This window comes from Scleropages formosus, chromosome 10 (genome assembly GCF_900964775.1).
Source record: "Scleropages formosus chromosome 10, fSclFor1.1, whole genome shotgun sequence".
Classification (NCBI taxonomy): domain Eukaryota; kingdom Metazoa; phylum Chordata; class Actinopteri; order Osteoglossiformes; family Osteoglossidae; genus Scleropages; species Scleropages formosus.
In genome coordinates this window covers 30,087,013-30,226,516 of record NC_041815.1, presented here as the reverse complement: position 1 = coordinate 30,226,516, position 139,504 = coordinate 30,087,013, and the positions used below count along the sequence as shown (strand labels likewise).

The window sequence follows — 139,504 nt, the reverse complement described above, 5'->3', positions numbered from 1 at the left end:
GAAGTTCGCCCTTTTTTGGGAAATATAAATGACTTGTGGTGGAATTTTGTTAATAACTTTCCACATGATACATTTAGTTGAGTTAGCGATTAAAAAGCACTTAAATTTCTTTGATGTCCGGAGCCTCCTCCCGGTGAACTTGAAGCTCTTGGCGGAGCCTCAGGGATTCATGGGAAAATGTGGATCGGCACCATCGCAGTTACCTTTCTCTTTCAGTCTGTGAAAACTCCATGCACGTGCAGTGTTAACACCTGTCTGCGTATGTTCAGGGTGTGTGTGCTCATGTGTGACCTCGTCTTTGTGCTCTGCCACACTTTGATTTCCCTGTAGGTGGCCCTCCCATCGGTAGAGCCCTATAAAGTCCTGGGAAGGTGTGCGTGCCGTGTGGTCCGGGTGTGCGGCTTGTCGAGTGTGTTGTGTGGCTGTAAGCAGCAGTCAAGAGATGCGTGTCCACCCAAGTTCCACCCTCGCTCTCTGGGCCGTGCTTCTCGGATCCGGGGCCCAGCTCGAAGACTGCAAGCGCTGGCAGGACCTGGACTCGAAAGTGGTCCACAAGGGCGGCACTGTGGTCCTAGGAGGCATGTTCCCCATCCACTCCAAAGGGGTCGAAGTGGAGTACACCTTCAGGACAGCACCAGGCGCGAGCCACTGCAGGGGGTAATGTCATCTCCCATGAGCTTCACTCTCATTGGTAGTTCACGTCAGGTGGCTGTGGGGTAGGTGGGTAGATAAGGGGAAAGACTGGTGGTAATTCCAAGGCCCATGCAGGAAAGATGGCCCCTATCTGGGGTGGTGACACTGGACTGTCTACCTGAGAGACTCTCAGATCTTCTGTAGATGATGACCACTGCCATGTGACGCCACGTGAATTTTCTTTAGGTTCAACCTGAGGGTGTTCCGGTGGGCTCAGGCAATGGTGTTCTTCATCGAGAAAATCAACAAGGACTCCTCTCTGCTCCCAGATGTCACACTGGGCTACAGGCTCTATGACACATGTGGCACTGTGGGCATGTCAGTGAGGACAGCCATGTCGGTCCTTTCCCAGCCTCTGAAGGGAACAGAAGGTAGCTGTGGCTCTCTCAGCATACCTCTCATCATCGGGGACTCAGGATCCACCCTCTCCATGGCCATCTCCAGAACACTCAACCTCTTTAAAGTCCCGCTGGTGAGACCACTGCTTAGCATTTAGAGCAGGGCTCCTTAACCTTAACCTTTAGGGTGTACCTCCGCAGGGGAAGGGCAAACAGGATACAGGTGAGGTGTGAGGGTGCCTCCCAGAAAATTTCTCTTAATTTGTTCATTGGTTAATTAGGGGAAGCATGGCAGGTGTAAAACTTAAGTTCACTTTCATGTGAGGTATGAGGGTAAAGAGGTCTTGGAATTCCTGATTTAGAGAAACTCTAGATCAGTGTGCTGCTACAAGTGCATTGCCTGCTCAAAGGGAATGAGATATTGATAATTTTGGAGGGAAAATTTTGGCTTTTGGAGGGAGAATTTTGGCATTTGGTTTTCTTACCGCCTCCTGAAGTAGAAACATGACTAAATGGGTGCCTTTCCCATCTGTGTTTGGTCTTCAGGTCAGCTACTTTGCATCCTGCGCCTGTCTCAGTGACAAGCACAACTTCCCATACTTTTTCCGCACAATCCCAAGTGACATGAACCAGGCCGATGCCCTTGCTCGTCTGGTCAGGCATTTTGGCTGGTCGTGGGTGGGGACAGTTGGGGCAGACGACGATTATGGACGTACAGGTATTGACATGTTCACAGCCGCAGTGAGCAAGCTCGGTGTGTGCGTGGCCTACAGGGTGACCATTCCAAAGTTGCCCACCAAGGACCGGCTTCGCGAGATGGTGAAGACCATTCGTGAGTCTACTGCCCAGGTCATCGTGGCTTTCGCCATCGAGGAGGACATCCAGCCCCTCATCCAGGAGATTGTCCGTCAGAATGTGACAGGGAAACAGTGGGTAGCCAGTGAGGCTTGGGTGACTTCCACCCTCATCTCCACCCAGGAGAACTTTGTATCCTTGGGCGGCACCATCGGATTTGGCATCCGTCGGGCAGAAATTCCCGAACTGAAGCACTTTCTCGAGAACATCGACCCCCTGGCCACACCCTACAATCCCTTTGCCAGAGAGTTCTGGGAAATGCAGTTTGAGTGCTCCTTCAACACGACGGTGCCGCTCACTTCCACCGCCGAGCTCCCACGGTACGAACGCACCTGCACGGGAGCGGAGCGGATCGGGGAGACAGACAGTATCTACAATGATGTGTCACAGCTGAGGGTTACCTACAATGTACACAAAGCTGTGTATTCAGTGGCGCATGCCTTACACCACCTCCTGGGCTGCCAGGTGGGCCCAGCAGGGGGACACTGTGGTGACCCACAGGCCCTTGAACCCTGGCAGGTGAGCATCATCCATGTGGTAAGAGTGATACTATGAGAGACTGTTGGATTGTTAGGGTTAGGGTTAGGGTTGTTTTATGTTATATATGTGCAACAGATTAATATAACTGACATGAATTCACTCTTAGATTTAGTCTTTTTATGAATATTTTATGCTGCTTTACTGAAATAGGGGTTCAGCAGGGTCTGCAATCAGATGAGGGCCCTCGTCCCCTGAGTGGCATACTCGAGACACAGAGCGAGTCACAGTGCAGGGATAGAGAGCCAGAAATGAAAGAGGCTTTATGTTGTTCATCCTGTTTCACGAGTGCTGTGGTGTTTTTGCCAGTGTTGCACTGACTGCAAACTAATGTTTGCCCCCAGCTGGTTCAGTACCTGAGGGATGTGAACTACACCAACTCCTTTGGTGATACAGTTTACTTTGATAGAAATGGTGATCCTGTGGGCTCGTATGACATCATCAACTGGCAGAGGGGGGCCTCTGGACCAGTGAAGTATGTGACAGTGGGCCGATTCGATGCCACTCTGCCCTTCGACCAGCAGCTGGTGGTCAGCCAGGGCGACATTGTGTGGCATGGCGGCAAGAAAGAGGTAAGGCCTGGGCAGGGCTGGGGGATGCCCTGCCTCCTTACTCACACCTGGTGTCTTCTTCACGGCACTCTGTGGTCCTTATTGACAGGTCAGCCAAAGAAACTGATATGCTTTTGCGTTGAATTGTAAGTCTTCTGTCAGGTATACTGCTGTCCGGTTTCGCTGAAGAAAGTGTCTGTCTGTGCGTCCCCAGTGCACGACCTTCACCCATGTGTGTGTTCTGATTTGTGTGTATGTGTGTGTGTGTGTGTGTGTGTGTGAGTGTGTCTCTGAGCAGGTGCCGGTGTCTGTGTGCTCCATCAGCTGCCCCAAGGGCTCCAGAAAAGCCACCCGCATGGGCCAGCCGGTGTGCTGCTACGACTGCGTTGCTTGCACAGAGGGAACTTTCAGCAATGCCACAGGTATGAGACCCTGGTAGTGGAGGTGAGTGTGAGACCCTGAGTAGAGGGTTGGAAAGTACTGGTCTCTCTTTGCTTGCTCCTTCCAACCAGTGCTTTCTCCTCTAAGACCAGGGAGAGTGCACCCCGTGCCCAGAGGACTTCTGGTCCAATGTGAAACGGGACAGCTGTGTCATCAAGGAGACAGAATTCCTGTCATACGCGGATGCCTTCGGCCTGGCACTGGCTGGCACTGCCATCCTGGGCACAGTGTGCACGGCTGGGGCAGCAAGCATCTTCCTGCGCCACAGACACACTCCGCTGGTGCGCGCCAACAACTCGGAGCTGAGCTTCCTGCTGTTGCTGGCGCTGGCTCTATGCTTCCTATGCGCACTGGCCTTCGTGGGCCGGCCCTCGGTCTGGTCCTGCCGGCTGCGGCGCACCTCCTTCGGCCTGAGCTTTGCGCTCTGCCTCTCCTGCCTGCTCAGCAAGACAATGGTGGTGCTCATGGCGTTCCGCTCCACGATGCCGGGAAACCAGACGGCCCGCTGGTTTGGCCCCGTGCAACAGCGGCTTGGCGTGTTCTTTTGCACCGCGCTACAGGGTGTGGTCTGTGCAGTGTGGCTCACAACAGCCCCACCATACCCAGTTAAAAACACCTGGCTGTACCGCGACAGGATCATCCTGGAGTGCCACCTGGGCTCCGTTGTGCTCTTCTGCTGCGTCCTGGGCTACATCGGTGGTCTGGCCGGATTCTGCTTCCTCCTTGCCTTCCTGGCCAGGAAGCTTCCCGACAACTTCAACGAAGCCAAATTCATCACATTCAGCATGCTCATATTCTGTGCGGTGTGGATCACCTTTATCCCAGCATATGTCAGCTCACCGGGCAAGTTCACTGTAGCTGTTGAGATATTCGCCATTTTAGCTTCCAGCTTTGGTGTTCTTCTGTGCATCTTTGCTCCAAAATGTTTCATAATCATTTTCATGCCTCAAAAGAATTCTAAAAAACAACTCCTGTCCAAAAGAACAACAAAGTGATTTTGCCCTGTCCAGTCCAGTGTTACTCTAAAGCTTGTGTAAAAATAAAGTAATAAGAAAGTAAAGATATAAAGTAACTCAGCATACAAACTGAGATTTTTTTTTTAATTCAAAATTACATTACATTTATTCATTTAGCCGATGCCTTTCTCCAAAGCGACTTACACTGTTAAGCTATGTTAAGCAGGAAGCTTGCTTAAAATGTTACCTTTGTTTGTTATGTTAATTAAACACAAAATAAGCACAAAATCACATGTTCTGTTGTATCATGAACCCATTTAGTTATGTTCTTATTTTACCTTTATTTTAATTTTGCATTTCTCTGTTCTCATTGTGTTTTGACTCATGGCTGTAAGCAACATTATGGTTACCATGGCGACAAAGCAAAAGGAGCTTAGGGTACCGTGTGTTTGCAGTTCTAGCGCTGAACCGCCAGCAGAGTGCACTGAGCTGCCAGGTCAGGCCACCGAGGTGTCCTTGGGATTTCCCTGTTACTTCTCCACGGGTGAATATGGTGCACATAAACAGGAATGAAAATATGTACACGTCCCTTTGCTTAGTTATTTATTCATTCCTCCGGAACTTTCCACCCTAGTGACACACAGTGTGAGGTTTGTACACTAAGCTACTGAAAGTCACCTATTTGACCTATTTATACAGCAGGGAGGTAACTTTTACTATATCAATTCGTGGTAAATACCTTGCTGAAAGTACTACAGCGGGAGCGGGGATTTGAACCCAGGTCTTTCAACAACAAGGAAGCAGCTTTAGTCACTGCACCACCTGCTGGTTAACAGCTCACAGCTGAACTGCTCACAGGCAGAGTTTTAAAGTATATTTTAGATCTACGCCTTGTGAATCTTTTGGCACGTCCTCACGCCGTATGTCACATTACGGAGTGTCTGACTTGGACCCTTTTCAACTCTGATGGGTTCCACACTCCAGGTCCAGCTGAGTCCGACTCTCCTCTCAATCTTGGTGATTTGAGCGTTGAGGTGTCTCACAAACACGGACACGCTCGGGTCACCCTCAATCCGCCAGCCCCGTCTCGCACCGCGGGACGCTGTCGGACCACCTGCTCTCCCGGAGAGGAGCCTAAGGCGTCCGAGCCGGTGATGCTGCCGCCAAGATGTAGGGACACGGGTGCAAGAGGGACAGGCGATGCTGTATGAGGTTCACAAAGACACAGAGCAAAATTTCTCAAAGGCTCACTTGGTCTGTGCAGACAAGGAGTGATGGCAACATCCATCACAGGGGAAAGTCTGTCTTTTCCTCCCCTCCGTCTGTCCCTCGCTTTTTTTCATCTCTTTTACTTTACTCTCCTGCCTGATGAAAAATGTCTCCCCTCAGAACAAAGAGCTATTAAACCTTCACGTCTCTCCAAAGTTAGAAATGAGCTCGAAGGTCTAACTGCTGGACCCCGGTCCGTCTCTCGTGTCAAGTGTGAAATGGGACTGGAGGGCTGCACTCGAAACGGCTCTCGCCGCACACCTTCGTGCTCCCTCACATTTATCGGCTCCTTGACGTGCGCTGGTTAGATAATTACCCCGCAGGTCGACTCTCAAACCCTTTCGTTTCGGTGCCTCTTATCGTCGCGCTCGAGGGAGAATCGAGCCGTCTGTCCTGGGGCGGCTGTGTTACATACCACAGGAGCCACCCACAGGGGGCAGTCTGGGGCTCACAATGGGGCAATTCAGAGCAGCTCACAAGGGCTATTGTCCCAGGGCACGTGACACCAAACGGCTCGATGCCATTGCCCTGGTCGAGGGCGCTCCTGAGCAACCTGAGCCCACGGTTCCCACCGAGCGACGGGAATGCGAGCCGTGGCGGGCAGGAGGGCCATGGTGTCACCTGTCACTAGAGCTGCGTTTCCCACAGGAGGCGGACAGCGGAGATCCCGCCGTTTCTACGCGGGGTTGGAGAATCAGAGTTGGGTGTGTGGTGATGGACAGACACAACATAGGTGTCCAGCGGACAGCAGCACCTTTAATTTTTATTGTTTTATCAATCATACAACAGGACAAAACCACGATCCATGATGGCAGCACAACGAGAAACAGTCCAGAGGCTCTTGCAAGGTTTTCACAAGTACCACATATTTTGCACATTTTCATGTCGACTGAAACCGTAACTGAACCAGTTCTGAAAGTTTCTCGAATTTTAAGAACATGAAAAAATATATTAAGAGCAAGAAACCAACTGAGGAGCCGGACAGCTTAGCAGAGTGTGAGGGACATGGAAAAGAACGTCAGTCAGCTTATTGTTCAGACAGCAACACAATTTCTTTATTGGGCATTTTTTTTAAAAACATGACATTAAGTCTTTTATTTTGCCATCATGTTCTTCTTTGTGTTCCTCTCTGGTTTCAGCAGAATTATGTAACACTTGGGCGCAAAGATGCATAGAAGAAGCCCATAGCTGGAGGCCAGGATGGCGAAGATCTCCACGGCGACCGTGTACTTTCCCGGGGAGCTGACGTAGGCAGGTACGAATGCGACCCACACAGCGCAGAAGATGAGCATGCTGAAGGTGATGAACTTGGCCTCGTTGAAGTTGTCTGGCAGCTTCCTGGCCAGGAAGGCAAGCAGGAAGCAGGCGGCGGCCAGCAGGCCGATGTAGCCGAGCACGCAGCCGAACCAGGCCACGGAGCCCATGGCGCACTCCAGGACCACCGTGGCGCCCGGACCCGTATTCTCTGTGGGAAAGGGCGGAGCCGTCGCCAGCCAGAGAGCGCAAATGAGCACCTGCAAGAGGGTGCAGAGCGACAGGCCGAGCCGCTGCTGCCGCAGGCCGAAGAAGCGCATGGCATTGGACCCGGGCAGCGTGGCGCGGAAGGCCACCAGCACCACCAGCGTCTTGCAGAGCACACAGGAGATGCAGAGCACGAAGCTGATGCCGAACAGGGTGTGGCGCAGCCGGCAGGACCAGGGCGAGGGCCGACCCACGAAGGCCAGCGCACACAGGAAGCAGAGCGCCAGCGCCAGCAGCAGCAGGAAGCTCAGCTCCGAGTTGTTGGCACGCACCAGCGGCGTGTGCCTGTGGTGGAAGAACACAGCGACGACGGCCACCGTGAGCACCGCCCCGGACAGCGAGAGCAGGGCCAGGATGACGCCCAGCATCTCCCCGAGCGACAGGAACTCCACCTTCTTCCTGACGCACTCGGTCCTCAGGGCGTTGGGCCAGAACCACTCCGGGCACTTGGTGCATTCTGTTGAACCTTAACAACATGACAAAGACAAGTGATCAGACAACACTGGAGAAGTACGGCGGACTGGTCCAGCGGTGCAATGTCTCTCGGGGTCGTTGCTCGGGGACAGCCACCTGTGGTGTTGCTGACCTCCCCGTCTGCGCAGGGCAGGCAGTCAAAGCAGCAGACCGGCTTCCCTTTCTGCAGTGCTCTCCAGGTGCCCCGGGGACAGGGCTTGCTGCACAGCGACACGGGGACCTGCCAAGGGATCAGACGAGCTCACTGCGATTGGCTGACGAACTCATCTTCGCTGAACTTGTCGGGCAAGTAGAGCTCTCAGCGACACGCCATCCTGTGGCCGAGGATGATATGCAACAGGTGGCACAGTGCACACGGGTGCATCCCTGTGTTCGAGGGACCGAGTGTCAAGGACCTTGCCCTGAACTGGCAAAGTGAAAATGACGCAGCTGTATAAGTGGGTGAATCAGTGTAAGCAGATGAACGCTGATAGATTCTTAGTCAGCTTCTTTGGCTGCAGTACGATTTGCTGACTCCTTGCTGAGCTAAGGTGGGGGAAAATTGGAATTTTTACGTGAAACACGGGCTGATCATAAGGAGCTGCTAAAGGGAGCATAATGGCTTCAACGCTCCGGTCTGAACCCATTTTCAGCGCTTCCACAGTCACGCTCTTACCTCAATCTGGCCACCGCCCCACACCACTCTCTTCACGTCAAAGTGGAAGGTGCTGCGAGATCCATCCACAGCGTCGAACTGGCCCACCTTGACAAACTTCACTAAGCCGTCTGGCCCCCGCTGCCAGTTGATGATGTCATAGGATGGCATCGGGTCGCCGTTCTCATCAAAGTGTATCGTCTCCCCAACGGGCGTGGTGAAGTTTGCAGCGCTGAGATAATGAAGGAGCTTCCAGTGGGCGGGACCAGACATTGAGAAGGGTTCGAGAGAACAACAGTAAAGTGAACACTCCAAGGGCTGTGTCAACCAGGCTGCCCGAACTGAAAGAATACTACAGTACAGCAGAAATACACAGATGTGCACCTTAACAGGTTAAACTAATCCTAAACTCTGAGGTACTTTTATTCACAATATTACCAAGTACTTAAGAATGCATTAGACACGTTTAACGGGGTTTTCTGAGCAAGGAACCATGGGACTTTTTTTAAAAACCATGCATTAATATAATGGCATTCTATTTCCACTCACCTTTGCATTGTGCTAAATTATATAAGTGGACGTAATAATTGAAATAAGAGCCCATTACACTTTGATGCATTTAAAGTGATTCTCTCAGCAGGCAGCTCTTAGGCCGGCGCTGTGCACCTTCCAGCCCCTACCTGCCATGGCTGCACCTGGGGCACGTCAGGGCACCGCCCACCCTCGAAGGGCCCCTCCCCGGGGCGGCAGGCAAGCATGTTGTGCACGGCGCCGGCGATGGCATACACAGCCTTGTACACGTTGTAGGAGACCCTCAGCTGCGAGACGTCCGAGTACAGGTTCTCCACCTGCTCCAGCCTCTCGGTTCCAGAGCACCGGGGCTTGTGGGAAATGGAGGTGCGCAGAGTGTCGTCCAGGGAGCACTCAAAGACCATTTCCCAGAACTCTCTGACAAAGGGGTCGGAGGCCGAGGCATCGGGCCGCAAGCGGGTCAGGAAGGCCTTGAGGCCGGGGATTTCGGCCCTGCGCAGCGCCAAGCCCACGGTGCCGCCCAGCACTGCGAGGTTCTGCGGTGCCGACAACAGGGTCGACGTCACCCAGGCCTCCGTGGCGACCCACTGCTTGTCCGTGATATTCTGCCTCACCACCTCCCGCAACAGGGCATGCATGTCGGGGTCAATGGCAAAGGTCACCACCACCCTGGCTGTGGATTCCTTAATGAGGCGCACGATGTGAGCGAGCCTCGCCTCGGATGCTGCTTTGGGGATGAGCTGCGAGAAGGCGACACACACCTCTGAGCTGCGCAGCTCCTGCAGCAGCAGCTGGATCCCCGTCCTGCCGTAGTCGTCGTCCCCGGCAACCACGCCCACCCAGGTCCAGCCAAGCAAGCGCAGCATGTGGGCCATCGCCTGCGCCTGGAAAACGTCGTTGGGCACCGTACGAAAGAAGGTGGGGAACTTCCGATGGTCACTGAGACACGCGCACGACGCAAAGTAGCTCACCTGGGAATAGAGCAGGGGCACTTCCCCATCAACGGGGGGCTTCTGAATCACAGTTTAACTTAGCATGTCATGAGCTGCAGGTGATGCAGGGCACCAGGTGGCCCAGTGCTTAGAGCTGCTGCCTTTAGACTGAGGGACCCCAGGTTTGGATGTCACCTCTTGCTGTCATGCCCTTGATCAAGGCACTCACCCTGAACTGATAGAATAAAAAAGACCCTGCTGTATACACGGGTAAATCATTGTAAATAGCTTAATGTTGTAGATCACCTTGGATCAAAGCATCAGCTGAAAGAGTGAACATCACCACCTTTCTGTCATATACACTAGTTTTCCTGTCTCAGTAACCTGAAAGAGGTCAATAGTAATTTCATCATCTAGAGAACACACACACACACACACACACATTTTCAGAACCGCTTGTCCCTTACAGGGTCACGGGGAACCAGAGCCTACCCGGCAACACAGGGCGTAAGGCCGGAGGGGGAGGGGACACACCCAGGACGGGACGCCAGTCCATCACAAGGCACCCCAAGCGGGACTTGAACCCCAGACCCACTGGAGAGCAGGACTGCGGTCCAACCCACTGCGCCACCGCACCCCCTCTATCTAGAGAACAACAAACCTCAAATAAATGGCAACAAGGACAAGTGAAAAGTCATCTGGCGGCTCCACGACATGTTCTTTTGAGACCAGAGTCAAAGGTTTATAATGACCTTGGTCAATGGTTTGAAGGTGATTAGAGGCTCTCACCAAGGGGATGTTGAAGACGCCCAGCGTGCGGGCGATGGCAATGGAGCCGGAGGAGCGGGCATCCCCGACGATGACAGGCACGCGGGGCGGGCCCTCGCACCCCGGCTGTGGGGCACCTTGGTCCCAGCCAGTCACAAGGCTCAGTGCAGCTCCCAGCGTGGGCCCCTCGGCCAGGCAGCTGTCCGCCACCACATAGCCGAGCGTGAAGTTGGGCAGCAGCACCGCGTTCCGGTTGATCTCCTCCACGGCGAAGATCATGGTCTGCAGCCAGCGGTAGGAGCGCATGTAAAAGCTGGGGACACAGCGACAGCTCACTTTCCTGCCGAGTCCCCACCTGCACACTTAGACGCACTGTGAACGCAGGTTAGCACCCCCCACACAGCACTCCACATTGCTTGCGAGAGACAGACAGCCACATGGGCTACAGTAGACAGGTAAATGGGCTACAGACAGATAAGCGCAAACAGGCACTGACTCGAGGCACACGGAGGGCGCGGCTCTCTCCGTGAACTGCGTGTCAGGCTCCGGGGCTCGCAGGTGAATGGGGAAGAGCCCCCCGATGACCACATCGCCCGGCTGTTCCAAGGCCCCGGAGACGCGGGCCCCCAGCAGTCGGCAGGGGGGCTCTTCCAGGGTCTGCCCCCCAGCCAAGCAAAAGCAGAGCAGCCAGAGCCAGCAGGCTGTTCCCATCTCGAGCAGCAACAGGCCAATGGCAGGAGGGGAGGGGTCGCTCATCTCCTGCAGAATGTGCCATGACATGGACAGGGGGTCTGCTTATGTAGAGCACAAAGAGCCCCGAGCAAAAAAACAAACAGGGCAGCGATTAGCGTCCGAAGGTAAATGGTGTAATCGAGGAGTCCCTGGTGCAGCTGATTCACTGGGGGGCCATTTAGGCTCTGTGTCTGTGCACGTCCCTCCACAGTGACGTTTGTAAGAGGCGCTTCGTGTGAAATGATCTGTGTGTGGCATAAGCAGGCAGGTGACGGAACATAAGCACCTACAATAAAACCATAAAGCCTTTCATGTCCTTGTGCTTTTACATGTGCACACTCCTTCACACAGAGAGCAACTAATCCACATCTTTGGACCGTCAGAGGAAACCCATACGAACACAGGGAGAACACATAAACTCCATACATACTGAACAGGATGCGAACCCACGGCTGCACGTACAGCCAAGGCACTGTGAAACACCAGAACTACCTGCTCAGCCACCCTGGTTGAGATGTCATCTGCTCAGCATGTCTCTGTTGGTCACTTGAACAGTTTAAAACACCCAGTTTTTTTCATTGAAGGCTCTATATTAACTAAAAATCCAGATTAATTACTTTTTAAAGACTTTCTCAGTTGGACCCCTGGGGTTGCAGCACGTTTGCGTGTGTGTGTTAGTATGCTTTGTATTTTATTGTGTACCCATGCCACCTTGTCTCTGTATTTGGCAGTAGGTCTGCATGTTTCTGATCACTTGCTCTGTCTCTACCATGTATTTGTGTGTGTGCGTGTGTGCGCGTGCGTGCATGAGTGTGTGTGTGTGTGTGTGTGTGTGTGTGTGTGTGTGTGTGTGTGTGTGTGTGTGTGTGTGTGTGACAGCCGGGCTCGCTTCACCCAGGGCAACATGGAAAGATTAGTCAGTGCAGTAAATTAATGTGTCTGTTTTTCTAGGGACCTGACAGTGTGAGTGTCCCCCCCAACTCCACCCCACCCCATACCACACACACATTCCCACCCCCCACCTTCCTAAAGGATTATTGTTGTTATTTTTACTGCGTGTCAGACAGAAACATTTATCTCAGCCAGAATTTCCCACCAAGAATTAATTTCACAAGTTAAATAAATGATGGGTCTGCTGACTTCATAGAACAAATATTCCAATGTCCGCCACGACCTGCTGCTTCTGAGGATGCTCTTCACGGTTCATGGCTGCATCCATGCTGTTCCATAAATGGCATGGGGACAGTTGATAGCGGAGTGGTTAGAGCTGCTTTATTTGGACCCAAAGGTTGCAGGTTCAAGCCTCACCTGCAGCTGTAGTACCCTTGAACAAGGTACTTACTCTAAACTCTTCCAATAAACTTCCCCAGCTGTATAAATGGGTAAATAATTGCTGGTACCTTAATGCTGGAAGTTGCTTTAGAGAAAAGCATAAGCTGGCTGAATAAATGCAAATGACAACCTGAGGTTTGTGTGCAGTGCCCATCACACTGTCCTCCAAGCAGTTGGCACCAGGCTGCTCCGTGAGCACTTAGCATCCTTCATATGGGACCTCGTCGGTGCACCTGACTGTGAATAATGAGCTGATCATTCGCTTCAGCTCAAGGACGGGATCTAGCCGACCCCAGGAATGATAACTTGAAGGTTGAATGTAGACAAGATAAAACTGCCAGGAGAGTTCAGATGCAGTGAGCGAAACCTCACCTTGGAGATATGTCCAGCTGTCTCCATTTGCCCTGTGAGGTGTGGTCCTGTCCTACTGCCAAGGCTTACAGCGGTAAAATGTGAGACAATGTTCTAACAGAGCGACTTCTTCTGCTGATTCCTTCAGACTGACTTGATTCTGGCCTCTACTGCACAAACAGTCAGGTTGTCCACAGGGAAGAGGGGCAAGTGTCAAAAGGGGTCCTTTAAGAGAATCATAACAAGAATACACACCACAGATGTGGTGTAACAGCACATATGTGAAACATCTCCCCATTCGCACAAAGAAAAGATTGACAGTTATGCATCCACTTACACCCAGCACACATTTGATTCCCTGGTTTAGTCCAGTCCAAGCTAGACCCCCTTCAGAGGCCACGCTTCCCTGCACAGACTACACCTCCCAGCACGGTCCCCTCCAAATCGCTGATTATTTCTGTCACTTCTGTGAACTGTATAATTAGCAGGAGAGGGGCATGTGCACCCTGCTTGCCCGTTCATTGGATCGGTGAAGAATGATGGGAATGGCGGAATTTACCTGTCTGATCCAGCCAGCAGCCGCTGGCACCGTTCACCGGTATGAGTCACTGCTGGAAGCCTGTGAAGGTGACTTCGGGGACAGTCATGAGTCCAGGCTGATATTTTTCCAACAGTACCTTTCTAGATGTGCCCTCCGTCTGGCTCGGCTCACCGACCGATGGTCCTCTCGGTCATCTGTCCTGAGAGACACCGTCCAGTCCGCCTGGGATCTGTTGATTGGCATCTTGCATTCATTCTCCCTGGAGACACTCGAGTACGAGAGCTGCAGAGAGAAAGAGCGTCCTCCTTCCTTTTGGCACATCGCGCTGCTGCACGATCTGGAGGAATGACAAAGAAGTAAGAGCTTCTCTCCAACGTTTCCACTGCTTGTTTTAAAGCTGTAAGGGCTCCAGGCTTCCCACTGAGAGGTCTCATCTTCCCCTCCATGTAACAAAGTGATTTGTTATCTCTTGTCTGACGTGTTCCCTCCAAAAGAACAACTAACGTGAGTCATTGCGGAAACAGTTGACAGCCCACCCATCCAGCCCATCGCAAGCCGCTGCAGGCCGGCCAACCCTCCCAACCTGTCATGAGCTTGGATTGAGGGGTTCTCTCTTCATGCGGACATTGATCCTTCATCCCCTTCTCATAGAGCCTCAGTGAACAGCTGCAAAGCGTCTGGCCCTGCACTCCTGTGGGTGGGATGGCTCTCCTGCCAGCCTCACGCTGTTGCGTGTGTGTGCCTGCATGCACACAACAGCCCCCTGAGACTTGGGGGCACATTTTGGGCAACACAGTCAGGAGGAGACATTCCATCTTCCCCTATTTATTCATCCCATGACAAGCGTTAACGTAGAAAGCATTGTGCGTGAACCTCAGTCCAGCTGACACACGGAGACTCGCAATGGCACAGACAGGTAGGGCTCCTAACAAACTAAAGTGTGGAGAGGCGGATTCTCTGGTATCTCCTTGCATGCGCACAGAGCTCATCCCACATGCCGCTCTTGTCAGGTGCACGGGATGGGATCTTCGCTGCTCCTCCAGCTGGGTGTCAGGTTAGAAGTTTTGAGCAAAGCAATTGACTTGTAAATTTGTTCTGCTGACTGAGGGTACGTTGGTGGGTCTGATGTTCCTCTTTAATAGTCTGTTCCTTCTGTCATTGGATTATAGTGAAATCCAAGTGATGTCAGTGTCAGTGCTCTGCATGGGATCTTCCTCAAGTCTTATGTTTATACTCCAGAACTCCTGTTTTCAGGAGGGAGGAGGAGGACTTGAACTATTGCTAATAATGTTTACCGTATTATTTAATTCTACATCTCACTCACTTCTGTGGAGCTGAAGAGTTATATACCCTCTGGACCTTTCTGGTATTGATGTGCAAATGAATCATTTTGCTGGAACCGCTCATTCCGATGGATGATGGACTCTTTGTCATCCATTTGTAGGTGTAACACAAAGGATTCAAAAGGCATGTCCGGGTTAATGAACTTTTCAGTAACTTGTTTCATATTCTATTCATTTATCTTGGCTAGTCGTTCTTAACTCACATTACAGTCACCCCTCGAACCGAGAGCCGCTCTGCGTGTGACAGTGACAGCGCAACACGGCCTGCTGGAAGCACAAAAGAATCAAAGTGAGAAACTCAAATCAAACCTGATGCATTTCAGTTCAAGCTCTGTGAATATACAGTTGTGGTAAAAGGTACTGAGATGCCCATCGCTTCGTTGAGGATGAGTAACACCATGTTGCTCTGGTTGCTTGAGCTACTTGCTACACAGAGAGATGGATGACCCATGTGGACACTTTTCAAGGTGACAGTCACACAAAGAGGCCACGGTTAGGGCTTTCATTGCTTTATTTAACAGGTTTGGCAAAAGTGGTGTCACCATGGGACAAAAACAGAACACTTCAGAATAGAGATGAATGGCTTGATTCCATGTGACCCTCAGAAATTGGGCACAGGAAATGCAGAGAAGCCTTGACTGGTCAATATGACGTGGACGTGCAAGGAGGACTAACAGGATGGGGCTAAAACCCGAGACAGAGGTAGGTCTGCGCTCAGCCTCTGCTTTCCTCTCATGCTGCAGGTCAGGTGGATGCCTCCCGTATGGTGGTGCCAGCATTGCTCATGGTGGGCTGGATCGTGGGCTGTGCTGTGGTCGTCTACTTGGTCTTCAACTAGGTCAGTGCGCCGTCACGGTCGTACCAAAGGAAGACACTCTTGTCAAGACGTATTGACCCTGCTGACCGGACATGATTTACTCTACCTCCTTTCGCAGACTCCCACTTTCCAGGCTTATGCGAGGAGTGAAAACATGAGCGCGTCTCACTTTGTGTGTCACTACTCTTTCTGCTCACAGGTGGAGAAGGAACCCCGAGACTGAGAAGAGAAAATGGACAAGGTCTTCGTCTGAAGCTCAACCTGTTGCATACGTTTTTGTGTAAACTATGTGTTGTGGAAAGCAGTGTTTGGATGTATGCGTGTGACCTTTCATCTATAAATATCACAAAAAGATGAAGATGGTTTTTGCAGCAGTTAATTATACTCAATCTGAATGCCGCTAGCAGACGTTAGTCATTCCCATGAAGTGGCACGGGCTTCTCTTTGTGCCGACTGTGACGCACAACACCGGGAAAACAGCCCAATCACTTGGCAAAGGGGTGCTGGGGGACGGGGGGGCATGTCAGAAACACCTGCAGGGGGTCATGGGATAAGTAGCTCTGCGTTCATCTTACCAAAACTCTGCGGTGTCCTGATGGTGCAGGAGCGGTGCGAGAGAAGCACGTCATTGGTTTCCCCGGCGCCACGCAAAGACTCACCACAGGTAGCCGTATGAGTCAAATGAGGCCATGTGCGAACGTGTCCACGCTGTCAGCCCTCAGGACGGGGGCGCTGGAAGGAGACCGTCTACTGTAACGCTCTGCCATAAGGCTATTTACATTTATGTATGCATGGCCAACTGTATCGAGGACAATATCTGAAGCAGGAATCCATGTCCCACAGAGCAGCAAGCGGAATAAACGGACAATTCAACAGCTAGAAAACAGGCTTTTCGGCATCCTCATGCATTTCACTGCCGCCTGCAGACCTGTATTATTTTGCTGGAATTAAATGCGGAATACTAAATAAAAAGGTGAGACTGTCACCTTCTGTTCGCTTCACCTCTTCTCACAGGGCACTGGTCATATCCAGCGTTTAAAGATATGCTCACTCATGGCTGCCTGCTAACTCCCGATTTATACTCAAATCCAGGATCAGTGAGTGTGTGTCTACGCTTCATTAGCAGATATTTCCTCATCACGCTGCATTGGCACATGCTACATGCCATTCCACCTAATAGAAGCATTGCCACATGTGCATAAGTAATACTATCTTGGAGCACTTTAATAGGCCAGGCTCCTTCCCAAAACTCAACACACATGGCTTGGAAAATATCTGGACCCTGCAGCATTAGACGTTGTTCACTTTATACAAATCAGCAATAAAAGCCATAACACTTATGCAATATTTACTGCTGCGAACAAATGTTGTCAGAAGGGGACTGTGATTAATTACGGAGACCACAATGCCAAGACGGCGCCCTGGAAATTTGGTGGGTTTGCAAGTGTGCCGCAGCTCTTTTTGCTTCCTTCGACAAATTGTTGAAGTAGTTTTTTCAAATGTGAACTAAACAAAGTGATGATGTTTTTCAAAAAGAAAAACATAACTGCAAACCTTTAAAACTCCTTATATGCTGTGTGTGCAGTGAAATGCATGCGTTTTTCGCTTGCTTTGTGAAATTAGAAAGAAATGTCCGCACTTTTCATAACCACAACTTTCCACCGGACTCAGTAAATAAAAGAAAAATGTTAACTTCACAAATGGAGATTTTAGATGCGGGGAACACGTGTGCGTTTAATTCACTCGAGATTCTCATTGGGAACAGAGCGCACTGGACGCGGAAGTGGCAGCAGCAGCAGCGCAAGGTCCGTGCAAGATCGCGGAAGTTTTGAATTTTATGATGGACAGACTGACTTTCAGTCGGTTTCCGTTTCTGCGGTTCTTCTCCATTTTCAGTGTGCTTGATGCATTTAATCCCAATAACTGTTGCAGCCTTTCGAAAACACCGTTGTCATGTTTGTTTTTTATACACAGATATCTAGGAAATGTTTGCTGATGTATAAATACAAATCTCTGAAACTGACACATAATCAGGTCTGTAAGTTACAAAATCATTTTTCATCTGAAAGCAACTGATCCCTCTTTCGTGGGTTAAAACTGAAACTGTTCTAGATGTTTCAGGAATGATACCATGTGGCAACATTTAGGGATAGAATCCCTCACTTGATGCCCGCAAACAGCTGTCATGAACCCATTGTGTAATATTCACCCGCTGTGCTGTAATGCACACGCAGAAATAGCCTCTCACTGGCCGCTATATTAGGTACACCTAACCAGTACATACTGGTGGTGGGGGAGTAATGCTGTGGGGCGTGGGGAACATCAGAGTCAACTGGTTACATCGACAGAATCCCACACAATACCAAAACATTGTTGCTGACCAGCTGAATCATTTCAAAGCCAGTCAAGTCTTTCTAAGATTGGTACTTTCAGCACAATACTGTGTCATGTTACAAAGCGCACATCATCTCAAGATGGTTCCACAAACATGACCGTGGCTTTACTACCTCTCAAACCAAAAGAGTGTCTTTGTGAGTGGAAAGTGATTTTAGCAGAATGAACGTGGTGTCGAAATATCTGCAGAAACTGCGTGAAGCAGTCAAATCAGCATGGACCAATAACCACGTTTAATGTGTCCAGTACCTTGTCATTAAATTCATGCTGTTCTGAAGGCAAAAGACATCCATCCCATCCAGTTCCACTTAGATGTACCTAATAAACTGGCTGATGATTGTAACTGCATTGTTTGTAGCACCACGTAACACAGGTTGTTTCTCATGAATCTGTTGTCATGAATGAAAGAAGTAATAAAACAAGTGCCCAGGTAGTGCCAGACCTACTGCCCACTGTCCCCTGCGCTCAACAGCTTTATTTGAAACATGATCCACCAAATGTCCCCAAGAGTCAGACCTCAGTTACTTATTTGCACACTTCTTTTACACGTTAAAGCTCTGTGATGTAAAAGAAGAATGATCAGACTGTGTGGGAATCCACTGGAAAGTAAAGCGTTTTCTACGTTTGCAGCACCGACACAGTGAGCTCAGTGAAAACTGTGTATACCGGCAGTAAAACTCTACGAGTCCAGGTCGAGCATGTTTGTGACTCTATTGGACTGCTGTACACTTCTGCTACATGGATTTCCACTTTTTTACGTGTTTGGTACCAGTCACGGTGTGTAAGCAGTTGGGAAATATCACAACACCATGGTCAGCAGCAGACCCCCAGTGACATGGAATTTGTTGAATTTTTAAATACCCAAAGGTATTTAAAGCTTCTTCTGAAAGCTCACTTTTTCCATAGTCGAGGTTCTTGCATACAGAGATGTCTACACCTAATCAATATTTTAAAAGAATTACTCAAGGATTGCAAGTTGAAATCCCACCTCCAGCTGTTGTACCCTTGAGCACTGACTAAATGACTAAATGTTGATGATGTCAAGATGTATCTGTGCCATTTACAGCTCAGAGTGCACGTGCTTCACATTGCCACTAGGTGTCCTCATCATTCACCAGTCCAGGAAGCAAGGCCTTCGGAAGCTTCGCTGCAGTATTCTGTCCGCTATCAACAAGGAAAATGTGGCAGAAGTTTAACTATTCTCCATTGTTTAAGTTCCCCCGACTCTTTGTGGTGTGTTGTATTTGCATTTGCGGCCGAGGAACTTCTGCCGAGTTTCTTCGGAGGAAGGTTGGTATGAAATGGTGTAGGTTGTCGAACCCGGTCCAGGGAATGCAGCCCATTTGTTGAACGCTTGCCATGAGACGCCAGTGGGCCCACACGCTGCTGGCACGTGGACTTCAGGCGCCTTGTGTCTCCACAGCGATGGGAAGGAGGACAAAGTGCTGCAGACACGCGTGGTGAAAGCGACTGTTTCCCCAGATCGCCTGGAACCCTACTGGAAGTGTCACAGTTTTCCTGTGGCCTGTTGCCTTTTCCATGTGTTTCTTTGGCTCGAGCTACACAAACACTAACACACAGTAATAAGTTTATCCTCAGCAAACAGCATGTCCTTTGTTCACAGAGATATTTTCACTTTCTCGCACCGTAGTCCTGCTCCTGGTGTCTCTCTTCAGCACCAGTATTCAGTATCAGCGCTTGGCTTCTGCCCTCTTTCGTTCCCTCGCTTCACCGGCTTCTTTTTAAAACGGTTTGAAACAGCTCACGGAAAGCCGCTTTCCGACTCCAAGAAGCAGAAACGTTGCCCTCCGAGCGTGTGATGATTCTTTGAAACTTGGCTCTGATCTCATGGGTTCGGCCTGCGACGCTTCACTTCTCGTTGACGGCTGAAGTGAAAGCTACTGCCTGCGAACGCGCTGCGCTCCTGTCAGCGCGAAAGCTCTCGGGCCTTCGCTGTGTCCACGGGTGGGCGGCGGAGACGGCACCGCCTGCGCGGTATCTCTCCCTTGCAGGTGACAGGCCGCGAAAGGTGTTTTCCAGCGAAGCCCGTCCTTTTCTGACCCGCCTTCATGCAGAATGGAGAAACACGAAGAAAAGGGCTCCACAGCGCTGTAAGATCACCGAAGAGGGGCCCCGCTCTGCGGGAACGCTGGATGCGCTCGTGGCCCCTGGAACGAGGTCTGGTGGACACAGCCCGGCAGCGCGGGGCAGCAGGCGTTGGCTCGCGGAATGGAAGGGCCTCCAGGGCCGAATGCGGCCGACGCTCTGGCTGCATTTCAGGACGCCCGAGTGTTGGCCGGCACGGCGAGCGCACGGCTCGGGTTTCAGGTGTCACTTAAGTGCCAACAAATGTGCTTTTAATCAGATGAGAGGCAGCATCGGGTATATTTAACACACCCCAAAGGCGCCCATAAATATGGCGGGGACTGCGAGCTCTGCGAAGGGGGCTGGAGAGGCAAAAGGGTTGCAGGAAATTCCGTGAAGCACAGCTGCAACCCTGCATGTCGCCAGCGCTGCGTGAGACACGCCATTCCAGAGGGCGGCCAGGTGCGGGGACACGGCGTCTTCCATCTCCACCGTGCCGCACAGCGTTCGCGTCGCTGCGCAAACACACTCGTTTTCTCTTGGACAGGGTGGCAGAAACTCAGACCTCGAGTCCAGTGATGTTTAGAATTTATTAAACAATTTTTGTAAGATGCTTATTACAAAATATGCAAATCAGACTTCTGAGGTATATATTTGTCTGTCGCTCTACCAGAAGATTTCAGGGAGGGGCAACCGAAGGGAAAAAGGCAGCAGCGATGAGGAGATGCCAGGGAGGATCAGGTACAAAACTGCAGTAAGGTAGAGTAAAAAATTAATAAAACAATGATAATAAACCACTGGCACAAAAGACAACAGCAGAGAGATTTGGCCTCGGCGTCACAATGCTGATCCAGCTTTCATGTCCAGAACCTTTTTTTCCCATAGAAAAAAGCGTGGAGGAAAATACACACCGCGCTGTCGCAGAGACCTGTCAGGGAAACACACTTCTTTGGGGAGGACTTTTACTCTCAGGTATGTGGGCAGATAAATGGGATTAAGTGGGTAAATATGCATAAAACGATACATATGAAACATATACATTGAGTGGGAAAATGTCTCGAACCCATTTCGGGAATGCAGGTCATAAGGCTTTCCAGTTTATTCTTAGAAAAAAAGAAGCACACATACATACACGTGTGAAATTGCGCAGATACAGAGGTACCCCCCACCACACACACACGCACACACTCGCGCGCACACACACACAGAGCGACAGCTAAGCAGTGAAGTGAGATGCAAGACCTTCGAGTAGTGATGTAGGGCCCATTGACAGCAGACCACTGTGAGAGGAGTGTGTCAGTGGGTGTGTGACTCCAGACGGAACCACGTGTACAGTACGGTTACATATGTCTGCAAAATAGATTGTGTGTATGGGATACTAATTACCAAAAGTCATTTATGCTCAGTAAAATAAATTTTGTTTCATAAATACAGAGGAAGGCTGAAGATATAATTACACATTCCAATGATTTGAATGGGAAGAATAAAACAAATATAGAATTGAGAGACCTAGAGATGTGTGCGCACAGTAAGGACTCCTGAGGGACCCCGTGCAAATCCTTGCGCAACCTGGTGTTTGTTTTTTTTTGTCTCTGTGAACTGATCAATCATTTATGCTTGTAAGATAAATATGATGTATGATGTATTTTTGAGAAAACCCCTTTAGCTAAATGCAAAAGCCTTTTAATACACTAGGATCTGCTTTTGCACAGGTGTGTGCGCAGAAATATCATAAAATTTGTTCAATTAAATGTCGGAAAACTGTCTGAAATATCGCCCCCTGTTGGTAGACAGCACTCCTGCAGAAGGTCAGCGAGACGGAGCCCTGCTGTAACCTGCACAGGGGGACACTGGACCAGCGCCTTCCCTGCTGTCACGGCCCGACAGTCAGTAGACAGATGAGAAACGTTGCCCCTCACGTGTGTTCATCACCACACGTGGCATGTCTTCTCAGGTACCATGAAGGAGGTCCTCTGGCACTTAAAGACTCTGGCAAACTCTGGGAAATTTTGCAGTGATCCCAGAACCCTGTGGAGGACATCAGACTTACACTTCAGAATGGCTGGTGATCGGTACCGCGCTTGATGCTGCGACAAAAATGGCAAGAACGCCGACCTGAACTTCCCTGGACTGTGGGCGTCTGTCTTGATGGAGTTGACCGCATGCTCTGGCCTGTGAGTTCCACACCACACCTGCGCAAGGTATAAAAGCAATGTACCTCCAGCTTGTCTGGGCAGAATCGTGAGAGCTTTGATGGTATTGTTCCATCGGGACTCACGCAATCTTACCTGGGCGAAGTTGAGAAAGAATAGCTGCTTGTGGTTGAGGTCGATGCCCGGCAGAGGTTTCTCGGGTCCATGCTTGTTCATATAGTTCAGGTAAGCCTGGAACATTGGGAAATGACCATTTTGGCTCCACGTGGACCCATCAGACCTTTCTAAACTTCACCTTTACTATTCTGGCACCAGCCTCGGACATGGCGGCCTGCTTAAGAGCCTTAGCACATCGAGAGCGGTGCTCTAGTCAGGCTTGGATGGGAGCTATGGGAGCACCTCTCTATAGCTGCTCAACCGAAATCTTCCTGACAAATTCCTTTGCGGTCATGAGAAAAGCGCACCGCACGGCGAACTGGTTCTATCGCGACTGATTTGGACCGTCTCTTGGATGGTCTTGATGATTGCCTGTACGGCAAGTCTGATTTCCTCAAACAAGCTGACAAAAACCAAGCAGAAATGAGTAAACAAATCTGCTCGACATTCAGACTCGGGCACCGGCGCCAAGTTGTGCTCCGAGTGGAACAGGCACTGCAAATTTCTCCACGAGGTGGAGAGACCTTCTAAAGCAGGCTCCCTGAGCGTTCTGCATCCACAGTGGGAATGAAACATCCCATGTTTCAGCAATCGGGATGAGCACTGAAAACAGCCCGTCTGTAACAGTCTGTAAATGAGCCATCGGGAACTTGGCTGGGAAACTTTGCTACTGGCCACATTCCACCTTACTATGTACTGATATCCTCTCTGATGTACAGGGGAAAGCAGATGTGTCCTCTGAACGGCACTGTTCTGCGACACCGCAGAGTGAGATGCTCCAGCGGTACCTGATATGACTGTCGGATCCCACCATTGTCGGCAATGTTCTCTCCCAGGGTATTATTCCCACTCAGCTGGGCACGCAGGCAGGGCAGAGAGAACATGGAGAAAAAAAAACTGTCATTCGGGCTCTTCTTTGTGTCTCTAAATCACAGCCTGTTCCAGAGGTAGTGCTGACTGTGGCGTTGCCAGTAGAGCCGCCAGGCAAGAATACGCTATTTGGCGCTCTCAGAGCGAAAGAGGCGAAATGATGCCTTGATGAGTTCGACGAGGTTAGATTTGCAGGCTTTCAGGGGCTCATTTTCTCGGAGGGGACACCTTACATGGGCCTGCTGAGTCCCGGTGCATCAGTCTCTCTGGGTTTACTGTGGTTTGCTGTCATTTGGTCCGAGAGCTGTGCTCACACACCTCGTACGTACAGAGAGGAACGCGACAGAAGGGCAGTGGCGCTCTTACGTTTTGGCCGTTGGCCAGGTCCCACGAGAAGTTGCCATACTGCTGAACCATGCATTTGGCAAGCTCCTGGAAACGCCGAGATGATCCTGGAGTCCACCAGTCCTTCAAGTCTCCATCCTTGTCGAAGTTTCTGCCTATTTGGAAAAGAACCACAATGCCCAAAACTCAGCCTGTGGCTGTAGGGCCAAGGTCTCTTTTGGGCCTCAAGTCACAGTCAATAAATGTTCAGTGATACACATTTCCCTAGAATTCTTCCCTGGTTGGGTTCTGGAAAAGTCTCGTATACAGCTGTAGGTAACGGAAACTCTTTAAGACTTTTTATCTCAATGATTTTATGAACTCCTCAAACTCCTATTGACTGCTGACTCAGTCCATAAGCTGAGAATCAGGGAAACCACTCTGTGAGCTGTAAACACCGTGGAAGTGATGTGAATGAACGTGGTTCACATTCCCGTTTGGGCGCCCAGCCGCTATCGGCTCAAATGCGACTAGTATTTTCTCTGCCAAAAGTATCTCGACTTTTCTCTCTCGGCCTGTGGGAGACGTCTACGCTACAAGACACGTCACGGACATACAGTATACAATTATCATAGCTTTCGAGTGTTCCTTCTTAAGGCTGACGTCATGTGGTTTGTGCCCCGTCGGCAACGAAACACCAGCCCTCAGATTTCTGCTCAGCGCCTCCTCTTCTCCTTGCATTTGGTCGGGTTTTCAACACGTGCCCCGCGGCATATTTACTCCTAATTTTGCAAAGCAGGTCACAGCACGTCTTGAGATCAAGTATCGCTCAGCTGCCTCAGCGCTGCCAGGACAAGGGCGGCTAGAGGCTCCTACAGCTCCCTGAAAGCACAGGAGGTTCTGCATACCTATCGTTGTTTGTGGGTTTTGTACTGGAATGGAGACATGTTTGTTTTTACAGGTCTAGCAGGCCTCTGGCAGTGCCGGGCCCCGATCGAGTGCTGGGCCCTGTTTACCGTGCCACTGAAATCCAGTACAAGGGGAACATTTCCCTAGCGCTTCGTCTCGAACGTCTCCTGTAACGCTGATCTGTTTGAGACGCCTGGAGGCACAGGCACTCGCTGGACTCGCTCACCGTTGTCGTCGAAACCGTGTGTGATTTCGTGGCCGATGACCATACCGATCCCGCCGTAGTTCAAAGACATAGCTTGACCTTTGCCAAAGAACGGAGGTTGAAGGATTCCAGCGGGGAACACTGTTGGCAAGAGGACCGTAGAGATTTCGCCTGTTCGCACCAAATAGCTCACAAATACACTTGTGTCATCCAGACATGCACACACATCGACACGCCACATGTTCCCACACTAAATATCCTTTGAGGAGCCTGTTGTGCCACATTGAGAAGCTACAGCAGCATCTCTTATACCTGGACAAGAGTTCTTCTCATGCAGCTTCACCAAGCCATTGGAGTCTCCCTTTCGTGGTGAAGAAAGACCTCTGTACATGCCTGTGTCGGTGTGTTCATTTGCATTTCATACGACAACACCTGTACAGTAGAGTGGTGCTACTTTACCGATCTGGTTCCTGCTGGAAGAGTAGAAGGCATTGACGATGGCTGCACCTGTGATCCACCTTCATGGAAAACACAAACAGTGTGAAGTGAAGAACACTCTGGGCAGAGTAAAGCTTGAGTTACTTTTTGAAATGATATGGTTTTCAGCAACTTACTCTTCTTTGTTCACTTTGGCTCTGAGCTTCTTCAGTCGTTTCTTCTGAATAAACTCTAAGTTTTTCAGAATGTTCTCAAAATATTCCTCTGCACTGTAGTTCAACTGAAATAACAGAGAAAGATGAAGTGGAATTTGCTCCCACAAACTCCGAATAATATGATGGGATAAGTAAAGTAATAGTGGCTGCAAGAGGTCTTCCCTCCTACGCTTCGCCTGCAGTCATCTGCTTGATGCCTTCGACCTGTAACACTTCACCTGAGCAGAGCCGGAGCTCTGGAACTTTCCTTCGGCTGTATCCCACGCCCTGCCATAGAGCCGTCTTCAAAAGTACCTACTCTGGAGAACAACTGGGACATGGCGGTACCCTGGGACAGGGTTGCACAGCCATTTCTCAAGCTCAGAATCTCAGCTGACCACAGTCAGAACCAAAGTCGTAGAGAAAGTTTGTAATAGTGGTGAATCCACCCAGGAGTGGCGTCCTGCCATCATCTTACCATGAGCAAGGCATAAAACTACAACATGGAGAAGGTGGAAATCTCACGACTACCTCAGGTTATCCACGATCTCCCAGTTTTCTCTGTTAGTCAAACCTCGAGCAAAGAATTCATTTAAATGTAGTTATTATAGCAATTATATTTCTTTCTCATAACATTATTACATTTATTAATATATTATATTTACTATAACAGGACGGCTGCTACCGTAGCGTTGATTAGAGCTACTTCCTTTGGATCCAAAGGTCGCAGGCTGAATTTCCACCTGCGGCTCTAGTATCCTTGAGCAAATTACGTACTCTAAATTGCTCTAGTAAAAAATTACTCGGCTGCATAAAAGTGTAAGTAATTGTGTGTAGATTAACATTCTAAGTCGCTTTGGAGAAAAGCCTCAGCTAATTGTAACATGCAGAACTTTTTCATTTTTACTCAAGTAAATTTGGGATGGCGTACTTCTACGGGATAAATTTCTTTTTGAAAGTAAGAGCACTTTTACTAGGGTACTGTGTGGGGGTTCTGGACCTCAAGCTTTTCGAGCTTCCTCCTAGACTCCTCCCGTGATAAACATGCTGCAGAACTTTACAATATGTATGTTTTTCGAAAAAGTGCTCTAAGTGCTGTACATATTGAGCGACGAGGCCACACACTGCTGGTCATGCGGTGCTCTTAATTGTCCGTTCTGCTTATTCCTACTGCGGGCAGAACTCACATCTCTGTACTCTTCGTTCAGGTATTCGTCACTCAGGATGTTCCTTGAGTAGCCGATTCGCTCCCGGATGGCCCTGGCCTGGTGTCGGGAGGGTCCGTTCAAAGGAAAGAGAAAGGACGTTTCAGTGAGTGCACTTAGTGACCTCAATCACGTCGAAAGCTGTACCTTGAAACGGCGGACGTGTTCTGGAAGGCGCACGCCGATGGGCTGGGCTGTGCCCCCCGTCACTACGTGAGGCTGTCGCAAGAACATCTCACCTTCTCCTCCGCTGCCTTCTTGGTCTCCTCGTCCATCCAGGGCAAGTCATCGAGGTTCCTCACAAAGACCTCCCTGATTTCAGCAATCATCTCATCCATCTGGGACACAGGTTGGATTTATTTCTCGCTATTTCCTGTAATACGTACCAGCTTCGCAGGTTCATTTCGGGTTTGATTAGTAATGATGTATAAAACCATCTGTTTGAGTCACTGGATATGGCTATTTGTGTAAACATTGGTTCTGGTCTAAATTGCCTTCAGGAGCATAATCAGCAGTTCTGTACGTTGTTCATCATGTGTGCGATTCCTAGTACTCGGGACACGGTCCAACTCACTTCTGCGTAAGACGCACAGCGAGTCCAGCGTCTCAGCCCGCACCCCGATACGTTTCGAACCGACTGTCATTTGTGTCTTTCCAATTCTTCCCTCCACATTTTAGTATTACATTCAACCGTTGCAGCTGTTTCACTCAATGGGTCGGATTTTTACCAAAAGAAAGTGGAATTTGGAGAGGGACGCTTTCCAACCCCCCGACAAATGTCAAAAACCCTGGAACACCGATAGCAGAAATACATTTTTACTTGTTTTAATTTTTCAAAAAAACACTTTAAGAAGTCAAAAAAGGAAAGAGCTTTGGGGATATTATTGCATTTTCTCTTTCCATATTTACAAACTGCCAAATTTGTCCAATGCAGGGTCACAATGGACCAAATCCATCGCTGAAATCGCCCCTGGACGGGACGCCTGTCCATCGCAGGGCGGTAACACACGCTCATTCACTCACTATTCACGTTCCATCTGAGATTCCTGTTCAGACTGTGGGAGGAAACCAGAACACCCAGAGTAGACCCACAGACAGAGCCAGGTGTGAACCCGTGTCTGAAGCCACAGGCCAGGAGCTGTGAGGCACCAGCGCTACCCGCTGCGCCACCCTGTCGCCTATTACATTTCATGCTTTTTCACGTTTTGCCGTCCTTCTCCTTCTGATGTTACCCCAACAGCGTCAAGAGAATGAGCCCCCCACACACACACACCACAAACATACACACACACAGAGACGGGACCACACACTCAGACACCGCTCTCCTTACCATGTGTTTGCTCTCCCCGTTGAAGGCCTCCTCCACGTACAGACGACCCACCGCATTCTCCATGTTGTTGTTTACGTAGTTGGCACACTGGCGCCACAGCGCTTCTTCTGACGTCGTTCCGTAAAGGGCCTGCAGAGGGACACAGCACCCGAGTGTTTAAAGGGCCCGTCACCAGTGCCGCCGTCACAGAGCGCAGGCGTGAGAAAGGGTACGAGACACCTGCCACACGGCAGTTTGCCTCTGCCCCCCACAGCGGTGTGCGTACCTTGCGGAAAACTTTCCTCGTGTCTCTGTAGGCCTTGCTGAGACCACCCACTAGGTTCATCACAAACCTCCATGCGATATAATTCTGTATGTCCCTGTGTGGGAAACAAAAAGGTGGGGCTGGATTTGTGCGTCTAATCCCTGCACACGCACACACACACGCGCACACGCAGTGGCGCCAAAGACACGCAGCGCAGTGAGACACGTACCTCGCCGTGTAATTTGCGAGGACCAGGCTGAGCCGGCTTAAGTAGTTGGGCGCGTACACGATGACGTCTTCGTCGTCGCTTACCGTGATGTTCACCGTGTTCAGAATGTAGTTGGTGAACTGAGTCCAGTTGAACTCCTGTCGGACGCAAACATTTCCCGACACGTCAACATCGAGGGGCTCTGCGGACACTCCGTAACACGCAAAGGTGTTTCAGCGATTTGGGGAACGGAAACTATTTCTGCGCAACATTTCTGACCGTAGCTGAAATGTGTGACGACATGATGTCAGGATACAAATTGTCAGTCTGTAAAAAGAAACAGCCCCAGTATGAAGAGCCAGGCAGCAACAGTAAATATAAATAAATTAATAAATAAATTGTGCGTGTGAGCGTGTGCGCGTGCCCTTGCACGAGCAGCACACAGGTAAGAGGCGGCGCTGCAGACGCCCGTGCGGTCCGACCGCTGACTGACCGGGTCGCCTGTCGGAAAAGAGAGTTAACAGAGCAGGACCACGTAAGGGCTCTTACTCTGGAGTCGACGGTCAAGGAGAAGTTGGAGCTCAGATCACCCAGCGACATTTTGTTGTAGAGGAGAACAGGATTGTTTCGCTCGTTCGGTGAATCCGTCGCCTATAGGGACGCCGACAGAAGGGAAAATGGAGATCAGGAGGATTGTTCAGCGCTGGAAATTGTTGCCAATTGGTGTGAGTGTTAGTCTTCTGTCTGTGCTCCAGAGGAAGACACTAGAGACCGCTACCAAGTGTGTGTGTGTGCGCGCGTGTGCACGCGGAGGCCTCACGTTGGCAATGTCCGTCTCCAGCCAGAAGACGGTGTCGAGCTCCTTCTTGATGAGGGTCTTGTTGACGCTCAGCTGGCGGTCGCTGCGGATCAGCGTCACCACGTTCACCATGAACTGCATGTACGCTCTGCAGGCCTGGAGGAGAAGCCCAGATGGAGACGGCGATGAGACTCGTGGTTCGCGACTCCTTCCAGAACCTCCCATCCTCCCTTCCATGAGCAAATCGAAGAAAACAGAAGGGAATCCGTGCGCGGAAACATGAGGCGTCTTTCAACGCGAAGGCAGGACCCTGACGGCTGCGGTGAAGCGGTAATTGTGCCCCAGTGCATCCTGGGAGTGGCGTCTTCGCGCTACTTTCCCCAGCGTCCGGATGGTCAAAATGCTAATGAGACGGAGGAGCAGCTGGCCGACGCTCAAGAGGAAATAAAAGTTGATGTCGACCAGAAGACAGTAAAGTGGAAACAAATGAAGGACGTCCTCTTGAAAGAGGGTCCAGCTGGGGATTGTGGTCGGAGAGCATCGCTCCATCTGACCTGCGCGGACCTTCTCATTAGCATTTCCGCGCTTTCTTTCTGGAACGTATTACAGCGGAGAGGAAGGGGGAAATGAATGATAGCGAGATAAATTGAAAGGACGGCTGCCCTCTGGCAAGGACGCTTTCACCGCAAGACGACATCTCGTGTGCCCACGTCGTTACTGCGAAGCTGTGCTGCGTTTCGAAGCATTGCTCTCTGTCTGTTTGCAGTTTAAGACACAAACACACACTCACACACAGTTCAGGCAACTTCCAGTCCCAAACCCACCTGAAACACACATCTTTGGAGTGTGGGAGGAAACCAGAGCACCCGCGGGGACCCTCATGAACAGGAGCAGACCAAGCAGACTCCACACAATTAACGCCCAGTCTGTGGTTAAGGCACCAGTGGCGCAGGCCTCATAGCGTCCCTTTGCCAGCGTGTCCACAGGTGTGTTGTGACAAGGTGCGGACAGACGGCGGGCAGGACGCTCACCTGTTCATACTGGCCTGTGCACACGTAGTAGTCCCGGGAAGAGAGGCCGAGCGACGGCTGGTCAAACTGGCAAGGCAGCAAAAGCAAACATTTGAGTGGGAAAACGGTTAAGGAACTGCTTCGTCGAGGGACGGGGCGCTGCAGACAAAGGCTGATGGAGTCGAACCCTCGGCACACCTACGTGGATGATGTAGGCGTTGGAGTCCCTGTCGTCGGTTCCGACGAAGAAGTTAATGAGAACTTGCATTCTGTACTTCTCGTTGAGCCTGGCGATGGCGCTCTCCAGCGTCCAGTTCGCACCTGGGGGCGTGACACAGACGGGCACCCTCAACGGTGCGTGCCGGTCGCCAAGGCAACAGACAGAGAGACAGCGACGCCGCACTCGTCTCACCGTAGCTGTCGTCCCACGAGTCCGTGGCGACGGGCCACTCCAAGATGTCTCCCAGCATGCCGAGCAGCGGCCTGCCCCCCCTGCTCTCGACGTTGCCTGGCAGGGAGAGCAGAGACACGAGGCTCACGCTGTTGACGCGCACGCCGTCTCCCTTACTTTTCTCCCTTTGTTCTTTACTTTACTGCAGTAACCACGGTGCAGCACCTGGGCCCTGCAGCATGTTCATTTGGAGCATATTATTAATTCAATGTTAATTAATTAATTAATTAGTAATATTTCCCGGCGACACAGGTGCATGTGGGAGAAGTACTGCAGTAAAAGTGAGTGCGGTGTCTACTTTCGTCGGTGCAGGACTTGAAGAGTGTCCGGGCCTTCGTCAGCGCGTCGCTGCCCCCCCCCGCAGGTCCTTCCAGCACACCTGTAAACACATGAGAGAGGAGAGCCGCTGAGCACCCTGGGTACAGGAGCCTCACCTGTCTCATCAATAATCCTCCTATCGAGAGACGAGTGTGTGTGTGTGTGTGTGTGTGTGTGTGCGTGTGTGTGAGCGTGCTGAACATGCTCCTGCCATCTCATGCCATGAAGAGCCAGAACACCCAGTGACAGAACTGTTACACCTCCCAGTTACCGCACAGGTGATCGTAAGAAGAGCCCAAACAGGCTCTTATCCCTCATGTCGCCTGTCGCCACGTCACTTTGTCAACCCACCCGCGTCCAGCCGGGGGACGTCGATGCTCCGCCCGGGGACTCCAAGATGCAGATGAGGGAAGAGGGAGACGAGCGACCGAGAGCAGAGCTTTCACTACCTGCACCTAAGAAGAGAAACCAGGATATTCGGCCCGCCGTCCCTCTTCACCCTCAGTCTCCCAGCTTGATCTCCTCCTTCCGTCTCTATGGGCCAGTGTTACGTTTTCGGCTGTAAGGCTCCGCCCCCAGCCCGCCTCGCATTCTAACCCCTTCCACCACTGCACTTGTCCCACTTTGCGCTCCGTTTCGCCGTTCGTAGGCACTCTAGTGGACCGTCCTGACACACCGCGGTACAGGACCTCACCCCCTCTCTGTCTGCTCTCCTTCTCACCGCGAATTTTTACACCGTTCGCTCTGAGCTGCTGGACTTGACTCGTAATACAGTCGAGTCTTTTTGGACACGTTTTATCATCCTAGAGAATGAAATGACACAAATCCTCTGTAAAGCCCATGTTTTCCACGAGGTTCATATGACCGCAGTGCACTTACAAGCCAATGACCAATCAGCACGGTGCGGTCACACACCAATCATGAGTGACTCCACCACAACCGTAGACCAGCAGTTAAAGTTAAATATCACTGCAGTCATCACAATTACAGGTGGAAGACTACCCCCCCCTTGTGAGCACTCAAGAGGTCCCTTGCTCAAGATGCGGTCAAAGAACAGGACCGGTGACAGAGCGGCTGCTCTTGCCAGGACAGACGTCTGCAATGAAACCTGCCCACAAGCTCCAGGCGTCAGTCGTAAGGGTCCGAACTGCGTAACCAAGGGCAACGAGAACTCGTTGTGTCTGCTCTGTTCGCCTCCTTTCACCTGCACAACCACTGCTGCACCGCTGGCCGCGGTCTTACAGGCACTTTGTGCTCAAAAGACTCACATTAAAATCTCACACTCAATTTATTTAATGACCTTTTTCTGTGCCGACACCTGACACACACTGGATCCAGTGCAGTGTGTGTGGCAGGGGGGCACCCAGCGGCACTGCTTCGGACCCTTTTCCCAACGCGGCTGAATTCAGCAAGTGTGTGTGTGTGTGTGTGTGTGTCTGCATGTCTGTGTCTGCGTGTGTGGTGTCGCTCCGTCTCGCCGTATTGGGCGGTCAGGCCGCGCACCACTTGAAGAAATTCCTAAGAGAAGTTCCAGGCCTGTTAGTGGCCCCTGAGGGCCATCAAAGGGAATGACGCCCTTTCGTGGGAAGGACTCGTCCCTCAGATCCAGTTGCTCAGTTCTGGAGCTGCGACTCCGAGGCGCAGAAATGTGCCGCTGTTTCTGAGAACGAGGTTCCCGAACGCGACACTGGGGACAGCGCTGGGCTGCATTCCGCTCGAACGTCTCGGCGTTCCTGGCGGAAAAGGGCAGCAGCTCAGATGCGTCTCAAGAGCGCCGGTGAAAGGCCTGTTTATCGGCTCGCGTTCTGGCGCTATTATTAGAGCCGCACGAGTTGCTTCCCGCGGTAACCTGAGAGTGCCGAGAGCTCCTTATGCGACAGCAGCAGCAGCAGTCAGTCAGTCAGCCTGCGCCTTGTTGGCCCTTGGAAAGCCTACGAGTCGCAGTCCAGCGATCGGCGCCTTCGTCCCTGTGGGGGCTCCTGAGCCCCCATTCATCGTTCATCGCTGCATCGGCGACATCCATGCACTAAGAGCGAATCCCTCCACGAGCCCCTTCCTGCCTGCGGCACCACGGCCCATTTCTCTCTCACCTGCACCGTGCTGTTCTCCGTGAAGCGCGGCAAGGGTTCGCGTCCCTCATCTTCCCAACCACCCACCTTCAACCCCCCCACAAGGCAGCGGCAGCTGTAACCCGACCCGTGTTCCCCGTAAATCAGCTGTCAGTGCGGAGCCTAATGAGCCTCTGCTCTGGGGCCCTCGCACCACGGTCACTCTCTGCAGTCCAGCTCGACAGGCTGCCCCCCACCCCCCCGCAGCAACCGCGCACTCAGCCTTTGCCCCCACGCTCACTCCCCGGCGGAGAGTAACAGCCATCAAAAGTGCCACTGAGGGGCTCTCGCTCAACAGATACTACTCTGGTAAAGTGTGAGTCCACCTACAGGAACCCAGTTCTCGCGGCACCGCTCCCCCCCCAGCTCTCCTGCAGCAGTTCCCAGAAACATGGGACACCTGTGTGTCTCCTTGCTGTCACACACCTGTCCTGGTCACCACACCCAAGTGAGCTCACACTTCCCACTGGTCCTGCATGTTGAGCAGAGACACCGTAGGGGAGACCTTGGACGTACCTTTGAGGACGACCTCCAATTCGTCTCGCAGGATGTCGAAGGTGCTGTGACGTGCACTCGTCTCCGGGATGATGTTCCTCTTGAGCCACCCCCCACAAGCGTACTGGTAGAAGTTCTCACAGGGGTCCACAGTGGGGTCCATGTTTTCCAGGAGGCGCGATGCTGCAACGGGAGCCGCGGTGAGCAGCGGCGAGCAGCGGCATCGGGCCGAGTGCCTGGTACCGGCGCTCTAGCAGATGTGCCCATGAAGAGGCACGAGAAAAACCCCGCTCCCTCAGTGCACCCCCCCACCGTGCAGCGCAACCATGCAGGAGGAAGGCTGCTGTCCAGTAATAATGATGTCATAGACAGGATTATGAGCAAGAACAAGTACGGGATGACAGCATCGCATGCGAACTGCGCTTACCTGAGCGGGTGCAGTCGGCCGTCGTGCACACGCCATCTGCGGACAGAGCGCAACAGCGGAGGTCAGTGTTTGCGGAAGGACACAGAGGTGTGTGTTGTGTCGGCGGTGTCAACGAGCACCACTGAGCCCATCGAACCCACAACCTGCTGACAGGTGAAGCCAGAGCAGCTGTGGTGGAGGGCTGAGGGCACCTTGTACACCATCGCTGTTCATGCCTCAACACACAGGTGAAGAACCAGTGCCAAAGCACCACAGATGTGGTTTTACCACAGAGCCCCTCCCCCCAAGAGAGCTGCGTACGAAAGACGTTTAAACATTTATCAAGTGCAGATGAGCAGATGGTTCCATATGCCTGTACTGTCTCTCTGAGCCCATTTCCCACCTGCCTGCCCTGACGTGTTCCAGCCCCCTCCCTCATCTCAGCACCCCACACCCCACTAGGAAGACTCAAGGACGCGTGGTTCCCGGTTGAAGATCGAGGTCTCGGTCGGTGCCACAGACACCCTGCAAACTGGGCTATCAGTAGCTGCGTGAGGAACACGTGAGAAACATGTGACCCCAGAGGACTGACGGCGGCAGCGCTCACCTTGGCGATGGGTGACGAACAGCACGGTGAGAGCCACCAGGGCGATGAAGAGGAGGGACACTATCGTGATGAGGCTTATCTCCAGCGATGTCCATCGCACCTTTTTGGCAGCCTTCGGCGTGAGGTTGTCCGTCATGACCAGCTGTTCCTCGAGCGCGGCCGTCGCCTGCAAATACTCACCTGGGGCAACAGGGCAGGAAGGAGGATGTGAGACGAGGGGCAGAAGTGTGTCCTCTGTAGGCACTTAGAAAGGAGAGTCCATCTACAGGAGGATGTGCCGGCCGGTGCGGCCCTCGCTGCAGTTTGCGTGTCCGACCTGAGACACCACAACCCAGGAATGAGCAGCAATTCTGGAGCGGCAAAAGCTCCTCTCAGCCGGCAGTTAACCCTTGATCCTTCGTGACACAGATGGAACGCAGCCACCTGCGTCTGTGCACGCGACGGAATGGCCACGCCCCCACTGGCGTGACGCTTAGGGTGGAATGCAGAGAGTAGCGAGACCTGCAGCCTCTGGAGTTCCACAGGAAATCCAGAAGATGAGGAGAACCTGTGGGCTGCTCTTCGTCCCCCTCCGAGACACGGCTTCTGTTTCATATCGTGTGACGCCGGGGGCCGGTGGACGTCGTGCTGCTCAGCGCTAAATGGTACCTCCTGCTTCGGTTCAGCAACAAATGTCAACATGCAGGCTGCGTGTGTGTGCGTGTGTGCGTGTGTGCGTGTGTGCGTGTGTGTATGAGCATCCAGCTCACTTTGTATGTAAACGCGGTTGTGAGGAGCCACCACACTGTTTATTTAACATTAATAATACATTAATAATTGATACTGACAATTCACCCCACAGCAGGAAGGCAAATGAATAATGTGCTTCACCTTCATTAGGGCAGCAGTATGAAATATATTAAAAAATCACCTAACATACTGAGCAGTGTGTGCAGTGCAATCCGGCCGCTGTCCATGTGGGTACAGTACCTCTGGAGCAGAAACAAAGATGATGGACTGTCCAGTTCATTTGCCTGCCCTCCATTCGGCTTTACTCCCCTCGGGGCATCTTGCGGTAAACCAGTAAAACATCCTGCACTTCCCAGCTGCTTCGACTGCCATGGGAGGAGCGGAACTGCACACCGTGTGTGTGTGTGTGTGTGTGTGTGTGTGTGTGTGTGTGTTTTGGGGCCTGGAGCATCCAGGGCAAGTTCATTCCCCAAAGTGAGCCAGTGGGAGCTCCTGCAAGAGGCCTTTTTCTGGGAAAAGGACGTCACTCTGCGTGTGTGTTTCTTAACTGTTTAATCACATCCCCCCTTTCCTGTGCCATTGGTGTCATGCTGAAAGCACCGGTCATATGTTAGCAATTTTACACTGGACCTTTTTTGCACATGTGGATGTTTTCCAAAAGGACTGTCACCGATTCAGCAACAAGGCTCTTTAAAGTGACCCTGATCCCCGATCCGTCTCCCAAACCGCTGCCCCTCCTGGTGGCCCGAAATGGCTCCGACGGTTATCAGTGTCGTTCAGGGTGAAACGGAGATGGAGAGAGTGTGAGAGGTCACGTGAGCGACCCGCTCCGGCATGTTAAACCAAAGTGACACTCTGGAGTCTCGTGTCATCGGAGGTCTCTCAGCAGGGCCACGCTTTTCACAGCCGATTACCGTGGTGCCGCAGGTGGCCGTTTGCTTTTCACACCATCCGGAGGGGTGCCGTGGGGCTTTGCGGCACGACCGCATCCGCCGGGCCGTCCGGCTCGGTGGCCAACTGTCTCACATTGGGTGACACTTGACGCACTGGCAGGAAGGTGAGCTCTCAGCAGCCGACGGGCCTCGAACCCTCCGTCTGCAGCATCTCCTCACCAGCACTTAATTTGATTTATTTTAACTCATGTTTCCGGTTTCTTCGCTGGACACTTTTCTGAGGGGCAGTGGGGACAGTGTAGGCTCTACATCTGTGTGCCAGCAGCCTGAAGGTCATGGGTTTGATGCCACTTCTGCTGTACTACTCACCCTGAACTGATGGAGTCAATGGCTGGTACAGCAAAATAAAGTGGTAAATGACTGCAAAGCTGATGACCTAACAGAGGAGAAGCCGGGTAAATAAAAGTTAATAATTTCACGGACCGTGATACTAGTTAGTTAGTTCTTAAATATTGTGCAGGGACCCGTTAGACCCGCAGGGACACATGGCACTGAGGTCAAACACCACATTTTACCACAACAGCTCGGTGCAGAGTCTGTGCCCCGTCCTGAAGTAAACGCAGTACAGTACCGTGGTCCCTCCACCATGGACCGCGTGTCTACAGGATCCAAACACATGTTGGAGCCGTTGGAGGGACAGCTCTGCGCCCTTTGCGCTCCATGATACAGGAACGTAATAAATAACATGGTAAATAAACACTTTGTTTGTTAAGGGAACGGACAGAATTGTTGGCGTTTCAACTGCACGCGCATTCGGTATCGTTATGACGTGACTAATAATAATAATAATAATAATAATAATAAGAAGAAGAAGAAGAAGAAGAAGAAGAATGAGCTGTCACGCTGACTGTGCTGAATTTTGCGCGCTTAATTGTTTTGTCCGTCAGTCGCTGTACCGCTTTTTCCCCCCACTATAGAAGTATTTCATATGTAATTTCATTTGGAAAAGCTCTGTCGCATTACACAAATGTAAACAGCAAAGAAGTTACTTTTCTGCAGACCAATAACAAACGATCGTAAGTAACAGTCACTGAATGCCGCAGGTTCGAAGCCATTGGGAAGGTGCGAACTGAGTGAGTGCGCTATGTTTTCGGGAGAGATAAAACAGACTAAATGAATAAATGTAAAATGTAAATGTAAAGGTAGATAAAGAATGAGAGATGGAGGAGCGCCGATAAGCGGCGATAATAATAAATAAATAAATAAATAAATAAATAAATAAATAAATCTCGGCGCTCACCTGGTGCGTCGGGCACTTTTCGGTCGATGATGTAAACGGGCATCACGGGCGGCGCGCGCAGCCCGAACCCGTGCAGGCGAAGCTTCGCAGAGCCGTGAGGGAGTCAGTCATCGGTCCTCAGTCAGCAGTAGGCAGTCAGTCATCAGTCATCCGCCGAGCCTTTGATCCGCCTCCTTCCCGCGAACGAGCGGCTCCGTCTCCTCCTGTGCGCCGCGCCGCGCCGCTCCGCTGCGCTCCGGCACCGAGTCCTTCCAGCCGCAGATCCGCCGGCGCCCCCCGCGGAAATCACCCTGAAATCACCCTGAAATCACTTCGAAATCACCCATCTGTCGCATTTAAATCGGACTGCCGCCACTCCGGTGACTGAAGAGGGAAAGAGCGAGAAGGCGACTGTGAGCTGGAAGCCCAGGCTGGAGTTACTGGGGTTTGTGTGAATCCTCCTGAAAGTCCCACTAATGTGGAACTGGAGCTCTGTCCACCGTGGAGGTGGTGTGCAGTGTGGAGGTGCTCTTTAGAAAGTAGGTGCTCTCGAGTGTGGAGGAGGTCTTCGGAAAGCATTCATTCTTCAGTGTGGAGATGGTCTACACTGTGGATGTGATCTTCAGAAAGTAGCTCTTCTTGAGTGTGGAGGTGGTCTTGAGCTATTTACCAAAAGAGATCGCACTGAAACGTTCCTCACTTCCATATCATCTCCTGACCTGCGCCAGAGGGAGATCACTCTTCAGGCGACACACCATCATACACATCACTGTGCCACTCTCAGATCTTTCTGTGATGGTACACACAATGCAATCTGAAATATTAAAAATAATTCTGTTTTCCTCCCGCTGCCATGCAGTTTATGAATTGTCCATAGTGTGTGTGTGTGAGGGTGTGGTGTGTATACCCCCCACCTTGCGCCCAGTGATTCGGAGATAGGCTCCAGACCGTCACAACCCTGACGAGTGCACAGTGAATGTGAGAGGGAGAAATATGGTTATTTTGTAGGTCCCTTGACACAACGTCATGCCTGGGTCATGCAGTCGATATCAACAAACTCATTTGTTTCAGCAACAATAAACAGAGAACAATTATGGGCTCAAGCTGTAGCAGCAGCAGGTAGTAGATAGTGACAGTAGCCTGTACCCAGAAGGCTGCTTGTTCACGTATTAGTTGGGGTAGCTGCTCGAGTAGTGGTTGGAGTAAATGTCTTTGGATCCAAGGGTTGCAGGTTTGAATCCCATCTCTAGCTATAGTACCCATGAGCAATGAACTTACCCAAAATTACTCCAGTAAAGTTACCCAGCTGGATCTTAATGTTGTAAGCTGCTTTGGAGAAAAGTGTCAGATATATGTAATGTATATATATAATATATACATTACATACACATATACATATATATATAGTATATATAATGGATGGTTTTAGAGGATGTTTCCTAGCTGTGGTCAGAGGGAAACATGGGTACCTCAGTTATGTGGACTGGCTCTAAGAGTGTGTGAGCAGCGTCTGCTACGAGCAGGTGTGTAAGCGGGAGTGCTGCACATCTCCAAACGTGTGTGTTCCTCCCCATCCAGCACGGCACCCACGCCGTCCACAACATCACTCCTAATGGGATCCTCCTGTGGTTAAAGTCTGGTTTTGAGTACTTTACTGCTTCTCTACAGCTCACTCTCACCTGTCCACCTGTGCAGCCTCCTGTCGACGATCCACAGTGAGCCCTTGGAGCATTAGCCTGCTCCCCTCTCAGTGTGTTTCCTCCTGAGCACTCACACGGCCTGTCTTGCTCCATGTTTACCCCCCCTTGGCTGCTTTGCTCTTGATGCACCCTCATGGTTTCCCCTCCTCGAACTGGGAGCGCCTCATCGGGAAATTTCTCAGGTCTCACCCAGTTACGGTTAGTCCTGGCTGCTGCTGCATTTTCTGCTTCAAGCACTTAGTGTGTTTGCAGAAATGTATGAGTAAGAATATTATTTTCCCTGCCCCTTCCACCAAAACAGTCAGGGTGGTTCAAATGACAAATGACTTGTCAGTGCTTGGCAGAGGCATACAGTCAAAGCAGGAAGACAAAGCCTTAGATCATACACCGAGTTCTTATTTTATCTTCATAACATCCCTTCAAGGCTTCATGAGACAGATGGTTATGAGGTCATGAGGTCATGAGGTCAGACCTCCAGAGGTCATGAAGGCCACCTGCTTTGCAATGGCCTCCTAGCTATGGACACAGGGTTCCACACCAGAACTACTGCATCTTGTGTCTGGGATTCTCACATACCATGTGGTGTGGTATCCATTCCATGAGAAGCTGCAAAGGAGGAGGAAAAAGCCCTTCTCCCTTTTCCAAGAGAAAATTTCTCTGTTTCACAAGAAGATGGTAAAGAATGGTGTTCATTGAAGTAACAGTACAAAAGTTAGCACAAAATGACATTTGAGTAATTATTTTAAAAAACTGCACTAAAGCTGAAAAGTCCATCCATCCATCCATCCATCCATCTAATTTCATTGCCCCTTATCCTACTGAGGATCATAGTGGCAACTACAAATCAAAAACACTCTGGTTCTCACTCTTGATGAAAGTCCCTCAGAATTGCTGCATCCCTTCCAGCGTTCAATAACAGCCTCATGACACTCCTTTTTCTGAGCATTTTTCTACCAACATCCTGACACCTTTGTTCATCCTTTACCATCTGATACTATCATCTGTATATTTTACTCCATAGGTCACTTCTCATAGGTAGTTCCTTGAACACGTATGTTGGAGAAATGGTGGCTTCAAGAAAACAAGCTGTCTTTTGATAATCATGTGTTTGTATCTAAACCCTTTGTCTGTTGTGAAATGCACTTTTGATCACTCTGCATTTTGCTCACTTTTGAGAGAAATGTCTCCTAAAGGCTTAAATGTGAATGGATTCCCACACATTCCCAGGCCAGCCTGGAACTGCAGTCTCTCTAGCGTACCCATACCCAGTGGGGCGTGCATCATCCACATCCTGGGGGAGGCAACCGGGGGTCAAATTAGATGCCCGAATCTCCTTAACTGAAGGAGATTCATCCATCCATTCATCCATCTGAAGGAGCAGCAAGTCTGCTCCACACCTTGTCACATGGTGTGAGTCCAAACACCCTGGAGTGAAACTGCATTTCGGCCCTTTGTACCTCTGATCCTGCCTTAATGGTCACCACACAAAGCTTGTGACGATGGGGATGTAGACCAAGTGATAAATTGCCAGCTGTTTTGAATTAGTTGCACCACACTGTTTGTCAATCTTGTGGTTTCTCTGGCCATTACTTGTGATGTGGACCCCAAGGAAATGAACATCCTCTATCTGGAGCAGCAGCACCCGGTAACTGAAGAGAACAACCTACTTTAGCCCTGGTGTGACCTTTCACTTCAGATGTGAAGGTTAAGCCTTGGTCTGGACCGACCACATTGCTTGTAGACAGCAGTACTGGAACTCTGGTATACCGGGTACCCTGCACACTCTGACTGCACGTTGATATCTTGCTCATGAATGCGAGAAATGGGCGAGAAGAGAAGACACACCCTTGGCAGTGTCCAACAGCTACCCTGGACAGGTTTGATTTAGCACCAAGAATACAGATCCAACCCTCCCTCTACAGATATGGGAACGAATGGCACGCAAAAGCAGCCCCAACACCCCGTACTCCTGCAGCTCCTCCCACAGAATATTCCAAAGAACACGACTGTAGGTCTTCTACAGGTCCACAAAGGCTGCATTTGCAAAATCCCACCACCATCCATGAAAAGCCAAATCGTGACATAGTTGGAATATATCCTCTGGCCCCCTTTTTGAAGCAGGAACCACCATCCCTGTTTGTTAGTCCAGTGGTACCGTCCCAGCCTCTCATGCAATATCGTAAGCCAACAAACCCCAACAACATGCCATGTTTTCCACATTTCTGGATGAATCCCCTCTACCCTTGCCTTGTAGATAGAGGTGTCCCTACTTGATTCCAGAGTTCCTCAAAGGGCTTCTTCCACTTCCCATCCTGCATTACCATAGTTTGCCAGAACATTTTCAGGTGTCTATGAGACGTTCCATGACGTCCACTTTCCATGACTTCTTCAGCCTCATTAAACATTTTTGCTTTTGTTTGTGCAACAACAGCCACTGTGGTATCTTCAGCCTCTCACTTCCTCTCACCCTAATCTCAAGTTTGCCATGTTAACAATAGGTAGGTCTCTTTCTTTATCCTGAAGGCTTCTTTTACCTCTTGTGTCCAAAAGTGGGTTTTTGCACTACAGCCATGACAGGCATTGACCACCTTCCAACTACAGGTCCTTCCAGTAGCCTCAAGTCAGACAGCTAAACACAGCTAAAAATTCTTCATTGACTTTTGACTTGATACACGTTGGTGCTAAATACAGAGCAGCTCTGAGCTTCCATGTGTTGAAACACCACCACTAACAACTGACTGCTTGGGTCAGAGAAGGCAGGCTGTTCTTCCTGACTACATGCCATACTCATGTGTGCGCTGAAATCTCCCAACAGGACTAGAGTCAGTAGGTGGTTTCCTCTCTAGCATGACATCCAACACGTGTAGGAAGGTATCTGCATAACTGTGTGGTGCATGAGAATACACAACCATCAGAGCTTTCCCCGGTGTGACTTGCAGCAGTGCTGAGCCGTTTGAGTAACCCCACACCCACCCAGGACCTTCTACAAGGGGAGAAAGCCACCCCCAATGAAGAACACCGCTTCAGGAGCCAGTTCTGTGTGTGGTGATGTGATAAAACCTGCTGTACCTAGTTTGTACTTCTCGCCCTTTTGCCCAAGCCTCACATCCATTCCTTTCTGTGTGGTGACATTACATGTCCCATCGAGTTGGTCCAAGATTGCTAGATCTGTCCTGTCTCTGATTGGTACCCAGTGGACTTTCTGGCCAACCACTATACTACTATACTTCACCCTTGTGGCTGGTGAGCCCACAAGGTGACTCCTCATAGTTACCGGCCAAAGTTTCAGTGTTATGAGTTATTTTATCAACAAGTTTTGCCTCACCACCATAATTCCAGAGAAAAGCCGCCACTCATGGGGGTCCACGAGCACCAGCTCTTCCGGAGAGAGCGCAAAAGAACGGACGAGAACTCCACGGTACACACGTTTGTATTGCGGCCCATCTATCGTCTCAGCATAAGAATGTTTATTATGGATTTTATTACACAGTAACTCAGTCCAGTGTGACAAGGTTGCTTAGTGTCACAGCTGAATGATTAGAGCCAAAGCAAAGTCAAGAAGGCCCTAATTAGCCAGCAGTATCTGTGCCAGGTCAGCATCAGTCACACACCGTCAAGGTGCAAGCTCAGGAGTCCCGAGCTGCTCTTTGGGCCCCAAGGAGAGGCTCGGACAGGATGAGCATAAATGGTTAACCAGGAACCAAGTTGCTCAGTGGGTAATTAATTAGAGTCTCTGTGCTCCTCTACACGTCCTTCAGATTCCCTCTCTCCTCTGACCTCCACTCGTCCACAGCCCGTCGCCCTGGGCTCCCTTTTTATTTGCAATTTCCTCCTTTGGCCCTCGTCAGACCCGTTCTCCGCCTCCAGCTTTCCGCTCCAGCTGGGACTTTTAAAGGAGCGCGAGCAGTTCATCCTTTGGTTCCTCAGCCTTCATCGTGCACAGTTTGAGCGTGGGTCTCCCCAGCCCACAGCCACAAGCGCATGCAAAGCGGCAGATACGGAAGCAGAAGGCATGGGAGCAGAGTACAAGAGCGACGTGCAGCTCCACCTTCATTGCTGAGCCAAAGCTGTGAGGTGCTGTTGGGTCTGGAGACCAAGGAGGACGAGGTCGATGTGTCCTGACACAAAGTCGTGGACTCTGAGCATGAAGAGAAACTGCACACGAGAGAGAAGAAAAATGAAAAAAACATCGAATAGGACAAAAATTATTGCTGATTATTAATATCTTCGCTAATGACATAAAGCTGAATAGCTGCGCTGTCCTTCATCACCGTGCACATAGTCTCAGTGACCCTGGGGCCAGATGTGGCCCTTGCGCTGCGGTCGACTGCTGCGCTCGAACCCGCAGCAAGGGATTCGCCTCGGGTGTGACCGCCCTTTGTTCAGACACACAGCGGCTTTGTGCACCACAGTTCTGATGACAAACAACTTGAGCAGCGGTGTGGGATTGTGATAATGAGTCACGTGAAGCTGCTCGGCGTTCGCTGCGCTTCAGCCGCACCGAGTTTTGTTTTCATTCACTTCCTCTGGAGTTTTCTCCGGACTCAGTCGATGCATTGTCTGCGGCCTTTTTTCTCGATGCCTCCCTGTCCCCCAGTGACCATCCCAACCACGAAGCCACGGTAGATGTTTCTGTGAAAGCTCTTCCCCTGGGTTACGATAAGCCCGAGCGAGGAACAGGCCTGCGCTCGCTGAGATCCCACAATGCAACTTGCACATTTCCAGGAAAACTGCGGTCTGCGGTTGTAAAGCGAATTCGGTGCAGTCTTGTTTCTGTGTCACCCACACACTTCTGGGCACATGGATCGCTGGGTCCGCCAGAGGAAAGCGGCCATAGCACAAAGCTAAAGTATGGAGGAGTGCCCCGTTGTAAGTTGTGTATATTTACATTTACATTTACATTTATTCATGTCTGACGCTTTTCTCCAAAGCGACGTACATCTCACAGAAAATACAATGTGCTCGTCACATAATCATAAAGAGACACTTAGATGCAGACGTGTGATTCTCAAGTACAGCTAGTTACTTTCCACCATATGAACCAATGTTCATCGCAGCAGTAGCTGTATAAAATTATGCGAATATCGACGATTCCTGATCCCCTTCCTAGTAATTTTTTTTTAATAAAGATACATATAAACTACATAAACATATAAAGAGCTACGTAAACTTTAAGATACATATAAACACTATATAGCAGCGTAAGTCACCTTGGTGAAAAAGGTGTGTGGGCTCATAACACTACAGGGAGTTCATTGGAAGTCGCTTTGGAGAAAAGCGTTTCATAAATAAATAAATGTAAATGTAAATGTAAGAGGATAGGTGTGGTGGTGCAGTGCGTTTGGCCAGTGTCTGATCTCTGGTGGGTCTCGGGTTCGAGTCCCACCTGGGGTGCCCTGCGATGGACTGGCGTCCAGTCCTGGGTGTGTCCCCTCCAGCCCTGCGTCCTGTGTTGCCGGGTTAGGCTTCGGTTTGCCGCGACTCCACTCAGAATCAGTGCGTGTGTGTGTAAATGTAAGCAGAGCAGCAGTAGAGGCACAGTGGGAGCAGCTCTGGAACAGGTCCTCAGTTCCAAACCCAGAGTCCAGGAATGCTCATGTATTGTCTGAGTACCAGTTTGCAGAAAAAAGTCCAAACTTCTCTGGCGTGGGAACAGAACTGTTTTCTTCTCTGCTGGGATGCAGCTCAATACCAGTCACCATGTCCTCTGTCCTGATGCCATATCCCTCAGTGTGACACCACTTTGTGGAGGGGGGGGGTCTCAGTGTATGTTTGCTGGTACAAGCCACCTGGGCACATGCAGGAGGTAAAAGCGTCACCGGAGCTGAGACGTGGTCTAGTGGCTCTGCTCTGTGTACTGCACGATAAATACTGGTTACAAAAAGAAAAAAAAAGCTGCAGTAAATCGAATGGAAATGAGAAAAGTGCCAGTAAACAAGAGTCTCGGGAGTGTTTCTTTAGCCCTTGCGTCTCAGCAGCTTCTGTGTCCAGATCTTTCCCAACCAGAAACCAGATACTTCCCAGCAGCCAGTGGGCGGCCGTCTTGTGGTCCTAAAGGCAGAACTGACACGACTGCTGCACAATATCGACGAGCAGTAAGAGCATCATTTGTGGTCACAGATGGAATCGTTTCAAGCGGAGTCTGCATGACCGCTGTGTGAGGAACTGTTGAACTGAACATGTGGTCACTGCTAAGAATCAGTAACATCCTCAAGCTTACACAGAAATAGGATAATATTTCTATATAATATTCAACATTGCACCATTAGTTCTTTATGTCACGTCTTTCATTCTCAGTGGTGTCAATGAGCACCTCGACACGCTTTCTGAACCACCTGCTGCCCAGAGGTTTGAAATGACTCCCCTCCAGAGTGCGGATCGCACGGCACGAGGGCTTCGCTGTTGGGTCACCGGGTATCACGTCTGCCTTCGCAGGCTCCTCTTGTGTCATCAGATATACCTGTTTCACCGACGTTTACAATGGAGTAGAATAGAATAGAATAGAATTTATACAGTGAACGACTGTTTCCTCACAGGACCAAAGGAATTATGAAATCGGTCCATTGGGTTGTTATACTTTTTGGAAAAAGTTTTATCCCCTTTGTTCTTTTATTGCTCTGCAGAGTCCAGCTGGCAAACAGTTGAGAACTGCGGGTTTGAAGTAAACCCTGTTGGCCAGTGTATGACACAGCACTCCTTTTACTCGGTTTATTGAGGTGACCTGGCAAGTTGGGCAAAGTTCTTTCGTAGTTCATCGGATCACAGAGAGGTACGGAAGTCCTGCTCAGGAGATGTGCTGTATTCTCCTTCTGTGGTCCACACCAGACACTCAGAAGTGGACTCCAGTGTCCAGCTTTCACTGGCTGATGGGGTTCGTCAGCTTCTTGCTCCGAGCTGCTCGAGCGTCCAGCGAAGTGCTGTGACCTTGTGGCCCTGCGCGGTATTGTGGGCCCGTGGGCATTTCCAGTTTCTCCCCACACTTTACCACGATCCCGTCTCGGTTTTGTTGTGATCCAGTTCTCTTGTGCTGCGCACACACACACACACACACACAGACACACACACACGCACTTCTGGAACCGCTTGTCCCATACGGGGCCGCAGGGAACCGGAGCCTACCCGGTAACACAGGGCGTAAGGCCGGAGGGGGAGGGGACACACCCAGGACGGGACGCCAGTCCGTCGCAAGGCACCCCAAGCAAGACTTGAACCCCAGACCCACCGGAGAGTTGGACCAGGTCCAACCCACTGCACCACCGCGCCACCGTGCCCCCCATTCTTGTGCTGCACATTAAATTTAAAAACAACAAAGAAAGAAAGTAGCGTGATCATTTTGCAAAACCCAGCTGGTGGTGCAGAAACAGCCCAGGGAAGTGACCTGCAGGACAGTAAAAGACACAGCGATGGTGGCGAAAGGACCACGTTTTCTGTCCCACACCGACGCAGCGCTGAGTGATTTTAATTCAATTATTTTTATTTTCACAAACCGTCAATCCACGTATGTGTCGCGTCTTCATACTGCGGTCACTGTGAGGTTTGTGCACACACTGAGAGTCAGGTGCTGCGATCCATCAGTCCATCCGTCACAGACCCGCTGGACGTCCGGAAGCCCCGCCCACTGCCATCCTGCCAGCCTTCTGGGTGCAGTCCTTACTCGTCCTCAGGTGAGCCGCATCAACAGGGTTTGACCTCTCGCAGGGATGGACCTCCGCATGGTTTACTCATTTTAAAATAAGTTCTGACATTGTTTGGTTAGTCATGGTCGTAACTTCACCAGCCTGAGAAGATATTTGTCTGTGTTGCTGAGATGCTTTTTAGGGACTGAACCCTTTGCTGCCACGACAAACATACAGATAAATGTACATCATATGTTCAGGAATAAACGGTCAAGATGACTGGTGACTTGTGAAGAAGTGGCACAACTAATGAGCTGCTCCGCGCAACCTCACCTCGCTCTGCCCGTTCCGCCCACTCTGCCCGCTCTGCCTGCCTTATTTGTCTACGTGACTTTCTTATGTGTCTGTATGTTTGTGTGACACATGTTGCACATGTTGTGCTGCTGCAACCAACACAATTTCTTCCCTGTTTTAAGACGGTTTCAGATTTTCATTCATTCAGCCGTTCAAATGTGAGACAAATGTGACATAACAGCGCCCCTTAGTGGCACTTATGGGGTGTCACGTGAAGAACTGCACTGCTCTCCAGGGGTGTTTGTTAAAGACAGGTGTGTACGTACTTGCAGTGCCCGGGCGGACACGCGTTCGAGGCTCTCCTGTGAGGTTCTGATGCCTGGATGTGGTCACATGACATGTGATGTGAGAGGAACTCATTTGCTGTTCACTCATGGTGCTAAGAGTGGACGATGAAATACTGCAATGACTGTAAAACAGCTATTTGGCAAAGTCTTTCTCTCTACGTGTGTGTACAGTTCGCACACACTCCCCATCCCTATTTCAAGCTCTGTAAGACTGACATAAAGTCACAAAGGTGCTTCTCCCGTTGCTTCTCCCGTTGCTTCCACCACCCTGTTTGCCTTCCTCGACCTTCAGTCACCATCTCCATGGCAACCGCATCGCGTCAACAAGAGGAGAGACACACTGGGGTTTGTGAGTATCCTGTGTCGCTTCTAAACACTTCAGCACAAGGTACACACATGGAGACTGTCAGCAGCGTGGCTCCGAAGAAGACTCTCTCTCTCTCTCTCTCTCTCTCACACACACACACACACACAGACACACACACCACACTTTGAGGATGTGTTTGGGCCGGTTGGGCTCAGCAGCTTGCACTTGTTAACCCCCCCACCCCTACTATGTATTGATCGCCAGTGCTGCTCTGTGTATTGGGGCAGCTGACGGTGTAGTAATTAAAGCTGCTTCCCTTGGATCCAAAGGTTGCAGGTTTAAATCCCTCCTCCAGCTGCAGTACCCTTGAGCACGGTTCTTACCCTCTTTTGCTCCAGTAAAATTGCCCAGCTGTATAAATGGTTAAATAATTGTAAGCAGCTTAACATTTAAATTGCTTTAGAGAAAAGTGTCAGATGAATGAATTTATTGATCACCGGTCCTGCTTTATTGATCACCAGTGCTGCTCTGTGTATTGATCACATTTGCATATTTGTTTTTTAAACTAGTGTGTGTGTAAGTGAGACTAAACAGCACAGCCCTGTTTCCCTCAGTTATGGTGATCAGTGTCTCTCTTCCTTATATGCTTCCAGAACCTTTCCCCAGCACAGTTTTAACACCATCCACGAAAGCAGAAAGTGATAAATAAAATAAAGCGAGACGCACGTGTCAGAGAGGTGGATTAGAGCATCAATAGTTAAAGAGAACAGCGAACTCACACTGAATATGAATACATGCTCAGCTCCGCCCACCCCTTCATCGCTCTATCGTTTCTGCTGTGTGTGTGTGTGTGTGTGTGTGTGTGTGTGTGTGTGCGTGTGTGTTTCTGTGTATCTCATAGGCCACACAGCCAGATCTCTAGGTACACACACACACACACACACACACACACACACACACACACCACAGCCATACCCCAGAAGACAGCCTTTTCACACAGGCACGTCTGTGTGTGTGTGTGTGTGTGTGTGTGTTCCATCCCCACGTGGCATGGCCCTCTTCCAGCCCAGACACAGCCACACTGAGGTGTCCCTGTACCTCTGCCATGTGGCCACACACTCATTCTCATCTCCTCCTGGAGCCTGCAGTGGGAACCACTTGAAAAAACTGATGCTATTAGTGCCCAGTGGGGACTGTGTGTGTGTGTGTGTGTGCGTCTGTGTGTGTGTGCCCGTGTGCAAGCCTGACTTCGCTAATGTGACAGTGTGACTGATGTGTGGTGCAGTGATACCTTTGAGGTTTTCTGTTTCATCTCTCTTTTATTCTCCTGTGGGGGGGCATCTGAACAATGACACTTCAAAGCTGAGTGGAGTGTGTTGTCTTTACATTTAGAGTGGCATACACACACACACACACACACACACACACACCAAGGACAGCCTCCGGGACTTGTTTGCACGCTGAATTCCGAATGAATGACAACCCAAGGTGCTCGTGCTCCTTTTTTCAGGAGTGTCACCTCTGCAGCTCTTCATTAACACCACGTCCGCTCGCCCTTTCATATCTTGCAAGTGTTTCTCTTCCCATTTTTGAACCTCACATAAGAAGTTTGCTTTTTCAGTCAGAATCTTTGAAATTCTGCACAAAGTACAGACACTGCAAACTTATTTATAAGTACAGGTATCAGTGTAAGGTAATTCTGTTCAGCCAAAACCACAAACATTAAACCCCAACCCTAACCCTAAATCCTAAACCCTAGAACCTAAATCCTGAACCCTAAACCCGAAAACAAGCCCAGAAATACCGCACTGTCATGAGCGGAGAAACCGATATGACTGAGCAAAAATAAAAAGCATTAATTTATCCTCTCCATCACAATGATTCTGTGGGTAATTTGCAGAGCTTTTAGTGAACAGCAATTAGTGCTGGAGCTCCTGGTGAACATGGTGAACACAGTGAACACGGTGAACATGGTGACAGCGAAGGGGACCTGTGTGTGAAAGTCACTCTCTGAACTGCAACTGCAGCTGACAGGGTGTGAGAGACTGTGATGCCCCATCCCTGCGGAATGTCCACACGTCATACACGTGTGTGTGTGTGTGTGTGTGTGTGTGTGTGTGTGTGTGTGTGTACATACACATATACATATACTGCATGTGCGTATATATATATATATATATATCACCTGTGCTGTGTCGAAGAGCTTTTCCTGGCATGTTCCTGTGTGTGTGTCTGTGTGTATGTGCACTCTCCTATTTCCCAGAACTGGTGAAATGCTTCTCAATGATATTCCATTTTTGCCACTCACACCCTGCAGCTACTTTGTGATTTGGAGGTTGTCATGCAGGCAAGTATTCACACGCACACACACACACACACACACACACACACACACACACACACACACACACAGACAATAACAGTCGTACTCCACAAGTTTAATTTATGTAATGTATGTTGCTATGTACCTACACATGAAGCCATAATCCAAGAGTGCAGTTTTCATGTTTCCATTTCTCCCTCTCAACCAAGATGATGATGACGATGATGAGCAGAAGCACTCTGTCCTGCTGGCACTGATCCAGCGCCATCGGCAGGACATTGTCCTCCAGGAGACGTCCATCCCTGTTCCAGTGGTGCTGAGGCGCTGAACCGCTCCGTTCGGCAGTGGCCGGAACCCCCGCTGCGGAACATCTCCCGAGGGTCCTGTGCCGGAGGCCTCTGCCTGGAGCGTCGATGCACATCAGAACTTCAGGCCTCGCCCACCTTGGGCCTCCTCTTATCGCTCTCGTCTCGAGACGTGTTCTTCGGTCCGTCACACGTGTTTATTTTCGGTTACGTTCAATTTCTGCAGGAGGTACATCTGCATCGCTAGGCAGGACAGCGCAGGTGAGCCATCAGAGGGAAATGGAAAGCGACACTCGTGCGGAGGAAGGTGTCACACCTGGAGGGAAGGTCTGCTTTTACCAGGCATTCCTCTCCGATGGCTTCTGAACACGCGCGTGAGCGACAAGCCGGAGAAACCATCCGATTTCCGAGTCACTGCCTCCTGTTCCTTTATTCGGGTCGGTCGACCGCAATCCTCATTCAGTTATGAACTTGAGACTCACTGAGCAGGTTCTGGCATTCGTGTGTGTGTGTCTGTGGGTGTGTGTCTGTGTGTGTTGACCCTTCAAAGGAACAACATACTGCCCTGAACAGCAGTGTACAGTTCCATGGGAGGGGTTGTACACGAATCAGTGGAACGACCCACAGACAGACCTTACCAGCCCCCCCCCCCCTCCCCGGAGGTGATGCTCAGGGTCGAACCCAAGTGCCGAGTCCAAACGCACTCTGGAGAGCAAGGGGCGGTAGAGGGGTTCAAACCCCACAGCTCTCATCCTGCTGTTAGGGCACTTCAATGTGATGTCATATTGAGTGTCTCTTTTCCCGGGAGCATCGCTCTGCCCTGTCACTGGGGCATCCGATTTACCCATGGTGCAGTGGGCCTCATTCCCATTCTGCCCGTTTTGCTCCGCTCCAAATCATATCCCATCAGTCCTGGCTGCCGCGTCTCAGCGGCACAACACAAGCAGAAGAAACCGCAGCCTGAGAAGGACAACCCACCCCCCATTCGCCCCACCCACCACGTCTTTCCTGCTCACGTCAGGCTGCCTGTGACCTCGCAGGACCGCCGCGGCGCTCTCTGCTTTCCCTGCGCATGCACTCTTTGAATGACCTGCGTGGGCCGTGTCCTTCGCTGACCCGGCGCTCGGCTGCCACGCCCCCCCCACCGCACCGCCATCGCTCATGCCATTAGCGAAATGACGCCCATGTGCCACTTGTGCTGTCGAGCTGTTCTGAACGGCCTAATGCAATCCGAAATTAAATTACGGTGGAAAATAATACGGTGAAAAATGTGGCAAATGCAATTAAATGTCCAGAGCGATAAGGATGGGGCACAAGGAGCAGCGGCCATGCGAGCGGAATGTGGCGTCAGCTCAGGAGCACTGGGCCCCGAGGGAATGGGTCATGTGACTCTGCACGACACCTTTCCTTCGGGGCCTTCAAACCCTCGTGACAAAGATGCTGACGCGTATTCGAACCGCCGGGTCCCTCCACACGATCTGAAGCCGTCACCTTGAGCAAGGCTGCTGAGGGTCAGTGGGCGTGTCCTCTTAGCGCATGTCTGTGCCCCAAACCACAGAACCAGCAGCATATTTAGGGCAGAATAATGCAGAGATCAATCGTGCCCAGTGCTGTTTGCCTTCTCATCTCCTGATCAATGGCGTCGTTGTTTTCACGTCGCTGTCAGACAATCCAAGTCACGACTGCCTCCGTCAAGCTAACGTGTTGCTGCACACGTGACACGGCACCACGCCGAGGACTGCGAGGTCTGACTGCCCACATCCGTTAGCCACCTTCAGCGAAGCAGCCCAACCGCCACCTCCCAGAACCCATCTGGTTGAGGGAGGGCCACCCCAGTCACCCGGGGGCAGCAGAGGCACGTGGGTGGTTGGTGCTCGGGGCCGTGTGAAGACGTAAGCGTGAAGCCATGTGTTCAGTTCTGCGTGGATTTGACACATATTCTGTTTATGCTGCTGCTCTCCAGCTTGACTTGGAGATGTGATTATGAGGCAGGATGGAGCTCAATCCACAGCAGCACCTCCCAGTGTCCAGTCATGGCCATTCCCTGTAGAACCCATCTCTGATGCCATCCCTAGCCCTGGCCAGCTGCTTCCTGATGGCCTTCCTGCTCTCCTTTCAACCCCCTGTGGTGCCAGCCCCCACCCCCACCCCCTCCCCCCACCACACCCTCCAGAATGTTCCCTTTCCTATCTCCGAACTCATGACTCTGCTTGGCCTTCTTCCCGACCCCAAGGGCCCCCAACTCCATCCAACTTGCCCTCACTGTGTTGTTCTCCATCTGCATCCCAGTGGATATTCAACACCAAAGAGAAGCAAACATTTGATGAACATCCAGGTGACCATTGGTTGCGCAGACGTTGCTGCACAAGCAAGGAAGTAGCAGGGTGGAGCACCATCTCTAGAACCATTTCCAGCACCATCTCCCAGACTGATGGCCACAACTGAAGAGAGAACAAGCACTCTGGCATGAAGATCTGAACCTCTAAGTTTCTCCATTTCCAAGTGACACATTTGAGGTAAAGGTGAATTTCAGTGAGTCCTGGACACTGGAGCACATTTGAACAGCTCCATTTGGCACTTTACTGTAAAGTACATGTGCGCCTTCTGGAAGCTCCATGACATTAGCATTCTGTAAAGGAAGAGGAGGGGAGGAAACACTGTCCTCCCACAGCAAGCTGCCTGAGAGAGCGAGAGAGAGCGAGAGAGAGATGGGGGGGTTGAGAGAGGTGGAGAGAGAGGAGCTCATTCATGCCATAAAGATGTGCTGCGCGGAACGGTGGGAGCTGCCCCGACGCGCGGTTTAAACACACACACACTCTCTCTCTCTCTCTCTCTCTCTCTCTCTCTCTCTCGCTCTCTCTCTCTTACACACACACACACACACACACACACACCATCGCGGGGGAGGAGGTCAGTCAGAGAGAGCGGACCGACATGTGGATGACCGAGGAGGAAAGATGCCGGAGTGTCCTGTGAGCGGCGGACACGCTGCCGCGCTGGGCTGAGCGCGCACACGTGGGCGCGCCGTGGACACGCTCCTGCTGGAGTGCACGCGTTCACACCGGGACACGTGTGTGAGGAGATCGGAGGACGGAGGTGGGGAGTGGGTGTCGGGGCGGGGGGGAGACGAGGACGGCGGGATGGGACAGCCGGACATGTCTGCGGGACACAACGGCACAGAGCTGCTGGCGGGGGGCCACGGCCGACGCGTGGACGGGGTCCTGCTCGGATTCTCGTGCCTCTCCGCTTCCCTCACGCTGGCCGGGGGGCTCTACTCGCTCGCGTGCTTCCTGCGGATGCGCACGAGGACCTCGCTGTCCCTCATCGTGGCCGCCATGTCCGTGGACGACCTGGTGGCCGTGGCGGCCGTGTGCCTCTTCGCGCTGGGCCAGTGGCACTCGGACCCGGAGCCGGCGGCGGGCTGGCGCTGCACGCTCTCGGCGCTCCTCTATGTCTTCCAGTGCCTCTCCAGCAACATGAAGGCGTCCCTCATGGTCGCGCACACGTTCCACGGCACGTTCCGCGACCCCGGGGGCCCCCCCGGCGTGCCGTGGGCGATCGGGGCTGTGTGGGGGGTCAGCCTGGCCGTGAGCGCGCTGCCCGTGTGCGGCTGGGGCTCCTTCTCCGCCACCCCCGTGGGCTGCTTCGCCGAGAGCGCGCACCCGTACGCGCTGCTGCTGTGCGCCGTGTACCTGCTCTGCTTCTGCACCTTCGTCGCGTTCTCGGTGCCGCTCGCGCACCGCCTGCTCTGCTCCGGCGACCCCCACGGGACCCCCCGGCGAGGCCGCGCGGGCGCGCCTGGCCCGTGGACCGTGGACGGCGCCGCGCCGCTCTGCGAAGCGCCCTCTCCGTCCCGTGACAGCCTGGGCCGCATTTTCGAAACGCACGGCGACGGGACCTCGGAGCCCACCTGCGCGAGAGGCAGGTCGGCGACGCGCGCGTGCCCGAGCCCGTGCCCGAGCCCAAGCCCGAGCCCGGCCGCGGCCGCCGACGCGAACGGGACGGAGAGCTGGCGCGAGGGGGCGGGGTCTGCGCTCGTCTTCGCGCAGAGGCGCTTCTCTTTCGTGTTGGCCATGGCGCGTATCCTGCTCTGGATGCCCATGATGGTGAGTCACCTGGCTGGCACGTGTCTGATGTGATGGAAATGCTCGAGGACCTTGAGGGCGCATCCCCTCCCCGAACACACAGGGCTCCAGACTCCAGAGGCGCTCTTCTCTCCAAATGTATTTGCCTGCATTTGCAGGCCGTGGGACCCTTTTCAACAGGAAGGTGCAGTCACTGCAGCCCAAGGTGGAGCTGCGGAGTCACGGAGTTACTGCTTTTTCGCACCTTTGATTGTACATCTCAGTATCTTCTGCAGCCAGGAAAGGAAAGAGGCAAAAACGGCAGTGCTGTCACTCTTGGGCTCCATTCCTTCCGCACTAGAAGTGAGAAAAAGTTGTGAAAGCAGAGAAAAGTGGAAATGGGGTAAAGAGGGGCTGCAGTGTGTTCACCATGAATTATATTTATTCACTGGGCACACACTTTTCTCTGAAGTGACTTACACTGATTTCTTTAATTTTATTTGATTTATTTCACTCACACACACACACACACACACACACACACAGTGGGCAATTTAGACTCTCTAATCTAGCTGACATACTCGTTTTTGGACTGTGTGAGGAAACCAGAGCTCCTGGGGGAAGCAGACACAAACACGGAGAGGATATGCAGACTCCACACAGGCAGAGAGTGGCGATCGAACCCACATCCAGGCACCATGAAACCCCAGTGCTACCCGCTACACCACAATGCACGTTTCATAGTATGTCCTTGTTTTCCATTCAGCTGTGGTCCAGCACACCTGACCGGACCCCCTGCCCACCCACTCGTCTCATCCACAGATACACGTCTTTGTGAGCCACGTGGTTCCGGCGCGACGCTCTGCGTTCCAGACGCCCAGTTTCCTCCTGACGTTTGTCTCCACTGTGGTCACGCCGCTTTTCTTCCTGTCGAAACGCTGGATTCATCTTCCCTGTGGCTGTTTCATCAACTGTCGTCGAGACGCGCTGTCGCCGTCCTCAGCCGGTACGCCGCTCTCCGGGGCCCTGAATTCCACTGCAGCCAGACACGCACAGCAGATGTGACATACACCTTCTACTTCCCTATTTTCAAAAATGTCGAGTCTCAGCCGGTAGTTGCGTTTACAAAGAGTGTGTGAGTGCGTGTGTGTGCACACGTGTGTGAGTGTGAGTGACCCATTCACTGTTCTGTGTTTGCTGGTCTTTCGCAGGGAAAAAGAGGGGATTCGACTTTAACTTGTCCTTCCAGCAAGGCTACGGAATCTATAAAATTTCCCAGGCGAAGACCCCCTGCGTAGAGAAGCCCCCGTACCACAGCTTGCTTGACTGCGATTCCACGGAGAGCAGAGCGGCGCCACCGGATGGAGGTTTCCTGTCCAGGATCGCGAGCACCGACTTCAGGACCACGGCTGGGGACAGCGCTCAGCGCCACGGCAACGCAGAGTCCGCACCTGGCGAGGAGAGGGCAGATCGCCCGCCGCGCGGCTCCATGGACCACGGCCCCTTCTGCGGCATTTCGCCGCCCGCGTCTGCTCGAGAGGAAAACAACCTGGACACGTCGTCGGTGTTCGAGGGTCCAGAGCGACGCCTCTCTCACGGAGAGTGCCGGAAGATCGAACTCACTGACTGGGAGTGGTGTCGCAGTAAATCGGAACGGACTCCCCGACAGGTAGGACACTCGCACACACCTGACCCCACAGCTATGAACTAATTGTTGGTATTTATGAAGCATTCAGTCAAATATATCAGCAGCAAGGTCAAAGGTCACAGCCAAGGTCTTCTGTAATGCAGGTTGCAGCTCCCAGTGCCATGGAGAAATTACTGTATCACTCAAGTTAGGATGTCCACTTGAGTAACTGTGTGAGGCGTTCGGTCACCTTAGACAAAAACCGGAAATCACATGTCCGTAGTTTACAATAGTGTGTTCAGTATGGTGCAGTCACAGTAAAATCACGGTACTCTACTGGGCTCTTTGCCACTTACGCAGCGTCTCTGTGCACAGGCTGTGTTGCTCCGCTTGCTTTGCCGTCGCAACTCGGTCATTCGCTGAGCAGCTTCCTTCCAGTAGATGGCCTAAGGGGTGGGTAATAAGCAAGGCTCCCCCCAGCTACTCTGAGCTCGAACCCATGGTGCCAGGGGGCCTGCAGAGTGGCAGAGATGGTGAGCTTGCGAATGGGGGGAGCACAAAGCAGCTGCTCTCGGCGTCTCGATGGACTCGGGGACAGACAGCCGGCGCCCCTCGAGACCGCACACAAATTGGATATGAGGAAAATGGAGTAAAACTGGGGTCATGATGAGTAAAGGGCGAGACCCGTGTCACACTGTGGGGCTTATAACGCTCCCGCTCACTTGTGCTAATTCCATTTGGAACTGCATCAGCCCTTGCCCTCGGCCCGGCGTGCAAGTGCCCTTCCGCCGTCATGAAATTAGCCTCCTCATGTCTCCATAATGCAATAAGTCTACGCTGAGATCTTGCAGTCGTGTCGCGGACGGCGATCGCACACGGGGGCCTGTGCATGTGTGTTTGCCCCTGCTGTGTGTGCACACTGCCTGCGTCCCGCTCCTCCTGAATAATGTCCACCTGTCATGGGGCAAATATTTCCGTTAATCTACCTGGTTTATGCGGTCTAGTAGCTGCTGCCTGACCACTAACTTGCCACTTGAAGCCCTGTTCAAACCCACCCCTTGTTGCAGTACCCTTGATGAAGGTACCAAATGGATACAGTAAAAATTACCCTGCTGTGTAAATGGGTAAAACAGTGTCTGTAGATTCATGTCCAGAGCTCACACTGTGAGCTGGTTTGGAGAAAAGCGTATCACATATTGTAAGGAACGGTTAATAACAGCCTGTTCCGTCACGGTTATGTGCATCGTTTACCACGGTCATCACCACGTCTTACACTGTTCACGGGGACGGAAGGTGAGCGTGGGGGGCGGCACGCTGTGAACGAGCTAAGAGCAACAACCGCAACTCACACCTGTGTCTCTGAGAGAGGTTGCGTCTCTCGGCCCCCCCCCCTTCTCCTTTTGCGGTCCTCACAGGCAAAGGAGACGTGGCTCATCTTCACACCGCCGAGCCAATTCGAGGGGCGCAATCCTGACCACAGAGGACCGCCTTGGTACAATGCAGTTTTTTTCCCTGTAGCGACACTTTTCAAGCACTGTGATGTGAGCAATGGAGCTGAGTGGTCCTGGGTTCCAGTCAGACTCATTTAAAGACCTTGAGATGCAAACGGCATCTGTGTCTGAGCAAACAAACTGACAGCAGGTTCCCAGGAACCGTCGCTGTTTCTGCCTCCTGTATCCATCCGCTTTCTGTAGCAGTCTGCTCATTGAGGTCCTGTAAAGGGCCAGCGGGTGGCACAGCGGATAGAGTCGCTGCCTTGACACCAGAAGGACCTGGGCTCACTCCCACCTCCTGCTGCAGTAGCCTTGATCAAGGTATTTACCCAGAACTTTAAGGAGGCAAACACTGTAAATCTCTTTGGAGAAAAGTGTCAGATGAAGGAATGAATGCAAAGAGAGCGTCGCACTCCAAGTGCACTGGTGTTCAGTAAGCAGGACGGACACTGCGATCTTTCCTGGGAACACAAGATGATCTGTTACTGTGGTGGTTTGGCTCAACACTGCTGCTCTCTTTACTCCTCGCAGAGGTCCGGTGGAGGTCTGGCCATCCCGCTGTGCGCGATCCAGGGCACCGTGTCTCTCCACGCCCCCACGGGGAAGACCTTGTCCCTCTCCACCTACGAGGTCAGCAGCGACGGCCTCAAGATTTCCCCCAACACCAAGAAGGTGGAGGTGTACCGATCCAAGTCCGTGGGTCACGAGCCCCGAGCGGAGGAGCCGTCGAGCGGAGACACCAACGTGAAGATCCACCTGGAGGTTCTGGAGATCTGCGACAACGAGGAGGCCATGGACAGCGTCTCCATCGTGTCTAACATCAGCCAGTCGTCGGCGCACGCCCGCTCCCCATCGTTGCGCTACTCCCGCCGGGAAAACCGCTTCGTGTCGTGCGACCTGGGTGAGACGGCATCCTACTCGCTCCTCATCCCCACGTGCCAAGATCCCGACATGAACATCCACATCCCCGACACGGTGGAGGCGCACCGCAGGAACAGCCGCAAGCAGCAGCAGCAGAACATGGGCTACCAGGAGGAGATTCAGCTTCTGAACGAGGCCTACAGGAGGCAGGAGGGGAGCCAGGTACCATCAGTGAAGGACACTGAGGCCTCGGGAAGAGACGTGTGAGTGGAGCGGGGGGGCATTGCGGCCTCGTTTCATGGTCTTGGGGGGACGTTATGGGAAGTGGGGTGGGGAGAGTTGGACCTGCGGAGGACAGGTGGAAAGAGCAACTCAGGAACACCAGGAAAATGTGCTTTGGCCACAAGGAAGAGACAGAAAGAGAGAGAGACAGAGAGATCAGCAAAGAGAGGTCTCCACCGCGCAGCACTTTCAGCCAACAGCTAAATAATCCAAGCGAAATATGGAGAGCAAATGCATATGTGACGTCTCCAGTGATTAAAACTATTACCCAGATGTGGTTATAGGTGTAAAGGTCACCCTACGCTCTGCGGAGCAAATTGCCTGAGTCGATGTGTGCGCATGTGTGCGTACGCGCAAACACACACACACATGCGCGCGCACACACAGCGATGCTGCTTTTGTCCATGTGCCATGTATGTACATCCACGGTCCGTAAGTTCAGATATGAATCACAAAGAAGTCATTTTGCATTATGAACATTCTCAGAAAGGCAATTTGTATGCGTGGTATTATGTGTTTTTACTGCAGCAGGGGCTGAAAATGAATGTTAATTTTGAAACCACTTATGATTCCTCTTTCTTTTCATTTCATTTGACAGAATATGTAATCAAAAGTGAGACCTGGGTCATTTTGTTGCATTTAATAAATGCATAATTTAGCTCAACACTTATAATACATCCAGCAGTCAACAAAACAAATGACTGTCACTCCATCAAGTTTTTGCAGCAAAGTAACATAAACACATGACTCACATGATTCCACAATCATAACACTTCACACTGCATCTCACACACACACACACACACACACACACACACACACACACACACACACCTTTAATTTCCAGCAACTGATGAAAATCTCCATGAATGGCTGTGTACTGAAACATACGCGACCAAAGACGCAAATAAACAATTCTTATTTTAGCAGGAGACGCTGTTCTAGTTTGTCAAAACCTTTCATCCGTAATAAAACCGAAGACTGCTCTCATCAAATATTAATATGTAAGAAGCCCACTTTCCCAGAATCATTTAGTTACAGTGCTCCACAAGACCAAATACATTTTACATTAAAAAAACCTTCCCAGACCCATATACCGTATGTTCTTTTCAAATATTCTTGGTATTTATTATACTAGAAAGGATACAGATAATTCAATGCTGTTTATGATGCTAAATGCCTGTCTGATTAAATAATGCTTTATGTGTGTTTGCTCTCCGCACATGAGCAAGTCAAAGTTGCTGCTCAACTGGAAATGAACTTATGAGTGAAATGTAGAATCTGAATCACACAACCAATCACATCACCAGCTCTTCTTATGCAACCAATCACATCACCAGCTCTTCTCACACAACCAGTCACATTCCAGCTTGCCCAACCAATCACATCACCAGGTCTGCCTGAGAATCTAGTGAGATCCACATTTATGATGAAGCACTCAGTCACTGTCAGGCTGCTGTTCATCCAAACACATCTCATCTCACCATGCTTGCTCATCCAGCCAATCACATCACAGCTTGGTCCATATACAGAGGAAGTCCCCCTCAACACCCTGCCAGTGTAGTGCTTTTGACCACTGTCTTCCTCTGAGCCTATTTGCCATGAGCCTGAGAGCTCAGAGGGGGATTCACAGAGTCCTTGGGCTGCAGAGACCTTGGGCTTCTGGCCTTGAGAGCTTTTCATTTATCTGAGCAGAGAGCCGGTGGGCCCAGCTGTCCCGTGCCGGACGGGCCCCTTGGCCCCGCACGGTCCCCGCGCCGCTCGTCCTTCGCCTTGTACTCGGAGCTTGTGATTAACGCAGACGAGCATGAGCCGCCCGAGAGGCGCTCCGGATTGTTCTTATCAGAGGATGTGATATGTGCGGCAGCGGCGGAGTGGGCGGCTCGTGTTGGAGGACTGCTGTTCACCACGCAAGAGCGAGAATAAAGAGGACATCCCACTGCTTGTGTCCCACATGGCTCTTATCAGCATAAACGCTTATTATTCCTCCTCATGTCACTCTGAGGCTCTGTCATTGAAGACTGCCGTTCTCCCTGTCTTCACATCCCCAAAGCAGGCTCCATGCGTGCATGCGTGCGTGCGTGCGAGTCAGCCAGCCAGCTATGTCAGAGAGAGGGGGCCAGAAGAGACCCACACAGAAGTAGATGTGCATGAAGCCGTGTGAGAGAGGTGCCGTAGCGGTACTTCTGGAGATGGGAAGCAACAGCTGTAGGACGAAGATGCCGCGAGCGCTGAGCCTCGCCGAACGAAGACAAAGCGCCCACACACTGAAACGCGGGCAACATCGAGAGCCCTCGGCCACAGCCGGCGCACGGCACACACAGTCCTGACTGCCGACGGCAACGTGCGCGTAGACGGTGAGAGAGACCGACAGCAACCGCTGCACACATTCAGCAAAAAAACGCAACTGTCCAAAGAGATCATATTTTTCCCCTCCCGTCTATTCAATAATTTATGATGTGAGTGAGCGCTGACAGGAAGCTCGCAGAGGGATGAAAGGACAGCCGTGACGGACGTCCCTCTGAGAGCGGGCGATGACACAAAGTGAGTGGAGCGCGGGGGAGGAGCTACCTGGCCGTCCGTCGGTGCGGCTCCATGGCGATGCGGCCCGAGGCAGCCAATCTGCGCTAAGGCCGCGCGCACATGCCATTAATAGGCTGTCTCGTCCCCAGCAGAGCGAAACTGGAGATAAAAGCTGTTGCGCTGACAGCCTTTCCTGCTTTGCGAAAGTAATATTTTGGAGCAGCAAACATTCCCTCGCATCAATGCGCCCAAACACGATTTCCTGTGTCCTAAAGTGCTATCGGTTGGGTACCGAAGCTTCTTGTATTTCGGACTGATGAGCCCACAAATGAGTCAGTGATAAATGAAACTGTGCTGATAATGGAGGGAGACATGCGATTTTTATTTTGAATACGTCACCAGTCTTAGCGCCTTAATTATCATCCCCCCAGTCCTTCACAGCCTTAATGGCTTTGCCTTGCGTGCCACGTACGTTTATTCCTTCATCTTTCTCCAAGGTCACTTACAATGTTGCAATGATTTATCCGTTTATACAGCTGGCTCCAGTTTTTACACTTTCAGTTGAGGGTGACGGCCTCGATCAAGGGCACTGCAGCCGGAGCAGGTCCTTCAACTGCAAGGTGTGAGCTCTAACCACTGCGCCCCCTGTTGCCTCTCAGATCCATGACAGGGACACCCCGGACATGTAAGCGCAGTCCGATTGACCTTAAATCCGTAGGAGGGTAGAGGTCGGAGTTAAAAACGCTGACTGTGGCCCTCGCCCTCGTGTTTACATTCGGGTAACCGTGCACGAGGATCCGAGCTCCATCCCGTGGCCCTGCGCCGTAGGCCTCGCTGCTCTGCTGTTCGTCTCTGCGAAGAGACGCGATAAACACCAGATCAAGGTCCTTCACGCGGATACGGTTTCCCTGCCGACACAAAATAAACAGATTCCGGGAAAACTGACAAAGGCTAAAATGTCACTGCACGGCATTGGAAGGCTGTGAGAACGTGCGCTCGTAACGCACAACATGTGTGCGCAGAACCACCTCCTTCTGTTGCACCTTTTCGTTCTGTAATAATCTCCTGTGATACCTTGAGTCTGTTTGGGATCCCGCGCTCTCTCGCTTACTTTCCTTTCGCGTGTCGATGATTAAAACGTAATGTAATGCAATTAAAATGCCTAATGTAATGCACAAATTCAAATTGCATTTCTCTGAGATGTGTACGTTGCTTTGGAGAAAAGCCTCTGCTAAATGAAGAAATGTAAATGTAATAAATGTTAAATGTTTCATTCAGTGTTGCTTCAACACTTTTTGGCAACTGCAGAGAGAAAACTGGCAAAAAAAAAATCACTGAGCAATGCATACCGCGCAGCTACCTTAACCTTTATGTAACACATTTTGTAGAACGTGTGTGTGTGTGTGTGTGTGTGTAAAATTGTAATAAATAAATGTAATAATGCACAATAAAGACATTCTTATTTGTCTGTTAGTTTTTATGAAAATTTCCGTAACAGTCTGGACTTTTAAAAAAAGGAAAATTATTTTGGATGTATAAAACAAGACAAACAAAGGAACTGAATGATACAAAACCGCTCGAGCTCACAGCAAACTGATTTTTGATCGGAAAATCGACGCGGTTCTCCCCTATTGGGCTGGCTGCCCTTCGTAAAACATCTGGACCAATCAGAGCGAAGAACGCTGACTGTTTGGTGACAGTTGCGGTGTGACGTCATTTGCCTGCGCCATGCCGGATATGTTCCCGTCGCCTGATCGAGCGGTTCTTTTAATGTGAACTTGTACAACTGAACGCTACGCGGAATTTTGTTGCGTAAAGTCGTTCCGACCCGTTCAGATAGATGTTCGCCAGGTAGCTCTAGCGGCGTTATGAGTTATGGTTACGGGAGTCGGAGGGGCCGGAGGGGCGGCCGGAGCTTCGGGGATGGAGGTGACGATGAGCGCTGGGACCGTCACCGTGGAACCACCTGGGCCGGGGCCGGGGCCGGCGGAGCTGGGCCTGGGGCGAGCGGCGGCGGCGGCGGCGGCGCGGCCCAGAGGAACCTCGGCTGGGAGGAGCAGGGAGCCTCAGCCGGGCGAGGCGGGGGGTCTCGGGGCCGCCATCCGGCACATCTGAAAGGCCGGGAGATCGGCCTGTGGTACGCGAAGAGGGGCGGCATGAAGCGAAAAGAGGAGGAGAGGAAGTCGGCAAGTGTCGTGACGTGAAATACCGTGTGTGTGTGTGTGTGTGTGTGTGTGTGTGTGTGTGTGTGTGTGTGTGTGTGTGTCGCGCGGCTGACAGTGACTGACGTCATCCAGGTATGTGTGCTGTGTTGTGCAGAGGGCTGTGGTTCAGATGGACGAGTCCAGAGAGGAGCACATCACTCAGCTGCTGAACAAGGTCCAGAGAGACACACCTGCTGCTGCTTCCTCAGGGGCTGCAGGGGCGACACCAGTGAAGCAGCACAGGTGAGGAGTAAGTGCTCCGGTCCTTTGGAGCTCGGCGGTGTGTGTGTGCGTGTGCCAAGCACGTGGTGGACTACTGTAATCCAGGAACGTGTCTCGCAGCCATGACGTTCCAGACCCTGTACTGGTGGTTTCTGTGGCACAGACATAATTCCGTGGCAGAGATATGGCCTGTTGCTTCAGAATTAAATGTCGTCACGTGCGTTTCTGTCGTATTCGTGTTGATACAAACATCTCCGCATGGCAGCTACTTCGATGGTGAGGAACCTCCAAAGGAAGCGCCTCCCGCTGAGCGGAAGGAGGTGAAAGAAACGCCGAAGGACAGAAGCCTGGAATTTCTGTTCCAGGAGCTGGTGCGCAATTCCACTCTCGACCAAGAGCTCAAGAGGGACCTGCAGTCAAAAAGGAGCGACCAAAAGTACCTGGAGATGCTGGTGAGAAGGTGTTACTTGGTCTGATGTACCTGAGGATGTTGGACTTCTCCCTTGGCGTGCGTGTGTGTGTGTGTGTGTGTGTGTGTGTGTGTGTGTGTGTGTGTGTGTCTCTCTTCCCTCTTCACCGCAAATACTGCATGCTGCATTTGTGTAAATACTGCATTTGTGTATCTTACAATATTGGGATTTGTCTATCCTGTGTCTTATGCATCTATTCGAACCGTGAACCTCGGTGCAGCAAGTGGTAGGTAACAAACTAGGTTTACTTGAGTCACATGTCTGCAGCTATGTCTCTTTCTCTTAATGTAATGCATAAATTGTACTTTTGCTGAGATGTTCGTCGCTTTGGACGAAAGCGTCTGCTAAATGAATAAATGTAAATGTAAATGCTACTAATATGGGGTTTTGGATTCCTTCAAAAGTTCATCCTTGAAAAATGTTTTAGACTACTTGTGTGAATTGTTCTTGTCTTTCAGAAATTCCGAGAGAAGCTGCCTTCGTATGGGATGAAGGAGGTAAAGTGTCTCAAGGCAGAGTCCAGTCACACACCTCTGAAGAGCGTACACTCCTCAGCTCTGAAAAAGGGATGCTTACATACATTTCAGCTGTGATTTGTTCTTGCAACTACTCTTGGAGTCAGGAGTGTAGAGGCAGGGAATACTGTGTATTCTCACACAGGCTGGGGGGGTTCGCTGCTGTAGTCAGTGGTGCCACTGAGCTGAGGGGTCTGGTTCTGACCCTGAGGGTCTAGAGTCAGTTTGTCTCTCAGCACCTCCAGCTGTTGCAGAGCAGAAGCTATGGATGAGCTGCAGGAAGACGTGTCAGATGAGCACATTATGTAATTGATTATGTAACAGGCAGAGAGCAGATGGGTGTTGGGCCTCCTGTCAGGCCTCGAGTTGTGGAGCACTCCTCCGGAGACTCCCATTCGCTTGCACCAAGTGCTACGCTGCTGCAATGTTGCACTCTGGAAGCTCACAGTGCTCTTGAACATTCGCATGTTAACTCTGTCATCCCTGCACTCTAAGCTCTGGGTGTTTTCCCTCTAGAACTTGGCTCATTTTGCTGGGTATAACCATGTGTGTTTTAGTGAAGAGCACCCCTTCTCCTGCTCACCCATGTTCCGCCCTGGTTCTGACAGGAGCTGGTCCAGCTGATCCGGGCCAACCAGGTCATGGTGGTGAGCGGCGAGACGGGCTGTGGGAAGACTACACAGGTCACCCAGTTCATCCTGGATGACAGCATCCAGCGTGGAATGGGTTCCATCTGCAGGGTGGTGTGCACCCAGCCGCGGCGCATCAGTGCCATCTCTGTACGTACACATTTACATTTACATTTATTCACTTAGCAGGCACTTTTCTCCAGAGCAACTTACAATGGATACTATGTAACGTGACTAGCCCACACACCTTGTTCACCATGTGCACCGGGGATTGTGGGTAGACATATGGCTCTGGGGACCCTTCACGGGCATGGCTTCAGCTTCTTTTCTAACAGTCCTGCAGCCAACACTGCTCTGTGCAGTTCCACAGCTTTCGGGTGGTTGTAGCTTGTGATGATGCTTGGCGAAGTACGGTTACAACTGTGTTTCCTGTGTGCAGGTGGCAGAGCGGGTGGCGGCAGAGCGGGCTGAAGCCGTGGGGGAGGGGAATTCCTGCGGGTACCAGATCCGACTGCAGAGGTACGTCGATGGAGCCGTTCACTGTAACAGAGTGCAGAACAGCGGAGTGGTCATACCTTTTGGCCAGTTAGGGCTCACTTGAGGTCCTTTGGACCTTGTACAGTTGTACCCTAGTGGTACAGCCCGGTAGCCTACTGCCTGGCACTGTGCAGTGAAATCCCTGAGCTGAGCCGATCGATTCAGGCATGTGGGGGGGGAGGGGGGGTGCGCTTGATTTCTGCACTGATAAACAAGTGCTCCACCCTGTGTGCAAGGGGCTAGAGTTTCAGGTGGGTGTGCGATTCAGACTTTGGGAGGTCAGCAGGCTTCGTTCGCACCTGTGACAGAGCAGAGATTTGTGTCTCCTCTGAGGTGCCGTTACTCTCGCTGACAGGTCTCTGTGTGTGATGGAGATGAGGGCATACGGCTAATGAGAGTAAAAAGGAGCAAAATCAGTAGCAGGGCCCTAGGCAGGAGAGACCCGTGACGGGGTCCTCTCACCCCCGAGTCTGTCTGAAATATGTACTTTTGTCACGCTTCTTTGAAACAACTTGTAGGCCTTCAAAAATCTCATTTCGCCTCCCAACCCAGTTGTGTAAATGGAATTTTCCATCAAATCCACAAATGTGGAGATGCGGGGGGTCGGCCTCTCAGGGGTTGTCCGTGTGACCCATGGGGGACCTGCTGAGTAAGAGGGTGTAAAGCCTGTCTGCTGTAACCTGCGAAAGCGCTGCTCAAAGTGAGACCTTATGTATCTATTTATTTACTTATTTATTTATTTATTTGTTCCTTTTTCTACTCCCACCTCCTCCTGCTGGCTCCCGTTCTAGCCGGTTACCACGGAAACAGGGTTCCATGCTGTATTGTACCACAGGCATTATCCTGCAGTGGCTTCGCTCTGATCCGTGAGTACCGCCACCCCCCCTCCTCTGCCCCGTTGTACCTCCTGCCCCCCACCCACCCCCCAAGCCTTTCCCCCCCTTTCTCTCATGTCAGCAGGGGGCCCACTGAGACCACGATGGGGCTGCACCTCCCTGCCCAGGTCTCCGCACAGCGCTTGTAACAGTGCAATGGAGGGTCCTGTGCTGGAGGAACACACTGCTAAACAGGGCTTGGAGTTCTAACGTCAGCACGTGGAATGTAGATCTGTGAACCCGCAGCTCTTCTTTTGAAAAGCCGCTCGGTGTGTTTGTTCGCACTTGGAACAGTATTTAAATTAAAGATATAATCATTTCTCTGAGGGAATCGTTAGCAACAGACACCTGAGCCATAGGATTCTGAGGCTAATGAGTCCTAAACTGCAAGAGTCAAAGTCCGAGAGCTTTCCGTGGCAAAACACAAGCACATTTACCAGGTTGAAGTGTGGCAACAGTGGCGCACGGCGGAGACGTCTTGGTGCTAATGAGACCCCAGATGCCCCTCGCTCCTGGTGCTAATTAGGCAACTCCCTTCACACACTTGAATATTTATGAACGGGTAGACAGGGAAGAATTTAGTTCTTAGTGGTTTCATTGATTCAAGGCACATTAGTGGTAGTAATTAGAGCAAAAACTACACCAGCAGAGCTGAATAAATAATAATAACAATAACAGAAGTCTCATAGTGGATTATTGAGATGCAGCCATGTTCACTGTAGATCCACCTCAGACTACTCTTCACCTTTGATTGTGTGCTATAATGAGGTGTGGGCAGAACATTTGTCCAGTTCCTCTCTGAGGTCTGTAATTGTTCCGGGGATCCCCGCTATGTCACACCGATGTGGACAAAAAAAGGGCGTCTTATAATAAAACAATACGTAGCAGGGCTTTTTTCCCCAAAATGGAGAGATGCATTAATATTTATAACAATTTTCCTCTCTCTGGAGCTGAATATCTTCATCAAATGGCACCCAAAAACTATACATGCTTAAAAGATAATATCCAAGTTATTTTTAAATCTTCTGGATGTTTTTTAATACTGAATGATGTATTTATTTATGTACTTACTTTAGCATTGCTGCATTTGACGACTTTCCATCCCTATTCTTAGTCATGTTACTGATGTAACAGGTAATAGTTATGGTATTTGGGCAATTTAGGATTCTATGTGCACATTGTAGTACGACAGTACGCTGAACTCGCATGGAACAGAAGGCAAAAACCATACACATGCAGCACGGTACTGTAAATATGTAATAGCGCGGCGTGGTCACAAATATGGGGTGATGTGAAACATCGTAAGGTGGGTTCCCGCTGCAGTAACGGCTAATTCACTCAACACTTAGCCATTTAATGAGTTTTGTACTTTGTAAACAGCGAGAGCTGCACATTAAAGGCAGTACCATGGTCACATCTGCTTTTCTACCTATGAGCAGTCACCTGTCGAGCGTCAGTCACCTGGTTCTGGACGAGATCCACGAGCGCAACCTGCAGTCAGACGTTCTCATCACCATCATTAAAGACCTGCTGCGCGTCCGCGAAGATATCAAAGTGATCCTCATGAGTGCCACTCTCAACGCTGAGAAGTTCTCCAGATACTTTGGTGAGCACCACTGTGGACTGGGGGCTGCCCTCTGTCCAGGGGGTCTTTGTCCAATGACTGCGAGCACATACCAGTTGAGGTGCACAGGCATCTCCTGAATTAGCCTAATCGCACAAACCTGGTGCTGCAGTGTCCCTGAAGAGCCCCGGCAGACAGTCCTCCCCCCGTGGGCTGCATTCCTGGGATAGAAAGGGGATTGTGAGCGCAAGAGTGAGGCCTAATTGTTGTCTGTAATGTCTGGGTGGGAAGGAGAACTGCTCGAGACTACAGCAGAATAGTTTTAGGCTTTGATTCAAGTGATGGAGTTGAAGACGCTTCACTGCCATGTACACATAGAGTATGCTCGAAATTGTACACATTGTCTCAGGACGATCACTTAATGTCACAATTGAGAGCAAAGTCACCAGACTAAATACACTGACCCTCGCTGTGCGCACAGCTCATATATATTTATACACACTCTGTGCTCAGCTGCGAGTCTCTTCTGACATTTTTCAACCACCTCGCAGGTAACTGTCCAATGATCCACATCCCTGGCTTTACCTACCCAGTGAAGGAGTACCTGCTGGAGGACGTGGTACAGATGCTTAGGTTAGTGTACCTGCAAAGGTGCGGGTGGGGCTTGCAGAGGGGAGAGTGATGCTCATTTGGGTCTCAGCGCTTTCTCTCTCTCTCACACACAACAACTTCCCGTACCTTTGGCAGATATCGGCCTCAGTCGCAGGACCGCCGACCTAAGTGGAAGCGACGCTTCATGCAAGGCCAGATGTCTCGGCCCGAGAAGGAGCAGAAGGAGGAGGAGTATCAGGAGAGCTGGCCTTGTTACGCGCGCACGCTGCGAGACAGGTGTGGCCTTCTTGGTGGGTTGGGAGCTGCTGGGTGAACCCTCATCAGTGTTTAACACCCCTACACTGAACACCTTTTGTGGACTCTTATTATACTACAGATACTCTGACAGCACCATTGAGGTCCTGGAGATGATGGACGATGACGACAAGGTTGACCTGTCACTCATCGTGGAGCTCATCAAATACATCGTGCTGCAGGAAGAGGTACGTTTACCAGCAGGGTCCCCAGCTGGCTGTACCGATACCCTTCGCACACTTGTTGGGCTGCTGGCTGTGCGCTGCGAGTCCACCCTGGTGCCAGGGACACATAGCTGCTGGCAGGCGAACTGTCGATGGCCTGCTGTGCCCTCCTGCTAATGGAGCCCTGGGTCTAGCACAGCACACCGTGTGTCCCTGCTGGCTGATAAAGGCCCTTCCTGCTCAGTCCTCATGTAGAATAGTCTCTCAGGGTTGTTTATGGCTATTAATGGATGTTTGTTGGCTCCACTGTGTATTTCTTTCACTGGATCGTGTTCCTGGCCTCACTCCAGGCCCGCGCTTTTACCTCAGTCCCAGATAGAGCCGCACACCAAACGCTGATTGGAAGCTAACTTTTTTAAGAGTGCTAGAAGCCACTCCCGCTGCCCCACCCCTTGTGGGTGTCAAGACTAGAGCGGTTTCTGCGTCACTGACATCCCCATCAAGGCCTCAGCCAGGAAGCGATGTGATTAATTGCCATTAATTACCCACGAGGTTTGGGAATACAGAGCTTTCCAGTTGTCACATTGGGTTTCTGAGTGAGAGAAAGTGGGTCGTGACCCGACCCGAAATGAAAACGGCCATGCATCACCCTCCCACCCCCCTCGGGGCAGCTTTGCTCCGCAGGCTTTCGAATGGCCCTGGTGACGACCCGCAGCCGGTTTTTGTCTGCACTGGACCAAAACTAAAAATAACAGCAGGGGCCACTAAAGCGGAGCGTGTCTCTCCCATTTCCCCAACGTGTTAATGGACATCCTTTTGACCTTCTCCACTTTACACGCTGCCTCTTGTGATGATTCAACAAAGCCTCCCATTGGCTCGTCATCCCGTCAGGCTGAGCTGTGCGCTCGCTTCTCGTTCTTTGTGTGCCTCACTTCAGTAACACTTCTGTCTTCAGTGGGCTGAAGTGGTGTGTGTGTGTTGGCTAGATGTAGTCTTTATTCTGTCCTTTTTCATGTTGTCCTGTGTCTCAGAATGTCCATTGGCTCCTCATGTCACAAAGTGCTGCAAACACATTTTCTAAAGTTAATTATTTCCTGGAACTGTTCTTCTCACAGCATGATGGCCCTCCAAGCAGATAGGTGGCAGTAAAAAGCACCCAAACATGTCAGTCGCCTTAATTCAACTCACTTTCACAGTGTTCACAGTTCATGCCTGATGTTCCTGAATTTCAGTGATCAGTATCAAGATGAGGAATGTTGCACATATTCTTGGGATGCATCAGTCTGCATTGGAGAAGAGTTTGTGGAAGCAATATACTATATTCAGTCACTTTAAATAAATTTTAATATAGCTAAAAATTAGTAAAATATTACAAGTTGTATTTTTATTATACCAGTATTAGAGATATTTTTATAGAACCAAACCAGAGAATAAATCAAGGGACGTCTGTTATTGAGCCTTAGTAGTAAAAGTGACTGGAGTCAGAGACAAAACACGTTACAGATTTCCAGTACTACCTGTGTTTATAAGTCAAAGAGCCAGTCTATGTGTTTTTCGCAGATCATTTTGCTTGGTATGTGTGTGTGAGAGAGGGAGAGGGGTATTGACAGCTCTGGCACTGCTTCAGGATGGTGCCATCCTGGTCTTCCTGCCTGGTTGGGACAACATCAGTGGTCTTAATGATCTTCTCATGGCCCAGCAGATGTTAAAGTCAGGTAACCACAGCCACTGTGATGATTCTGAGATTTAGTGTCCATTTATGAAAACTCCCTGTTAAAGATTTTTTTTTTTTCCCCCCCCCCAGACAAGTTCATCATCATTCCACTGCATTCCTTGATGCCAACAGTCAGTCAGACGCAGGTGTGTAGCTCCTCGCAGAAGCTGTGGTTTCTGTGCTTAGTTTGCGCAATGTAGGCATTTAACGCACCGTTCTTCTCCATCTCCCTCCCACTCAGGTGTTTAAGAAGCCCCCACCAGGAGTGCGGAAAATCGTGATCGCTACCAACATCGCTGAGACCAGGTGTGTCCTCGTCTCACCTTTCCTATGGCGCCTTCACCGCAGCAGTGTCGTCCTTAAGATGTCCTCAGAGCACGAGCCATCCCTTATACATTGTCAGACCCATTAATTATCATACTGTCAGAGACACGGTGCTAAAGAGTGCTGTCATCGCTTTGTGTTTGCAGTGCGCCGTGCCGTACCGGCCGCTCATTAATTCACTGCGGTACTTAGTCGCTTCACGGGGCCCGGTTCATCTTAAGACAAGTTGACTTTAATTTTAGAATCTAAACTTTATTTGAAAGTGGCGTGTGTTTGAGTCTGTGTTTCTCATTAGTTTTTATTGTACCATCCCAAACAGAGAGATCTGACGTATGGCTGTGTCTCTGTCTCCCACCCCTCCCCCAGCATCACCATCGATGATGTCGTCTATGTGATTGATGGGGGAAAGATCAAGGAGACACATTTTGACACCCAGAACAACATCAGCACCATGACAGCTGAGTGGGTGAGCCTGGCCAATGCCAAGCAGAGGAAAGGCCGTGCCGGCAGGTCAGTCTCTCTCTCTCTCTCTCTCGTCATCTTTCTCCCCATCACTTCAGCTGCTCGTCTGCTGCTCTCTCACCCTCCCTGTCAGGTTCACTATCTGTCATTGTCTGTCTCTCGCTTTATCTCCTCTCCCTCTGTGCTGCATAGAAGGAGATCAGACGGCTCTGCGGTCGTCAGCATCTTCCAGTCCACTGTCTGCTCTTTTACCTGAGATGCAGTAGACGTGACCTTGTGGATGGTGCTCTTTTAAGGGTCTCTGGTAGTCTGGGTGGGGGGGGGGGGACTGGCTGGATGGGCATCTCACACCCGGGTTCTAGTTGAGCACCATCACTCTGCCACACAGTCTAAGTAGCAACCATAAACCAGCTGCTACAGACGGCACTTGTGAAAACTGACTCGCCACAGTGGTCTGTCCGCTCTGCATTACTCATGGACCGGATGTCGTGCCGAGCTGCACTGAGCTCCAGAGCAGATGTCTTGAGAACAGGCCCAGCTGTGGGAGTTGCCAGCTGTAAGGACACTCGCCTCACATCTGCGGGTGCTCTCTGATGCCAGGCGCACCTCGCCCATTGCTCCATTAGTATGTCGGGGAGGTGCAGACAACGTTTCACAGCTGCAGCTGGCAGTGTGCCGCTGTTGCTGGCCGCCCAATTATCTCGCCACTCTGCACCTAATAGGTCCGCATTACTGTGCTGGACAGTCCCTGGGCACAAAGAGAGTGAAGTGCATAGTCGGCTCGACTGCGCCACCTGCTGGCCATCCGTGCTTCTCCTGTGTTGACACCAGGATGTATGCGGTGACTTGCACCATAGTGACTGTAATTCTTTCTTCAAGCAGGGGAACTTGGCATTAATGAGACTATAGCTGCAATTATATACTTAAATAAGTGTTATTGAAGAAATAACAGGAACATATTTTACAAACACCTGTAGCACCTGCACTTTTTCAGTGTTTAAAAACTGAAGGAAGCCCTTAGTTAGTGCTTTTATCTTAATGTGGTCTGAATCACAGGGGCTCGGTCAAAAAATTATGAATTGAGAATCAGGACAGCAGAAGTTAAGATTAAAAGTGTGTGTGCCAAAGGGCTGGGTTTCATAGCCCTTCTGGATGATCTGCAGTTGTGTGTTGTGTAAGTAAAAAGGCCTCACCCGTGTATGAGTGTTTCTTGTCCTGCCTGTGCAGGGTCTCCCCAGGGAAGTGCTACCACCTGTACAATGGCCTTCGAGCTAGTCTTCTGGATGCCTACCAGCTGCCTGAGATCCAGCGCACACCACTGGAGGAGCTCTGTCTGCAGATCAAGGTGTGGCAGCTGGCAGTGCTGTAGTTGTGTGGTCTCATAGTGCTGTAGGTCAGTAGGTCCCTTTGTTTAGAAGGCACTGTTTTTATGGATGAACATTTTCAGGTTCAAACCCCATTTCTCGTTGTACCCGTCAGAAAGATGCTTCATCTCTGCCCATTGTTTGGCTGTGTGAGCTGCTTTCAGTGAAGGCACCTGCTGATTAAATACATAGTGTAATACAATCCAGCAGAAGAACAGGGTCACAATTTGCTACTAGCCCTGTGAGCGCTTGGCACAGCTCAGCACAGCACTGGCACACAGCCTCAGTAGATCGTGCCAAAACACACCCACAGGTGTTCAGTAGAGAGAATGATGGGTGGAAAGAGAGTTTGCAGTCGTACTCCATTTCTGACAGTGTAAGGGAGATTTAGCTCTGTGCTGAGCCACCACTGTCCACTTTCCCACACAGATCCTGAAGTTGGGCAGAATCGCCTCATTCCTGCAGAAGGCCATGGACCCGCCCTCAGAACAAGCGGTGCAGCTGGCCATCACTCACCTGATGGAACTGGTAGGGCAAGTGGACGAGAGCGGAGCTGACCTTTCACGTCACTTGTTGAGGTCTTAGGGATCAGGATTTAATTTTGATTTTCCAAGTGTGTCACACGTTTGCATGGGCAGGGTTTTGCTCTTGTATGAGAATTGTAAGGATGTTGAGAAACCTCAGAGGTGATGTTTTCTGGGTCAGAATGCCCTGGACCACCACGAGGAGCTGACCCCCCTAGGGTTCCACCTGGCCCGGCTGCCAGTTGAGCCCCACATTGGGAAGATGATCTTGTTCGGGGCACTTCTGGGCTGTCTGGACCCTGTGCTCACCATCGCAGCCAGCCTGAGCTTCAAGGACCCATTCTTCATCCCCCTGGTATGACCACACACAAACACATACAAACATGCTCATGTTCAAAAGGACCGTTCCATGTCTGCATCCCCACTAGACCCCAGAGAGCCACCTGTCTCCCCTCTCAGGGCAAAGAGAAGCTGGCAGACATGAGGAGAAAAGCCCTGTCCAAGAACTCCAAGAGCGACCATCTCACCGTGGTCAATGCCTTCTGGGTAGGTCCAACATGTGGCTCCTATCCCAGTGGGTTCCTTACATCACTTTAGTGGCTGTGTTAGTGTTCCAACGGGAGGGGCACTCATGGCACGAACATGTCTCCCACACAGGGCTGGGAGGAAGCCAAGAGACGGGGCTACAAGTGCGAGCGCGAGTATTGCTGGGACAACTTTCTGTCAGCCAACACGCTTCAGGTAGGTCACCTCCTCCCGGAGAGCTGTTTTTCTGACTGCTTGGCAATGACTTTCCTAGGTGATGTCATGTGATCTTCCATCCCCCCCCCCCCCCCCCCCCCCCCCCCCGTGCCTCTTGACCTCTTCCAGATGTTACACAACATGAAGGGTCAGTTTGCAGAACACCTGCTCTGTGCAGGATTTGTCAGCAGCAAGGACCCAAAAGATCCTGCCTCCAACATCAACTCAGGTAAATGGTGCTTTCGTTGTGTGCGCACGCACGCACGCACAAGGTTCTTATTTCACTTTTACAAGGCGGGGCCATATTTCATCTTGATCTTTGGCCCATATTTGGTTGCCTCCTTCTACAGATAATGAGAAGCTCCTCAAAGCAGTCATCGTGGCCGGCCTGTACCCTAAAGTCGCCAAGATCCGGCCAAGTTTCAGCAAGAAGCGGCCCGGGTGAGTTAGCGCTGCAGCATCCTCTTGTCTGGTCGCTTAGTGTTTTGGTTGACTGACGGTTTGCTCTGCAGCGTGAAGGTTTACACCAAGGCCGATGGAAAGGTGAACATCCACCCAAAGTCAGTGAATGCAGAGGAGACCGAGTTCCACTACACCTGGCTCATCTACCACTTGAAGATGAAGACCAGCAGTGTGAGTGAAGTGTGGCGACTGTCGCATGGTGCTCTGAAACTGGCACTAGTTAGCATGAAAACCAAGTGGTCAGCTTGAATCTTATTTGACTTGATGGCACGCACTCAGTTACTCTCAGCCATAAAACATTGTTCAAAACCCAGGAGAGTTCCTGATCTGTGTTTCTGCCGTAGCCATAATGATATTGACCTTTGACCCTGTTCCCTGCCTGCAGATTTTCCTCTATGACTGCACAGAAGTGTCTCCATTCTCACTGCTCTTCTTTGGGGGAGATATTTCCATCCAAAAGGATCAGGAGCAGGACACCATAGCTGTGGATGAGTGGATCGTGTTCCAGTCCCCAGCCCGCATTGCCCACCTCGTCAAGGTCAGGCTGCGCTAGCTGAGCCATGTACTTGACCAAATCCTGCTATGTAGAGACAGGAACTCACTGTGCCGGTTTGCTTTTTTCAGAATCTGAAGACAGAGCTGGACTCCCTCCTTGAGGAGAAGATCAAGAACCCCCAGCCCGTGGACTGGAGCAACTCAAAGTCCAAGGACTGTGCTGTCATTCTGGCCATCATTGACCTCATCACGACGCAGGAGAGCAACGCAGGCTCTTCTGGTGGAACCCAGGCTGGAGGCAGGTACTACGACTAACTCCACTGCTTCTCTCCTCGGCTCCACACCTATTATTTATTCACATCTTTGGGAAAAAATGCTAGTTTTTGTTTTTTTGTTAAAACCTAGGTAAGTGTTCTCATGTTATTGTATATGTTGGGAAAACAGTCCCTCTTTTTTACATAGCTTCCATGTCAGGCTGTAATATGAGCTTCACTCACTTTTACTTGTATGGTCCAGCCCAGCTTGAACCTGCAGTACATGTGACTGCTGCAGGTTTGAGCAGGACCACTCATTGGCTAGTTTTCAGAGTCCTGTACCGTGACTGCCCCCTGCTTTGTAAAGCATTAAAGCTGAAAACTGCTCTCATCCACTGGGTCTTTTTCCCCAAAAAATTCACCTTTAACTTGCTCAACTGGTTCTACTTCAGCAGTGTACTGACTTCACTGGACCTGCAATTCCAGGAAAGGTATTGATGCGTAAAGAGGTTTGCACATTCGTTCAGCACAGAGAGGACCATTAAGGCTGAAATGGTTCAACTGCTGCTTCGTGTGTCCACCAGACCTGTGGAGGTCCTGAGATACAAACCACGGGCTTAACCTCACAGTAAATGGAGAACACGCTCATAATAGCTGCAGTTAATATTGGTTAAGAATCTCTTATGGTTGTGTTGAAGTACATCGCTTTCATCTACAATTATTCGGTTAGATGCTTTTCTCCAAAGTTAACTATGCCCTACACATGTGAACAGCTGGGTACTTTATATACGGATTTGACTGACTGCTTTAGGGTAGGTGCCTTCCTCATGGGTACTACAGCAAGAGATGGGATTTGACCCTGTAACCTCCATCAAGAGGCAGCAGCTCTAACCATTGTGCTACTTGCTGACCCTGGTTATTTGGTGAAGAAAATTGCATTGTGCTTCTTTCAGATTTTCTACCCTGTGGGTATTTAAGTCCAAAAAAAATCTAAATTATGTGGGATAACACTGATAATGAGTTTGAGGTTACTAATTTTACAGGGGAAAATTACAATCCATCATTATAGCTCCGTTTGGTTTAGCCAACTGAGACATGACAGGAAACCCTCAGGTGACCTGTTCAGTTTGTCATTGTTGGAGTTTAGCAGCTCAATTAATGAGGAGCAGCTCGCCGGCGCGTGAGGGACACGGTACACTGCAGTCCGTCATCAAGCCAGGAGTCACAGCGCAAGACAGCCCACAATTCCTGTGCACTAACCAACAGCAGTGGGGAAATTTTACAGTGTTTATTCACTAACAACATTGTTTTGGAGTAAGCATTTAACTGCATTCATCATAGAATGTATGAACAGATTATACAAGTATAAAAAAATACATATTTACTTTTCCCTGAGTGCAAACAAAACCCTTGGTACAAAGCATGTCCTCGTACCCATGGTCGGACTGCAGCTGTTCCCTTTCAGAGTCTCCCAAACATTGGAACGACACGGTCCAGTTCTCCTGCGCTTCTGCCACACCCTCTACAATGGTAAATCTGCTGCTGTTCTACTCCTAGTTTTGGCTGACAGCATTTTGATTACGTATGGCTTCATCATTACAGTTTAAATACAAAGAAAAAGGTTAAAAGTCGAAAACCTCAAGTTCATAGTCGCTCATAAAAACTAAAGGTGACAAAAATCACACTTTGGGGCATTCGGGGCACCTCTTGGCTAAGCTGTTTTTCTTTTGGCCCGGAAGTTCTCCACCATGACGTCACACATATTCCTCAAGGAGGAAGCTCTCAGGAGGCAGGTTCCTGACACTAAGGGGAGGAACTGGAGTCCGAGCCAACGGGCTGCGTAGGTGGCAGTACTCGCTCCTTCCTACTGGTACAAGGTGCCACCACTTACACGTTGGTCTCCAGCCTCTGCAGGCGGTCCATGCGCTCTCGGTTGCGCAGCATCGTGGCCTTGCAGGTGATCTCCTGGGCGCAGCTGGCTGGGAACCAACCCGTCTCACCATCGCGCAGCCGCTGGCCTTCATACCAGCCTGGAGGTGACAAGTCAAAAAACGCATTTCAGCCCACGAACATTCACACGTTACTGAACACACATGCTGTAGAATGCAGAGGCTCGCCAAGGACACCAGAGATGGTGAACGCGTTTCTTCTCTCTGACAGAGGCTTCGCACAAACAGCCCTGCCATTCACACCATTCTGTTCAAAGGAGGACATCCACCACACGCACCTCTGTTCTATTTTTCATGGGCTCCTTTGCTCTTTGCCACATGAAAGGGGCGCCAAGCGGCTCAGCTTCACCTGAGTACAAAGATCACGGTCCACAACAGCTCCAGCAGACTCATCACCACTCCAAGGTGACCATGTTTTACCTGGATTTGTACATTCAGTCGTTACGATACATCTGCATCACTGGCTGAGCAGTGAGTTCCAGACTGAGCTGCCCCATGATCTGACAGTCCTCATGCTTTCCAACGTTTTACACTCAATTTATTTCTCCGAAGTAATTACAGTGTTAAGCTACTCACACTGGTTTACCTATTCATACAGCTGGATACACTTACTGTATCACTTCAGGGTAAGTACCTTGATCGCGGGTACCACAGCAAGAATAGAGATTCAAACCTGTGTCCTTCAAGAACATGATGCATCTAACCACTGTGCCACCTGCTGACCATTCTCCCTGTTTACCCTAAAACAATGTAGTAAAATTTACCTTGCTGCACATGTGTAATTTGTTGTGAAGCTGATATTTTAAACTTTTTTTTCTTCCTTACTTTTAATCTTTGAACGTGATTGATTGCTGAACAGTTTGGCAGTGGAGGTGTGTGAAATACACTAAATGTGGGGGGAAAAAAAATAAAAACCGCTTATCGACAAGCGGAGCGCCCATTGCCGCGAGCGCCCCCGCGCGCCACTCCCGCCGTTGGCGGGAGAATTAAAAAGGCGTCGCGAGAGGTGGTGGGTAGGCCGAATTGGGTCAGCTGGACTGAGGGGTGACGAGGAAAGAACGAGAAAGAACGAGTTGGCCGAGAACAGAAATCCTCTTTCCTAATGCGTAAGTCGGAATTTAACAACGTGTGATGGAGGGGATGTGAAGTTATTCGTGGTTCCGTCGCCTCAGGCGCGGGTTCGAAAAGGCGGCACCTCGCAGAGTTCACGTCAGGAAAGAAGCAGCCAGAACTAAAATGAATGAACAAACGTTTCTTTTTCGTAAACAGCGAACGGAGCCCAGCGCAGCGGACTGGAACGAGGGAGTTCAGTGTTTCCGTGTGAGAAAGACAGACGGCGCGCTGTTTACCTGGTTTTACCGGATCATAAATGCAGGATGACGCTGAAGACGAGACAGTAAGAAAAACTGAGCGCCTGTCTAACAGCAGCACTCTAGACTAGTAAAACACAGCCATATTCAATTCATAATCATATCATCACATTATGATAATGTTACTGATCAAATCCGCGACTCCGGCTGATGAGAACCGTTAGCTTTAGCACAGTTAGCGCCTCAGAGTGCGGCTCGACCTCGAGCTCCAGAACCAGCCGAACGATACAATTAAGAAAACTTTCTCCAAAGCGCCGTTTAGTCGTAGATATAGTAATATAGTGAGTTCCATGTGGAATTCGAACCCCAGTCCGTCGCGTCCTCGAAGTCTACCTGGAGCGGCTTTAATCGCTGCGTCCCCTGCTGCCGCCTACGGGCCGAGCGAGTCGAGTGCACTGCGGTAAACATGAGCATGGAGGGAGAAGAGGGACAAGAAGACGGAGACGAGGCGGTCATTGCAGCCCCTCGGCGACCGACATCGCGACTGACCGTCCTCGACCGCCTGCGACACGAGCACCACGTCGGCCACCTGCAGCGACAGCTCGTCCGGCTGCCTGGCCATGTGGGCGCGGACCACCTCCACCTGCTGCTTCGGCGCTGCGGAGAGCAAAGGAAGGGTAAGGAGAAGTTGGCGTGAGGAGAGGTGTGTCCGTGTAAAATTTACATTTAGGGACATATACCAAAGAAGCAATACACACTTTTTTTTTTTTTCCCCTCGTGAAAACGGCATCTGCTTCCAGAGAGCGCGTGTTGGGGCGCGAGACAGGATGGCGGTTCACAGGTGCACAGACTAGTGCAAGACGACTGAAAGTGTAGTTGCGGCCACTGGCCGCCAGGTGGCGGCTGGACTCACCGTTTTTGTCGGCGTTCTTGTCGCTTTTGCTCTGTGTAAGTGCGCTGATCCACCGGGCTCTCTCATTTCTACCCCAGCAACGGGAGCAAAATGGAAAAAAGACAATAAGTGGAACACAGGAAGGGGGGGCACTCACCAGCTCACTCACCTCACCTCACTCAACCACTCGCCTGCGCTCCCACAAGCGCTCCCAATGCCGCACCCCTGGGCCTGACAGGACAACAGGTAAAATTACCTGGAAACCAGATGCTGGTGAAACCAGCCCTTTAGTGGAAAAGAAACTAAAAGTAGACCATTTCTTTGTGTGAATTCCCTTGTTGTGTGCCTGGAAATGGAGAGTGGTTTGTGTTCACCGTGTCCTACATAATTGCATTACAGCACATGGGTGTGTTAAAAAAAAACATCTTCACTAACAACTTGCCACAAGTTGTTCACCCATGACCCCACACAGCATAGTCTGGTTCTTTTTGTAGGGGACATCTCTGAACTGACCAGTGTATGACAAGTTTTTGCACAATTCAGGATTAACTTGAACTAAATAGCAGGGCCTTAATGGCCATGGTCTGCATTACATTTATTTCTACAAGCTGATGGATAAAAATGGGCAGAGTTGTAGCCTGACACTATGCTTTTGTTCTGTGGTAAGTTGTACGCAAAGACAGCAGCACCACAGAAACCTTGTTCTCTTACAAACAGTAAATCACCATATTGATAAACTGTACATACATCTAATATTTAAACATTATTCCTTACCCAATGATACAATACTGTACAAAGTTCAAATTATATGCAGTAAATCAGTTGCAACATAACACTGGTCTATAATGGGAATGATTTTATGCCATTATTAAGGCGTGTAGAAAAACAGAGTGTGTGACAACTACCTACACTGGGCCACTCCACATGTAGGCAACAGTGGTAGCATTTCTCTGATGCTAAATAGTCCACCACAAAGTGTGTATACACACACACACACACACACACACACACACACCTGGAAATTACACTGTAGTTTGTGTCTGAAACAAGGACCTCTTAGAGCAGGGGTTAAACACTCTTTCTGATACATGGCAGCAGCAGTACCATTTTTAACCAGTGTTCCTTGGCTTCCCTGTTGGGAAGGAATGTGATATGAGTGTGTGATAGTGCGTATCTGTATCTATGGGTAACTGCAGCCAAGATGAAGGTAAAACTACAGTCGAAAATGAGGCACTGGCAACTACAAGGGTCTCGACCCATGACACAGATCCCAGCTGTAGAAGCTGTGAAGGTACATTACATTTATTTAGCAGACACTTTTCTCCAAAGCAACTTCCAACAGATACTATGTAATGTTATAAGCCTACACAACTTATTCACCAAGGTGACTTACACTGCTAGATACACTATTTACAATGGGTCACTCATCCACATATCAGTGGAACACACACACTGTCTGTCACTCACACACTATGGGTGAACCTGAACAGCATGTCTTTGGACTGTGAGAGGAAACCCACACAGACACGGGGAGAATACGCAAACTCCACACAGACTGAGCAGGGATCAAACCCACATCCCTCTTACGCCACTCAGGCGCTGTGAGACAGAAGCAGTACTTGCTGTACCACTGTGCTGCCCACATAGCACAAGGTGCACACACTGGTTCAGACTGGGTATGTTTTTTGCCATCACCATCGCTGATGCCTCTACGTTCCAGAAAGGTGGGAGGAGAAGAGAAGCTGGAATGTGAAACATGTGAAGAATGAAGCTGCTGATAGGGCCGATAGGTCAGAAGTGAATAAGAATGTTGTTTAAAATCTGCTGAGATTGTTGCGCATTCCTTTACCAGGGCATGCAATGTTTTATCCTAGAGGTATTGCTGGTTAAAAATATAGTAAGAGGTGAATAAAGGAAAGAGGAGAGCCTGACTGAAAGCATGAAAAGCTCCAAAGAGGGTGAGATCTCAGCTTCCTCAGCACCGTCCCTCCCCAGCTCCTCCGTACACCTCCCCGACTGGCAGGTGAACCGAACATCCTGCATCCAGGCTCATTTTCGCACAAGCACAGTGGGGCTTCCACAGGGGACAGAACATGAAAATGAAGCAAAAGTCAAATGGGGGTAGTAAATCAGGGTCTAGGAAGGGAGGTTCTCTCTCCACTATATCTCTGCTGAGACCCCACTCTTCCTTCAATACTGAAGCATGGGGCTCAGGTGAGGGGGGTGGTTCCTCAGCCATCGGAGGCAGAGCTTCAAGCCCTGCAAGTATTGTTTATCTGTTATGGTCATGTGTGCTCATTAAATACAGTGTTAGTTATGTGGCGAGCACACAAGACCTAACCTGAGCTAAGGCATGACAGACACAGAGAAGGGTGGGTGGGTACTTACAGTTGCTCTGCCCCCAGGACCATGGACACCTCTTGAGAGCGTATGTTTGGGAACCTGATCTGGAACATGTGACTGGTGGAGGGCTGGCGGGAGCTGAGCATAGAAGCGGGAGCCCGCACCGGGGACAGGCTCATCTCCTCGGCCTGGTACAGCTCCACCTGGATCTTGTCTCGCAGGGCGTAGTCCAACACAGTGTAGTTCTCCTCACTGTGGACAGCAGGGAGTACCGTGGATAAGTCACCCGTGACCCTAACACCCAGTCTCATGGTCAAGGGGACTTGGGTTCAATCATTTCCTTTCCCAGTTGATGTTTGGAAGTCAGGACAGGAGACCCTACCTCAGATGTTCTGAATGCCCAGATGGTCCTACATGCTGTGTGTTCAGAGCAAACTGCAATGACGCAGCCAGTGCAGGAATGTCTGGAATGGCATTTATATCCATTTCTCTGCAGGGGAGGGTGCTGAGGAGGACCCACACCCTTTCTCCAGGGGATAACCATGAGAAGAACCAGGCCTGTAGGCCCCAGACCCCCAAACACATGTGATATTGGTCCTGACTGGGACAGGAAATAGTACCTGAGAAGGGCAGGTGGGAAGCAGCCCAGCCTGGTGAAATGTCCCAGAACCTCCATTCAGATCAGGAACACTCCACACAAATATGACTACATGACCTGAGGACCCCATTTCATCACGCAGTTTTCCTCCACGTGCAGTTGATGGAGAACTGTGTCATCTAAGGCCCCTGGAAACAGCTGGGATGAGGAGTGGCTATCACTGCTGGTACTCTAAGTCCAGAAGAGAAGAAAGAACCCAAGATGATAACAGAACACAGAAAAGGAGAGAACCCAGAAGGGAACGGGAATTGAAGGGGAACAGAACTGAGCTCCAGGGAGAAATGGTAAGAAAGAGGCAGCTGCTCATTATCAGGCATTACATAACTGTCCCAAACCCAAAGAGCAACATGAGAAGAGAGAGAGCCATAGTTTTCTACAGGGTCCAGAAGGAACAGCGAGTGTAAAAATCCAAAACTCCCATGTTATTGTGCAATGGGAGGGGCGCGCTCCCATACAGCTGTGTTCAGGTTTGAAGGCGGCGATGCTCCGCATGCCAGATTTGTGCTAAATTCTGGAGAAAAGCATCTGGAGGGACTGTGTGGGGAACCAGTGCTGGAATGTGTCTGCAGAGCTCAGATGAGATCTTAACACTTTACAGGGAATCGGAGCCACCTACCACAGCTGAAATAAACAAATGTCTTTCTGAATACACACAGCATATAAAGCATTGAGTATTTTCAACACACTGTTTTCTAATTATGGGGAAGGGATCGGCCAAAACGTGCATTCCGAGGCAAATACACTGGCACACACATATTTACCTTACTTAGTTGATGCTATTTTCCAAAGGGATTTACACTGGCTACTGAAAATGATTCACCCATTTGTACAGAAGGGTAATTTTTACTACAACAATTCTGTGTAAACATCTTTAAAAAAAGCAGGAGGTGGGATTTTAACCTAGGTGCTTTAGGTGCAAGGCAGCACTTCCAATCACTTTGCCACCTGTTGCCCCATACTACACACCAATCCTCTGAGGATGACATGCAGGTGTGTGTGTTTTGTGCACTATGTCTGCACTTGAATCTCCTCTTCCTGTAAGACACCCCAACCTTGACCTGGGTGCTTCCACACCCTTTTCCTTGAGATGAGAGATGGTTACTAAGCAGAGAAGCACATGATGCCTCCCCCTCCCCCACAGTGTACCTGGTACCCTGCTTCTGTGTGTGACAGACTGAACTGAGAAGATGATAGCACTTCCTGGACTCCTTTGACAAGCCAGAAATGAAGTAACTTTCACAATCTTTCCAGGCACGTCATGGACTGCACATCTCATGGGTCTGGACCGGACAGCTCCAGCCTCCTCCTTGTCAACACAGACTTTACACGCACTGCACTATATCATTACTCTCGCCAAACCCACACTTTCATGTGTCTGACACAGCACATGTGGCCCCGCTGGGTGCCAATCACAGCTGCGATTTCTCTCCTCGCTCACTCAACACCACGACCTTCCACTGGGGAGCTGCTACCCCACATTCCTGGGCCATCCGGCTACAGGGCACCACTCACCTCTTCTTGCGGGTGACAATGAGGACGTCATTGAAGAGGAAGAGGTAGACCTGTTGGCGCAAGGTCCGTTTCATGAAGAGGTTGTTCTCTTCCACAAACGCAGTAAGCTCCCCTCTCTTCACTAACCAGCGTGACGAGGACACCAGTGGGAAGGCCTGGAGGGGCAGGCACAGAGAAAACATTAAGACCAAGCAAGTGCTGACTGGAGGAGAGGAATGTCAATCATGCCTCCCTGCTGGTGGCCAGCATGTCCAGAGAGAGACCTTGCCCAAGTGCCCTCCGAGACTGCCGTCCCACAGGACTGGTTAAAGCTATCTGCAGCCTCAAATATGTACATATTCACAACAATTAGTGCCTAATTAGTTATATCTATATTTTTCATTTAGCTGATGCTTTTCTCCAAAGCAAGTTACAATGATTTATCCACTTATACAGCTGGGCAGTTTAACTGCAGTAATTTAGGGCACTGGAGCTGGAGGTGGAATTTGAACCTGTAACCTTTGTGTGCAAAGGCAGCAGCTCCAGTTGCTATACGACCAGCTGCTCCTGGTTTACAAGCCGATGTTCATCTAACAATCCAGATGTGCAGGAACAGGTGGGGGGGGGAGTCAGGTGCCCATACTAGATTCCCCTAAACATTATGGACCAGCCAAACTTTCTGGTAAAGCTCACTTTGTGGGGAAATGTTTTCAACTCTGTCCCTCAGCATAACACTGTCCCCAGCGGAGGACATAGACGGAGAGCTACGCTTGTCATACAGGACGGTTACCGCAGCACACATCAGTAAGGTCGCTCTCACCAGACATCTCCTACCTTGATCTTGAAGTCCAGCTGGGAGTTGATGGTGTACATCATCTCAGTCCTCTCCATCCGCCGTGCTCCTTCATTGCACTGACGTACCAGCTGTACACACACACACACAGACGCTGGGATGTGATTAGGCCTGTTACCAAACAGCTGTGGCTTGCAAGATTACAGTTTATCTGTGGACCAGCACCGATCACCTTGCTGACGGCCTGCAGAGCTCGCTTACACTCCTTGAACTGGGACGAGTTCTTGGATGTCTTCTGACAGATGGTCTGGAGGAAGAGGAGGAATGTGACATTAATAAGTCACTCAGTCGTCAAATTCCTCCCTCTTTCATACAAAAAAGACACAAAATAAAGTAATACATATTGTAAGCACAAATGGCAGGCCTTTAAAAGCCAAGCCATAATACCGGTTTCCATAGCAATAGGAAACAATGTGTAGAGTGAGCCCTTCCTAGTGAGCTGTGGGAAAACAAGGGGCGAATTTCTCAGGGTCTCACATTTCACCCAGCCCAAGCGCAGGCCTCATGGATCTCCATAGAGGCTGAGTGTGTGTTTGTGGGAAAATCAGTCAAATTAAATTTTTGCTTGACTCTTATTTTCCTTTCATGGCTACAGCTCCAATCTTGATCCCTGGTGCACCACAGGCATTCTGAGCTCTTCTTGTGGTTTACATTTACACTTATTTATTTAGCTAACACTTTCCTCCATAGCAACTTACAATGTTAAGTTACCTACAATTACTTATCCATTTATATAAGTAAATCAAGGGTACTACCACTGGAGGTTGGATTTGAACCCATAACCTTTGGGTCCGAAAGCAGTAGCGCTAATGACCATGTAACCAGCTGGCTCACTATGGTTATGTGTTGTGTGTTGACCCTGGGCTTAGTAACACACTGGTGTGAAGGGGAGAGCAGTGGGGCGACACTCACGTCCATCAGGAGCGGCAGCCGTGTGACCCTCTGCATAGGCAGGATGAGGAAGGAGATCATGGGAAGGTTCCCGCAGTCTGGGTGGGACTCAATACGGGCGAGAACCTCCTTGAAGGCAGGGTTCTTGGTGCTTCACCGGAATTGATCGAAATAATTTATTCATTTAGCAGATGCTTTTGTCCAAAGCGACGTACATCTCAGCAATTTATGCATTACATTAAGAGAAAGAGACATATAGCTGCAGACATAAAAGTCTCAAGTAAACCTAGATAGTTACCTACCACTTGCTGCATCGAGGTTCATCGTTCGAGTAGGTGCATAAAACACAGGACTGACAAATCCTGATACCCTCCCACCAATTTTTTTTTTTTTTTTTTTTTTTTAAATATTCTAAGATAACAAATAAGCAAGTACAATGCTGGCATAGGGGCTGAATAAAGGTTATATCAGGGGATGCTATGAAGTTATGATCTGTGAACAATTACACCGTAAATGAACTGGAGAGATCTTGGGCAAAGTGGATCCGGAAAAGGTGAGTTTTCAGACAGACCCTTCTTGAATATAGACAGAATTTTTGCAGTTCTGAGTGACGGGTAGGTCACTCCACCACAACGGAGCCAGAACCGAGAACCTCCGAGCTTTACCTTTCGTAATTAAAAGTATACATCAATCTGTCAAACATGATCTCCAAGTTCTGGTGATTGCTTTTACACCAGTGTCCCCACTGTTTTTCCAAAAATTTTAAAGGTTATGGGGTCATGACCCAGGGCTCTATAGGGACAGGCATCCCAGCACTCACATGAGTCTCTGCAGTGTTCGCTGCTGGTACATCTCGTTGGAGCAATAGGTCACATAGGGTTCAAAGGTCCACAGCGCGTGCTTCTCCACAATGTCACTAATGTCCTCGATGACAACATTCTTGTTGTGCCTTTCCTCAAGCTCTTTGAAGAACCTGTGTGGACAGAGGAACCAGAGCAGGAGACATGTCAGAAGTGTCTTACACTGCACCAGACTGACTAAGAGTCACAATCGGTTTCAAGCTCCAGGTCACAGCCAGGAGACTAAGAGGGGACCGCAGCCTGGATTGGCCCCAGGGACGTCACTCAGAGCCAGAGTGGGAGGCACTTTCTAACACAAGGCAGATGTATCATAGTCCTTGTCCCACAATGACATGCCAGGCTTTCAGCACACTTATTCCTGTAACGAACAGGAAGCGGTCACTCTTCCGACCCATGTGGATGGTGACCCTGACAGACTAAAACCTCAAAGTTACTTTTCTGTTCCTGAAATTTCTCTGAGGGCTTTGTGGCCCGGTCTCCATCCTGATGATGTGAATGAAATAGTTTTTTGCGTTTTCATCCAGTACCTGTCATGACCTCCTTCCTTCATCCAAAGATTGAAAAAGTGCAAAAACATGTCCTGAGTATTAGCACCAAGCTCAAAAAACTTTGGTATAACAGGTGGATAGAAACACTTAAGGGAAGAAAGAAGGAAAAGACAATGCAATGAAAATATAAAGAACATCCTACATGTACTACAAGGATCTACAGCCAGAATGCAAAGAGCAAGTGGTAAGTAATGAAAGTGAAAAGGAAGATGTCAGTCACCCACAAACGAAAGGGAATGGGTCAGTGGCACGTAACTGATTTCTTACCAGACGGGACACACACATGGGATATGTGCAAATCAAAGTACACCTACTGTACATTCTGTACATAGACTGAAGGGCTGAATTAATGCTGAAACTACACTTCATGGCTGCTCTTCTCGTTCTCCTTGCCAGACCCATGAAAGTGGCCACGTCCCACGATGCACCTCTCCCAGAGACCATATATGGCTCTGGTTATATGCGGTGAGGTTGAACAGTGTATATAAACACACAGACATGTGAGCTCCTGGCACTGTGACCCCACACCCGAGACTCGTGTCAATGAGGCGGAAACACCAACACTGACACAAGTCACATGGGCCAGAGCTGAATCGCACCTCCCTGTTCCAGAACTCCCATGAGTGGACTCTCTACCACCTCTAGGAAAGAGAGTCAGTGAGAGCTCCACAGCACCCTTGGGTGTTTCTCACCCCACCCACCCCAAGCCTGGACTTGAAGGCACGGCACTAGATGGAAAACAGCGTAAAAAACCTTGCAGTCCCTCTGTCGTCTCCCAAAATTCAAGAGAAGGTAAAGCCAGTAGGTGAGACATGGTTGAGGGAGGTACCAGCAAGAGCTGCACTCCAACCCGCACGGTATCTGGAGCTCAGCGGGAGCAGCACCACTTGTTGGGCTTCTCAGCCTATTTGCAGGAAGTCACACAGAGGGTCACACACATTTCCATGAGCCAAACCTTCAGAGATGTAGGGGCGGAGACTACAAGAGCAGAACCAGCAGACTGCGTGCATCCAGCCACTTTCCCACAGTGCACTTCATACATCGGCCCTAAAATAACAGCATGTTCTTCCCGAGCTACAGAGACCACACATCCAACACACTGGACGTTGACAAGTGCCCTATCCAGCGCTCACCCCCCCACGCAAAGCGCACAGAGTCCACTGGACTTGCGTGAAGTTTGTCCCTCTTCTCTGACAGCAACAGCAGAGAGCAAGCAGTTCTGTGGGAGATCAAGAGTTCAGGAGCACCAATCCTCCAGGACTTGCTCCTGAACAGCAGCAATACAACTCAGTGGTTCAGGCCATGACACACACAGAGGAATGAGGCAAACACACATCACATTTATTCATCTAAACAGCCCGAAGTGACATATAATTTACCCACTTATTCAGCTGGGTAATTTTTACTGGAGCAATTTAGGGTGAGTACTTTGCTCAAGAGAAGTACAGAACAAGGTGGGATTTGAACCTTGAATCTCTGGATCCCAGGGCAGCAGCTTTTTACCACTGTGCTACCAGCTGCCTATGTTTATCCAACATCTGTCCAAGGTGATTTACAGCATTAGAAACACTATGGTAAACTCCCGGGAGCTGCGAGACATCAGCACTATCCCCTACGCACCCAGAGCTGCCATTTATGGGAAACTCAATGAAGACACAGCTTCCAAGGAAGCAGGAGGGAGACTTCACTGATGACTCATGGTTAGGTCTGGAGTTAGAAAGTTTGCCAAGGAACACAAGGGACAGCAGTGTCCCCGGGCCATGCGGCAGACACATCGAGGCAGCGAGCCAAGCGCTGTTCCTCAAACCCCCAGAGATGATATGGCTCTCCCAGCTTCCATCTCTCCTGGGCTGCAGACCGTCCAGTACTGTCCCTCAAAAGAGCAGTTCTGTCTGTAGAGGGGCCCAGCTGTTGACCTTTCCTCTCTGACCAACAGACACAAGGACATCTTTGTGTTGGGAGAAGAAGAGCCAAAGCGAAAAGACACAGTGTCATGGGGTGCACAGTCACATGGCACTGTCGCTGGGGGTCACTGCAGGGGCAGGAAGGCCGAGGTAAAGGTAAGACACAGGAAACAGGACGTACTTTTTGCTGGCTTCGCAGACGTCCACAATGTTGGAGAAGAGGTGGTGCTTGTCCGTCTTGTTCATGGTGTCGTCGAGCTCCGGCGAGTCCTTGAACATGCGGATGAGTATCTCCAAGCTGTGCAGGTACGAGTGCTCCGAGGAGATGAGTTCGAAGATGGCCTGAGGGGGAAGGGTGCAGTCAGTCGCTCCACGGGCATCTCTCTGCCAACTCATTGCTTACACCGCAAGTATCTAAACTGGGCAGCCGTGGCTGCTCCTCGTGGCCGTCGCCGTACCCACAAAGCACTGCTTCCCACCGCCTCCCACTGTTTATTTGTCCCTCTGAGCCGCCCCTCCCTCGGTTTATTTACGTGGCCAGCGACACTAAGTGAGCCACCGACTCATGCGCGCAGACAGTTGAGCCGCTTCCCAGGGTGCCGTGCAGTAGCGGTCAGTCGGCCAGTTCCCACAGCGAGGAGGACAGTCATGCCCCGCCCCCGACACCAAACCGCCCCCTGCTGTCTCGTCTCGCGGCTCCAAAACGAGGGAACAGGACAGAGACCGTGTAGGAAACGGAGCAGCGCTCACTGGGGGTTCTGACCCAGAGAGGTCTCAAATTGCAGCGACTTGTCAGCTTTACCTCCTGCCTCTTCCTCTCCTCGGGAGTCAAGCTCTCGCACACCCTGCTGTGCCTCACCTGAAAGGAACGGGACATGAAGTCAAGGCGTGCGTGACATTCACTGCGGTTACAAGGGCTGCCTACATCTTAAAAGGCTTTGTATTAATTGTACAAATTCCAATATTCATTTAAGTGCAGCAGCCTATCCTAACGTGTGTTAAACGAGGACTTTTCAGTTACACTCAGTTGTGTGCTTGAACTGGGTCTCAATACATCGTGAGCCCTGGAAAAAATTCCTGTTAATTCTTAACCAGGACAGAAGAACCCGCTCTTGGGTGCACTTGTGTACTTTGTTCACTCTGAGCTGAAAAGTGTCCAAGAAATGAATACAGAAGTGTGTGTGTGTGTGTGTGTGTGTGTGTGAGTGTAAGAAGTGTGCGGAGGAGGAAGCCACTGCAGTTCCAGGCTTCCAGCCACATTCTGGACCTGCGACCATCCTGCTTTTGTGTCCAACATGAGTTAATGACATGAGGAACTACGAACAGGCTGTCAGGTGGAGCCCCCAGGGGACGGACGCAGCCCAGCCAAGAAACCCAGCTGCCCTAAAGCTTCCTTCTGTCTGCCAGCTGATATCTGAACCCACACGACCGCTGTGCTCCTCAACTGTCTACAGCCGCCCTCGCACCCCCCCAGGCCCTTGCGATGCGACGCCTTTGGCAAACAAGTGGAAACCATACAAGCTGGGAGTGCAAGGGCAGGGCAGCTGCACCGTGCCCGTTACCTAGCAGCCACGCAGCGTAAGCGACCTTCACCCCGTCGGGTTTCTGCAAGCAGCTCAGAGGGAGGAGGAGGAGACACACAGGTGACAAAGTGGTGGCAGGTGAAGGGGGGGCTGAAAGCAAAAGGGCCGCGTTCTCAGAAACGCCTGGTTTCTGAGAAGCAGCGAGAACATCTCAGTAAGGCTGGAACACATGGAGGTGATTTATGGAACATCTGGATGCCCCCATCATGAGACACTCCCTGTTCCAGCTGGGCACCCCAGGGGGCCGTGCGACTGGGCTCTTCGAGCCCGTCACATTCCGGTCACAAGTCCAGTTGTTTGACGGCTCCTCCGAGCGCTGCCCCGCTCCGTCTGCCCAGGCGGGGGCGCTGTGCCAAGGGGACACAGAAACGAGCAGCCCTCCATGACCGTCCCTGGCACGTCTCTTCAGAGGAGGAGGAAACAGCCGAGCGGAAAACAACACCGCATTCCTGCCTGCTTCGGCTGCCAGATGCATTGCGCAACAGGGCGATCGGATCCCCCCCTCCCCCCTCGCCCCAGCCAGGACCCGGGCTAGAACCAGAACCAGGCGGAGCACCGGCTGACAGCAAACACGTTCGGCGCGAGACGGGAGCGCGCAGGCCGGCCTCGGGTACGGGCCACGTGGACCCCCAGCCACGCTCGCTTCTCACCACGCTCAGCTGACTCCACGAGATGCGGGGGGATCGGTACTGAACCACGATGCCGTTGTCTGACTCTGGCTCCTTGGGCTCGGCGTCCTCGTCCGAGTCATTGTGCAGGGCTTTCTCCTGGTAGTTCTGGTACAGAACCTCGTCCTCTGGTGGCAAGAGCGGCACACAGGTCACACACACACACACACACACAAGTTCAGCACAGTTCTCGGGACGTCCTGGACAGGAGACGTGTTCGGGATAAAGATGCTGTACACTCGAGAGCTGAGAGCTGTGCGCTTCGTGTTCTCTTCCTACACACCTGCACGTGTAACTCAAAAATTACATTCCGATACACACACACTACATGTCAAACACTGAGCTAAACACACACACACACACATTTTCAGAACTGCTTGTCCCATACGGGGTCGCGGGGAACCGGAGCCTAACCCGGTAACACAGGGCATAGGGCCAGAGGGGGAGGGGGACACACCCAGGATGGGACGCCAGTCCATCGCAAGGCACCCCAAGCGGGACTCGAACCCCAGACCCACTGGAAAGCAGGACCCGGTCCAACCCACTGCGCCACTGCACCACCCCGCCCCCTCCTGAGCTAAATAGCGATACACAATAAGAATAAACAAACGCTGTGATGAACCTAAATGCAGAAAGACACAAATGACTGAAATGTGTCATTTTCACCGCAACAGAACCACAGTGAGCTTTGGAAAAGTAGAGACCCAGTAGGTCACAGGATGAGATCCCAGGACTTTCCTGAACTCAGCTGAGCACAGACATGCAGCGCTATGGGTTACGGTTCGAGGTGCAGCTCCTGTGTGAACTACTCACCTTCACCATCGAACGTCCTTTGGGTGGGCAGCGGCTTCCTCTTCTCCACAACCTGTGGGAGGAAGGCGGAGGAGGCGTCATTACCCTAAAACGTGGCCTCCGGTGCATTGGCACGAGTAGCCGTCAAACACGCGCGAAAAGAACAGTGACATCGCTGCGCTGGGCTGGAGCCCATACCCACCCGGCTCTTCCCTGGATTGGCCAGCAGCTCTCTCTCCTCCTGCAGGTCTCGGAGCACCGGTTGTGACAACCGATGGGATCTGGTGTGACCGGGGAGCTCCAGGTCACCCCTGCTGTCCATCGCGCGCCGGTACGATGTGGATCGAAGCCCCCTTCGAAGGGCCCCGGGGCTGTCTGGAGCATCCTCGCCGTCATCCCCTCCCATGGAGAAGGAGCCCGTCTCCACCATGCTGCGGACACGCTGGGCCCTCTTGGCGGGCTCTTGGTTGCCGTGGTTACCTGCCTTGCCGAGCCGCGTGTTGGACGCGAGCCCCCTGGGGATGAGCTGCTGGGTGCCCATCTTGAGCGCCGCCGGGCTGTTGGTGCTCAGCACGATGCCGGGGGGCACTCTGCCCTCCGCGCCTTGCCTCAGGAGCAGCCCCGCGAAGGGGCTGGTGGGGGTCGGGGGGTCCGATGGGGTACAGGACATGGAGGAGCCAGAGGAGATGCTGGAAGAGCGTGGAGTGGACGGGGCATCCTGGTCCTCGATCGGCGGGTTCCAGCACTCCAGGTAGTTGTTGTTCACGACTGACATGGAGTCGTCGGGCTTTCTCCGGCCGCGGTCCGAGGACTCGGGACTCGAGCCAAAAACGATCCGGTCCGTCTGCGACACGAGGGCCACGGGGACGGACAGGCGCTGCCGGGGGTCTCCGCGCGACTCCTCGGCCTGAGGGCCACCATTGGCGCTCGGCACCCGGTCACCGGCGGTCGGCGGCTCGCCTCCCGACGCGCTTTTGGACAGCGGGCGTCGAGCCCGCGACGAGTGTCCGATGCTGATGCTTCTGACCACCCGGCTCTTGGGGACGGGTGCGCTGAGCACGTGCCTGAGCACGGCGGTGTTGGCGGTGTCGCCGCCGCAGCTGCCCTCTTCCACCGGGAAGTCCGTCACGAGCACCCCGTCCACCTGGTAGCTCACGGGTCTGGGCTTGCTGCACGAGGAGCTCGCCCCCCTAGGGCCCACGTGGTCCCCGGCGCGCCTCTTCCACAGCGGGGCGATGTTGTTGTTGCTGCTGCTGCTGCTGGACAGCAGGTCCACCTCGTTCCTGCACTCCTCCATGGCGGGCGCGCGCTCAGCGTGACACTGACAGCATGTCACACAGCGAGGCGCGTGAGCGAGAGCAGGACGGACGGCGCGGCCGGAGGTCGGAGTTCCGACCGAAGGAGCCCGTTTATTGCAGACTAGAGTTTGCTCATAGAAGCAAAGTTCGCCGTTCGCAGATCGGGACGGGCTGGCTGGCTGGGTGGGTGGGATGGGAGGAGGGGCGTGGCGGAGAGGCGTGGGGGAGCGTGGAAATCCCGAGAAAAAATTCCCGTGTTTCTGCCTCCGGCAAACCGTCTCCTCCCTCCTTCCGTGAACTCCGTCGCCCCACGACAGGGAGCGCGCCTTCACTCTTCACTCCGCGGGGGCGGTTCCCAGAATCGGATGACGTCACTCGGATTCGGACCCGAGTCGAGCGGCTCCAGCGGACTCCGGTCAAGAAGGAGCAGGAGACGAGGAGTGATGATGACTGATAACAGGGGTTCCGTCCAGTCTCCTCCACCTGCGGACGGCACAGACGCAGCTCGTCGCAGGAGTTTCGCTCGAGAAACTCCTTAAAGATGCTGAAATGGAGCCATGGCGCCCCCTTCTGGTCGACCGAGTTCCCGACACCCACACACCCACAGTGACACTTGTCCCATTCGGACACTCATTTCTGTCCCGGAACTCGCAGTTTGTGTTCGCTTTACTTCATTCAGCAGACGCTTTCTTCCAAAGCGACTTTCAGTGAACACTATGACTATGTGGTGTTACCAGCCCATACCTTATTCACCAGGGTGATTTACACTGCTTACAATGTTGTGTCACTCATACATCGGCTGAAGACACTCTCTTTATCACTCACACTTAGTCACCAATCCACCTGAACAGCACGCTGTCTCTGGAGTGTGGGAGGAAACCGGAGCACCCGGAAGAAACCCACGCAGTCACGGGGAGAACATGCAAACAGAGCGCGGATCGAACCCACTTCTTCTCGCATCACCTAGACGATGTGAGACAGCAGCGCTACCGTCCGTGCTGCTTATTGATTTTAAGCAATGTATTGAAAACGGGCCGATAAAATATGAATGAGGAAAATGTAAAAGCGGGAACGTGTCGCGCAAACGTAGAGAAACGGGAGCGAGAACAACATTTTTCAGCAGATCGTGTGAGAGATACGATTCCTGGAAAGTGGCACAAATTACCCGAGACGGACTTAGTGCAGTGTGTGACTTATGAAGTTATGAAACTTAATTTTATTGAATGAAGTTACATTCATTTCTCTGATGCTTTTCTCCTAAGCAACTTATTAAGCTACTTACCATTATTTTACCCCTGTAATTACACATGTAATTTTGGGTAAGTACTTTGCTCAAGGGTACTACAGGAACAGGTGAGATTCAAACCAGCAACCTTTGGGTCTAAAGGCAGCAGCTGTAACCACAACAACATCAGCTGTCCTTACACTCATTTACCCATTTATACAGCAGGGCTATTTTAACTCGAGCAATTCAGGATTAAAGGTACTGCAGTAGGAGATGGGATTCAAACCAATGACCTGTCAATACCAGAAGGAAGCCGGCCTCCAGAGCCGTCTAACAGCACAGTGTGTGCGCTGTGCAGCGGAAGGCGGGCGGTGATCTAATGAAGTAACTGTCTGTACATCACAAGTGTCCATGAGTCAAATTATCAGAAAGTCTCCGTCTAGAGTGAACTTTGTCTCACAGACTCCACATTTTCAAGCATAAAATACATTTATTTGGGTATTTTAATTAGTTTTATGCCCAGGAACCAATTATTTTTTTCCATAAACTAAGGGAATTGTCCCAAGGGGGTTGTTTCAACAAATTAATTAAGCCCATTATGTGGGGAATCAGTGTATTGAAGTCATGCTGTGTTTTATACGTGGCACCACAAGAAGGAAGATGTTACATTATCGTCAGTGGGCACTTGGAGCCTATAGGATGTGACAGCTGATTGATTTTCTTCAAAGCTGCAGGGAAAGTCACAAAGCAACATGCACATACCTAACACGGGGCTTGAACCCACAACCCTGAGATTAGAAGTCTCATGCCCTACTGACTGAACTGGCCAGGCTCATGGAAGAGACAGTCACTCTTACAGTATTTCAGCAGAACAAACTGTATATACTGTAAGCGATAAAGTGAAGGAAGTTTCACATGGAGGGATTATTAAAATTTACACAGGAAAGACCCTTAATGTTCAGCGATTTACAGTGAATATAGATCAATATAACCGCGTGTCTTGGGGAAAAGCGCCGAATCGATGTTAGACTTAGAGCCTTACACTGAAACGCTGTAGACGTCAAGACTTATTTCCGAAATATTTCTCAATTTAGCATGAAAGCGATGCAAGCTTTGTCTTTGTTTACCTTGTTTAATATTTTGTCAGAATGGGTATTTACAGTGTAAAATGTAACCCTGGCGATATTTTTGGATACTGCTATGTGTGTATGCTGTGTTTCATGTTGTTTAAATTAAATTAAATTAAATTACATTGCTTAAGGCTCTGGATGTTGTGGGGCTGTCATGGCTGACACGCCTCTGTAATCTTACATGGACCTCGGAGACAGTGCCTTTGGACTGACAAACTGCGGTGGTGGTCCCTATCTTTAAGAAAGGGGACCGGAGACTGTGTGCCAACTATCGGGGTATCACAATTCTCAACCTCCCTGGGAAAGTCTATGCCAGGCTGCCAGAAAGGAGGCTCAGGCCGATAGTCGAACCTCAGATTGAAGAGGAACAATGCGGACGGATTCTGTCCTGGCTGTGGAACAGTGGACCAGCTTTTCACTCTCTCACAGATAATTGAGGGGACATGGGAGTTCGCTCATCCAGTCTACATGTCTTTTGTGGACTCGGAGAAGGCCTATGACCGTGTTCCCCAAGAAATTTTGTAGGAGGTGCTTTGGGAGTATGGGGTGCCGGGGCCACCACTGCAGGCCGTTCGGTCGCTGTACGCACGGAGCGAGAGCTGTGTCCGCATACTTGGCATAAAGTCAAGCCTGTTCATTGTGGGTGTTGGACTCCGCCAAGGTTGTGCCTTGTCCCCACTCCTGTTTGTGGTTTTCATGGACAGGATATCAAGGCGCAGTCAAGGTCAGGGGAGCATTCTATGTGGGAGTCGGAAAGTGACGTTTCTGCTTTCTGCGGATGACGATGTCCTTTTGGCACCGTCACATGGTTGCCTCCAACACACCCTGGAACAGTTTACAGCCGAGTGTGAAGCGGTTGGTATGAGGTTCAGCACCTCCAAGTCTGAGTCCATGGAAAAGGATGGCATACCCCCTCCAGATAAGGGGAGAAAATCTGCTCCAGGTGGAGGAGTTTAAGTATCTTGGGGTCTTGTTCATGAGTGAGGGGAGAAGGGAGCGTGTGATCGGCAGCAGTAGTACGGTCGCTTTACCGGACTGTAGTGGTGAAGGGGGAGCTGAGCCTGAAGGCAAAGCTCTTTATTTACTGGTCAGTCTACGTCCCTACCCTCACCTATGGTCATGAACTTTGGGTAATGACCAAAAGAATAAGATCGCGGATACGAGCGGCCGAAATAAGTTTTCTCCGCAGGGTGTTGGGACTCGCTCTCCATGATAGGGTGAGGAGTTCGGACATCCGGGAGGAACTCAGTAGAGCCGCTACTCCTCCGCATTGAGAGGAGCCAGTTGAGGTGGTTCAGGCGTCTAATAAGGATGCCCCCGGGCGCCTCCCTTTGGAGGTATACCAGGCACGGCCAACCGGGACAAGGGCCCGAGGTCGGCACAGGACCCGCTGAAGGGATTATGTCTCCCAGTTGGCTTGGGAACGGCTGGGGATACCACGGGCTGAGCTGGAGGAAGTTGCAGGGGACAGAGGTGGCTGGGCCTCTCTGCTCTCCCTGTTGCCACCTCGACCCTAGAAGGACAAGCAGGGAAGAAAATGGACGGATGGATGGACGGATGGATGGATTACATTGACCTACAGTCCATGCTCTACCTTGTGCCCATTATTTCCAGGATAGGCTCTGGACCCTGGTGACAATTGCCAGGACAAGCCATTAGTGAAAATGGATGGATAGATAAATAAATAAATAGATACATGTACACATAAAACCACACACAATGAACCAGCTTTATAACAAAAAACTGACTTGGTAACAGCAGCCTGGGAAATTAAATGAAACTGAAGGTCCTGCAGTCTTGCCCTAAAGGAGCATCTGATTCTGCGGTAAATATGTAGTTTTACTGGTCTGTACAGGTGTATGTGGTTCCACCGGTTCTCCATACCAAGCTTTTAATGTCACACTGTGACGTGCAAAGCTTCTGGTTTCCAAGAACGAGACAACCGAGCCCAAACACAATGAGTCAGAGTGCAGTCCGAGTCCTAGCGTGACGTTATGGTGAGTCATGTCTCACATTCTTGAGTACCGTCATTTCACAGATGCTGTCAATACTTGTGTCTCAGTGACCACCTGGATCCACCTGAGGGCAATTATGATCTCTCACAGCCGCAAGGCCGTTGATAGTTTCAGAGAGCCTATAAAAAGTATTCACTCCCCTAGGCCAAGTTTTATTGTTTTACAACATTGAACCACCATCAGTTTAACTGGGCTTTTTTGACACTTATGAATAATGACAGAAGTACAGTTAAGCTGATTATATAAAGAAATGGATTGAATATGGTACAAGTGTGAAGCTACTTGGCTATCCTCAAAAATGGAGTGTTCAGAATAGAGGGCACTTGTGAACAACTCCCACTAGAGGCTGATGTCATCTCTGAAAGGGTTTATATTTACTAATTTAGCTGACACTTTCCTCCAAAGGTACTTACAATTATTTACCCATTTATACAGCATGAGGAAGACTGAAAGAACTTGGAAGATGGTTCTATGATCTCCTGAGACCAAAACGGATGTGTTTGGCCGTTAAACTAAAAGCCTTGTTTGGTACAAGGCAAGCAGTGCATATCACCAAAAACACACCATCCCTCCAATGAAGCATGGTGGTGGCAGTATCATGTTGTGGGGCTTTGAAGGCTTGTGAAGGTACAGTGAAATCCTGGAGGAAAAACTGCCGTCTGCAGTCTGCAGGAGGACTGTGACTTGGGAGATATATTTTCCAGCAGGGCAAGAACCCCAAACACAGAGCCAAAGCCTCACAGGAATAGCTTCAAAACAAAAATGCCAGTATCCTCCAGTGTCCAAATCAGAGGCTGGATCTCAGTCCAGCTGAGAATTTGGGGTAGGACATGAAATGTCTGGTTCATTCATAGTCCTCATCCAACTTGACAGAACTTGCAAAGAGGAATGGGCCAAAATTGCAGCTTGATGAATTTCCTTTGATCGGTGTCAAAAAGCCGAATTAAATCCATCATGAGTCAATTTTGTAAAACAATCAAACATGAAAAAGTCTAGGGGGATGAATACTTTTTGTAGACCCCATACGTTTCCAGTCGCATTTTCCTTCCCAGAAATGGTGACAAGTACCACTAGGTGGCTACATTTACTCAGGACTTGGATGTATCCAGCATTTCAACTAGAAATTTAGCAGCAGATATTATTTACCTTTACTGTATTCATTTAGATCATGCTTTTCTCCAAAGTAACTTACAGTGTTGAGCTATTTACAGTTATTTACCTATTAACAGAGCTGGGTAATTTTTACTGGAGCAATTCTGGGTAAGTGCCATGCTCAAGGGTACTACAACTGGAGGTGGGATTCGAACCTGCAACCTTTTTGGGGTCCAAAAGCAGCAGCTTGAACCATATGCCCTACAATGTGAAAGAACTTTACGTCTTATCTGGTTGCTGTTCAGCAGGAAAAAGAGCGTGCGCAGGTTCGAGTGCTGCTGACAGATTCATGTCCTGCAGTGCTGTAATCAGGGCCCTTTTCCTGACGAGCCGCCACTGGCTGGTTTCCTGGGTGGCTACTTTTTACTTGTTACTTTCCGGCCCTGGCACCAAACTTACCTGGAGCATTAGATTACACTCCACTCTCGGGAGCTCTAACCAGTACTAATTAACACAAACAAGCATCCGCAAGCAGTAAAAAGTACTAGTGAGTACTAATAAATACTAATGAGCACTAATTGGTATCAACAAGCACCAACGAGCCCAGAGTCCCTGTTTGCCGCTTGCTGGTCCCAGCGGAGGCCGGAGAGCGGAGAGCCCACAGAGCCCACAGAGCCCACAGAGCCCACACCTGCGCTCTACCTGGGAACACTGTGATCTCTGCTCCAGCATCGTCCTACGCAATCTTTTTTTCCCTCACACTCCAGCTCTACAGTCGTTGGGTCAGCGGGTCCCGGAGACATGCTGTGGAGCTGCTCGTTTGAGCCCCACCTCGGGTTCGAGTCCCTCCGAGGACTGATACAGCCCAGTTCCCCAGGAGCATGACTCCGAGGACGGAGGGACGAGACAGACTGAATCAAACGAGCGAGATTCAAATGAGTGTTTTACATTGTAGCAGAGGAAACGGGAACGACAAACAAATCCGCACGCGAAAGAACACTGTTACACTGTGGCGATGTGTCCTGAGACTCGAACCCATTCCTGCTTGGAGGCCTTGACCCCAGAATGACCCGCTGTGTGGGACTGGTGTGTGGAATGGCAATGAGGCAGCTGCCCAAGGCGGTCAGTAAATCACTGACCGAACAATGGCTGTGCTGGACACGGGTGAGACATGGAGGGGCAGATGAAACAGTGATTGTACATTGAGAGATGAAGTGGTTTTCGCACACACACGCACACACACACACACACACGCGCGCGTCTCCCCTCCCCCTTATTTGTGAAAAGGTGAGAAAACTGCGCCTTCACTTCCACACCAGGGACAAATGTGACAGAACAGATATTCCTGTGTTTCAGAGACCCCCCCATCAGTCAACAGAGGGTCTCTAAAGAGCGCGGCGGTTGCTAGGCAACAATGGCGCTCTCATCTCGCCGGCGTGGCGGCACAATCGGAACCTTACAGCTAAAGACACGGAGAGACACACAAAAGGACGAAAAGAGTGAGGAAAAAAGCGGAGAAAGGCACCCTGTGGAGAGAGCGAGAGCAACTCTGGCGCGGTGTCTCCTTCTCGCGTTGTCCCGTGTTCGCTGGCCCCACACACACTTGGTGTGTTTCTTCACTCCAGCAGCAACTAATGTGTCGGCCAGCGTTCTATGACAATCACACTTATTTATCATGTCTTTCACCGACTGCTACTTGCACTTTGGCCTTTAACGGCACCCACGGATCCGTGCTGATGTTCCGAGCTCATGCGCGACACATATGTGACGGGTTCGCAGCCTGCAGATGGTCTCCCGGCCACCAGCGGCGTACTGTGCGCCTCATGGAGTGTGTAGGTGTCGCTCTTATGTAACACAGCGCAGAAAGCGCACGTTGCCGTGTTTGTCGTTCCTGTTGCCGTGACAACCTCCGTACCAGACCGGACCGGTGTGTGAGATAGGGTCGGTCGCTTTAAAACGCGGTCCTGCTGCCCTGTGTCCAAAATCCCCCAACCGTCCTGTTTGGTCACATTGGACCAGTAGGGGGAACCAGTGATGCAGAGCTGTGAAAAAGTGTGAACAAGGGGCGAAGATTCAACTATTGGAACATTTAACCTGAAGCAGTGAAGGACAGGACACGCACACACACACACACACGCACACACACACACTCACTCACTCTCTCCTTTCCTTCTTCCAGGCCCAGTCCAGGTCTCTTCCCTCTCTCGGCTCCTGAGCGACCGCCCCCCCCCCCCCCCAGGCGATGATGTCCTGCTTCTGTCTCACATCATTGGGATGAGTCACATCAGCAGTGAGGGGGTGGAAGCAGGAACATGCTGTACCATGCTGTACCATGCTGTACCACACGCTGCACCGTGTTTTAGCACCCTGTACCACAGCGCACCGGAGCGACCCCAAAACCCTGCGTCCTGGGTCGAGGTGCCCCAGAGGTCACAGAGGGTCTCCTGCTCCGACCAGGGCGAGTTCTGAGGTCCAAACTCATGAGGCCAGCAGTGACCTAACAGATTCAGTCAGTGTCCGGCTGAGGGGACGGGGGACACGGGACAACGGACCTCTCGATTTCCGTAAGAGCATCAGCCCAGCCGCTCTGAGAATAGTGACAGGACATGGCCAGCAGGGGGCGAGCTATACTTTGGTTTTATTGGTGCGAGCGTGTGAGTGTGTTTGCGCTTGGAACCAACGAAAGTTCGCTAACTTACCAGGTAAAGAGCAATGGGGAAAAGTGTCTCTCGCTTTTCTGCTTTGCAAAGTAAGAAAACGCTAAAGCAGGCCTGGGTCACGATCCACTCATGGAAGCTGAGTGAATGCCGGCCTGTTTCAGTTGGGTAGCAAGTGCACGTCTGGGTTCGGAACCTTAAGCGCCCGCCCCCCCCCGGGGAGGGTTTCGCTCCCTCCTGCTGCTGCTCCCCATGTGCTGGAAACAAAGATGTCGACACCCGTCCGCTTCCAAGAGTGTCGCTGACACTGTAGTTAGTGCCGCTCCGTTAGAACTTAAAGGTTCGAGGTTCGAATCCCATCTCATGCCGTAGTACCCTTGATGAAGGCACTCACCCTAATTTGATACACTAAAAATGACCCTGCTGCATAAGTGAGTAAATCAGAGTAAGTAGCTGCGTGTGTGAGAGAGACTGCTGAGGATGTCATTCTGTTCGCCATTAAAATAAAATGCCACTTTTGCGATGGTTACGAACCGCAATTCTCCGCACGCAAAACCGCTCCTCCGACACGGCCGGCAGACGGGACCCCCGGCAGCTGCGAGGACAGTCACCGGCTGTCGGTGTCGCTCATCCCCCTTCGCTCTGGGCGACGCCCCTCATTAGTCTCCTTAATCCTCTTCGCTAGTCACTTAATTGGCCCCTGGTTGTAGAGATTAGCCACTCTGGGGGGTCCAGCCTTGCTGGGGTGGGGGGGCGACTGGCAGGAAGGTGTCGCTCATCCTCCGGAAACGCGCGAGCGGCCCAGCGCCGGCATGCCGTTTGTTCCGATGGCTCCACGCATTCGGTCAGTGAGATACGACCGGCACCGATCCTTCTGCTCGGTTTCGTCACACCGCATCCAGAAGAAAGAGCAGAAGTGGAAGTTGTGCAATGAAAATCACTCTTTTCCGCAGTTGCAGAAAGATTGCTGTGGCCAAAAATGCCGACCACTCTGCAGGGGCCTGTGGGATTCAGCTCGGCTGGTTGCGTTCACGCAGGCGGTCGCAGGCGGTCGCGGCCCGGGTGCAAAAACGCTCCTACGGGCACGACCCTGAAGAGGTCACGCAGGGGTCAAAGTGCGCGGCGGATGCGGCGGCTGCTTTTCCGATCTGATTGCTCATCGGTCTTTTCGTAGAGGAAGCGTGAGCGAAGGCGCGTGACTCGCGCTCAGATGAGGAAGTGCTGGCGGAGGCGCCGGCGGGCGGAAGGTTTGAGGCCTACGCTCGGAGAACGCGCCCTCGGGACGAGAGATCGGCACGCGGGGCCTCACGGAGACAGCGATCCGTGCTCTACGAAGACACGCCAAGCTCAGATGCGTGTGTGTGTGTTCAAACTCCCAGCGCTGCGCAGGCACGGAACCAAAGCCTCTGAGTGTGTGTGTGTGTGTGTGCGTGCGCGTGTACGACAAGGGTTCGAGCACGAAGCCACGTTCGCTGTGGAGCCTCTGACAGCAAGTGGCAGAAAAACAGGTGGGGGGCACAAAACTCGCCCTTGACTGGTCCTGTTTGAATCGTGGTTTAGTCCGTGTTTGGTCCTGGATTGACCTGGGGTTGACCCCGGTTCTACTCGCAACAAGTACGGTTCCCACAGTGAGGGCAGGAAGTTTGGGGCCACTCACATTATTATTGACACCTCGGTATCATCGGCTCTTTAGGATTCACACGCGCGCGCACCAACGAGGCTGTGCGATAGGCCAGTTGCGGCACAGGAGCAGCCAATCGCGGTGCCCCGTGCAGGAAGCGAAGGGGGAGGGGCCCCAACAGTAAAATTCCATCGGTGAGACGGACGTCACGGCAGCGTGTTCCCTTCGACTTCATCCTGTCGCTGTCCCTTGAGCAGCCAATCAGAAGTGTCCTCTCACAGCCTGTCAGCAGCATCGTTCACCACACACCTGTGACGCACACTCTCGCATACAGACGTCCACAAACACAGGCACGTACACACACAGGAACTGTTTTTGATGGATTTGCTCCATCTCAGTCGGCAAAGCACCGGGTTGCCTGTCAGCGGGAGGGACCGGGGGGCGGTGACGGAACCCCCCCGCACCCCCCCAGTCTGAATAACGACCCCCCAACGGAGAATGTGAGCGATGAACGTGAGCGATGGAGCGAGAAACGCCTGTAATTACACACATGTATAACAGTAACTCACATCTGCAAGTGTGTGTGTGTGTGTGTGTGTGTGTGTGTGTGTCACGTCAGTCAGACTAACAAGGATAATGGCTGCAGTAATCGGCTCAGATCAAAGTGGACGGGAAGAGGCTCAGCGATGAGGAGCGAGGGCCGCAGACGTGGCCCCCTGGGGACCCTGACAGGTTCATTACCCAGACTGCACTCTGGCTGCCTCTCGGTACCACACACACACACACACACGTGTGACAGAGGAAGCGGCTGCACACGTGTATCATCACACTGAGCTGAAGTGAACTTCCTGAACAGAACAGAAGCGGAAGAAAAGAACCAACGCGGAGCAAACAGACTCTGTTTGACATGTCAGGTGTCAGCAGGCAGGGAATCCAGTGACCTTTGACCCCCGATCCCCAGGAGAGGACGTTTCCATCAGCGCTCCGTCTGCGTGTTGCTCCCTCAGATACGGAGACGAAGCCTGACGGAGAGACGCGGAGCCGTTCTTCTCGGCGGCGGGACGTTGCCTCCAGGGTGTCCTCGTCCCGCCCGCGGACGTTCCGCCGGCCTCGCCTTCCCACAATGCCGCGCTGCGTCGTCGCGTCACGGAGCTCCGGGGCGGCTCTGCGCTCACAGGCTGACGGCGTCGCTCGGACGCTTTCGTGCCGCGCGGTCGGGGAGCCGCTCTGCTGCGCTTCCTCCTTGCTCCTCCAGGCAGCGCCGACGTCTCGTGCCGTTCCGTACTCATCGAGGCCTGATGTCACCGGCCTGTAATGTGGGCTGCTGTCCAGGGGCGGCGGGGCTCGGGGCCCCGGGGACGAGAGGACGAGAGGACGTCGTGTGACATCAGCTCAGAGTTGCTCAACGGATCCCCAGATTCACGAGCGTAAGCAACAGAGCCAGAGCCGCTGCTTTCCTCCGCACGTCATGGACCGGGGTCCCGTCCCGCGCACCCTCTGCTTCCAGGATAGGCCCCGGACCACCGCGACCCTGCGCCGGACCTGCGTCAAGGTTCCCTCAAGTGACAGCAACCGAAATGAGTGGAAACAGTGAGACAACGATATTGAAGAAGGACACGTGTCCAGTGGTGTCTCCCAGCGATCGCGTCCCTTGTGTCCCGACTCCTCGGCAGACACACGTGGGAGAAGCTGTGCACCACTGAAATGCCACATTCTCGCAGTTTTGAGCGCCGACTGTCTCTCTAGAACTTTCCGAGGATCTGATGCGATACGAAACATGTCACGCGTCCCAGCTACCGTGTCGGTCACTGGAGACGATGACTTCGTCCCTTGTGATGTCGTTGGTTTTGGGAGCGCGGCTGGCCAATGAGGATGCGCGGCAGCGCGGCGCTCACGCCAGCCGGCGAAACACGAAGCCGTACGGCTCTCGGTGGTCCTGAGCGACATCGCGTGACACTTGTTGGCCAATCGTGGGCGACAGTGACCAGCGGGAGGAAAGACTGGACACGCCCACTGTGAGGTCATCCTGGATGACATCAGCTCTTTTGAGACCGTCATGATCCGGCAGCAACGTCTCCCGCCTCCGCATTGCAGTCAAACTCTGAGCTGCAAGAGTTAAAAATGCAGAAAAATGCAATCAAATCGTATACAGAGATGACGGCGCCCTTCCTTGGGGGCGCAAAAGCATTTGCTCTCTGGGGCTCCGAACCAACAACCATCTGGTGGGATGTTCAGGTGACCCTTCGTTCCGCTCTGGCGACGGCTCCGAGTCGCCAAAGGCCCACAATGCCCTCGCCGGCGGTGCGAGCAGGACGGGGGGTTAGTGCCGAGTCACCTTTGTGAGGTCGGAGCCACGGGGGAGATACAGCAGGTGTTTTCACCGCTACCGCCGGAAGAGCGCCGCTCGGCCGCAGCTCCGCCCCACCGTGCTCGGTGCGCTCCTCGTGTCTGTTTGCAGCGTTAACAATCGTGAGCGGCTGCGGGTTCGAGAGACGGGGCTCTGAACACGGGGCTCTCGGTGCTTCTCGTGCGCCCGCAGTAGGAGATCTGGCCCTCAGACAGTTCCCGAGCCCACGGTCTGCCGCTCATCGCTGCTCATCTGCGCGCCCACGCAGCGCGGAGAGATGGCGCTGCCGCGAAGGGCGCGCACACTCTCGCACACGCACACACACACAGAGACACACTTGCAGTGGCCCAACACTTGTTCCTAGCCAGCGGAGAGGGCCTCGCTGGAGCAGCGGGAGCCGCGGCTCTGGGTGCGAAGGCTCTCTGTGCTGTTCCGCCCCCTCGGTGCTCGGCGCAGCAGACAAAGAGCAGTCGGCTATTTCTGCTCCTAATGAAAGGCTGCGGCGCCGCGATCCAGCAGTGACTCACTGACTGACACACTCTCCACACACACACACACACACACACACACACACATTCGCAAACACCCTCTTTTTCCCCCATTTTTAAGCTAAAAGAAATGAACGTGTTGAAATGTGGACCTTCGTGTACATGTGACACATTTCAGCGCGGGGGTTCCTGTGAGACACGGGGGTTGTTGGGGGGGATCCACTATCTATCTATCTATCTATCTATCTATCTATCTATCTATCTATGTTTGTGCGTGTGTCCCTCCCATGGTCACTGTGTCTTTATGCATTGTGTTAGTGGGACGATGTGGCACAATGAGGCGTTCCTGTGTGCCACTCGGTGACAAATGCTCCAGTGTGTCCCACAGGCACGGGGGCGAGTGGCACAGAGAGTGGGGGGGGGGGGGGGGGGGGTCACAGAGAAAATAACCCCTTTATGTGGCTCTGGACAATGATGCTGGGGGTCCTCCTGCTGCACTCTGGGCCTCCATAAGCGTGAGCAGCTGATGTGGCCGCGCGCTCGGTGCGGTCTCGCACACGGTCCAAACCGCACGTTGGGCACTGTCTGTCAGAGACGCGGGCCGACGGAGCACAGAGGCGCAGACTGTGCTCCTGCTGCACGAGCAGACTGAAAAAAACATCCGTTTGCTTTTTTGCCACGACTCTCGACGGCAGCGCACGGTCGCGCTTGTGCTCGTTAGACGTTCTTCAACACGACTGCAAAAGCGTGCCTCTTTCGAGCCTTCTCGAACCCCAGTCTGCGCGTAGGACCCGGCGCGGAGACCTCGTGGACGGCGAGGACCGAGCGGGGCTCTCGGCTCGACGCGTCGCGAGTGAACGCGCTCCACCGTACCCGCGGTCACGAGCGGTCCACGCACACGTGGTAAAGGCAGTCGACGGGGCCCGAGGTGCGTTTGCCCCGAGCTCGGCTATGAGCGGGGGGTTTTCACCTCACGGTGACTCCTGCACCGCTGCCAACCACTTCCTGTGTGAGGTCGGCAACAGGAAGCGAAAGGCCTCCCGCCCAGCTCGGCAAGGGCCCAACAGGTGTGTGCAAACGGTTAAGGGAGAACCGCACGGTACACACAGGCTCCGTCTTGCTTCCTGTTGGGGGGACTCATCACGCACCCCATCCGCAAGTCCACGGAGGCGAGAAACGCCCCGAAAGGCGAGCCGACCCTGCAGGTCCTCCGGCCGAACCCACGTGTTGTCACCCGACTGCTAGGTTGCCACGGCAACTGGTGCCTGCAGATTGCTGTTTCGCGGTGAAACGCCTCACTTTCGATCCCGTTGCTCACCTCCCACCTGCCGTAACGGCAGCCGAGCCTCAGGAGACAAAGCGCGTCGCCGCGGGTCACCGTCACACCAAGTGGGAGGAGAATCGAGGGTTCGAGCACAAAGTAGCTCCGCCCGCCGCTTCGCATGTCGCTGATGAGGAGGACCACGTGGCTCTCACTTCCCAAAGTGTGTTGCTTTATGGGCTGTTTGTAACCATTATGGTTCACACTCTCTCTCTCACACACACACACACACACACACACACACACACACAGGTTCATCACAGGGACAGTGAAGGACCAGGGTTCCCTCGAAAACCACACCCAGCGCCACTAAAACACTTTCAGAACAAGTATCTGGCGAAACACACATCGCTAACACACACTCCTCAACACCCCCGCACAGGCATCCCACAGTCCTCTCCGTCCCTTCCGCATGGAGTCGTAGCGGGGGTACGATACGTGAAGGTGATGGAGCAGCAGATGCAGTTGCTGCCTTACATTCATAGCACCTGGGTTCCGATCCCCACCTTCTGTTGCGATACACTTGATCGAGGTACGTATGCTGAATTACAGTAAAAATTACCCTGCTGTATAAATGGGTAAATCAGTTGAACACTCTCTCTCCTGGGGGGTTGCCCTCCGTGTGGTCCACTCGGTCAACGTGGTGTGTGTCTGGCGCACAGGGTCCTGCCCATCGGAAGCCCCGTGAACACTATGTTACACACTCTGAACGTAGGGAGGGCTCTGTAACGGATGTGGTCCCAGACTTGTGTTTCAACTGTCTCTCAACGACATGTTTTCATCCACCAGTAATTGCTGCAAGGCGTGTGTGTGTGTGTGTGTGTGTGTGTGTGTCTTGTGTCACAGAGCAGTCAGTTGTTTGTGATGCCACTGATACTGGAATTAGCCCTTCAGCTCAGTTCCTGTTTCAGTGCCTTGCGACACCAGGGTGGGGTGGGTGCCCAGCGTGTGTGGTTCACACTCCGGACAGGGGCGCCGTCTGTGTGCACTCAGTCACACACACAGTAACACACACACACACACACACACACACACACACACACAGGCGCACTCAGTCCAAATCCCCTGAGGACAGCATCCCGGTCGGACAGATGGACGGCAGTGTGTGGGACGGTCTTTCACCAAACTGCCGTCTCATAGCACTTGGAGCGCTGGAGCGCCGTCTCCCCTCCCCCCCCCACACACACACACACACACACAGAATCAGCTCCCTGGAGTTCATCTCATGAATTTTGGCCACAGGTGAAACCAGGGACAAGGGGGGCAAACCGCAAATAGGTGAACGGTGTCCCTCCTTTCGGTGGCAACAGCGTGATCCCTGGGGGGGGGCGGGGGGTCGCCAGGGAGCCGTGCGGAGACGCGGGTAAGAAATCCAAAGCCGGGGCTGGGGGGGTACCCCATCCCACCCCATCCCACCCCCCACCAACCAGACAGAGCGGCTGACAGCCTCCCCTCGCACAGCCGACTTGGGGGTGGGGTCCCCCCCGGGGGGTAGGGGGAGTTAGCGTAAAGTCCTGAGCCCATATGGCAGGACCCTTAATGACTTTGGAGCGGTCAGCCAGGCTGCTGCAGGGGATTGTGGGAAATCATTGCGGACGTTCTACGGGTTTCTGGCTCCCGTACGAAGCACCGAACCGCGACGTGACCCGACCCACCGACCCACCGACCGAGCCTCCGCCCAGCGGAGTTACCCAGGTGGACCGGGAGGCGGCTCGCTCTCTCGCTCAACCGCTCACCCCAGGCGGCCGCTAACGCTGATTTACCCATTTCTGCTGTATAAGAGGGTGATTTTTACTGCTTCGGTCCGGAATAAAGTTCCTGCTCTCGTGTACCATAGCCGGGACTCAAACCCAAGTCTTCTGGGTGCAAGGGCTGCGACTTTAACCGCCGCGGCACCTGCAAGCCTCCAACTTCCCTTTCAGCGACGTGAACATCGGGCCTTCTCAAAGACACTTGAGCTTGTGTAAAAGAGGTGTGTTCTGCGTGCGTTCGCTAAACAAGTGCGTGTGTAACGAACGATCGTTAAAAGCGTGAAATGATAAAGAGCTGCAAACTAACTGCTGACACACCCAAGAAGCCTTTGACCTCTGACCCCGGGTGTCTTCGTGTGGGGAAATGTGCTGCAGCTGCACGGTGCGTGCGTGCGCGCGAGTGTGTGAGCAGCACCACGCGGAGCTGCCGCAAGACAGGAAGTCCCACAAGGACCCACCCTTCCTTCCTTCCTGGCCGAGAGCTCGAACGCGCTTGCAGACGCAGAGAGTCCGATCCGCCACGGCTCCGGGTTCGAGCCGCACGGTCCGCCTGAGATTTGCGTGGAGTCCGAGTCCGTCCGCGAGACACCTTCGGAATGCCGGTCCCGTTTGGGCGGAGTCAAATGAGTCCTGGAGGCGGGCTTTCCTAAGCGGAGCTCAGCGTTGTCGCCCAGCCGGGAGTGTGCGTCCGTGCGTGCGTGTCAGAGTGCAGCCCTGAGGACGAGCGTGCGGCTCGTCTCCGTTCTGTGCTCCCGTTTTACCGGGGTGAGACCCTGTATTCATTCGGACGAGTCCCCTGCGCCCGGCGTAGGATGCGTCCTCTGGCGGCGCCACTGCTCAGGCCCCCCCCCGCCATGGGAACGAGCAGTTGGAGAACATTAACAAAAAAGCAAAATAAATACCACGGTACTTCAGGGGCGTGTTGGGTCACTGCCGGTTCACACACTGTCACGGAGGACCTTCGTCTGAGCTGCACGAGAGTGAGAACGCACGCCTGTGAGGGACGCGCACGCACACACACACTTCTGACTTCCCGTCAGACGGAAAGTTCCGGAAGCTCAGCTCCAGCCCCGTTACCGGTGTAAGAGCAGAGTGAAGTCCTGCACTCCAGTCCCTCCTCCTGATGCAGCACCCTTCGGCGGGCTATTTACCCTGAACTGATGCAGTAAAATTTACCCTGCTGTGTTAATGGGTAAATTGGTGTAAGTAGCTCAAGACTGGAAGTGACTTTGGAGAAAAGCGTCAAAGGAAAGAAATGTGGGTTTCAAACTGATCCCAGTGTCTTAGGGAGCTGGGGGGAGGGGTGTCCTCACACAGACAGACGCATTGAATGAGGTGTCAGAAGGGAGGACAGCGCGCGTGCGCGCACACGCACACACACACACACACGCACACACACACACACACACACACACACACACACACACACACCAGTGCAGGGGCCGCCGGCACGGGGGATGTTCCAGGCCCCTTCCACCACAACTACGGAGTCCAAAACCATGTGTTGCTGAAAGAAGCGGGTGCTCATCCACCACAGGCGACGCTCTTATCATGGCAATAGTCACGTCCTCATAGCAGCATCACCAAGAAGGACGAGCACCGCCTGGACACGGGTTCCAGTGTGCGGTCTTACTTGTGCTAGCTCATCAAGTTGGCAGCACTTCCTGGGTGGGGAGGATGTGAAACTCACACACACTCCTTCCTGTGTGGGGCGTGGTCAGCAGGGCGCCGAGGTCCAGCCGCTGGGACGGAGACTCTGCTTCGGTCAGGCTCCTCCGCACACCCCGCACCCCTCCCCACCCCACCCCACCCCACAGGAAGCCCTGACCCCCGTTTTTGTTCCCTGCAGCACGGGGCTGGGAAAGAGCCGTCTCAGAGGGATCACCCAGAAGGCCCGAGTGGTCAGAACCGGAGCGGACCGACGGAGCGAGGGTCGGGAACACGCGTGTTCAAACAACACGCCGCTCGCTTTTGCACGCCGACATTCCTCGCGCCGCCGTCGGCGGGACGCTCTGTCGGGACGTGTCGGCCGGGGCTCGGCGCTCAGACAGGCCCTGGCGGTCGGCCGCGCGGCACGACAAACACGACAGGAATCCAGGGGTTTCCCGCGAGAGCCAGCGAGCGAGCGGGCGAGCGGGGTGAGGCAGTGCAACGGGTGCCCTGCCCTGCGGTCCTGGGGACACGCGGCTCGGGCCCGATAACAGGACGGAGCTCCTCTCACCGTCACGCACAACCGACACTTGAGAGCCCCGAACACACACAACGCCGGGGGGGGGGGCTCATCGCAGCACCCTCCACAAGGGAAACACACACTGCGGGACGTGAGAGGCCAGATGTTCTAAGGGGGCAGGTGATGCGTCCCAACGCCGCGCTGCGCCTTCACGCAGCATCGTCTTCACACTCACCGCGTCCAGAGCTGAACTGCGGTGCGAGTGTGTGATCGGAGCGAGTGCACAAGAGGCACACCGCCCACGTCAAATGGGCCGGGGGGGCTTATCTCTCTCTCGCTCTCTCTCTCACAGACACAGATACAGAGGCCCGCTTCTCCACTTGCGTTCAGGTTCGCTGCTGTTAAAGGATCTGAGTCCCAAGCGGGTTCACCTCCCCTCAGAACAGAGCCCCCCAGCTCCAATGGGATGCGCCCCCCCCAGAGACGGGAACCCACAACCGCACCCTTGGCCTCAGACGTCACCCGTGTGCCACCAAGAGCAAACAGGAGACATCGCCACGGCAACGTGCCCTCGCCATGGCGATAAGAGACCGAGGAACAGAAAGGAGTCTCTTGCACAGGAGCTTTTCCGCAGCATGAGTACGACGCCTTGTTTACCAGTGTACAGTGCTTTCTTACACCAGTCACACACTTACTGCGTTCCTCTGGGACTTAAACCAACAACTTTCTAGTCATATTGCCATCCCAGCCTTGGAAGGGTTACATCGCGCCTGCCAACACATACCGCAGAGGGACATGGAGCCGAGACGAGGGGGGGGACATGCCGCAACAGGTAAGACCCCCTCGCACCGCCCAAGAGCCACGCCCCTTCTCCATCGCGCCTTAGAGCAGGCAACACCCCGGCGCGCGTCGGGCCCGCAGCGACTCGCACCCCTTCCCGAGGAGACGTGTCGGTGCGCGCAGAGCCGCTGTCTCGGGTGCTGACTCATACACCGACACGCCTGCGTGTCCCGCCTGGACGAGGAGAGCGGTTCGGCCAACCGGAGGGGCTGCGACCCCTCGCCGTCGAGCTTTTAAAGAGACAAATGAAAACAGGAGTCGCACCCACGCTGAGTGCACCGTGCAGGGCGGCACAGGAAGCGCACCGAGCCACCACCACATTCAGACCTCCGATCGCTACATAGCAACACAGGTGGACCGGTCACTGAAGGCGCAGTGTCTTCTGGGACTCGAACCCCCAACACTTGACATAACAGCTGCAGTTTTGCAATCGCAGCACAACTTGCCAGCGCAGCACTTAAAGCGCAAGTGTGCGACGGCAACCGGATGCTCAGAGCACGAACAGGGACATGGGTGAGGATCCTTCGCACAGCGCTGTTTACCCCGCTCTGGCCACACCCACTCACCCACTCACCCACTCACTCACCCACACACACACACACACACACAGAAAGCACGCCACTCCCGGTGTTACCATAAATAACACATAATACCATCACGCACATATTGGTGTGAGGTGCTAATAACGGGTGGCTGCTACTGAAAGAGCCGTGATCCACAGCAGCAGCCCCCCTGAGGTCACATGACCTCAAGCAGGAAGAGGAAAGTGGCAGGAGCACAGTTACAAAACACACGTGATGTCAGAAAACACACGAGTCAGGAAGAGCACGAGTCGTTTTTTTTTTTTTTTTTTTTTTTAAACAAATGAACTTGTATTAAAAGTCTTAAAACAGACAGACAGCTGTTCAAAGGCTGGTCTGAGATCAGTTACAATCGGGTTAGAATCTCCATGGTAACATCACATCTGGTTAAAAACAAAAGAAAAGGCATAAAGAAAAGCAAATGAAATCCTGTGCATCTGCAACCAGGAGTCCATTCCGGGAGATTCCAGTACCGGCGGGTGTCAATCAAAGGGGGTGGGGTGGGGTGGGGGGGCAGGAAGGGCCTCCTCATGAACAGGGGTGCCGGGGTGGGGGCAGGGATCCTCCGTCCAGTCCTCAGACAGGTCAATACAGAGAACCCAGTCCGGGACATCGTGGGTCGCCACGGCAACAGGCTCCCGCAGGACTCAAATTGGCACTGAACTGACAACTGATGTGTGGAAGGCACTGGACACGAGTGTGACCCCCTTGGGGGGGCGGGGGGCGCTCTCGCTCTCTCCCTCTCTCTCTCTCTCGCTCGCTCGCTCACTCTCCTGCAGGACGATCCACATCCGCCGCCCCTCTACTCAAGATTGTCCACGGTTTGGACCCCACGTCCACGTGGGCGTCACGGTTGAGGTCCAGCCCAGACTGCCTCAGCAACGCCGAACGGCCCGAACGTAACCCCTTGTGATGGGGTCCATGGAGGAGGCCCCGCCCCCCCCCCCGCCCGAGGAGGGATCCCTGTAACACACTTGCAGCAAACAATAATAATAATAACTATAATAATAACTATAATAATAATAATGAGCAGAATAAAGACCTGATGGCGTAGCAGTCGGCGGTCCGTTCGAGAGGTCGAACCCGGGACCCGAGCGGCAGGGAGGAGGAGTCACTGGGTCTAGAGCCCACAACATTCAAGTATCCTGCCATGTAAACACTGCTCTCCTCAATTTGAGTCCACGGATATATATATTCATATTCATATTCATACACTGATGCTGACAGTGTGGGGGGGGGGGGGGGGGGGGGGGGGGGGACAGCGGGACGCTGGTGTCTCTCCCGTCTCCGTCTCACACACACACACACACACACTCACGGACTCACTCACTCACTGACTCGCGCACACACACACTCGGCGTCCCGCCGACTCCCCGTCCCCGCAGCCGCCCTCCTCGCCTAGAGGATGGCGCAGGCGGAGCAGCAGCGCGCGTCCCCGTCGGGCGCGCTCGCGTAGTTCATCTGGCGCACGATCTCGGCGAAGAGCTCGTCCACGGAGCTCTTGTTCTTGGCCGAGGTCTCCATGAAGGGGCAGCTCCACTCGTCGGCCAGCGCCTTGCCCTCCCCCGCCGACACCTCGCGCTCGCCCTCCAGGTCCACCTTGTTGCCCACGAGCACCATGGGCACGCGCTCGTAGCGCTTGACGCGCGTGATCTGCTCGCGCATGGGCTTGATGTCCTGGAAGCTCTGCTGGTTCACGAGGCTGTAGACGAGGATGAAGCCCTGGCCGTTCTTGATGTAGAGGTCGCGCATGGACGCGAACTGCTCCGTGCCCGCCGTGTCCAGGATCTCGAGGACGGACGGGGACGAGTCCACCTCGATCTCCTTGCGGTAGAAGTCCTCGATCGTGGGGTCGTACTTCTCGATGAAGGAGCCCGTGACGAACTGCACCGTGAGCGCCGACTTGCCTACGCCGCCGCTGCCGAGCACCACCACCTTGTACTCCCTCATGGCCGCGCGCCCTCCGCGCTCGCGCTCGCGCCGCCGCCGCTGCTGCTGCTGCTGCTCGCGGCTCGGCTCCACGAGACGCCGGTGGTGGTGACGCCGCCGCCGGTCGTGCAACACGATGAGTGGAGCGCGCGAGGGCCGAGGGGGAGGTGGAGGTGGAGGTGGAGGAGGAGCCGCACCGGCATCAGCGGCGGGGAGACCGAGGCGCGGCGGCGGCGGCGGTCGCGGTCCGAACGACAACAACAAGAACAAGAACAACAACGACGACGACAGGAGCGCTCGTCGCCGCCTCCGTGACGCTTTTCATCGTGTGTCCGCGATCGCCTCCTCCTCCTGCCCTCCTCTTGCAGCTCTCGTCTCGCGCGCCCTTCTTCCCCCTCCTCCTGTCCGCACAGCCACCCTCCTCGTCGTCGTCCTCGTCCTCGTCGTCCTCGTCGTCTTAGTCGTAGTCGTAGTCGCGCGCTGCGTCGCGTCCTCGCGTCACGAGCCGAGCGGCGGCGCCTCCTGTGCTCTTAAAGGCGCAGCGCTGCGTGCCGCGCGGTCCCGCCGCCGTCCGGGTGCGAGTGGCTGGTGGCGAGGCGCGAGGCGCGAGGCGAGAGGGGCGAGCCACGCCCCGGCGCGCTCCGCAAACACTCGGCAGGGCAGAGGCTTGATAGGCGCGCGATGGACGAGCAAACAGGGGCGGAGGGAGGCGCTCTTATCGGACCCGAGACGGCGGTGCTCGGGACCGTCGCACGTGACCTCGGTCATCGGCCCAGGCAGTGACGACACGTGGGATCAGTCATCGCTCGCGCTGACGGATACGAGCGTCACGTCAGTGCTGCTCCGGTGTGTCGCTGCCCCCCCGTCATGTAAAGGTGCAAGTTTAATGAATGACCCCCACCGACCCCCACCGACCCCTCTCCCCCCCCTACAGAAAGATGATGAAAAAATGGCTCTGATTCTCCAAATTGGGGCGGGGAGGGGGTATGCAGGAAGTTTTTATTAAATTATAACTAGAAATCTTCAGAAACAAATTTGCGCGTTTTAAATCAACTGGGAAGGAGGGGGGCATCCGAATACTGCTGAAACCACGGCAACAGTGATGGTCAGGTGCGTCTGTCCCCCGACAGGTACGACCTGTGTGTGTGTGTCTGTCGTGAGCGGCGGTCACCGCAGCGATGGCCCGTCCGGCCTACCCTAACCCCGAGAGGCACGGTGCCAACCCCCCCCCCCGTGGCTGACTCACCTGCCTGAGGTACGAGACGTCGGGCTGGCGGGCAGGTAGGCATTTCCTGTGCGACACACCCGGAGCCTCCGCTTGCCTGGTATCAGTCAGCATCCGTCATCAAAGAGGAACAAGGAACATTCCAGAGTGATTTGTACCAGACATGGGGGTTATGGCTGTGTTTACTGTAAACTACTGTTTACTGTGACATCATCACAGGACCATGGTAAAAAGGGAAACGAAAGAAGTGCCACTTCCTGTCCACATTGAAACAAAGACACTTTTGATATGACGATGAGTGAGGAACCACATGGAGCAGAGAGCAGAGCGGCGACTTCTCCGTTTCAACGGCCTTTTCGGATCGTTCACACACACACACACACACACACACACACACACACACACACACACACACACACACACACACACACACATACACACGATGGCATGCGCGGCTTTGCGTGTCCTCCAGCTGCTGTGAGAGATGTGGTCAGTAAACTGGCCTGAAGGGCGGGGCTCCAGCGTGACGCTCTTCGTTTTCACTCGTTATTCAAATTAATTACATACATGGGAAAGGTGTGTGTGCAGCAATGAGAAAATGATATTTTCCGCGGTCAAAGTGTTGCATGAACTCGGTTCTACCAGGGTTATGTGTGGCCACGGCCTCCCATTCGGGGGAGGGGCCTGCAAAGGATCAGTCGCTGTCCTCGCCAGTCGGCCTTGCGGACCCCACAGGTCACACGGCACTTCTCCCCTTCGGGGGTCCTGCTGAAAGAGGGGGACGCCGTGGGGGGTCGCGGTCTCCGGTGGACCGCTTCAGTTTTCTCCATGGGGGGCAGATGGGCCACACAATGGTCAACAACCCTAGGCTTCAGCCAGGAGGGGGTGCATTCGCATGTGGGGTGTTTACCTTTCACACACACTGAGACCTAGGGCTGTCCTGCAAGCAGATGACACACACACACACACACACACACACACACACACACACACACACACACTTTGATGAGTGGCTCTGAAAAGGGACACTAATTGTGCCAAATGTGACTTTTGCATTCAGCAACACACACTTCCCTCGCAAGTTTGTCACTGATGATCCCAGTGTGTGTGTATGTGTGTGTGTAGGGAGAAACTCTGACATCCAATTAACATCTAACTCACACACTCACGCGTTCTTATCTTTCCGGGATCTTTCTCATTATTTTAGTTATTAATTTGCTCAAGAAAATTAATTTTTTTTATTAATCTGAGTCTTTTCTCCAAAGTCACTTACCCTGATTTACCCATTTACACAGCAGGGTAATTTTGACTGTATCAGTTCAGTGTAATTACCGGACGGCATGGTGCCACAGCAAGTAGTGCTGCCGTCTCACATCCCCTGGGTGGTGTGAGAGGACATGGGTTTGATCCTCGCTCAGTCTGTGTGGAGTTTGCATGTTCTCCCTGTGTCTGTGTTGGTTTCTTCCGGGAGCTCTGGTTTCCTCCCACAGTCCAAAGACATGCTGTTCAGATTCACCCATCTTGTGTGAGTGACAGACAGAGAGAGAGAGAGAGAGAGAGAGAGAGAGTGAGTGTGTGTGTTCCACTGATGTATGGATGAGTGACCCAGTGTAAGAAGTGTATCTAGCAGTGTAAGTCACCGTGGTGAATAAGATGTGTGGGCTGATAACCCTACACAGAGATCACTGGAAGTCGCTGTGGACAAAACTGTCTGCTAAATAAATACACGCAAACCTGGAACAGCACTACAGTAGGTGATGGGATTCGAACCCATGTCCTTCTGGTGGAAGGCAGAAGCTGCATCCATTACATTCACTGTAGTCTGACATCACAATGGAGTCGCTGTATCTTGACGCAGACCCCCCAGGGACCCCTGCCGGTAATGAGGGGTTCTGTGGTGCTGCCCCCTGGGGAGCCAAGTGAGCGGGGGGGCATTTGCACTGATATGACAGAGCTCAGCGTAGCATCACTTTTGGTGAGGAGCGTAAAGCATGATCTCGAGTGACCTTGGAAGACCGGGTCTTGTAGCATTCAGTGTCCCTTTACCGCAGTATTTCTGAAAATGGCCATAATGTGAGTACAAAACATAAAAATATACAAGAGACAAAGGATCCTGTGGTTCTGCTGATGTGCTGATGGAATCACACATTATATCATAGACCAGAGTTTATTAGTGCTTGTTAATGTAAAGATATGTAAATGAGTATGTAAATAAGGGAGATGGCACTTGATGTGTGTCCCTCCTGCTGCTCCTCCTCCTCCTCCTTTACCTGTGCTAGACGTGTGTGCTCGTCCTTCGTTCGCTCGTACTGCACTGGGGACTGCGGGGACAGCAGGGACAGTGGACTGGTGTGTGGGCTGCGTGTGAAGACCCCCCATTTCCCACTTTTGTGGGGGGGGGGGCTCCATTCTTTTTATAAAACCTTCAGATTTAGATCTTCTGATTTCCAGTAGGAGGTGGGAACCGCGCCACATTTCTCCCTGCAGCGGGAGGACATGTGAGCGGTGCTCGGCGCACGGGGTCCTGGAGTCTTGGTGTCCTGGGGTGCAGTGCATTGTGGGACCACGGCAGCCTCTCCGGGCCGTCAAGGTTTAAACAGCTTTGAGGCGGAGCTTCAGCAGGACGAGAGGCCTGTTTGTTCTCAGGGTGCCGGTCCAGAGACGCCCTGTCCCTCTCCCGTCCCCCGAGTGTCCATCTCCCGTCCGTGAATGTCGCTCTCTTGTCCCTCTCCTGTCCGCCCCCCCTCCCCCAGCCTTCCCTCAGCAGCTCACTTCTTCTCCTGCCCGTGTCTCTGACTCCACGTTTGCTTCCTGTTATGTCACACATCGTCCCCCACAGCAGCCGTAGCGCCGTCCTTCTTGGCAGGAGCCTCTCTGCTTCCCTCCCTCCCACACAAACACAAACGCAGGCCACATACGACTATATTTAAGATCCGAGAGACTCGCGTTTATGCAACGAGCGTCGACTTGAGCGTCAGCGGGGGTAGGGGTGGGGGGGGGGCACCGCTGATGGACGGGGGGTCGCATTGGACAGAATCCTGTTTATTCTCACAAGTTATTCCAGGAGAAGTGACCCCCTGCACTGCGCTGTGCGACGGAATCGAGGACAAGTCCAGAGGTCTGCACCTCAACTCTGGCTCCTTCTGCTGGACACTCTGAGCGGTGCAGTTTTAACAGCCTGGGGAGAAAAAGTGTTCATTTAACTATTGTCATAAAGGACGGTTAATGTGTGTGCGTGTGCGTGTGCGTGTCTTTGTCCTGTTGAAGGAGACACTAATATTTCAGTGGAAAAACACTGAGGAAACAGCAACAAAATCATTTTCCTTCACGTCTTCCCATTCTACACACGGCTCACACACACGCACGGGGGGAACAGGTAAACAGCAGACACACTGAGTGGGGATCGAACCCATGTCCAGTTGAAGAGCCCAGGCCCTGCGTGGCACCAGGTCCCCTTGTTCACACAGTATCTGTGTGGTTTTCGTGTTTGTTCAGCGTGTCGTTGGCAACAGGTATGAAAGGGCAGAAGGAATGTAAGTAGACAGCCATACCGTAGTAATAATAATAATAATGATAATAATAATACTGATCCATACCGTGTCATAGAGTAATCGCTGGGGGGACACAGTACTGCTGTCACATTATCTTTGTAAAACTGTACAGTGTTTACATCCCACCTCCTGTGGTAACAGCAGATTCAGGGCTATTATTATTAATAATGTTTCTCAGACAACTTTTTACACCATTACAGTACTCACACCGATTTACCCAATTCTTGAGTGGGGTAAGGGGATGCGATGGCGCAGCGGGTTGGCCGGGTCCCGCTCTCTGGGGTTCGAGTCCTGCTTGGGGTGCCTTGGGATGGACTGGTGTCCCGTCCTGGGTGTGTCCCCTCCCCCTCCCCCTCCGGTCTCGCACCCCAAGCAGTTGCAGGCTGTGTATGTTGAGCAGGGTAATTTTTGCTGTATCGGTTCAGGGTAAGTACCACGATGAAGGCCGCTACAGCAGGAGGTGGGATTCGAACCTTATAGAAATAAACCACGAACATGTAACTGTTACCTCGGAGGTTTAAGTAACACAAGGAGCTTTAATAGCATTTCAGCTCCTCCACGGCAAGAACTCGTCTCACGGCCTCATCTGCTCACTTTGTGTGTCGCGCACAGCATTCTGGGAGTTTTACCCTGACTGTACTGGACGTCTGCACATGGGCTCAACTTTGGAAGGATTTGCAGAAACACGTGTCGCCTCTTCTTAAATACTGACTTTGCCGTGAGTAACAGCACAGCTGGCAGAGCTACAGCCTTTGGACCCAAAGGTTTCAGGTTTGAATCCCACCTCTAGCTGCAGTCCCCTTGATGAAGGTACTAACCCTCAATTGCTCCAGTAAAATGACCCATAAATGGCTCTATGGATGGGTAAATAAGTGTAGGTACCTTGCTTTGGAGAAAGCGTAAATGTCAGTACCACCTCTTACTACTTTTATTCATTCAGCGGACGCTTTTGTCCAAAGCCACTGTTATAATGGTTTCCCACCAGATGGGGGCGCTGCAGCAGAACAAAACACCCACTTGGACCGTGTGGCAGAGCAGGGGAAGCCGCAGGGACGCCGAGAGGAATGAGGGGCAGGTTACGAACGTGAGCGGGGGCGTTTAACACAGCAACGGTGAGCGTTCCGCGGCCCCCATGTCCACGGTGGAGGAGAAGCGTGCGGCTGCCGTACTTGTCCTTCACTCGAACCTCGGCCAGCAGCGCGCGAGAAGAGTCGCGACGGCCGAGCTCCTCAGCGGACGTCAGCGTACGATGCCTCAAAGGGCCTCTCTATGGGCCCCAGGGGGGTGGGTGTTGGGGGGGGGGGGGGGTTATGGGCTCTCGGGGCTCCACACAAAGGGATACTGTTGCAGGGTCAGGGGACCCGGTGAGGGTGCGAGTCGCCACCCCACAGAGGCTGGACACCATCCAGCAAGACGGGCAGGAGGACACAAGGCCGGAGCTTTCATGCGAGCCACAATTGGTCCTTTTCACGGGTGACATTTAATGGTCATTAATAGTACGCACTCGGGGGGGGTCGGGGGCATCGTTTCTCTCCCCGGGGGGGGGACAAGGCTCGGGGTTTCTGACAGAGCACAGCAGGGGCCAGAGGAAACACGACCACAAACAGGCCATGGGGGCAGTGATGTCCAGGAAGACCCCCCCCCCATGGCAGCGCTGTCTTTGGTACAGAGTGCAGCGAACACACTCCACATGGTGACAAATACAAACTGTTGCATTAAACACACACGTGTGTGCGGTCAAGGTGTGACAGCGGTGTTGCAGATGTAGGCGAAAGACAAACTAAACCCGCCCTCTTATCTAACATGAGGGCGTGTGTGTGTGTGTGTGAGAGAGAGAGAGATATATCCCTTTGCTGAGCACTAAATATAGTAGGGACTTCAGGGTATCAGTTTAACTTTGCACAGAGAAACCATGGGGGTCTCAGACACACAAAGAAGACCCCAGTGGCTGGACCGACACTCGTACCCCAGTCTGACTCTGAATCTGTCAGTATAAGTTCAGCAACAAACTGTCGGTACTGAAACACACTGAAACCAGTCACTGCACTAGTGTAAGACAGTGTACTCGAGCTGTGTAAACACCCCTTTTCCATTTTTCTAAACTGCTATTTATCTTATGAGTCTCAGCACTAAGTTACTTACACTGATTTACCCAGTGACTTATGCAGCAGGGTCATTTTTACTGTATCAGTTCAGGCTAAGGACCTTGATCAAGGGCACTGCGGTAGGAGGCGGGATTCAAACCCAGGCCCTTGAGCTGCAAGGTGACAGCTGTAACTGCTGCGCCACCTGCTGCCCTGGTGTATAAACAGCGTTCGGGCTCTTACGTTCAACCGCAGGTTTGCGTCCACGCTGTCGAAGGTGGTTTCGTGTCGGTATGTGTCGGCACGGTTACATGTCGGTAACCATGGCGGCGGTTGCCATAGCGATCTGAACAATGCTCTCTATGCCTTAGGAGAAAAGCTGAGCAGTACGGAGCGCAAACAGCCCGTCGTTCTGCCTCTCCGTGGGAAATTGCAACTGCTGCGCTGCCCGTCCCGCACACGCTCGCTCGTGTAAATGTGGGTGTGTGGAGTTCTGCCGGCGCTCGAACACACGACTCATCACACTGCGCTGCGTGGACCGCGATCCCGCTGCTCCGGCCTGCTCGTGTCACACACCCAGCGCTCCTACCTTCTCCTGGTGCCGTTCCCACGATGCCCGTCACCGCGGACCACTTTCCTCAGCCTGCAGTCTCAGCTGAGGGTTCGACGCTGTTAAGAAGCGATGTGGAAAATAACACGCTACCGTTTCGGGACAAGGGAACAGCGTGCAGAGTGCGAACCCGGTCTGTCGGGCACATGAGCCCATTCGTATCCGGGTCTTTTCAGGTACGCCAGCCTGTCCGGCTGTCCCTGCTGGCGAGACGCTGCACTCAAGGCCGATGCCTGCAAGTTACGCGCAGCCGAGCGCATTCGCCCCCTGTGGAGACGTCCCAGCTGCAGTACAGCGTTTGCTCTGGATATCGGGGGGGGGGGGGTTTACATAGAGGCCGTCTGCATTTTCCTCATGTCTCCAAGGTTCATCAGCAGGTTACCTGAAGAAGCACATTTTGGCCAGAGCTCCTGCTCCTCCATCATCCCACAAACAGCTGAGGAAGTAAGAGTTGATGGAAGAGTAGGAGGCGTGAAAGTAGTGTTGATGGTTTTCTGTGTGTGTGTGTGTGTGTGTGCGTGTGCGTATGCGCTTGCCAAGCACTCACATAAAATCTGCATTGAACTAATTAGCTGCTGTACCTGCTGGCAGAATTCATCCCATTCATCCGCTAATGGAAGGGAAAAGATTTGTACTTTTCAGTGGGAAGACAAAGCGAGAGCGACGGAGAGAGACAAGCTGACCACCGGAACACCCCCACTGGACTGCCTGCTTACTGCATTTACTGTGTTTGCATTGGCCCACAACAGAGTAACGTCCCAGGGTTACACTCCCTGGAGCGGAGAAGACAAAAAGGACGTTTCGAAGGAGAGACATGTTCATCACGCCAGAACAAAGATCCCAACGCCGCCACATGTCGGTGAACCATTAACAGATCTCTCTAATAGCGGGATAAAGTGCATTGCAGAGGCGAGCTGCCAGGAACCGAATGCCAGCAGACAATGTGTCATACAAAAAAAAGCAACGCAGGCTTCCCTTGCGTAACGTCCACAAGTGAATTCTTGTAAAACAATCCTTTAAATGCCATTAATTTCAGCAGGAAAACAAACGATACGTCTTTCGAACGTGCAAAATTCCTTCCTTATCTTTTAAGAAGAAAGGAAATCGAATTGAGAACCAAATCCAGAACATCAGAACGGCTTTGATCACCTTTAAATCCAGACTTAAGTCACACGCGTTCAGAACTGCTGATCGCGAATCCTTCTGCGACCTCCTTTCTTCCATCCCTTTTTCATTCTCATCATTTATTTTACTGTCATGTTCCCCTGATATTTTGTTCTTTGATTACGTTCCTCTAGAGCAGTACGGTGGCACAAGACATAGCACTCCAGGGCTGGCTTTCAATCCAACTCAGTTAACATGTTCTTTCATATTTGCGTAGATTTTCTCCAGGCGCCAATAACTGATTCTGTTTTCTTTTATTGTTGTAATTTTTTAAATGCTGTCATTTCACGGCAGCTATTGGCATAGTTTGTACAGCTGACTTCCACTGGAAGGAACCAGATTTGAGCCTCACCTCCTGTACCCTTGAGCAAGAAACCATAAATCACTTCTGTAGAAATTACCCAGCTGTATAAATAGGTGAAACATATTCAGAAGCTTAATGCAAAATCGGTTCCCCTAAATAAATGTAATAATTTTATTGTGTTTTATTTGTCGGTTTTTAAATGCTGAAAAGTACTGTAAATCCCTTCCGAAACTGTTGTCCATACTGTATGTGGATTCCTTCATTATTGTGAACCATTTCCAGAAGCTGCTTTTAAATATGCTGAATAAAGATTATCATCATTACAACATTATGTAACAAAGCAATGCTGATAAATACTGTAATCACTCATAACAACTGTAACTTCTCCCTGCTGAGCTACTGGTGTCATTTGTAACGTATGAACAGTAAATGAGATCCCACAAAGTCATGGGTAGTGACACTGCCTTTCAAGAGAACTGTATGGGGGAGGGGGGAGCGCGAGAGGATGTGGGTTCGATCCCCGCTCAGTCTGTGTGGAGTTTGTATGTTCTCCCTCTGTCCATGTGGGTTTCCTCCCACAGTCCAAAGACATGCTGTTCAAGTTCACCCATAGTGTGTGAGTGACAGAGAGAGTGTTTGTTCCGCTGATGTATGGATGAGTGACCCAGTGCAAGTAGTGTATCTAGCAGTGTAAGTCACCGCGGTGAATAAGGTGTGTGGGCTGATAACACTACATAGTATCCATTGGAAGTCACTTTGTAGAAAAGCATCAAATAAATGTATGCATTTTATCATTTCAGGTTTCAAACTGAGGGGTAATATTTTCCTTTACCTTTTCGACTTCATTACTGTGATAGATGATGGGCTTATAGTGTGACGAAAGGTCAGAAGAGTCCTGAGAGATGCATGCAAGAGGGTGCATAGCTACAGGACGCTCAGGAGAAGCCGCAACACTCGTGCAGTACGCAACATCTCCAAGTCACGTGTTTTCAACTGAAATTTCTGTTCTCATAACGTGTTTCTCGCAAGTGTGAGTCAGTAACTCATTATCCCACTTTAAATGTACGAATGACATTTACCTTGGAGGATGAATTTTTGCAAAAGGAGCCTTTGTTATACAAGGAACATTCGTACTTGGGAAGCTTTGTACATTTCATTTTTGATTAATGATAATCAAACAATACGCAGCAGGACTTTATTTAACTAATAAATCAAAGAAAATAAGTTATTTGTGTAAGGCTGCTGCCATCTTCTATTGCTTGGAGAGGATTTCTGTAGTAAAACCACCTGTTTATGGCTCTCCTGTAGACCAACACAGCAAGTCAAGCAGAGAGAGAGTTCTTGTACCTCCTCCTCCTCCTGTCCCAGGGAGACATCTTCATATCTCCTCCTGTACCACCTTCTCGTCCATGACTGACACAACCAAACATCCTGCACGCAGCACACTTCGAAGAGTCAGAAGTTCACGCAGGGTGGCAACCTCAGTGCCAGGCCAAACAGAGCTGCCGAGGGAGAAGCTGAAGTGAAATGAGGAGCCAAGTGACCCTTCTGTCCAAACCCACTTTTGTCTCTTACACACACACACACACACACACACACACACACACACACACACACACACACACACACACACTCTCTCTCTCTGAACCGCTTGTCCCAGATAGGGTCGCGGGGAACCGGAGCCTAACCCGGCAACACAGGGCATAAGGCCAGAGGGGGAGGGGACACACCCAGGACAGGACGCCAGTCCGTCACAAAGCACCCCAAGCGGGACTCAAACCCCAGACCCACCAGACAGCAGGACTGTGGTCCAACCCACTGCGCCACCACACCCCCTCGTCTCTTACACCCTAATGTAAAACTCCTTTTAATGCTGTATCAACTCAACATTCCTCCCATGAGCACATGGGCTTCAGCCTCACTGCACCATCAACACATAATGCTGCTTCTCATCCATTTTCCTCACCATGTGTTGTTCTCGACTACAGTCCAGGAACCAGACTGATTGCAGTTGTTCAGCAGGTCTTCACCACGGTAATTACATCACGCATTAGAGAGCGGGAAAAGGCAGCCATGCAAGTCCTCACACGTCCCACTCAGCTTGTTCTTTTCTACTAGTCCTGCCTCGTCCCACTCTGTTTGTCCTACTCCTGCCTTGTCCAAATTGGCTCATCCTACTTGGCCCAGCTTGTCATACCTCGCTCGTCTTGTCCTACTCGACCCACCTTGTCCTACTCGGTCCACTCTGTACAGTTCAAACCGGCTGATTCTACTTAATTTGTTCTGCTCTGCCTGCCTTTTCCTACTTGGTGCACCCTGTCCTACATGTCTTGTCCTGTTTGGCCCTCAATTTCTCAGGTCTGACTAACAGAAAAGGCACCTGGTGTACTAATAAAAGACGGCAGAACCTTCTTATGACGATCGCATGACAGGAAGCCGGGTGGCGGACTGACCGCTGCACACCTCCTCCAGAACAATGTCTTCTACCAGCTCCTTCATCGTCTCACTAATTGATACGAAGGCATTTAAAATAAAAAGCCATTTTGTTTCAACTGCTGGACGAGTTCTAGTTATTCGTGAGGGAAGGTGACACTCACCAATTTGACATCCCAACTACCAGTCCTATGAACAACCAAGGACGAACGGGGGTTCCATCAGTGCTCTGAGGGACACATAGTATCTCCACAAACCATTTGTTTGTTTCAGTTTAATCCTGTTGACATACAGAAATAAAGTCACCAAAACGCAGTGATTGCTAATCCATTTAACACATCTCTCTCACACACACACACACACATATCATCTGAACCACATGTCTCATACGGGGGTCGCAGGGAACTGGAGCCTAACCCAGCAACACAGGGCATGAGGGGGAGGGGACACACCCCCAGATGGGACACCAGTCCGTCACAAGGCACCCCAAGCGGGGCCTGAACCCCAGACCCACCGGAGAGCAGGACCCGGTCCAACCCACTGTGCCACTGCGCCACCACGGCCCCCCCATCCATTTAACAATGCAATGTTTTGATATATAAATCGCGGTACGTGCATTACTATTTACCAGGGTCAGCAGGTAGCAAAATGAATACAAGAGTTAGAGTTGCCACCTTGCACTCAAAGGATCCAGGTTCGAATCCCTCTCGCTGTACTACGCCTGATTGTGTTGCACCGATCAATTTGCTGCAGTAAAACAATCGCTGGGGTGTAGAAATGGGCAAATCCCTGTAAGAAATTTGTCTTTGTATGTCGCTTTGGAGAAAACCTTCAACTAAATGGAAATTGCCATTATTAGGCAATGACTCCAACCACTGCTCCACCTGCTGGTGAGAGTTGCATGAAACTGTAGAAATACATTCACTGGGTTTATGAACACTTGTTGTGAAACTGAAACTAAAAACGTGAACATATCGCTGACATGCTGTCTTCCGCATTCTCCTACAAACTCCGCTGTTCTCTACAGCCATTTTCACTGTCAGCGCCAAAGTAGCTCCACCCACCCAATTTCACACCCATCTTTTTTTTCCTGGCACTTATTTAGATTTAATAGACAAGCTTTCTCCAAAGAAACATACACTGATCTACTCATTTACACAGCCAGGTCATTTTTACTGTATCTTCATCAAGAACACTGCATCAAGAGGAAGGATTCAAACCCACACCCTTTGGATCCACAGGCAGCGACGCTAATCATTATGCTACCGGCTACCAGCAAATGAAGAAAAGGCCCTTTTCTTCGGAAAACTCAAATGTGCAGCAGGACTGTTCGTGCGAGCAGGAGGTTGTTGGTTCTAATTTCAGTCTCAGTCAGTGCAGCGAGAATCCGCACTCTGCTCTGTTCTGTCCTGTACCATCGGTTGCCAAACAGTGCAGGTGAATGAGTCGGCCGTCCTGTTTCCACCTGCAGCCTCTGGTTTTCAGAAATTTGCACCAGCGGGGCTCCGCCCACCCTCAGGGAGCGGGTCCGAGGCAGCGGTGGCGCCCTCGGCAACCGAGCGGGACTTTCCCCTCCTGCAAGTCCAGAGGCACAGGGGCACCCTTCATCGGCACATAATGGCATGGTAATTGTGTGGACCCCATGGGGTCCCCTTGGTGAGGGGCCGGCCAACGGGGCCGATTGTAAGGACCCCCCCCCGCCTCCGGCCGGCCCGTGCAAACCGACTCACAGACGGCACATTCATGTCTTGGCGTGTCTGTGAAAGCCCAGCGGTTCTCTTTAGGTGCAGAGCTGAGCCCTTGCTCCGCTCCGTCTGTTTCACAAAGACACACACACACAAAGTCCAAAAACAAACTGGGGAAACAGAAACTGCTCATATAACTGTTACAACAAGCATAAACAACAGTGGAGAGAGTAGAATGCACCTGAGTCAATCACCCTGCCCCCCGCAGTGCTCCCCTGAGGCCCCCCAATGAAAAGGGCTCTGTTAGCAGGGCGGGCCTGGCGAAGCTGCCAGCGGCGCGGAGCCCCGCGGTGGCAGTGCCAGCGGGCCCTGCTCTTTTGTTTGCGACACAAAGGTGGACCAGGGAACGGCGAGAAGTTCCGCTCGTCCATTCTGCTCCCACTCCGTCCCACGGGATGTGAAGAAAGGGACGTGAGTGAGGGGTCCGCTGGAGAAGGACCACAGCTGTGAGTCCTTTACACTGGACCAAGGAGCGCTGCACCAGTATGCAACCGGTACGCCGGACCAGTAAACAATCAGTGCACTGTACCAGTACACAAGGGCGTGGAGAGAAACAAACCCAGAGAAGAGACTGTTCTCGAACGAAAGCAGCTGGACATGGAGTGTTACAGCAGACAAACAGCAAACAAACGGGTGCAGCAGGTGGCTTAGCAGTGACAGGTTCAAATCCCAGAGTAAATCTGTGCAAGTCACTTTTCGTCAAAAAGGGTCTCGCGAGCGAATGAGAAGCAAATAACAACAGCGCATCACACAAGTGATTAACCGAGCGTCAGCGAACGGGGGCAGAAAGGCCTGAGTGCACAGGGGTCACGTTACAGCAGTGAACATTTACGGCGTCGTTTTGTCACGCCCTTGTGAATGTGTTCCCTCATTACTGTGAAACAACCCATGTTTGAAAGTGCCGTGGCACAAACATGTGATCATCAGAGATGCTCTGGGAGTCCCGAGGTGAAGAAGAGCAGGAAGGAGGTCTCATGGAAATATTTGCAGTGCAGCGCGTGCGCACATACACACACTTCCAGGAGATATTGGAGACCCAGGACATTTTATTAGATCACATCCCAAGGTGTCCAGGCCCCGTGTCGGCCACATGCAATAATTTAACGACGACGAGGAGGAGACCTCCTCGCTAGCGAGAACACGCTGAACACACACACTGAGGACGCTGACAGCGGCACGCACACTTCGGCACAGTGTTACTTTGTTAATACTTTCAGTCCCTTCACGTTTTAAATACAGCAGTAAACAGTGTATACGTCATATTCCACTCGTTACGTCACATTCATATGCAATGTGTGCAGAAGTAAAACACTCTAAAAACCATTGCGTTGGAATGAACAAGCTAAAAATGAAGTCATTAGAGATTCCCACGTGTCACCGGGTCGAACCCGAGCCCACGCGTGTCGGCGGGTCACAGTGCAGCGGTTAATCCACGTTCTTCTCCTCGATAGCTTGGGCAGCCGTTGCCGTCAGCCACCCGGCGGCGGGTTCGCGCCGCTTTGCGGGACAGTTCGCACAGCAACGAGGCGCACGCGAGGGGCTGCCCCACCCGCGCATCGCATCAGCCCACCAAGGTGGTCCGAACCCCGGACCCGCCGTTCTCGGTGTGCTCCGGGAAGCTGTCGAGGGCCCTCTCCTCGCTCTTGGACTGCGGCATGTTCTCAGCCCTTCGGGACGGCTTGCGCGTGGCCCTCGAGAGCCGCCGCCGGAAGCTGTCCCCCGCCAAGAGGTAGAGCACGGGGTCCACGCAGCTGTTGAGGCTCGCCAGGCCACGCGTCACCTGGTACGTGGCGTACACCTTGTCGTTGAAGTCGCACATGTCCGGGCTCTGGAAGTAGAGCCGCGCGCGCATGTTGAGGTTCTTCATGACGTGGAAGGGCAGGTAGGAGACGGCGAACACGGCCAGCACGATGATGACCAGGTGGATGGACTTCCTGCGCAGCGGGCCGTTGTTCATGTCGTTACACACGAGCGCCTTGACGATGAGCCCGTAGCAGATGAAGATGATCACGAAGGGCACGCAGAAGCCAAACGCGGTCGTGCACATGCTGTAGATGAAGTAGCCGGGCAGCTCGTCCTCGGTGGTCGTGTCGTAGCACGTGGTGACGTTGCGCTTGGAGCCCGTGCGCGAGTAGTAGAGAATGGGCGAGATGCCCAGCACCACGACGGTCCATACGAGGGCGCTCGTGCACACGGCCGTCTTCTTCTTGAGGCGCCCCAGGGACTTGAGCGGGTGCACGACGCCGCTGTAGCGGTGCACGCTGATGCACGTGAGGAAGAGGATGCTGCCGTAGAGGTTCACGTGGAAGAGGAAGCGCTGCAGCTTGCAGAGCACGTCGCCGAAGATCCAGTCCGTCTTGTTGAAGTAGTAGAAGATGAGGAAGGGCAGCGAGAGCACGTAGCAGAAGTCGGCCAGGGCCAGGTTGAACATGTACACCGAGATGCTGCTCCAGGGCTTCATGTGGAACACGAACATCCAGATGGCGACGCTGTTGCCGATGAAGCCGGCGACGAAGACCACGATGTAGACCGTGGGCAGGTAGTAGAACTGGAAGGCGGTCCTGGTCAGGGAGCATCCCCTGCTCTGGTTGTGCAGCAGGGACGTCAAGTTCAGCTCTGCCGCGGTCATGTTGCCAGGAGACTGCTGGGAGACCAGAGGGGGAGAAGCAGGTGTGTGTGTGTGTGTGTGTGTGTGTGTGTGTGTCCGTGTGTGTGTGCGCGCGCGCCCTCAGTCAGGAGAAATCCTCCGTCTGCCGCACGCCCTGCGCCACTTCCTACACAATTAATAAAAGTGTGCGCTCAAGCGCGGAACCTGACCTGTCGCTGTCCTCCCGCCCGAGCCCACATTGCCTTGCTTGCTCACGAGATCCTGTGCGAAGGCGCCAAGTGGCGCTGAGAAGTGGCGCTCGCACCGAGGTGCCTGAGAGGATCTTACCATCTCTTCGCCGCGCGTTCCTACGTCACTCGTGGATCCTCTGTCCGACCGCCGCTGTCCCCCCCCCCAAACCCCCGGGCTGGTCACGGGCGCGACCGCTCCGCTCCACGCATCGCGCGCCTCACGAAGTTTGCCTCACGCAGCGCCTCTCGGCATTCGCCCGCGCGACCCAGCGCGAGACAGCTGCGAGCGCTCGCGCAGCGCAGGAATCACAGCAGCTTCTGGGGCGCGAGCCGCGCGGGACACGGGGCGGGAGGAGGAGGAGGAGGAGGAGGAGGAGGGACACGGGGGGGAGGGGCGTTCGAGGAGAAACGGCGGTCGGGCAGAAATACACACCGTATCGCTTAGAAAAATACACTGGTTCGCAGAGAAAACCAGGGAGTTTTACACAGAAACACATACTGTTTCCCTCAGAAATGGACGCCTCTCCCACACAAACGCAGTTTCGTTCATAAAACACACGGACGGAAACGTTTTCTCATGTAGCACCGCACGCGCCACCACTCTCTGTCTGTGGCAAGAACTTATGACGGGAAAAAAAAGTACCGACTTACCCGTTTGTACCGCTTTGTACTTGTTACCGTGTCAGTTCAGGGTAAATACCTTGCTGAAAAGGCGTGCGGTAAGAGAGGGAGATTTGGACGTGTGTCCCTCGGTAACACCTGCTGCTCTGCTTTACCACATTGACATTGTCACAGAGAAAAATACACCGGTTTCGCTCACACACGCGCACTTCTTTCACACACGAAGACACTTAAGTTCAGAAACAGAGATTTTGACATAAACACACTTTATAAACTTTTTGACAAAAGCGCACAGACTTTCACACAGAAATGCACTAGGAACGTGTTTCAGGCAAGCAGTGTGTTCTGCCGTGACGTGTGTGTGTGTGTGTGTGCGTGATGGTTCACCTCACCTGGCTGGGGCAGCAGCACTTCATCCTTTCCACGTATAATCATTATGGACAGGTAAAACACAGTAGCCACGCGGCGTGCTATCGGAATCGTCACTTTGCACAAATCATGGCATCGCTTCCTATGTCTTTCTCTTTGTTGCTCATTTTTTGATTTCTGCAGTTCCCAGGCTGATGTGCTCGCTGGATATGTTCATGTAGGCCCGTGCAGCTTCAGGCCGCGCTGTTGTGTCTTCTTTAGTAAAGTCAATGATGGCAGCGGACACTTGAACTTTTTCAGGAGGAGACAGGACAGGCGCGAGGCTTTCGGCGCTGTACGCGGCTTAACGCAGCTCCGCTCGTCAGTCACCCGACTGCACCACCGGCAAACCGACCAGCGCGCCGTCCGTCGCTGAACTCGCACACACCTTCAGCCGTCACCAGTTTCGTTGTCGGTCATCGTGCAGCCTCACTTTGTGTCACTGCGGCAGCTGGAGCTGCGACACTTTGCAACACTTTGACTTTCCCTTGCAGCAATGACACAAACAACTGGTTTCTGCAGAGATAAAATTCTGACTACACCAGTCTGTTTTGCAAGTATGGAAATATTTAGAACCATATAGACCACTAATATTGTGTGCTTTTTTTACATTAAAAAAATGACATGCGTAGTGACAGCAACTCTGAAAAGAAATCTCCAGTCCTGCAGCATGCTGATGAATAGAGCTGGAATACAGTGTGCCCCCTGCCTCAAATGACATTAGACAGAAAGAATGATAACGCACACACATTTTCACACATTTTCAGAACCGCTTGTCCCATACGGGGTCACGGGGAACCGGAGCCTACCCGGTAACACAGGGCGTAAGGCCGGAGGGGGAGGGGACACACCCGGGACGGGACGCCAGTCCGTCGCAAGGCACCCCAAGCGGGACTCGAACCCCAGACCCACCGGAGATCAGGACTGCGGTCCAACCCACTGCACCACCGCACCCCCCGATAACGCACAATACCATAAAAGAAAAAAAACAGTTTGCCGTTCCCATTGACATTAAAAGCTGTGCTGGAATTACGTATTGCTTTAGCAACATAGTATGGTACTAGGTGAAGCACACGTGCTGTAAAAAATAAAGGATTGTTCGCTAGAATTTGACATAAGAGCGGTGTGCCTTGTCGTGCTGACGGCCCTCGTCCCTTGTGGCTGATGTGCGTTTCATACAAGAGAAGAATTGCTGGAATCGGAGCAGGTCTGGAACCAAAGCCAAGAGGGATTATTCATGGATAATAAGCAGCACTGTAATAACACACAGAGTGGATAACAGTTGATGGAAAAGGTGATGTTGTCATTCTCCATATATGGCGGCAGCAGCAACTGATCCAAAGTGTGCCCCTGCTCCTCCCGGGGAGAGTACAGACCTGTGCGGCATCGTTCGCTTCCGTTAACATTTGGACGAGAAGGTCGGAGAGAAAGACAGGTAAATGCACCAAGAACTCCTTCTAGTCTTCATAGCTGCATTTGTGTGTTACCACTGGGTGTGGGTTCAGGGCATTTAAAACAAAGCCATTCTGTGCATTTAAGAACTCAGGTAACCACACTTCCTGCTGCACCTGACGTCTCCATGCCTGCATGGGAAAAATAGCAGAACCAAGCTGGCCCAGGGTAGCTTGACAAGTTTGTTGGTAAATACTCATATAGAGCGGGAAGTTGACAGACCAGTTTGCATCTCTGAGATTGTCCTACAGTGGAGGTGACAGGATGTGTGGGAAGACTAGATGGGGTTAGAAGCCTGGTTTCAGCCCTCTGTGTTTTCCTTCAGGTCGTCCTCCATTGTCCTTGGTTGTCCCCTTCAATGTGGGATGTCTGTGACTGGGCCAAATGGCAGCAATGTGACACCGTTATTTCTAAAACAACTCGCTCTCGGTATGTTGGGGATGAAGCGCGATCCCAGACAAACTCTGAGAGGGCTACGCGCTGCAGTGGTATAAAAACCCAGAGTGCTGCTATCCCATTACTGGTCTGAGGGCCTCTACCGAGAAGGTTAATCCGATTAGCCACGTCCTAACTTGTGGAGCGACAACCAGTCTGTACTCTTTGAGATCTTCCCTGAATCAGATATGAATCTGAACAGCCCTTTATTGATCTTCTGTCTCCATGCTGGGGGGAGAAACAACGCTGTGTCCCTGGTCATCCTGAGTTGAGGCCAGGCCCAGAGGGAGGTTTCTGAACCTGGCATCTCTCCCAGTGCCTGCAGCCAGGCTGCAGTGTGTTCTGCCTGTTATTTATACCGCTGAAGAGCAGACCACCTTGGCTCTTTGGGATGATTCATTAATATTGAACCAATATCTCCCTCCTAAAAGTCTCCCTGCGATGCTGATGGGTTGGATGGAGGGCAGTGCTCAATTCCATTCAGTTTAATTCAATTTATTTCAGTGTACTGTCCTTTCAAGTAGGTTGCTTCATGGTGTGTACTGTGAATATCCTGGAAGAGCTGTCAAAGAAGCCCGTGATCACTTGACCGTCCATCACTTTCTGTCCTCACACTCATTTATCCTTCCTTGGCTCTCTTGTTTACCCACCCCCTAACTCACCATGTCCCATGTTGCTTATCCGGTTTGTCACTTGTTCAGTCAATTCCACGTTAACCGGCTACCTGGAATCGTCTCTTTGGGAACGTGGTGCAAACATCCTCGTCCAGAAAGCTGAATAGAGATACGAAAATGAAGTAAATATAATAGAGAAAAACGTTTTTTTACATGCTGAGGTAGGAAGGAGGGGAAAGTGGAAGGTCACCCTGCCATGTGATGGAGAGCTGCAGTTCTGCGGTTGGGTTCCAAAGCATCTCTTTGCCTCAGAAGTGGACCTGACTGGGAAATGGAGTACACTGGTGCCCTTTGGACTGGGAAGCAGAGGTACACCACAGCCGCTTGTGCTGACTGCAGACCAGCTGGTATCAAAACAAGCTGTACATATATCAGCAACATACAAAGTAAGCAGCTGCTTCTGCTTCGTGTCATTGTCTAAACAAATGGTGGAATCTGCTGAAAAAACAACAGTGACTTATTTTTGACCTTCTGGAGTATAGACTTGTGTTTATTGCAGCTGTGAGTGTTTATAGCACACAGATGGACACAGATAAGTGCAGCAGTAGAAACACATGAACACATTCAATTCCAAAAACCATGGTGTAGGTCCCACAACCCAAGAGTTCCACTCATTTGTGATGTGATGATGGACACTAACGTGGTTACGGGCAGCACAGCGGGTAGCGTTGCTCCCTCATAGTTGTCTGCACTCTCTGGTTGTGGGTTGAATCCAGCTCAGTCTGTGTGGAGTTTGCATGTTCTCCCAGTGTTTGTATGGCTTTCCTCCCAAAGACATGCTGTGAAGTTATATTGATGAAGTATGTTATGTGTGTTGCTACCCTCTGAGGGACTGGCATTCTACCCAGATTGTACCCCTCCTAATTTATCCAGTAATTACAGGATAGGCTGCAGACCACTGTGACCCTGACAAGGATAAGCCATTAGCAAAAGTGAGTGAGTGACTAAAGTGGCTATGGACACATCACCAGTGTGAACCAGTGGGCTCCTCAGCAGGTCTGGTTTTTACCAGTTATCTGCTTTCACGCACCCATTACTGAAATCTCACCTATACCCTCAGTTTAACTAGAAATTTATTACTGACCTTTTATGATCCCTACTGTGGAAAAAAGGCCACTGATATCCAAGAGTAGAACATAGTATATTGAGGTGTGTCCCTGTTATTTATATATTCTTTCAGTAGTTTTTCAAGGCCTAATTCTTTGGTATTCATCTGTTTATCATGATGAATTTTCCCCAAAACTAAACCCACCTCCTAGAAGTGTGTTTGTCCTTCTTGCCTTTCTGGTACTGGATTTTCTTTTTGCCAAAGCATCAGGAACTGAAGCACATGGTGTGGGACTTTTTGAGGAAGGTCTTTTGGCTCTAGGGATGGACCTTGGTGTAACAACAAGAAGGGATTTCCAGAATGAGTGCACATTGGCCTAGGTGGGTGGGACTGTAGGGGGGCATCATCACTCAGGTGCTCCTCTTGATGCTGATCATTAATTTTAACAACTTATTGTTACCCTCACTTTCTCTCTCATGGCATTTCTTCTACTGATTCAAAGTGGTGGTCTTTGTGATGGGCTCACAGAGTTTGAGTCAGCACCTGCAGAAACATGTTCAGTGTTTGGGGTGCAGTGGTGGGAGATGGGAGGGGTCCTCCAGTAACGCCTAAGGAGAGAACAAGTCCACACCTCCTCCTTGATTAAACCCTTCTGGCTGATATTATACCAGTCTGTTGTGTTACCAGGTGGTCAGTCATTGTGTGGCAGACACTCAAGCTTCACAATTTGTACTTTTACCAAATCTATTTCAGTGATATTGCAAAGCAAATCTGGACTATTTCTCAGACTGAACAGACACAATTTCAAAATTCTAAGAAACCTTCACTATAAAATACCAAAAACACGAGTCACACTTCAGACTACATTTTGTAAACAATACATCACCTTATCACATGACATCAACATTGTTTGGCAAGTATATTAGCTTTAAAGTAGCTAATCAAAATGAAGGCCCACTGATCCATGTGTTACCCATGTGTTAGGCTCTCCTCCATTGGTCTTCCTGTTCCTTCACATTTCGGGAAGCGTGAAAGCAGGTTCTCATCTTTTGAGATGAGATCAAAGCTGGATCTCTTGTGGACAGTCCTCGTTCTTAAAGTGTCGGTGTACAGTATCAGGGTACTTCCACAACGGACAGGAAGTGCAGCTATGTCTTAATGGAGCCGAAGACCTGCATGAATGAGCAGGTTTATAAGAGGATTATGGAGAGCTCTAGGAGGTCCAGGGGAGCCAAGAATGGCTATTAAGACCTTCGTTTTCAGGATGTGCAGAGAGAAGTGCTCATTTTCTACATTACAGGAAGTACTGACCTCAGAAAGGCTGGGATCGATAGACAGTTTTGGCCGCCTCTACACCTTGTGTGGAGAACATGCAGCCGCATACTGTGCTGCATGGTCAGAAAGAGAGAATGAGTCTGCAGAGACCAGTAAGGAGGCAAACCTGCAACAGATGGATTGATGTTGGAGGAAACCCATGATGCACCACAGTCTGACCATTTCAGAATCCTTCTGCACAACAGCAGCAGAGTTCATAATGCGGTCCTGACCATCTGGTAGACTCTTTTGTGGAAAAAAGGGTTTTCTTTTTTCCACCAAACATCTTGGCAACACCTGTACCCTTAATGTCTGCAGGGCATGTTGCTAAAAGAGGAACCAATGGAAAGAAGCAAGACTGATAAAATGCACCTTCCTTATTGACGGGAGCCAACCAGCACAAACAGGAAGGAAATGAAGCGCTGTGGGAGAGCTAGAGGGTGAGCAGCAACTCTGCTCTCCACCGCCGGATCCCCAAGTTGGTATTCAGTGTCACTCAGACAGGGGATTCACAGAAAGCCCGTCTGCTTGTGTTTTCCTGTATCACAGCTTCCTTCTTTTTCCTGTAGGCAAACTGAGAGATGCAGTTTTAAGAACAAGGTGTGAGGTCATGCTGTCCACAGAACCTATACAGGGAATTCAGTGAGCACTTTTCCCAGCCTATGCAAGATGTAAACAATGTGTTTGTGAATAATGAGACCTTGTGGTTCACAAACCTGGTAAGGAGATGCCACAGAAAGCCACAGATACACTTTTCTCCTACATGATGGACTTTTAAGGACTTGTCCCACTGGGATTTATGGGAATGTGTGATTTAGTTGCCTGGCTCAGTGTTACAGATATTTGCAGACCTTTGGGACAGGAAATAGCAGGGAAATTACATGAGTGGAGTTTGAGTGCATCAGATGGCTGTACACACCCATATGTAGGCAACAAGTGAACATATGATATACAATTTCCGACTGATGTCTTGGAAGCACAGAATGGTAACATTCCACATATGCAACTTAAAGATGTGAATTTGATACTTCTCACATTTCTGGAGAAGTGACCCTGTTGTCCTGGTCATTCTACTGGCTGTTTCTACATCTCCAAGTAGGTGCATTATGCATTATATTTTGCGTCGGAGGTGCGTTGCTGCTGTTTGTGGTGTTTCAGGTAAATATAGTTGTTTTGCTACCGTTTTTTCCCGTCGCGCATTCGTGTCATGTAGCTGTGCGGGTTGATAGATACAATCGGTTGTGTGTTTGTGTAGCGTTGTGTGGCACTGTAATTATTTTGTTTGTTAAGTAGTATTTAGTGGTTTATTAGGACAACTGTTCTATGGATCATTTCTGTGTCCCATACCGGGAGTGGGTGTGACTCCATGGTTCGATTAATCGCATCTGGTTGGTTGTTTGTTTTGGTCACCATTGTTGGTGTAGTTTCGGTTTCCATTAGGAAGTCAACTGATAGGCAATAGCCCGGTTTAAATAGTGGCTGGTGATCCGTAGCAGCAGCCTCTTGGTGCAAAGACTTGGGGTGCAAAGACAAGGGAGTCTACCTGCGGGAGTCCACCGAGGAAGGCCACCTGTACAGCTGTCCGCAACGGATCATGCGTCCAACATGTCGGCATTCAAAGTCTTCTACGGTAAGTGAGCCGTGCTATTTTGCCACCTCCAGACACCTAGGCGTTCTCGCTGCTACAGTAATCTGGTTTATCTTTACCTGTCAAACCTTCCATCTTGCTTTACTTTTTCCATGTCCATGGGACTCTGGAACTGCCAGTCTGCTGTGAGAAAAGCTGACTTCATACCTGCCTACCCCTTGCATCTCTCACTGAATCTCCTGGCCCTAACTGAAACCTGGATCACCCCAGATGACTCAGCCACATCTGCAGCACTTTCTACTAACTACCCCTTCTCTCACAACTCTCGTTTCTCTGGCAGAGGTGGAGGCACAGGCCTGCTCATCTCTCCCGAGTGGGAATATTCTAGTCTTCCTCTTCACCTGCTTGAACTGTCCTCCTTCAAATTGCATGTTGTATCTATCACTGCCCCGATCACTCCTGTTATGGTTGTTCTTTAGCGCTCTCCTGGCCCTCTTGGCCGCTTCTTTGACGACCTTGACATCTTGGTGAGCTCTCTGCCAGGGGACGACTCTCCGCTGATTCTTCTGGGTGACTTCAACCTGCATGCCGATGACATTCATGCAAGCGGTCTTCTGTTCCTCCTACAGTCCTTTGATCTCTCCCTGTCCCAATCCCCTGCTACTCACAAAGCGGGTAACTGTCTTGCCCTTGTATTTTCCCTCAACTGTGGCTGTCCCGCAGCTTGGGTTCTGGAACCACTCTCCTCGATCGGGGGTGGACTCTCCACTATTCTGGCGTTGCCCAAGGTGAGAGGCGGCGGGCTGGTGTGGGCTTATTAATAGCCCCCCAGTTCAGCCGCCATGTGTTGGAGTCTACCCCGGTGAATGAGAGGGTCGTCTCCCTGCGCCTTCGGGTCAGGGAAAGGTCTCTCACTGTCGTTTGTGCTTATGCGCCTAGCGGCAGTGTAGAGTACCCGGCCTTTTTAGAGTCCCTGGGGGGCGTGCTGGAAAGCGCTCCCACTGAGGACTTTGTCGTTCTACTGGGGGACTTTAACGCCCACGTGGGCAGCGACAGTGATACCTGGAGGGGTGTGATTGGGAGGAACGGCCTCCCTGATCTGAACCCGAGCGGTGAGTTGTTATTGGATTTCTGTGCTAGTCGCGGTTTATCCATAACGAACACCATGTTCATGCATAAGGGTGTCCATCAGTGCACTTGGCACCAGGA

The 139,504-nt window shown here is 51.8% G+C and overlaps 9 protein-coding genes across 16 annotated transcripts in view; 4 read left to right on the top strand and 5 right to left on the bottom strand.

Annotated features, from left to right (window-relative positions):
* Positions 1-4,410, top strand: part of olfcw1 (olfactory receptor C family, w1) — a 4,688-nt gene extending 278 nt beyond the window's left edge. Inside the window, exons 2-7 of the mRNA XM_018748759.2 lie at positions 513-657; positions 880-1,165; positions 1,578-2,405; positions 2,768-2,995; positions 3,273-3,396; positions 3,503-4,410. Of these exons, the coding sequence (XP_018604275.2) occupies positions 581-657; positions 880-1,165; positions 1,578-2,405; positions 2,768-2,995; positions 3,273-3,396; positions 3,503-4,410 (2,451 nt within the window). The 5' untranslated portion in view covers positions 513-580. The remainder of the gene's footprint in view (positions 1-512; positions 658-879; positions 1,166-1,577; positions 2,406-2,767; positions 2,996-3,272; positions 3,397-3,502) is intronic.
* Positions 4,411-6,653: 2,243 nt separating this feature from the next.
* LOC108932395 (extracellular calcium-sensing receptor-like) lies at positions 6,654-11,211 on the bottom strand. The gene is made up of 6 exons (XM_029255696.1): positions 10,997-11,211; positions 10,522-10,813; positions 8,950-9,771; positions 8,291-8,518; positions 7,732-7,855; positions 6,654-7,627 (listed from the first exon to the last, which is right to left on the bottom strand). Exons 1-6 carry the CDS (start codon positions 11,209-11,211, stop codon positions 6,735-6,737), a joined length of 2,574 nt encoding a protein of 857 aa, XP_029111529.1. The 3' UTR covers positions 6,654-6,734.
* Positions 11,212-14,329: 3,118 nt separating this feature from the next.
* On the top strand, positions 14,330-15,857 carry LOC108932335 (sarcoplasmic/endoplasmic reticulum calcium ATPase regulator DWORF-like). Its single transcript, XM_029255358.1, has 3 exons — positions 14,330-14,372; positions 15,543-15,637; positions 15,816-15,857. The coding sequence occupies exons 1-2, from the start codon at positions 14,360-14,362 to the stop codon at positions 15,635-15,637; spliced, it is 108 nt and encodes a 35-aa protein (XP_029111191.1). The 5' UTR covers positions 14,330-14,359; the 3' UTR covers positions 15,816-15,857.
* A 4,819-nt stretch (positions 15,858-20,676) lies between these two features.
* Positions 20,677-37,888, bottom strand: LOC108932122 (neprilysin-like). Of its 5 annotated transcripts, none has more exons than XR_001965972.2 (24): positions 37,448-37,888; positions 34,526-34,705; positions 33,940-33,975; positions 33,534-33,695; positions 30,890-30,970; positions 30,553-30,648; positions 30,343-30,461; positions 30,162-30,227; positions 29,152-29,286; positions 28,881-28,982; positions 28,353-28,489; positions 28,145-28,238; positions 27,880-28,008; positions 26,789-26,887; positions 26,532-26,609; positions 25,327-25,430; positions 25,172-25,230; positions 24,734-24,853; positions 23,641-23,774; positions 23,193-23,258; positions 22,384-22,479; positions 22,211-22,287; positions 21,931-22,123; positions 20,677-20,844 (listed from the first exon to the last, which is right to left on the bottom strand). XR_001965972.2 is itself a non-coding variant. In XM_018748335.2 (24 exons), the coding sequence occupies exons 1-23, from the start codon at positions 37,488-37,490 to the stop codon at positions 22,024-22,026; spliced, it is 2,313 nt and encodes a 770-aa protein (XP_018603851.2). In that variant the 5' UTR covers positions 37,491-37,888; the 3' UTR covers positions 20,677-20,844; positions 22,015-22,023. The 5 variants fall into 5 exon arrangements, 4 of the variants coding, with proteins under 4 accessions (XP_018603851.2, XP_018603850.2, XP_018603852.2 ...); XM_018748335.2 differs by having other exon boundaries at positions 22,015-22,123; XM_018748334.2 differs by having other exon boundaries at positions 20,677-22,123.
* Positions 37,889-53,036: 15,148 nt separating this feature from the next.
* Positions 53,037-59,728, top strand: LOC108932164 (probable G-protein coupled receptor 149). The gene is made up of 4 exons (XM_018748401.2): positions 53,037-54,424; positions 55,205-55,388; positions 55,594-56,051; positions 58,034-59,728. The coding sequence occupies exons 1-4, from the start codon at positions 53,459-53,461 to the stop codon at positions 58,628-58,630; spliced, it is 2,205 nt and encodes a 734-aa protein (XP_018603917.2). The 5' UTR covers positions 53,037-53,458; the 3' UTR covers positions 58,631-59,728.
* Positions 59,729-62,885: 3,157 nt separating this feature from the next.
* dhx36 (DEAH (Asp-Glu-Ala-His) box polypeptide 36) lies at positions 62,886-75,976 on the top strand. The gene is made up of 25 exons (XM_029255788.1): positions 62,886-63,354; positions 63,488-63,615; positions 63,860-64,046; positions 64,523-64,561; positions 65,188-65,358; positions 65,648-65,727; positions 66,537-66,611; positions 68,060-68,226; positions 68,736-68,817; positions 68,932-69,072; positions 69,173-69,278; positions 70,882-70,969; positions 71,059-71,114; positions 71,210-71,274; positions 71,659-71,802; positions 72,982-73,099; positions 73,548-73,646; positions 73,824-73,997; positions 74,102-74,188; positions 74,300-74,383; positions 74,513-74,612; positions 74,734-74,824; positions 74,896-75,016; positions 75,231-75,383; positions 75,470-75,976. Exons 1-25 carry the CDS (start codon positions 63,037-63,039, stop codon positions 75,653-75,655), a joined length of 3,060 nt encoding a protein of 1,019 aa, XP_029111621.1. The 5' UTR covers positions 62,886-63,036; the 3' UTR covers positions 75,656-75,976.
* An 895-nt stretch (positions 75,977-76,871) lies between these two features.
* On the bottom strand, positions 76,872-94,143 carry LOC108932449 (rho guanine nucleotide exchange factor 26-like). Of its 2 annotated transcripts, none has more exons than XM_018748875.2 (14): positions 92,539-94,141; positions 92,358-92,409; positions 91,527-91,672; positions 90,096-90,152; positions 89,475-89,635; positions 86,802-86,954; positions 86,003-86,132; positions 85,263-85,337; positions 85,072-85,161; positions 84,259-84,413; positions 82,134-82,340; positions 79,767-79,834; positions 79,403-79,510; positions 76,872-77,624 (listed from the first exon to the last, which is right to left on the bottom strand). In XM_018748875.2, the coding sequence occupies exons 1-14, from the start codon at positions 93,631-93,633 to the stop codon at positions 77,482-77,484; spliced, it is 2,640 nt and encodes an 879-aa protein (XP_018604391.2). In that variant the 5' UTR covers positions 93,634-94,141; the 3' UTR covers positions 76,872-77,481. The 2 variants fall into 2 exon arrangements, with proteins under 2 accessions (XP_018604391.2, XP_029111499.1); XM_029255666.1 differs by having other exon boundaries at positions 77,566-77,624; positions 79,247-79,510; positions 92,539-94,143.
* A 19,959-nt stretch (positions 94,144-114,102) lies between these two features.
* Positions 114,103-115,529, bottom strand: LOC108932245 (ras-related protein Rap-2b). Its single transcript, XM_029255797.1, has one exon. The coding sequence runs from the start codon at positions 114,820-114,822 to the stop codon at positions 114,271-114,273; it is 552 nt and encodes a 183-aa protein (XP_029111630.1). The 5' UTR covers positions 114,823-115,529; the 3' UTR covers positions 114,103-114,270.
* Positions 115,530-126,714: 11,185 nt separating this feature from the next.
* p2ry1 (purinergic receptor P2Y1) lies at positions 126,715-132,211 on the bottom strand. 3 transcript variants are annotated; one of them, XM_018748377.2, is made up of 2 exons: positions 131,769-132,211; positions 126,715-130,561 (listed from the first exon to the last, which is right to left on the bottom strand). In XM_018748377.2, exons 1-2 carry the CDS (start codon positions 131,790-131,792, stop codon positions 129,479-129,481), a joined length of 1,107 nt encoding a protein of 368 aa, XP_018603893.2. In that variant the 5' UTR covers positions 131,793-132,211; the 3' UTR covers positions 126,715-129,478. The 3 variants fall into 3 exon arrangements, with proteins under 3 accessions (XP_018603893.2, XP_018603894.2, XP_018603892.2); XM_018748378.2 differs by lacking the exon at positions 131,769-132,211 and adding an exon at positions 130,853-131,127; XM_018748376.2 differs by lacking the exon at positions 131,769-132,211 and adding an exon at positions 130,735-130,846.
* Between the last annotated feature and the right edge of the window lie 7,293 nt (positions 132,212-139,504).

Excerpts from the sequence above, each read along its gene's own strand:
- LOC108932395 (XM_029255696.1), bottom strand. The coding sequence starts at position 11,211 with ATGGGAACAGCCTGCTGGCTCTGGCTGCTCTGCTTTTGCTTGGCTGGG. Across the intron at positions 8,519-8,949 it reads CCCAGGTGCAGCCATGGCAG|CTCCTTCATTATCTCAGCGC; the intron begins GTAGGGGCTGGA and ends GCCCACTGGAAG. Across the intron at positions 7,856-8,290 it reads GGGGCGGTGGCCAGATTGAG|GTCCCCGTGTCGCTGTGCAG; the intron begins GTAAGAGCGTGA and ends ATCCCTTGGCAG.
- LOC108932122 (XM_018748334.2), bottom strand. The coding sequence starts at position 37,490 with ATGCCCGTTTACATCATCGACCGAAAAGTGCCCGACGCACCAG. Across the intron at positions 28,983-29,151 it reads TGGAGACGGACATTGCCAAC|GCGACGGATTCACCGAACGA; the intron begins GTGAGGCCTCCG and ends GCGTCCCTATAG. Across the intron at positions 22,124-22,210 it reads CACAGTCCAGGGAAGTTCAG|GGTTCTGGGATCACTGCAAA; the intron begins GTCGGCGTTCTT and ends TGTCCTCCACAG.
- LOC108932164 (XM_018748401.2), top strand. The coding sequence starts at position 53,459 with ATGGGACAGCCGGACATGTCTGCGGGACACAACGGCACAGAGCTGCTG. Across the intron at positions 54,425-55,204 it reads TGCTCTGGATGCCCATGATG|ATACACGTCTTTGTGAGCCA; the intron begins GTGAGTCACCTG and ends TCTCATCCACAG. Across the intron at positions 56,052-58,033 it reads CGGAACGGACTCCCCGACAG|AGGTCCGGTGGAGGTCTGGC; the intron begins GTAGGACACTCG and ends TACTCCTCGCAG.
- dhx36 (XM_029255788.1), top strand. The coding sequence starts at position 63,037 with ATGAGTTATGGTTACGGGAGTCGGAGGGGCCGGAGGGGCGGCCGGAGC. Across the intron at positions 69,279-70,881 it reads ACATCGTGCTGCAGGAAGAG|GATGGTGCCATCCTGGTCTT; the intron begins GTACGTTTACCA and ends GCACTGCTTCAG. Across the intron at positions 73,647-73,823 it reads TCACTCACCTGATGGAACTG|AATGCCCTGGACCACCACGA; the intron begins GTAGGGCAAGTG and ends TTTCTGGGTCAG.
- LOC108932449 (XM_018748875.2), bottom strand. The coding sequence starts at position 93,633 with ATGGAGGAGTGCAGGAACGAGGTGGACCTGCTGTCCAGCAGCAGCAGC. Across the intron at positions 89,636-90,095 it reads AGGAGAGGAAGAGGCAGGAG|GCCATCTTCGAACTCATCTC; the intron begins GTAAAGCTGACA and ends CTTCCCCCTCAG. Across the intron at positions 86,955-89,474 it reads GTCTGCGAAGCCAGCAAAAA|GTTCTTCAAAGAGCTTGAGG; the intron begins GTACGTCCTGTT and ends CTGTCCACACAG.
- LOC108932245 (XM_029255797.1), bottom strand. The coding sequence starts at position 114,822 with ATGAGGGAGTACAAGGTGGTGGTGCTCGGCAGCGGCGGCGTAGGCAAG.
- p2ry1 (XM_018748376.2), bottom strand. The coding sequence starts at position 130,764 with ATGTGGGCTCGGGCGGGAGGACAGCGACAG. Across the intron at positions 130,562-130,734 it reads GGGCGGGAGGACAGCGACAG|CAGTCTCCTGGCAACATGAC; the intron begins GTCAGGTTCCGC and ends CTGGTCTCCCAG.